Source organism: Ambystoma mexicanum, chromosome 1p (assembly GCF_040938575.1).
Source record: "Ambystoma mexicanum isolate Mex_15411 chromosome 1p, UKY_AmexF1_1, whole genome shotgun sequence".
Classification (NCBI taxonomy): Eukaryota; Metazoa; Chordata; class Amphibia; order Caudata; family Ambystomatidae; genus Ambystoma; species Ambystoma mexicanum.
In genome coordinates, this window is record NC_090921.1 from 74,300,176 (window position 1) to 74,444,354 (window position 144,179).

Sequence of the window (144,179 nt, forward strand, 5' to 3'; positions counted from 1 at the left end):
TGAGACTACGAAGCAGTCCCTCCCCATCCATCTTGTTTCCTTCCCTACCCAAGAGACCCTTCTTGCCATTAGGATACCTCTCTGGTTAATCTTCATCCCTGGCAATCGCGTGTTTATCCATTGAGATATTTTATTTATTAGGGAGATGGTGGATTCCGTGATGCCCTGGTCTAGACAGTGCAAACCTGTAATCACTCCCACCAGAGCTGCTGCTTCTGGGGGTAGATTGAAGACCGCTTGTTGTGTGAACTGACCAGTACTTTTACAAATTGTGAGACCCCAATGTGGATGCTACTCTTAGGCCGTTAGATCCCAACCGAGTGCGGCCCTCTGTGGGAGGAACATTCTGGTGGATGTGGACGGGGGGTGGGGAGTGCGCCAGTGGCTTCAATTCAACTTGCCCTTTCACGGGAAAAATATTAACATGGTTTGGCAACAAGGTGGCTGGCGGCGTTGTTACCACAGGGGTATTTCTTCCACTAAGCCTTTTAAGTTCCAGGATGTTTTTTAATTTTTTTAAAATTTGTTTGCCTCCTAATTAAATCCTCAGAGAGGACGGGTGCCAACTTTTTGTTCAGTACCTCATCCAGTATTTAAAAATCACTGGAAGCGGAGTCCAGTGAATTGTTAGCAGAGCTCGAATCTGGTGGGTACGACTCTGTTCCCCTCACATCCCCTGGTAGGGCCTCACTCCCTCCCATTTGGGGTTCCAAACCCAGAGAACCATACCCCACAATTGGGTCTCTTACTACGTTGCTGGCATTAAAACTGCCATTAAGGCACCAAGATAAACTTGTGGGAGATAATATTTGGAGAGGGAAGGGGGGGGGGCATTTTCATGGTCTCTAGAATGAAAAATAGCAACCTCAATTGCCCTTTCGGTATGCTGGATGCGGTCTTCTACTTTACCAGCCATTTGTTTCATGTAGTCATTTAGGGATGTTTGATTTAAGGGCAATTGGCTAATGTTTCCCTTCTTCAGTTTTAGTTGGAGCTGTACTGCCGCTAGGGCCGCCAAGGCCAACCACCTGGCTGGGCTTACTTTTTTATTTTTTTATCAGCCACCAAAGTTGAGTCCTTGGCTTTACGCTTAGACACAGTGCCCTACGTCTATCAGCCAAGGTACTGAATAAGGTGCAATGCAGTACAGTACCCAAAAAGTGCAAGTGCAAATACAAAGCACAAGCAGCCAATAGCACACTCTAACATACTGCTAGGCTTGAGAACACTAAAATGGCGGAGGGATAAGAAGCGCATGCGGTTAAAAACCATTAAGAACTGACATAAGTACAGCAAAATGCTGTCTAGGAGTTAGTGGAGACAAAGCTATAACAGGCAGTGCGTCAAAAACGACCAAAGGTGCAGCAGATAAGTCGCTGCAGACTACAATGAGCCCCCAATCCAGGTAGTGAGGGGAGAGAACCTCGCAGCCCCTCAGTCCAGTTAGAGGACAAAACAATCCGCATTCAAACGGTTTGAATAATTACGTAAAGGTTACATTTTGTTTTTTGCTTGTAAAGGATAAAAACGTCATTCATAAAGATGTCCAAAATGTCATATACACAAGTAACACGAGGCTCGAGGAGCTGCCTTAGTCCCTCTGGCTTTAGAAAAAAGCTATAGCTGTGGCTGTAGACGGCAAACTGCAACGAGATACAAAAGCGCAGAATTAGGCTGAGCTGTGTTACGGCTGCACAGTTTTGGCAGTGAATCACACACTGGCAGGGGGTTGAGCCAAAGTGAAACATATGAAGAGTGAAGGGAAAAGCTAGGCGATCCTCGATAGAGACACTTACTAGCCGCCGCCAAGACCCTGCTTCAGTCGGTGCCTCTCCCGGATACTCGCCGCTCCCCCCCCTCTCCACGCCCAAACATATTAATCCGGCCGAGCTGGGACGACTTTAAACAGCCTCAGGACACCCTCGTACCCCCACCCCCCGTCCCATTCTATTCGAAATAGCAGTGTGGGCATGGAGTTGGGGAAACGGGCTCCACTGTGTTCCAAGCCAATGCCCCGCTACACACGGTATTGGATTTTTATGCTTGAACGCACCTGCTGACAATGAGGGCCCGCTTGTCTTTGCCTTCCTGCGGACCAAGCTTACTTGATGCTGCCTGCCGCCATTTTACAATGCACAGCTCATACTTGCTTTTAAAGCCACCAATTCTGGGTATTCAAAATAGGATCTTGCATTTTAATCAAAAGTGTCCAATCAAGGGTGAAAACAGTGTTTGCATTACCAGTGGCATGTATTGGACTGATTTATTCAAGAGTTGTGTGTCAAATACATCCTTCTTACGATGACGTATGTGGACCGCCAATGTTTCATGCATTCATAGTTCCACAAATGGGCTTATACTCGGAATTGCTTTGTGCATGCTGGTTGGGATTAAAACAAGATGGAGGGGCTCCTGGAGATGAATGGGCGGCAGGAATTTGGTTGAATGTTGGAACTTCCAGACTTGGGAAGAAATGCCTGCAGAACCTCCTAAGAAGAAATGTCAACTCCCAGAAGGAGTTATTCCTGGGAGTTGACATTTTCAGTATGGCATGGTATTGGTCTTAATATGTGCATTTCTAATCTTGTACTGTAGTTTCCCACGCTCCACTTTCTCAGGAAACCAGGGTCAGATAGAAGTTGCTTATTGCTGCAGTGCTCCCGCCATTTCTGCATGGATGGAAGATGTACAGTGCCCTAAAGGCTCTAAACCACCACTTGAATTTCATATGTACAGAGAAGAGAGAAGAAAACCAGTAGTTGGGGGTAGGTATTTATGACGGGGAAGGGGTGCAGCCCCAAAGAGGGTGCAGATGAGGAGGTGCATTGATGTGTGCTAGGTAACTACTGGCAGATCGTTGCTGTAGTTGAGAAGGCCTTAATTGAAATTGCCATATGTGGCCGCCATTATTGTACACATGCTAGGGTGCAGGTGAGGGTTGCACAGAGTACAGATGGAGAAACCTGGCAGCTCCTTTTTTCAACAGTGCAATATTTCAGCTCCTTGGTGTTGACAGAGTCTTATGAACACTTGAGTGATGCGCCAGTTGATCTAACTGGCATACCTTCATATATAACCCTGCGTTAACAGGAAGCAGGCTGGTATGCCTCTGGATTACAAGGCTATGGGCATCTTTCTCGTTTTAGTGTCGCTGCTGGGTGTTCTGGCAGCTGTTTCCAGGGTGTGATGAAAGAATTCACGGGAACCTTTTCATAGCAGGCAAAACCTGCTCTGTGGCTGTCCCCTGGAGGAAGGGATGGAGACTTTGGCCCCAACACCTGAACATTAAACTAGATACTAGATGTTAAAATAGTTCACTTTTAATATCTTTGACCTTGGAAAATGAGTTAAAATGAAACTGTTCTTGTTCAAATGTTTCCTGACCAGAGAGGGGGTGGGAATGAGTGTTAATGTATGGGGTCAAGCATTATATCCCCCTGGGTTCATGGCTGGAAAATTGACAGCAACCACGTGTATTGGGTTACAGCCTTTCCTCGGGTAGCCATCCATAAATGCCCCGCTTCATGTGGAGAGCTCGATCCTGAGTTTACAGGAACCTGGAAGAGGGACTGAGTATGCAATGTGAGTGAATGCACTAACCCTGCCGTGTTAATAAAGGTGGAGCTAAATTGTCTATAATGCAAAGCACATTTGGCAAGGATCTTAAGAATACATTTTTTCAAAAGCACTCAAATCGGTACAGGCCAAGAAGGGTAATTTACAAAAATACTTGGAGCTCTTTAGCAATATTCAGAACCCTATGCATATGTGTCTTGAGGTGAGGTACCCATTTTACCTTAATAGTTGGTCTTCAGTGCTACCTCTATGTAAGGGCCTATTTTATTTGGATAGCAAAGAAATGCAATGCTTGGCATTTGACAAGTGTCTCTCAAAAAAATGCAGTGCTAAGAAGGAATTGGAATCTTTCTGGTGAACGTCGGGTATGTGTTCCAGAATGCATGCGTTGTGTCTGTACTGTAGAGCCAATACCAATGAAAGACATTTGATCATACAATATATAGTACGTTCCTGTATTTAAAGCATGTTTTGGGTTGATCCATGTAGGCACAGACTAAGCCACAACTATGTTTAAGAACGCCTACATCTTGCGATCTTGGCCTCACATCACCCTCTCTAATATTTATTTTATTTATTGGTTATTTGTAAGGTGCTTATACAACTATATGTTGGCAACTAATCCTAAAAATATTATTGTCGGTAGAGTGGTAACTGATACCTGCATTAAGTGATAACACTGATTGTAGATCTGGGTCTGAATGCAGCAATCAATGGCCAGTTTTCGGAAAGCACTTAAGAAACTTCATGATAGTAGTTATTAACCTTAGTAAATCAAATGTATTTTTCTGTACCCTGTTTTTTTTGGCAAACCATTTTTGGAACTGATAGGGATATGCAGTGCCAGGTATCAACCTTCAAAATAGCTTGAGAAAGAATGTTCTAAATGCTCGCCTGGACGCCTTGTGTTGCAGCTTTGAGCTGCTCTTCGTGTTGTATAGTAGATGAACAATTGCGTTTGAGGGGTTAGTACGCCACTTAAGCAGGGCGGCTGCCCAGGGAATGGGCCCCTCTACTGTGGAAAATGGCTTTTTTTTTTCTTGGTCACTTTCCGGTTGTTTCAAATGTAAATAAAGATGCCTAAGTCAAAGAAAATGTGTAGGTTGGAAAGTTGGTTAAATCAATTAACAGTGGTATAACAGGTTTAATACAATTTTATAAGTAAAAACAGATGCATTGAAAGTTGATAATAAGACATACAGGGGGGACAGACTGGACAAGATATGATCGGCGATAAATATAGGGGGTTGATGATGTTTAAGCATAACAATTTTGATGCTACATGGTTGAACATCATTATTCAGTATTGAGTACGATTAAATACATTCAATGTTTTGTTGAATTATGTAAACGATCTACAGTAAAGGCGTGACATTTTTCAGTACAGTGAAGGGAGCAAATGGAGTTCCAAGTATTGACAAATTGGAGGCATTTTTCCAATTAAAAGTAATATGGTAAGCAATGCTAATTAATTAAATAAGGTGGGCGATTTAATCCGCTGCATGTAGGGGGTAATAATAGTGCCAATCATAATATTGCATAAAGACATGGGTTCTTTAAAAAGAAAACAATTTTGTAGACAAATCCAAAATGCATATACAAATTTACAATCAAAAATTGCGTGGAGAAAGTCAGCATTTGGTGAAAGACACGACCAACAGTTATTAGCTACATTAGGAGCGATATGTGCAATTCTCATGGTGTAGGATGAAGAATGAGTTAGATTGGGGGCAATAGATGTTGAGTAATACAGGTTTCCATATTTTACTCCACATCTCGGGTGGGTTGGACGTTTCAATCAAGTTCCCATTGTGTAGTAATACTAGAAGTTATCAAATTAGGAGATGGGGGGGGGGGGGGGATCAATTAAGAAACCAAAGAAATATGTCTCCCAGTTCAGTTTCGGTAAAGAGTTTGTAGGAAGTTTATTCCAAATGGTTTTGAAGAGATTAGACCATGAAGATGTAGTTGAGAGAATATTTGCTTCTACGTTGATCCAAATACGGTCTTAATTAAGATGATTTTCATAGTGTTTAAAAACAATTGGTTGCTTCAGAATAAAGGGTTTATGAAGTTGGGGAATTTTACACCGCCTATGAGTTTTTGTAATCTTAATTTATTAATGGCAATTCTTGGAGTTGTTTGATTCCATAAGAATTTAACGAGTGGAGAATTCATTTTTTAAATAAAGTTTGGTTGGAATTGCTACGGGAATCCTCGATACATTTCTCTATCATTTCTGGATACAAATTTTAATCTTGATAATTCAGAACTCATGCCACTTACTAACACGTACTTTAAATGATACCCCATTATTTGGCATGACATGTCAATCTTCTTATATTAAATGTCTAGGACTTCATATTTCTAAAGACATTAACACTACCATTTCTCGATCCTGGCTGTACAATAAACTCAATCCCATATTGGCAGTATTAGTGTTGTTAGTTCTTCTAGAATGCCATCCCAAATCATATACCTCAGCCACAGGGCCGCATGCATGTATATATGCATGGAATTTATAAAGTGTACACCTAGTTGGGCAGTAATAGATTACTGTACCAAGGGGATACACAGCAGGGTAGGTGGGGGGTGCACTCCAGGGAGTTACAGGTGTAGCTTGAAGGCATTGTGAGAGGAGGAGGGTTGAGTGCAGTGTTCGATGATTGCTGAGATGGTTTTTTTTAAATTGAGGATTCGGTTTCAATTGACCCTTACACACAAAAGAAAAAACAGTACATAAAAAATAAAAGAATTCAGTGTACAAATAACTCATAAAAATAAATATATACTCAGTTCTCAAATAATTCATACAATATACTAATAGTATTCATAAAAAGAATATATATATTTTTTATTTATTTATTTATAGAAAAACTACAGTTTGAACAAAGAAAAAATATATCAAACTTTTGTTTCTAGAGCAGAGAAAGAGAAAGAGACCAGCACAGCTACTCCAAGGTATTAAACATCTGCTTTCAAAATCATATCGAGGTAGTTCATGGTAACACAAAAAATTTTGTATTATTTCCAGATATGAGTTTAGCCCACCAGCCCTCCATATTTTCATCTATAGGGGCAAATTTTCCAAGATGTAGTGAACGTTGCTTGACGATCTGACAGCATTCGATTAGCAGATGTTTAGAAGTTTCAATCGATTGGCCGCAGAAACGGCAGAGATTGTCATGCAGAGATTTATCTTTTCTTTGCCAAAGGATTTCTTTGGTTTTTAGAGTGTTTATTCGAAACCTTAGAAATTGTTCTCAATGATGGCGAGACGGGCAGTTCAATAGGTAGCGTGCTGGTTCATTTAGTTTCCTGTAATCAACGCCCATCAATTTAGTTGATTTCAGCTTTTGTCTTGCTTGGTTGTTGACAATCCAAGCCCAGTTATCAAATTTCTTTTTGGTGTGCTGCGGACGAGTTAGGAGATCATAGTTGCTTATGTCACCTGCCGATAAAAAAGCCATTATTTTATGGAACCACAAGTTAAGTAAGGATTGGTTGTTTGTCACCTGATCATTGGCAAAGATTTTATATGCCGGCGCAGGTGATTTTAGGGCGATTTTTTACGCATTGTGGCAATCGAATTCCAGACCACTCTCATATACAATGAATTCAAAGCTAATTCATGTCTCAATAGGTTTATCGATGTTGATGGTGGAAGCCTCAAGACATTTCGCCAAAAAGAGCCTTCTAATGTATGCCAGGTTTGCTCTCTTATGTTCCAGCCAGCCTCGGCTCTGAAGATTATCATTGGGACCACTTTTTGTTGATAAAATTTGAGCACAGGTTCCATTGAGAACTTTCCATAATTTCTGTTGATTTTTGCACCTTGCAGAGCTAGTTTCGTCATTTTTGATGTTATTTCGTCGACCCATTGCTGTTCGCAGATGGAATTATTAAATTGTATCCCCAAGTATCTTATTGAGTTGACGGAATCAATGTTGGCATCAGCGATTTTCCACTTAAAAGCTTTATCTTTTTTGCTTCTTACGTTTCCTATAGACACGATTTTTGTTTTTGAGGTATATATAATAATGTAGTTAATTCACACACTATATCATCAGTTCAAATGAATCAGACCATCAGATACAAAATGCACTCAATGAGAGCATCAATGAAACCTTTTCCCCCCCTCATTAGCCTTGACATAAATAATTCCCTAGAGACTACAGATTCAGTGCATAGCCGATGTTTGAAGTACATAGCTCTCTTCATAGCAAGAGCCGGCCATTCGGTTATCCAGTGCTGCAGGGTTTCAATGGAATCTGAGCCAAGGCAAAACTGACATTCTGTCGTGGTTACAGAAGATTCAGAGTGACCACCCTAATGGATGGTTTGTTGCTTTTGTAGGAAGTTGATTAGTTTAAAACGCATGTAGAGGGAATGCATTTTTCGGACAAGGTAAGCGAGACAAATGGATAGAAAACTATTCCCCTTTTGAAATTTGGCATATTCTAAGTAGAAACAATAAGATTGAATAGAGTCGACAGTACATGACCAATCATACCAGAGTTTCAATTTTGTTCCCTCCGGTCGATAGTTCTTCGTCATTCGACCCTATCATATTGAGTAAGTCTGACATCTTTCCCACATAGTTGTTAATAGAAGGTATCTGTCGTCCATGAGACTATTTAACTCTGCGTAAAATGAATTATCTGCTGGATTGAAACTTTTTAATAGTTAAGGTGTTGTCTCAATTGGTATCTAGCATGAAGTGAAGTAAGTGCCAACTTGTGCCGAATTACAGAGTTCGGACCCTGCAAGAGACAACACCTCTTTCCAAAGTCGAGCCTGTAACTTATTTAATAAAATCCCCCAAATCCAGGAGCACAGGTTCGATTTTCCACAAATAGTAACGAAGCGCAGGCACAATCGAAAAACTGCAGACTTAGTGGAGTAACCGTTTCATATGTGAAACTGGAGGTGTGATCCGGTCCCTCAAAGAAAGTTGCCACATACTACAAGATGAATTGGTAAAGTTATAACCTACGTATCTAACCGAAGATACCTGTTCAATTGGTTCCCCTCCCAAGGTCCACGTCATAGTTTTAGGCTGCATTTGTTTAGAAAAGACCATGATCTTTGATTTTGAGCCGTTGGCCTTGAGATTGTGGTATTTTTTTAAAATGTATTATTTTTATTTTTTTCTTCCCTGGTTCAGGATGATTTTTTTTTTTAATCTTGTGTTTATTTTGCAAAACATCACATCATCAAACCAAACAACTTCCCTGCCCTCCCACCCCTCACCCTGGGGCACTTATGTCCATCTTTCCGGGGGCCTTTTTATGCATTGAAGATATCCGCTAATTTAATGTTATGGGGGCACCATTGTTCCATAGAGTCCGATTGAAGATATTTTAGAATCCCTTCCCATTCCTTTGCGAACTTGTCCCTCGTTCCCTGGATTGTGTGGGTGATTTTTTTTTTTCCATCGTTATTTGGGCCCATACCTTTTGTAGCCAAGTGAAAGTCAGTGGGGTATCTTTATTTTTCCAATTCTGGGCGATGGTTGACCATGCTGCTATGAGGAGCCCCATGAAGCCTCTCCACTGTGTCTTTTTATATTTCCTTGCAGTTTGGTCTCGTATTCCACACAGGCATACTTCCGCTCTCATTTGCCTCACGTCCGGAAACATCTTTCCCATCTCTCCCTTTACCTCTTCCCAAAAAGGTTTTATCCCTTTACAATCCCACCAAATGTGTCTCCATGTTCCCACCTCCTCACATCCTCTCCAGCATTTATTTGAAGTTTTGGGAAACATTGTTTGTAGTCTTTCTGGAGTGTAGTGCCATTGTGTCACTATTTTGATCACATTTCTCTTGTCTGTGCAGAGCGCGTCATCTTGGGGATTAGTTTCCACAGGTCCTCCCACTGGGTTTTTGTTGGTTCCTCCCCCAACGTTGCACGACCACTTAATTTCCTCCTCTTGTGAGTTTATGAATGAGTAGAGTGTCAATACCCACTTTTTCGCCCCTCTGTTGGAGATAACATAGTTCTCAAATGGTGTGAGGTTCCTCGTTGACGCTTTGGTAATGTCCGGGGATTTCAGCCAGTGTTTGAGTTGCTCATATCTGAATTTATCTCACTGGGAGCGTGATGAAGTTGAGTAGCATGAGTCGTGTGACCTGATTTCGTTGTCTATGAACATTTCCCCAATTTTCGTTATTCCTGCCTCTTCCCATTTTTCATATGCCCCTTGTTCCATGCCTGGTGGGAATTGAGGATTTCGGCAAATGGGTGTGAAGGGGCCTAGGGTAGTGGTCATAATGCCTTTCCGTGCTTGGGAGTTCCACGCCTCCAGTGTGGTCTTCATTATTTTGCTTATCCCTACATTAGGGTGTCTATGTTGTTTCTGTTTCCAGAGTAGTTCCACCAGTTGTGTCCTCGCAACTGCCCTGTCTTGTTTCGCCCCAAATCGACTGTGGGTTTTCCCCCATCTATTCCCGACCTTTTTTAATTGCGCCGCCTGGTAGTATTTCTTGAAATGGGGGAGTGCCACCCCCCCCCCCCCCCCCCCCTCCCTAGTTGGTGCTGTGAGGGTAGCCCTAGCAATTCTCAGGGTCTTCCCTTTCCATATAAAGGATGAGATCGCTTTAGATAGTGTTTTAAAGAAGGTGTGGGGGACGCCCACCGGGAGAGCCTGAAAATAGTATAGTATCTTTGGGAGGATGGTCATCTTGACAGATTGTATTCTGCCCCACCAGGAAATCTGTAGTGGACTCCATCTTTCTAAGTCTCTATGTATGCCTGCTAGGAGCTGCGGGTAGTTTTCCCCGTATAGCTGCCCTATTTTGTGGTTTATTCTTATTCCCAGGTATTTTATACCCTTCCCTACAATCTTAAGGTGCAGTAGGTTAGCTTCCCTTGATCACCCGCCAGAATTAGGATTTCTGACTTTTTCCTATTAATCTTTAGTCCTGATATGGCCCCAAAATCTTCTAATTCCCTAACCACAGCTGGTAGAGTTGTCTCCGGTTCTTCTAAAGTTATCAGCATATCGTCAGCGTATGCTATTACTTTGTGCTGTGTTCCTGCCATTTCAATCCCTTTAATGTGAGTATCCTCCCTTATTTTTATTAAGAAGGGTTAAAAAAAGATAGCGTACAATAGTGGGGAGAGCGGGCAGCCCTGTTTTGTTCCACTAGATATTATCCTTTCGGTGACCTCCCCATTGATGGCTACTCTGCTGAATGAGGAGTTATAGTTTGCCCTAATCCTGGCAATATATTCTTCCCCAAATCCCATACAGGTTAGGATTCTAAATAACATTGACCATTCCACCCGGTTGAAAGCCTTCTCGGCATCCACTGAGAGTAATATTGCTGGGGTGTGTGTTATGCCTATTTTTTCCACTAGGTGGATAAGCCTTCTAAGATTATCATGGGTTTGTCTTCCCGGGATGAAGCCTGATTGATCCAAGTTAATTAGTTTTGGGAGGAGCAGGGATAGCCTTGCTGCTATGATTTTTGTATATATTTTTGCGTCCAGATTGATCAGGGATATTGGCCTATATGACTCGGGGATTGTCGGGTCTTTCCCTGTTTTATGGAAGACCAACACCTTCGCCTCATTCATTGGGGGAGTCACGTTTGCGCTGTGTTAGGAGTCGAGTGAGGACTGGGGTTATCTGGTCTACATACTTTTTATAGAATGGGGCTGTGAAGCCATCTGGCCCAGGTGCTTTATTTACTGGGAGTTCTGTTATTGCTTTTTTAAACTTCCTCTTCCCTAATTGGGTACTCGAGGGTGAGTCTTATCATCTTCTGATATTCGCGGGATGGGGAGGGCTTTTAGGTATGTGTCCTGTGCTTCTACATCTGGGAGGTCCGTGGAGTAGAGTTTTTGGTAGTATTATCTAAATGATTCCACCATATCTTGTGTGCGTGTCTGTAATTCTCCTTTGGTGTTTCGTATGGCCTTAATCGTTTCTTTCTGCTTTGCGCAGTGTTGTCTAGCCAGGAGCCTGTATGCTTTGGTTGCTTTTATGTAATATCTCTGACTTAGGTAGAGTAAGCTTCTTTCCGCCCCTTTTGTGAGCAGCAGCTCTAATAGGCCCGCCCTGTGTGTGTTTCAATGATTTCTTTAATGCCTTAGTGGGGTGGGTCAAGATTTTCTCTTGTAAATCTGCTATAGTCTTTTCTCATTCCTTTTCCCACAAATATCTCTGTTTCTCCTTCGTGATTTTCAACGCTATGATCTTCCCGTGCATAACTGCTTTGAACGCATCCCAGACTGTGTCCATAGGGACTTCCCCGGTGTCATTTTGTGTAAAATATTCTTCTATCATTTCCTTTATGGTTTCCCCAGTTATCGGGTCTTGGATTACATCCAGGGGTAACCTCCACCTCCATAGCCCATTGGTTTTCCCCGGGAGGTTTAGGTCAAGCCATAGTGGTGCATGGTCCGAGAGCACGATCGCTCCTAGTTCTATCGCTTGTATCTTTCTCATAAGACCCACTGATGCCCAGAAATAGTCTATTCTTGACATGGAATTGTGAACATGCGAAAAAAGTATGTATACCCCTTTTGTCCCCCCTTCAGTTCCCTCCACACATCGTTTAGGGCCATGTGGTCCATCTGATGTCTGAGGCGTTTTGATGGTGCTCCTTGGCCAAGGGCGTTACCTGTATTTCTGTCTAATAATGGGTTCCATGCCATGTTGAGATCGCCTCCCAGTATCACCTCCCCCCCCCTTGCAAAGCCTTCGAGTTTCCCCAATACCTCTCTGAGGAAACCATCCTGCCCCAGGTTTGGTGCATGTATCGATGCAAGGGTAATGCAATATCCTTCTAGCTCCACATTAGCTAGCGTGTATCTCCCTTCTTTATCCGTGAATCTGTCCACCAGGGTAGCATCTCTCCCTTCCCTTATCGCTATCAGCACCCCTGCTTTTTTTTCTGTAGAGGTTGCTTGTGCCCAGATTTTATACCCCTTAATGCGAGTTTTCTGCTTGTCCCTCGTCCTGATATGCGTTTCTTGGAGCAATAGTAGCTCTGCCCTCTCCCTTTTAAGCTGCTTCACCCTTTTCGTTGGATGATTCATGCCCAAAATACGAATCTTCCCCATTTGTTACGTGTTCATGCAGAGTACTTGGGTCCCCTTGCTTGCCCAGTTTTGATGTTTCAAGCCCCTTTCCCAATTTCCTCTGTCTCCTGAGCGCCCAGGACATCTCTGAACACTTCCTTCACTGCCAGCTTCAGGTCTTTATCAAGAACGGTTTCCGCCATGTTTTTGATGCGTATGTCTGGAGCGGTTTTCTAGATCTTCGCATTGAATTTCCAAGTTGTCGGTAAGTCTCACTAGGTGTTCTTGTGTTTCACTAGCCTGTTGCGCATCTTCCTCAACCTGCTTAATTGATCTCTATTATAACCGTTCTTTCCTCAAGTTTGGCCATGTCTATTTTCATGTCCTGCACCACCTGCTTCATGTCGTTTTTCATCGTTGTGAATTGTTCCTGTACTGTGGACATTAATTTTTCTTGCAGGTCCTGAAACCATGTCTGCATATCTTCTCTCGTGGGCGGCTGATGGTGGTGGGTAGGCGAGTCGCCTTCCCTCTGGGAGTCCTCTTGGGATTTACCTCTATGTTGTGCCGAGCCCTCTATCGACCACATTTGTAGGATATTTGCGTCTTGTTTTGAGAGTTGTGGTGTTTGTTGCGTGGCGTTACTTTTCCCTTTGGCTCTTGACATATTATATTGCCTTTCTGGCGTGTCCCCGGGGCTTTTAATTTCCTCCTGCGGTCCTGTTATTTGCTTGACGATCCGTTGCTTTTGTTTTTCTGAGCTGATTATGCCATCCTATCCCCTTATGAGTCTGGGGTATTATGTTATTTCACAACTTCCCCGTATCGTCCCATTCCCTTTGAGCTTGTGTTAGCTGGGGTGTTCCTGGTCTTTTCTTCCCTTGTTAGGTTATTGTATCACCCCCACAGCATGCTCCTCTGGCTCCCTTCTTGTTCCCCTTTACCCCTAATTCGGGGTCCACTGTGGTTGCTGATGTTGTGTGTGGGGGGAGGTCCCCTCTATGCCGCTGCTGCTCCTTTCCTGCTGAGTTAGTGGGGTGGATTATCCAATGTTGCGGAGTGCTGAACTGGGGGGAGGGAAGCCCCCAATCTTACTCCTTGCGCCAAGTTCTCAACCCTCCATCAATGCGTGGTCTGTTTCCCTTGGTGGGCATAGTGTAGCGAGTGGGACAGGTTTGGCGGGCTTTATTATTTGACTATTGTTTATTGCTCTTGTTTTTTAATTTTGGTCTGTTATGTTGGTTCCCCCCCCCCCCCGGGGGTGTCTCTGTTTATTTAGGGAGCGTGGGAGCCCGCTGGGGGTCTGCTTTGCCAGTTTCTGCCACTCCTCGCCCTCCTTAGTTGTGGGACCGGCGCCGGGGACTTGCCAGGCAGGACTCACCTCCTCCGTGGTGGTTGTGGGGTTTACAGGGCGGTCCTTCCTTAGCGCCGCCGTCCGAGGAGGCTTCTCCCTGCTGACTTTTCTCTCCCTCTTGCGGGGGCTCTCATATGATTCCATCTCTTACTTTTTCAGGCGGTCTTCGCGCCTCTCCTCCCGCCGTCTGTGTCTTTTACTGGATCGGCGCTGTTCGGGGGGCCTCCGCCGGGTGAGGGGAGGGGAAGTCCCACAGTGTTGGTGCCCTCGCTGTCCCTGGATTTCGGGGCTCTCTGGTCATCGTGCTGCGAGGAGGGGGGTCTCGGGTCCTTTCTCCTTTCTGCTTGCTGCTGGGCCTTATCTTCTCCTCGGCCTCTCCTCTCTGGCGTCAGAGAGGGTTACGGTCTCAGGCTGTGGGGGAGGGGCCGCTCGCACTGGTTCTCCGTTCCCGTTCCTCTGCAAGCGAAGATTCGGGCCGGTGCCGATGTCGCAGGGGGGGTTCTATAGATGCAGCAGGGGTGATCTGCCTGTTCTGGCCACTTCTGCTTCGTAATTTGTGCGAATATGTCTGGCGGCCCAGGCGGAGCGCGGCTCAGATGCGACTCCTCTCCCCGGTGGCCATCTTGGAATCCCTTGAAATTGTGTTTTAACGCAAATTGCAAAAAAAGATCCAATTTGCATGGAAGGCCAAGCGGAGTACGATAAAAGAGAATAAGATCATCGGCAAAAGTAAGCCAGTGGAGTCAGTACCAAGCCTAGCCAGAAAGATGTAATTCCTACACCACAAAGTCTCGATGTCACTCAAGTAGAGATTAAAAAGAGTGGGGGCAAGAGGGCACCCTTGTTCGATTCCCACTAGAGTTGGAATATGTCTGGAGAGGGCACAATCTCTAGTTAGACAAATTCTAATTGTGGCATTTTGGTGTATGGGGGGCAATAGGATAACCAATTTGTGAGGGGGATCAGAATGTATTCGATTTGGCCCAAGTAATTCACACCGTAATTGGTCGAAGGCCGCAGACATGCTATATAGACGGGCCCTCTGACGTGATGGTTCACATTATGCAATACATGCGCCATAACTGTGGCATTAATTGTGGTACCCCCACTTTGCCTAAAACTCACTTGGAACTTCAACAAGATAGCTGACTAAGCAAGAACCAAATTAAGATCTCTAAGAAGAAGACTAGCGAGAACCTTACTGGCAGAATCCGTAAGTGCGATTGGCTTAAGGTTTTCTGGTTATGTAGGATCACTCTTCTTGTATACTGGTATTACTATGGATTGAGTCCAAGACTGAGGAATTGTGAGTTAAAATAAAAAAGATCAAAGAGTGCCTTAAGGTGAGGAACCCAACGTTGGGAGTCTTCCTTAATAACAAGGTGGAATCCCATCAGGGCCAGGGGCTCTAGATGGTTTGTCTAGTAACTGCCCATTCAATGTCTTCAGTATCCCATGGGCATTGACCAACTAATGACGGAACCATTATAGGATTGTGTGGATCTAGCGTAGGCCCTGGATGGGAGAACTTGGCTGTGCAAAAGTCAACCCAACTATCCTCTGCAATTGGACATTCTTTCTCATAGATGTTTGCTCATACAGTGTTGCTGATGAGACCCCAGAACTGTCTGGTGTTTACATGAATTATAAGAAGCATAGTCTGATTGTCCTTAATGTGTAGTTCAATTCTACATGATTTGACTATGTTTCTGCGCCGTTGACAAATTAATTTTTTGGCTTTCTGAAAATCGATCATTGCTGAGATGTTTGAGTAGACCTTCAAGTCCTACCTGAAGTATTGCCAGAGCTAGCACTCTTTGTCTAGTGGCATTGCTGAAGTATGCTTTCAGTAGTAGAAATGTGGTCCTCCCATGTCATTAACTGCAGTTGAGGTAAGTGTACAGGATTGGCTTTCTAATTCTCAGACTTGGCAAACATGTAGACATTGGAGAATGCAGCAAACCAGTAAAGAAGAAGCACACAGAGGGACGGGAGAGCTGTTCAGTCTCACTAGGGGGGTGCTTTGGGTTGGTATCACATCTGTAAAATAGCTCAATAAGTTAAGCGCCTACTTGCGAGGCCTGGGTGCAACCTGCAGTCACAGGGTCCAATACCAGCAGTGCAGAAACAGCCCATCATACTTTGGAACTTGATAAATTAAGTACGAATAAAATTGTATTGATGCCAGTTATTCCACTACTTACATTTAGAAGGAAACTAAATACATTTGGTATTTTATTGAAACACTTTCAGCTGACCATAGTAAGAAGACCTAGAGATCACCCCAAACACAAGAATGCAGACCTGGCCAGTGAGGTGTAATCCTTGCTTTGGGTAGTAAGTGAGGAGAAAAGGAGAGCATGGGCAGCTTGTATTCCCCCCCCCCCATCCCCCCCCGGTATATTCTGTCTTCAAAGGTAGCTGACCCACAAAACCTCACTGACCGAGTCCTTCATTCTTAACGGAATCCTCCGAAAGGAGAAGCTTTATGGGGGGGGGGGGGGGGCCCTCAAGCAGCACCCTCTTTCTCTTAAAATTCCATGTTAGATGCTCTGGGGACTGAAAGGCAAGTGTCCCAAGTAGCATCAGCAGGAATGTGTTCGATTTGATCTACATACCTGGGTTTAGCCACTGCACTCCTTGGGCTTTCGTTAATTTAATATGGTGAGTCAGCCTTTTCTAGCATCTCAACAAAACTCTGGAACTCCTTCCACAAGGTAATAAGCACAATCGAGAAATACCTGACCTTTAGGAAAGCACCCAAAAATTACCCTTCTATTTGCTGACTTAAAACCCTGGCCCGTGGTCTGCAGTATTCAGCTTTAATGCAAAGAAGTACAACCCGGCTCTTAGCTCAGGCTCCCGGGTCACTGGATCCAAGCAGATTGGCCTAGCAGTGAAATGCCACTGTACAGTGGCTTTCAGTTTAAACAACCTGTGCAACTATGATTCAGCCCCTGCGGCTAAGGGCCCTAAAGCAAAGGGCAGCTCCCACAGTTGCAGCTCCAGAGGGTGTTTGCAGATGGAGCATGCATCGCAACCGTCAACGACTGTCAAGATAACAAAGGTGGACAGGGAGAACAGCCATTCCTGCTCCCCACCAACTGTCCCTCCTATTACTTCTAGGAAATTACTTGCAGTCTGCTACACGTCATAGTTGCTGTTATCTATATCGGATACTAGGTAAACTGTCATAAATTAACCCTGGGGCCTTCCCCTCACTAGGATATTCTAATCTGCGTGTTTTTGCATTGCACGTTCTTTCAACTTTAACGCCTGTCTTAACTTGCTCTGTCTCTGTGCATCCACCAGGCTTTCCCATCCTGCGGTTGCCGTACTTGTATTTTTGCGCCTCTCCATTGTTAATCTGTGACCATCTCTGTTGCTCCCCCGACCCCCAGTCTTCCGTCCACGCTGTTTCCTATGTTCCCCTTGTGGTTTGTTACCTGTCTGTGTGAACCCTCCCTTCCTGTGTAACCTACGTTGCACAGTTCATGGCTGTGCTTCTTTTCCTCTCGTCTCTCTCTGTCCTTGAACCCTCTATAGTGCTCTCAAATTCTTTCATCTTATCCAACTGCTGCTTTATCTCTTATTCTATCCCTCTCACTAAGTCTGGAAGGAAAAAGTTCAAGAAGGATATCCTAGTCTCCAACCCAGGCCTGCCTCTCACTGATGCCTACATCAACGCTTCCTCCAGACACTCTCACCAACACCCTCTTTGCCATTCCCTCTCCAGACCTATGGACCCCTCATATGGTCTCTGTTCTTTCTCCTCTCCCACTAATGGCGGCACCTGATGGGAGGCCCCCTTGGCTTCCTTCCACTCCTCCTTAGACATCATTAAAGTTTATCAGAATGGTACCGTCCAGGGCTCCCAGCCCAATCTCTTCCTTCTTGATCGGCATCTTAACTTCCTACTCCTTCTGCCACCTCTCTGGCTCCTGTGCCACCACCACCACCACCACCACCTCTTCCTCCTCCTCCTCCCTGGCCCCTATGCCACCTCCATCTACTGCCTCTGCCTCCTCACTGGCCCCTATGCCACCTTTGCACACTGTCTCTGCCCACTCTTGGGCCCCTCGGCTGCTTCCTTTGGGTGTACCTCACTCCGGAAGTCTTTCAAATGTAGCAACCTGCCCCATGTCGCTACTCTCAACTGTCAAACACTCCTCTGACATCTGCCACCTCCTCGAAGACCTTACCTGGATGTCCTCGTTCTCACCAATGGAGAAACAAAAAGTCCACAACAAGCTACCTATTGATGTCACGTTTAGGTTGGGAATTCAAACTCGCAGTGGGTGACAGCAAAATATCATTTTATGTGGAACAAATAACACAGGATGAACGGAAGGTTTGGGTTACAAACATATACTTAATTTTATTCGATCATTCATGGTAAAATGGACACCATTGGTCCGTCTTCTAAAAAACACATGTGACAACAAACACAATATAGCAAAGAACAAGGACTGGTTCTATAGCACGAAAGTGCTTATTAGCGTATTTATATCTCAATGAAACACATCAAACAACTCAAGTGATGTTAGTAATCAATGGGTGACTTCAGCTAATGTCAAATAGAATTCATTCCCATGGGGCTTCTTTGGGGCAAATTGTTATTTGTTCCACATAAGATGATATTTTGCTGTCACCCACTGTGAGTTTGAATTCCCAACCTAAATGCGACACCAATAGGTAGCTTGTTGTGGACATTTTGTTTCTCCACTGCTCTGCAGTCCTCTCCCAATGAGCCCCTAATAATAAAAAAAGAGGACAAACCTTGCTCTGATAGTATTTTCCTCGTTCTCACCAAGACATGGTTTACGGCCGTTTCTATCACAAGTTTTGACACTCTGTCCCTTAACCTCACACATAAACCATGCCTGAATAAAGTACTGCCTGAACAATTCACGTCGGTTAGACCTGTTTATTAGTCCGTATTTAAGGAGACAATTGTGATTACTGAATCCCATTTATCCTGTTAGTCTGAACATTATGTATCTGCCAGACATGCATCTTCCACTATAATCGACTGCCGGCCTAGCCAACTATACTTGTTGCATACGACTTAATTATTGTGAGTGCGCTCTAGTGTTCTTCTGCCTGGTTAACCTGAAATAACTGTATGTGCAACTCTGGGATGCAGAATGCGATCACTGTATTTATTATTACTATGCTCCCTATGAGCCATAACAGAAGCAGGTACTAGTCTAGGCTACTTTACCTACCTACGTCGCTCTATAATAATATCTGGCTTGCCTATCAGCCTCCCGACTGGTAACTAACATGCCGACTGTAACCCGATATCCTTTACAACCTTTAAAGCATGTTCTTGTTAACTAACTTTTACATATCAATGCTAACTGTACCTCTGAATGTTACACTGCAAGGGCAACCTTGATATTTACTGTGATAATTGCCCTACTAGCTGACCTGTTCTCTGAATGTTACACTGCAAGGGCAACCTTGATATTTACTGTGATAATTGCCCATACTAGCTGAATTGAGGTATATATTGGCCAGACCTCCTTACAGGGCTCACACTGCCTTAAACACATCCTGGACTAATCTATTGTCCCTACTGAAGGCTTCCTATAAGCCAAGCCTGCTCCAGACCTATGATATCATGTGGCCAACTGGTAACTGACACCAGCACCAAATGAGCTAGTAACCCCATTGTCCTTGGGGTACTTCTGAGCCTTCCCTTACTGGGAGATTACTCAACATTAGAACTGCATGCCACTCTACCAACTACGAAAATTATGTTCCAGCACAAGACTAAACCAACTGTTTTTCCTCCCCCCTCTACAAATATCTTTAACTTCGGCCTCCATCAAACCTACACCATTCCTACCTAAACTAGATACTCCCAACCAGGAAAACATACAAACTAAGACAAATAGTTCTAACAACCTCCCGACACTAACCCCTCTGCAATAGATTGAGCGCTTCACTACCAAACCAACTCCCAATCAACCTTGCCGGGGGACCTACAGAAATTAGACTGGTCTACAGGTTTACCATTGCAGCACCACTAGTTAACCTCTATCGGGATGAGTCATTCAGCACCTCCGACAGTTCTGCGCAAAGCCAGACGGACCTTAACACCCTAGACATACAACCAAAAAACAAAAACCCAAACAAGACAAACGATCGATACCTCCAACCAACGGACCTCATTTGCTAGGCCTGACGAATCCTGTGTCCATCAAGGGCGCACTCATTAATGCAAGATCTGTAGTTGCACACACAACTGATATAATTAAAGAAAACAACCTCGATTTCCTAGCAGTGACGGAGACTTGGCTCCATGCTGCCGCAGGGCCATCTCTCATGTTAGCTATTCCAGACACTTACACTATTATCAGAGAAAATGCCAAGGGTGGGGGGGGGGGGGGTGGCCTTCATAGCCTGCACCAACCTGCAAATTGGACCATCTACTACCTTCTCTCCTAAATCATGTGAACTTTTCACAGTCAAGATATCAACCTCCCATTCCAGTACACTCTTTATTCACCTCATATACGGACCACCTGGCCCGCCAGGAGACTTTGAGGATGACATCATTACACTGCTCTGAGAACACTAAGCCAACGTCGCAAATCCTAATACTTGGCGACTTTAACTTAGGCCTATCCGACCCAGATGACCAGGCTGCTAAATCCCTGGAAGAATCACTAAATGAACTGAACTTTATACAAAGAATTAACCAACCAACCCACATAAAAGGTCGAACTCTGGACTGGTTGGCTGACCATAACTGCCCTAAGGAAATTACTACCATTGAACCACAATCTTGGACCGACCACTCCCTCATCGCTTTCACCATTAACGCTAACTGCCCACCTTTAAAAACTAAGCCTATTGCACCTCCTCTACTCACTAGAAATAAGCGCCATATTACAGCTGATAAACTAGTACCTTTACTAACCCCAATACTAAACGCCAATAAATCTGAAGACCCTGAGGAACTAATCAACCTCTTCAATAATACTATGACAAAAGTGCTTGACGCTATTGCCCCTCTGAAACTACGTAAGAGTAAAACAAAAGAACACCTCAATACCTCATATACTCCGCAATTGAAAGCCCTGAGAGCTGAAAAAAGAAAATGCGAGTCCACATGGAAAAACGTACCTTCCGAAGAAAATAAAAACTTAGTGACAGAACTCGCTGCCTGCTACAAAGCAGAGATCATCAAAACTAAACAAAAAACTTCTAATGACAGGATTCAAAATGCCAGCTCTAGCATTAAGGAATTATTTGGAATTCTAAGGGAATTAGAATCGCCTATAGCTCCCGATGACTCTCACCCTAAAGACAAAGCCTGGTGCACAGGCATTCAAAATGCCCTGGCCAATAAAGTTACTACCCTCCAAAATAAAATTGCTTCCAAAAGACTCAATATCAATGCCTGTGACACAGTGCAGAACCGAGACACCTCCTCCCTTACTAATCCATTACCAGTATTCAAATTTGCGCAAGTCACTGACTGAGGTTGCAAAAATCATGAATTCCTTGAAACCTTCATGCTGTCAAGGAGACATCTCCCCTGCTCAAATCATAAAAGATGCAGCGAGAGATCTTGTGCCTTTTATCACCAGACTAATAAATGCTTATTTTATTTCTTGTCAGGTTCCTGCCAACCTAAAAGATGCATGGGTCCTACCGTTGCTTAAAAAAGCTTCACTCGGTCCTACCATACTAACTATAGGCCAATAACCACTGTCCCATTCCTCCTTAAAATCATCGACAAGGCAGCCTACCTCCAAATACAGACCTACCTAGAGAGTAACAAGCTACTAGGGCTTAGACAATCAGGATGCAGCCCTTTGCCATGGAACTGAAGCAGCTCTTCTAGACTTGAAAACGCAAATAGACTTGATAAAAGACAATAGATAATGCACATTACTTTTGCTACTAGACCTCTCTGCCGCCTTTGATTTGGTTGATCACAACATACTCTGTGAACATCTGTCATCGGCAGCTAACTTCTCCTCGGAGGCCACAGCATGGATTAAATCCTTCTTGAACAACAGAAAGAGTATTCTCCCCCTCTGATGCAGCCGACCCTATACCTATCACCTGCAGCGTGCCACAAGGTTTGTGTGTCTCTCCTACACTATACAATGTGTTTACCAAACCTTTATTCGATATACTGGACTGACTGGGTGTCATCTACACTAACTACGCAGATAACACCCAGATACTAATCCCACTTACTGGCAACTACGACCTTGACAACGACAAACTAAACAATATCTACTGAGTCATTCAGGCATGGATGGCCACCCATAGTCTGTGTCTGAACGACGACAAGACTGAAATCGTTATATTAGGCACCCCCATTTACCTAAAAAAAGCTTAAATACTCCTCATTCAACATAGACAGAAACTTGATTACCACAGTCAAGGAAACAAACATTAGGCTTCCATCTAGATTCCGCCTTGAAATTCATGAAACAAGCGAACGCCACAGCCTCAGCTACCGCTTACACGTGCAAGCTTATCCATGCATGCAAAAATTATCTCTCCTCTAACAGCTGCATGATCGTGGCTTGAGCATTAATCTTGTCCAAACTCGATTACTGTAATGCGCTCTATGCAGGCGCTAACAAACAAGTTCTGAACAAACTTCAAACCTTACAAAACAATGCACTTAGAACTGCCTTGAGTATCCCACAAAAAGACCACATTTCTGAAACTAAAAGAAGCCACAAATGGCTTTCCATCAAGGATAGAATCTTCTTTAAACTTGTTTCCATCTCCCACAAATGCCTTCAGAACAGGGCCCCTAAATACCTGAGTGACAAAATCATCCTCAAAACCTCTTCCAGACTTACGAGATCAGCTAACTTCCATTGCATTATTGCACTACACTACAACTTGAAAAGAGCCGGGGGTACTAGTTTCCCAGTGCAAGCAGCACTAGCCTGGAATACCCTGCCTCTAAACCTACACACTGACAGCAATCTTCATAGTTTCAGGACTAACACCAAAGAATGGTTACTTACTAAGGACATCGCACTCGATGCCTGATGCGACAATATTTAGCTTGCAACTGCCTCCTCACTGACTAATGCCTGATACAACATAATTTAGCTTGCAACTGCCTCCGACTGACTAACACACCGAGGCACACCTAGCTGTCAGAAGAAATGTTTGATTCCACTGTCACTTCTTTAACGTACGGCGTTGAATACCTTGTACCATAATCTGTATTTTACCCTGCTTCTATGTATGCATGTATGTATTCTAAGTTGTCTTAAAAGCGCCCATATACCTCAGGGTGTGGCATGCTGTACAAACAATAAACAAACAAACAAACTCGCTCTCCTCCCTGAGCCTAGAACTGAATAGCCGGAGGTAGAGTGGCCTTGATCTTTCCTGAGTGGGTCCCTGCTTCTGTCATTACCACACAAGCCTATTCCTCCTTTGAATGTCTGATCTACAGGCTCTCTCCTGGCCTCTCTCTGACTGTGGCCACCATCTCCAGGCCACATAGCCAGGTCGCCCTCTTCCTCAGAATGGGCTGACCTCTCTTCTCTCCCTGCCTCTACCTCTCAACATCTCCTCAGAGACCTCAACATCCACTTCAATGCTTCTAAACCCTCCTCTGGGCTCTTCTACAACCTTTGCAACTCTTCCTTTGCATTGTACCCTCTGGTCCGACACTGCCGGACACACCTTGGATGTCCTCATCTCCTCAGACATCCCCCCTCTCTAAACCTCTCACTACTCCTCTCTCTTGGACTGTCCACTTTCCCACCCGAAACATCTTGTCCGCCAGGTAATGCACACCACAGCACTGCCATCTTCTTTCTCTGTCATTCAGCCCATGAAGCGAGTGTCAATGGCCATCTTTGCCTCTACTTTCTCTGCTCCTCCTATGCCTGCAGCTGACTCCCACTCTGACACAGCCCTCTCTAACCTGCATCTTTTTATCTCTAACACCTTGGACATCATTGCCCCAGTCATGAGGATCCGCCTGAAGCCTACCTCCAAGCGCAACGGGACTCTGACCTTGCCACTGTGAAAAGCAAGTGCAGGGTTGCTGAGAGGAAGTGGAGGGCTTTGGCACACCTTCCAACAAACTCGCCTGCTTCAAAGGCAATATAGACTTTCCATCTTCTCCAAGAAGAGGGTCCATAATCAAGACAGTGTTTCTGCGGCCTCTAACAACATGGCCGTACTCTTAAAAATCTGTAAGGAGCTGGCCAATCCTACTGCAGTCTCCTCTATACGGCTCTGGCTTCTCACTTCACCACCAAAACCAAGGACATCCTGTCCTCGCTTTCTTCCTTCTCTCTCTCTCTCTCTCTCTCTCTCTCTCTCTCTCTCTCTCTCTCTCTCTCTCTCTCTCTCTCTCTCTCTCTCTCTCTCTCTCTTCTCTCTCTCTCTCTCTCTCTCTCTCTCTCTCTCTCTCTCTCTCTCTCTCTCTCTCTCTCTCCCTCCCTCTCTCTCTCCCACTCTCCCTCCCCGATTCATGAAAATGTCATCCAAACAAGTTTTCCCCTGCTCTTCCAGAACTATTAAGTACCGCATTGCCACCATCGCTCCAGCGTTGGCTGATTTCTGTAATCGCTCCTTTGCCACTGGATCTTCCCCCCCTCTCTCAAGCACTCCCTTGTGCAAACCCTCTTAAAAAAAGCCTTCCGCCGATCCTACCTGTCTGGCTAACTGTTGCCCGATCTCTATCACTCCTTTCCTGAGCAAACGCCTGGAAAAGCTGCCCATCTTCCAGCTTACACTGAATCTGTTGGTTGTCTCCATGACCATCAGTCTGGCTTCAGAGCAGGCAGAGACACGGAAACTGCTCTCCTGAAACCTGTGAAGATCTGCTCTCTAATCTTGAGTCCAGCGCTCCTACTGTCATCCTCCTCCTTGGCCTTTCCTCTACTTTTGACGTGATCAATAATGCCACCCTGATCAATCGACTCTGTGAGACCTTGGACATCACGGATCAGGCTCTGGCGGGGCTGACCACCTCTCTCTCCACTTGTGGTGTCTCCCAGGGCTCTATCCTCTCACCCTGGCTCTTCAGTGCCTATCTGGCCCCTTTGGCCCACCTGATCTCCACCTTCTGCTCTAACTTTCAGTTTTATGCGGATGACACTTAACTCTCTTTCAAGCTCTCCACAGCCTCCTCTCCTTCCTTGCTCATTCCTGACCTGTCTATACGCGATTCAGGAATGGTGCGCCTCCAACGATCTCTGCCTCAATGCCAGTAAGACAGATCCTTCTCATTGGGAACCCTGCTCCCGCTTTCCCTCTCTCACTCTGGCCGCCCTCCTTGGACTCTCTACCCTTGCCTTCCTGTGAGGCAAACAAACCTTGGTGTCATCTTCGACTCCACTCTCTCCTTCTCCTCTCACATCACAGACCTTTCCAAGAAAACCCACTTCCAACTGCACCTCCTCAGAGGTATTCTACCATTTCTCATCTTCCCCTAGAAGCTCACTGTCTCCAGAGCTTTGGTTCTCTCCGGGCTGTACTACCGCAACAGCCTTCTCCAGCCCTGAAATCTCTCCCACTGGCTCCCGGTGGCTGCAAGTATCAAGTTCAAGGCTCTCTGCATCGTCCACAAGGCCTTCTTTGGCTGGGGTCTGCCACTATATCCAACACTGTCTTCCTAAATACCTTCCTTCTAGATACCTTTGCTCCTCTACCTCACACACTCAATGCACCCATATGGAAAACAAGGCATGCACGGCTTCTCCTACGGACTCCAGCAGCCACATGCTCACTGGCCCAGACCACCTGGAAGCAAACTCACACATACTGGGCAGTTTTTCTGAATTGAAACTACCTCTACAACAGCAAAAACACGTGTGCACAATCCTGCTACTCTCACTAACATGCCCCTCCTTTTTTCAGATCAACCAGATCAAGGCAGTAGTGCGCGGTATATAAATGCCATTAACGTATGACGGTAGCACTGAACTATTTTCAGGCATGACTGCTATCCACACTTTTCCTTCGCACAGAAGAGAACCAAAGGCTGTGTTTCCTTCAAAGGTAACGGGCTGCATTCCTCCCCAAAGCCCTTAACTCTAGACGGAAATTCACAAAAAGAGTTTGCATACATCTAGTAAGTTATTCATTTTGAACTCTATACAGTGTCCTTTTGTCTCAACTGCTTGGCTGGTACGTACAAGGATAGCCTTGCGTGCCTGGCCTAGCCTCCACTTGCTTGCCAGCAACCATCACCAACAGTCCTTGTTTTTTCACCATTTTGGTTGGATGCCAGAAGGATTTTCTCTGTGTTTTTTTTCTTATTTTAGGCCGCTTTGTCCTTTTTTCTGTTTCGATTCCATGAGGGTTTATTTTCAATTCAACATCTCCTTCCTCTCCGCCTATTGATGACAAAGTTCAATCAGTGCCTAGGATGTGGTAATCCGTATTGACCAGTTGAGCCCCCCCCCCCACGCCCCCATTGAATTTATGTCATCTGTCTCTGTAACATCCACCTGCTAAGTTTGTGTTCGTTCTGTGCCCTAATTAAGCCCAGGCTGAGGTTTGAATACCGGGCCCGCGCGTAAAAACGTGTTCTCCGGTATTAAGCGCGTTATAAAAAACATTATAATCCAAGTGTTATGAGGAATGTAAATGGTTTCTGAGTCAGTGCCACCTATTGGTACTGGTGGGAATGCCATCCCTCTTGTTTCAAGGGGCCTACCCCCTCCCCCACTGAGGGGTTTACTGTAGGCGCATGCACTTTAGAGGACCTTTCTGAGGAAAGGGTGCAAGTTATCTGGTTTTCTAATACTGGATTACCTTTTAAACCCCGATAAATTTCGAAAGGTACTACAAAGGAATGATCCACACTCTGCACAATCTTGAGCAGTAAAATAATACTGGAAGCCACAAAGAATGTGGAATCTAGCTCCCCTCTTTCCAAACAAGAGCCTCTCTCAGTCCAGGGTCTTTCTGCTGATTTGTCAATACTGATGGTTACTAGGTTGAATGCTTTGGCACTGAAAGACTTTAAACCTGACAAATGTCTGTGCACTTCCTTGTAAGCATCACGAGAAGAGGAAGCATTAACAGGCTCTGCAGTGCCTTCTGTGATGGTTTATCAAAATATAATCATGAGGTATATAAATAGGCCTCATTACGGGTCCGGCAGTAATCCTGCGGGTGCTTCCGGCAGCTTGCCGTGGGACTCGTAACATTTTCTGGCACCTAGCTTCCCGGTTCCACTGGGACTTGTCCCGGCGGACCTGGGAAGCTAAGTGCTGAAAAATCTTAGTCCCCATTCATAGGACTCCATGGGGATGGCTTCACGGAAGCACTGGCACTGTTACTAACGGTTCTTCTGTGATCAGGGTCAGACCTGTCGGGTGCAGCGGCCCCAACAGGAAAACTTGTAGTGTGGCGGTCTGGAAACAAGGGTGCCGGTTGGTTGTTTCTGGACCACCACACATGTAATGTGTTATCTACATTCAGCCTTACAAAAAGGATTTGCCATCTTCAGACACTAACCACATCTCTGACACCAAAGGGGATTCCTCTCTTTTGAGTACTTTACAGTGCTTTCCCATTAGCTTTTTGGTGCTCCATTAAAGAAGTAGATTATCCTATTCAGTAGCTAGTATTATACACCAAAGTGCTGAATAAAGTTAAATCAACAACGATACAATAACTGAGGAATGGAAGTGACCAAATAAGGGGACAGGGAATGGGGGGGGTGTGTGTGTCTGTCTGTCTGTCTCTTGAGGCCCAACACAAGCCAAGTCTGGGAAATGGCTCTGCAAATTTAGGGTGGGGTGTGCCTGGGTCAAAAAAAGGGACAGTGGGGAAGAAGGGGACCGGGGAATAAAAAAGGCTAAAGAAGTTTGGGGTCCAAAAAAAGGGACTTGGCGAGAAAAGGGTTCCATGTAATAATGCCACCACAAAAATCTCGCCATGCAAAAATATCGCTGAAAAATGGTCGTTTTTTGTGGTGACATTATTGCATGGAACATTAGGGGGACACCCCCGCAACCCTCAAACTTTTTTTTCTTTTTTTTTTTAAAAAAAAAAAAAAAAAAATTTTGCCCCTGTCGTCATATATATGGTCACCCAAATAATATCGCCACGACATTTTCCCGGCGATATTATTTACGGCGATCATATATATGGCGATATTACCTGATACCGAGAAAAGGGGATACACAGTATTGGGACAACACAATTGGCTAAAGTGACAAGAGTAGAGCAACAAAAGAGGTTACTTGGGACTGGGTGGTCAAGAAAAGGGGCAAAACCGGACTGGGGCAGCCAAAATGGTTAAGGGGCTACATGGGACTGGGAGGGGCAAGAAAAGCGGCTCACTGGTCGGGCATCTAAAGGGGTTAAGGGGCCAGACAGCTATAAAGGGTCATGGGGCAACAAAAGGGGCTAAATGGGATAGGTAGGGGCGAAAAAAGGGGCACACGGTCTGGGGGCAGATAAAAGGGTTAAGAGGCAACAGGAGGCTAAATGGGACTAGGGTATCAAGAAAAGGGGCAAAATGCACCTGGAGCTGCTGAAACTCTAAAGGGGCAACAGAGGGGGCAAATGGGACTGGGGGCAAGAAATGGGACAGAAAGGGACTCGAGCAGCTAAAAGGGCAAAGGGGCAACAAAATGGGCAAAATGAGACTGGGATGGGCAAGAAAAGGGGCAAAACCTTGTCTTGGTGCAGCTAAAAGGGTTAAGGAGCAACAGGCAGTAAATGGGACTGTGGGGGAAAAGGGGGAAATGGGCCTGCAGTCAGCCAAAAGGGTAAGGGGTTAAATGGGACTGGGATGGGCAGGAAAAGGAGCAAAACGGGCCTGGAGCAGCTATTAAGGTTGGGACAACAACATTTCCTGGGGGAAAAGGTAGAGAATGGCAGAAGACCCCCCAAAGAAGAAGGAAGCAAACTTGAATTCCAAGGTGTTTTCCATGTAAGGTTCTTGACAGGAAAACAAAAGGAGATGTCCGAAATGCTCTAGAAAGAGAGTCAACAAAGTACAGGGGACCAAAAAGGAAAACGGGAAGAGCCACAAAAAAGGGGAGGGCAACAGCAAAGCGGCGCGTCAGGCAAGGGCAGAATGCAAGAAACAGAAAAAGGCAAGCGTGAGGTAAAGCAAAAAACACTAGCGTCTTACCCGAAGCAAAGAAGAGGGTTGCAACGCACAGATCGGCGCATCCTAAGGACACGTAGGGCACCCCATTGAAAACAACTAGACCAGCACAGTAAGTTGCAGAAAAGAGCATTATGGCACATACACGTGTACACACTTGACCATCGGCGTGCCGTGACACAGTCCTGCCCCAGGCAATCAAAGAGTGGCTGGAGCGACATACAAAAAAAGACGTGCTCCCTGTGTGTCGGCAGAAGCGCACATTTTTTAAAATAATCTGAGTGGGTGAGCACCCGATGGGTTGGGGGCCAAGCCAGAGCTCTGGTTGGGTATCCATCCGGCCCAGCTCTACTATAGGTTATCTATGTAAGGACCCTCCAGTATTTGCTTGCACAAGGAGCAAGAACCTGAAAGACATGTTAGTCAAAGCGACACTAGACAAGAGAGTAGGACTCTACACAGAACAGGCACATACCTATGCCTCCATTGCACAGATTGTAGCTTTGTGTTAAAGGGGCCCCCTTCTCTGCCTTTCCCCTCTTCTCCCCTGATGAGGTTTCCAAATAAATCCGATCTATAAAAACCTCATCTAAACAGGTTCTTCCAAAACCATCAAAGACCACATTGATACCCATGCCCCAGCCTTGGCTGACTTCTGCAACAACTCCTTTACCGCTGGTACCTTCCCCTCCCCCTGAAGCACTCCCTTGTGCACCCTCTTCTCAAGAAGCCCTCAGCCAACCCCTCCCTCCTGGCTAATTATCACCCGAACTCTATCACTCCTTTTCTGGGAAAACTCCTGGAAAAGCTGGCTATCTCCCAGCTTAATCTTCACACTGAATCTGTTGGCCGTCTCCATGACCATCAGTCTAGTTTCAGAGCAGCCGGAAGCATGGAAACTGCTCTCCTGAACATCTGTGAAGACCTGCTCTCTAACCTTGATTATAATCTCCCCGCTGTCCTCTTCTACTTGTTCTCTCCTCTGCCTTTGACACGGTTAACCATGCAATCCTGCACAACCGGCTATGTGATAATCTGGGCATCACTGAACTGGCTCTGGTCTGGTTAACTTCTTTCCTTTCTGACCAACCCTCCCATGTCCAACTTGGGTCCTTCCTCTCCTCTATCTCTATCTCTCCACCTGCAGTGTTCCCCAGGGGCCTAACCTCTCTCCCTGGTTGTTCAACCAATACCTGACAACTCTTGCCCACTGCATTGCTGCTTTTCTGTTCCAACTTCCAATGCTATGCGGACGACACCAAGCTCCCCACTGCCACCTCTTCACCTTCTCTCATCCCGGACTGTCTGTCTGCAATCCAAGAGTGATGCACCACCAATTATATCTGCTTGAATGCCAGTAAGACTGAGATCCTCCTCATTAGCACACCAGCACCCTTCTTTCCACTCACTCTCTGGCCGACCTCCCTTGGCCCTCCTGCTCCCACCTGCGAGGCTAAGAACCTCGAGGTTATTTTCGACTCCACACTCTCCTTCTCTCCTCACATCTCTGACGTCTCTAAGAAGTCAAACTACCAACTGCACCTCCTCAGATGTATTCTCCCTCTCCTCTCCTTTCCCCAGAAGCTCATTGTTTCTAGAGCCCTTGTTCTCTCTAGGCTTGACTACTGTAACAGCCTTTTTTATTTTTTTTAATCTGCCTGCCTCTACTCTCTGCCCTCTGCAACTAATCCAGAACAGGACTGCAAGATTTGTCCTTGGCATCAAGCCCAGAGATCGCACCCCTCCAGCACTGAACTCCCTCCATTGGCTCCCAGTTTGAAATTCAAGACCCTTCTCCAGCCTTCTCTTCTGAAGTATCTTCCTACTCGTGCCCTTTGCTCCTCCACATCCATCACCCTGAGGGTCAGGCATTTTTCCAAGCAACGAGCTGGGGGCAGATCACTTTCTTCTGCGGGTGTCTCCCTCTGGAACAGCCTTCCTGCCTCTCTGAAACCTGAGCAGAGCCATCTCTGGTTCCGGAAGCAGCTCAAGACTTTCCTCTTTGCTTCTGCCTTCTCTCTTCCTCTTCCCTGCTGATCTCCTGTCTGATACAGCACTGGTTTACCTGGCTAGCCTCTGAACCACGGGCACAGGTCCCTGCCCTTCCACCTGCAAACCTGCACTGCCTCTAGGCAACCCTGCACTTGGGGCTGTATCTGTAACCCTACTGTCCCCCTCCTTGCACTATCTAGCACTTGCTGTTCTGCACTTAACCTTGCACTGCCACCTGCTGGCTGCACTTCTTGTTTCTTGATGTTGAGATCCTATGTCCTGCACTTGCTCCTCCTTCCCTTCCCTCTACAATTATCCCCGTTCCTCTCCTCTGCGCTTGCACAATCGCAATGTCACTGGGCCTAGTAAGATCGTTGTCCCCCTTGTTTCCCTTCCCTGCCTCGTCACGCTTTGAAACACTTGCGTATGGGCACGCTATAAATATAATATCATATCAAAAGGCTAGACCGAGGCAAGAAATTCATCCTCAGAGATTACACAACGTGTGACGTTCTAATGCCATCTACAGCATTAAGTGCCCTTGCAGAAATTACTATGTGAAACAATCAACAAGAAAAGTGAGAATGAAGTAGAATGAACACTGATCCAATGTATGTAACAAGAACCTCAATTCCCAGTCACAAGACACTTTCTAGAGAAAGGACATCAAGTATCCCACATGAAGTTCCAAGTATTCCAAGTCATCAAAATTAAGGGATGCAACCAAGACACGACAAGATTGCTTAACCATAGAGACACTTTTTGGATTGGATGGTCTGAATTACCTGTTTCCGAGCGGATGGGGCAGGGGTCTCATTGAAGAATGTAACTTTGGTTGGTTCTTATAACTGCATTTTCTTCTCTGGTCACATTCCAAACTGCAGAATGTACGTGTTGGAGAATTGGCTTTTCTTGATGACATTTTATCCTTTTTTTTATTTCGTTCTCTAAATTAATTAGTAATTGTCATTAGTCTTTTTTCCATAGCAATCCTAAATATGTGTAGTTAATTCTCAGATCCATGGTTACATTTCATCTTTGCTTTCGCAGAGCACACGTTGTTTCAAGTGATTTAGATTAGCCAGCAATATCGGAAGTGTATATGCTATATTTTCTGGCAAGTCGGAGCCGGACAGGGTTCTTCTTAACTGACCCATTATACCATTTGTGTTCTAATTACCATCCAACGCATCTAAACAGCCTGAAAAGTTCACCCCAATCTGGAAAAGAAACTGGAATAACATCAAAAGAAGTAACTTGGAAGCACAAATCCTCAAACCCATCGATCGCAACCTTGGATGCAACTGTCCTAGACGAGAAAGTAGACCTAATCCAAAAATGGATCGCCAAAACAATTGAAAGCATCTCCCTGGAAAAAAACTCACCCCATTGCGAAAGAAATCAGTGGCAAGATGGTTTAAGCCCCACCTCAAAGCAATGAAAAAAAAACAACCGGAAACTAGAACAAGAATAGAGGAAAAACTACGAGCAAGTCAAAAGAATAATGTATCAAAAACAAATCTGAGCATTCAAAAAGGAAACTTTTAAAGCCAGTTAGAAATATTACGACAACAGGTTCACAAAAGCCAATAACGCTCAGAAAGAACTATTCAACATCATAAACGAGATGAGAAATCCCCCTGGATGCAATAACACACAGGTACCCTCTCAAAAATTATGCAATGATCTTGCAGATCATTTAAAGAATAAAATCACTGACAAACACAGCATCATACAAAGTAGATCAATCAACCAGACCATGCACCATTCCATGCCTATGCCAGGACCAGAAAACAGGCTGAATAGCTTCGCCCAAATGTCAAGAGAAAAACTCATCAACCTAGTGAAAAAAAAGCAACAAGGCTAGACGCCCAATGAGCCCCTGCCCACCATACATATATAAATCAATCTTTCATAGGGCACACCAGCGGAATGCTTCTTAAACCTCTACAGCCTCTCACTCTCAATGGGGAGAGTACCACAAGCATTCAAATCTGCGTACATCAAACCACTACTCAAGGACACAACAGGCAATGTGGAGACCTCTGAAACTACAGACCAATCTGAAACATTCCTTTTGCTGCAAAACTATTATAGACCTATGTCTACGAACAAACACTGGAACACGTGGAAAATCACCGACTACTCGACCAGGCACACAAGGACTTCAGAAACACTTGTGTATAGGCACGTTATAAATGCCATATCATATCATATCATATCACATGAGAGGATCTGAGATGGCACTTCTCTACATATGGAATGACCTAAAGACCAACGCAGACCAACACAAACTCAGCACTGATACTACTCAACCCCTCAGCAGCATTCGACACACTCAGCCATCAGATCCTCATCAAGAGACTTGAAGAAATAGGGATCACCAACATGGCGCTACTTTTTGATAAAATCTTTCTTGTCTGAAAGAACAGAAACAGTATAGATAAAACCATTAAAATCTGCACACGGGACACCACCTGTGAAGTGCCACAAGGATCCTCATTAAACCCGCTCGTCTAAAACATCTATATGATGGCACTAATCAATCTTATCAAAAGACACAGCTTCACTCGCTACAACTACCCAGATGACACCCAAATTATCTACAAAATCGGTGAGGGACAAGAGGAGAACACAACGCTAATAGATTGTCTTAAAGAACTCTACTAATGGATGAACAGTAACAACCTCAAACTCATCCCTGACAGGACGGAATTCAGGATTACATTCAACAACCAAGGAAGCAACCAGTACATCCCATGGCCCACAAAACTAGGACAGCAAACTCACCATCCAAAGTTGAAAAAAACCTGAGAATCCTAATGGATAACGAGCTAACCCTAGAATCACAAGTAAACGCGATTATCAAGAAATGCTTCTTCCATCTACTCACAATCAAAAAGATTCAAGCATTCCTCTCCTTCGCGCACAAAATACCAGCCATCATCTACCTCATCATGTCCAGGATAGACTATGCCAACACTAAAGATGCTACATTGGCTATGAATCACCTTCAAAACAATGTATGACACAAAGAGCAATCCATGGCCAAGCAGCGGAATTCATACAAAAGATAATCACCATCTACAAGCCGACTAGAACACTCACATCCTGCAACGACATCTGCCTAGAACCTAAACCATAAATGAGGAAAAAACTTGGTAGATCAGCATTCTCTTGCCTAGCTGCACAATTTTGAAACTCCCTCCCCAGAGAAATACGAATTATGAAGGACCATCTAAAATTCAGAGACATTCTAAAAACCGGTCTCTTCAACTCAGAACAGGACGAAAACGAATCAACAGCACCCACGCCCCATGAAATGAACACCCAATTGAAAAGGAATGGGGAATAGGCCTGACCGGAGTGAAGTGGAGGGATGTAGAGAGGTGTCTGAAAGTGATGGAGGCCCATAGAGGGTCAAACCAGAAACAGGGGAAAGAAATTGGTCCGACTTAATTGGATCACAGATATATGGTCTTAAATGAAAAAGGGGACAGAGAGGTGTCCCAAACTCGAAACTAATGGACCACGGGGACACAAGTCCCTCAAACTTGGGCGTTTTATCACTCATAACTGTTTCTAAATTCTGGGTGTCACTGCATTTGCTATTGAGTCCTGAGCGTTTCTCTGTGCATAGAGGTACCTCAAAATTGGGCGTGTTATCATTAGCTGCTGAGTCTCAAATCTGTGCGTCACTCCATTTGCTGTTGAGCCCCAAATTTAGGCATTCGTCCCATAAGACGGACTGGTGAGTAAACCAGACTGAAGCGTAATGCAGAGTAGAAGAGAACCATTCAAATGGGAGGGAGACTTGGGTGTGTCCTTCCCTATAAAGTGTCAAACGGGAAACCGGGGAGAGAGATGGGCCCGACTGAATTGGACCACTGACAGAGAGCCTTAAAGGAATAAATGGGGAGAGAGAGAGGCATCCCGATCTCAGAACCAATGGACAGTGAGGTAAAAGGAGCACGCCCTCCCCACCCCCTTGGAGGAACCCGTGCAGGTGGTGGTTGCTGCACTACATGGTTGGGGTAAGAGGGAAGGGATGTAGGTGGCACTAGGTCTGAACATAGGGAGTGGAAAGGTACCCCACTGAATAGCCCATTGAGGACTCACTCTTCTGCAGAGTGGTAAGTGTAGCACACAAGATTGTATGACAGGAGAAGGGACAAGAGCCACTGTCAATCAAAACAGTGAGGGTAGGATAGGGCACCGCCACTAATCAAAACCACTTAAAAAACAAATCCATCTGCAAACACCTCTCAAACTCTGAACTAAACACAACCATACTTCTACAGCACAACAAACAGCACACACTTCACTACACAACAACAACAAAATAAATTGCCACAGCCTCGCACAACAGCACATGAAAGCTACCAACTGAAAAACACACCTACGCTCAGTGAACGGTGTAAACCAAACTGAAGCTGCCGACAGCACATCAAAGCTCCCTTGCACTTTTCCTGCTTAGTTCTACTAACTCACCTCCTTTACCCTCTTGCCTTACAGATCCACCAGAGCGCCAATGGACCACGCAGGTGGTGACAATGTGTGGTATAAGAACCTTTAACATGACATAACATAACACTCTCTTCTACGTTTATTATTTTCAGTCCATTATTTCACTCCAAGTCTTTAATTGGCCATTACTTATGACTTTGTGACACATGTTTATCCCTTTTGATAAACCCCCTTTTCTAGGAAGTACTGTTATTTGGGATCCACCGTTCATAATTTGGCACCCCACGCCTGCTGGCATTAGGTTGCACGTGATGATTTCTTCATTCCGATGACATCACCCTGCGATACTACACAGTCTTTGCGCATTCATTTAAGCAATAATCCCTGAGCCGTAGGGATGGGGGTGGGAGGGCATTACCGAGTCGGGCAATGCCCCCGGGTCCATAGTTGCAGGCCGAGCATAGCTAGTAGAGGCCACATCTAAGTGCCAAGACCAATTCTTTATGGAAGGGGACTGAATAACCTTTTCTTTCCCCACCTTGCTACAGAAGAGTCTTTCTTTCCCCATCTTGCTATAGAAGAGTCTCTTAGACTACAGCAGATAGAGCAGTACATGAAGGCCCAACTGACAGTTCAACACTCCTAAATACTGTATTGCAAGCCACCTCCTCCTCCCCAAACATGATTGGACAAAACCCTCTTCAAAGAAATCCCATTTTTTCCTAATTCCTAAATTTTCATCTGCCAGTTTAATCTTAATAATTATTTTCAGATTATATTCAGAACACACCTCTTCTTATGATTCGTCCTTAGTAAGTCATGATGTCAACACATGGTTAAACATTGGTATTGAAACATAATTAATTACTAGCCAGAACTGGCCTAAACCGTTTAGACCCTAACGCTTGATTTTCACATGGCTCGCATGACCATTCCCCCGCGATATGAGGAAGGCTAGGTGAATGATTTATCTTTGTTAGTGATGCTCTCTCATTCGCCAAGTCACAGTTCCATTGAAACTTTCCAATCTACAAAAATTCCCACTTCATTGCACAAGTGAAACTCCTGAATAGCCTTAGGCACTGGCTTACCCCGCGTTTTACTACTTACCAAAATAAATACAGAAACTCCTTCTGTCACACTCTCAGGTAGCAGGAGATTACATCTATCTACGAGATTTATGAGATCATAGAAACTCAGGGCTATTTCCTACACCTGTACTGACCGCGAAAGTTGAAGTTACTCATTCACTTGCCTTCTGAAAACTTGGCAAGGTTAGTTTAAAAGTCAAAGGACATTTTTCAAAAGGGGTCCCAACTATGGTGTTCCTGCATGCATTCCCCATGTATTTATATTATTGTATATGTAGGTTTTTACATTTGGTGGGTTTAACATTTTATCTTTCTGCGCGCATGTAAGCTAATATGAATCAATTTCTAGACCAACAGAAACACTAAAGTAACATATTCCATCCATAATTAACTACACTTTGATACCTATAAAATGGCAACATGGCACCCAGCTTGCCGCCACCCCCAGTTAGTCATATGGTGCACGCAAGATGAACCCCACATAATCATGGGCACCCTTCCTGACCACCCCAACATTCCCCCCTTTACTTAATACTTTAACTAATAAATCCTAATCATCTTCTTGGGTAACAACCCCATGACCATCTCTCACACCGGTCTCAATATGGGTATACTCCTCTGACGAGCAAACCCAACTCATCCCCCCGCATTTCTGCAATCTACCCACTGCTCCGCATGCTGGTTTGGCAGAGGACACAAGACACCTTTGGTTTGAGTGCCCATATGGGATGAAGTGGTGGTGGCCCTAGCCTTGGACATGGTTACAGTCATCATGTCAGCAACTGCTGGTACCTGGGCAGAGCAACAATGTAGGATCAATTGGCAAGAACAAAAAAGAACGAGAAAAAAAACAAAAATAGGTAACATGATTCTTGCAGCAAGGCTCAACCAAGAAGGCACCCACAAGACCAGAGAGTCGATCCATGAGGCATTTTTGATCCCAGCCTCTGTTTCCATGATTACTTTCAGTTTATGCAGTGCAGCAATAGTTCTGGTAGGCGTCTCATTTTCAGTATGTTTGGGAGGCACAAACGTGCAACAGGTACTCCCTATCTTCCGGCATACCCCACCTTCCATTGCTGTTAGGAGGTTGAGTTTATCCCGGTTTTGCAGAGTCCTAAGCCTAAGTGCCCTTAATTCTTCCTCAATGGCACTGAATGATGACTCCGACGCGTTCATAAAGTAGGAGTTCATGCCTGGTCACCTGGAGCCATTTGGGATTGGACACTGCTTGGGCGGCAGATACCAGGAGGGAGGCGAAGAAGGTCTCGGTGAGGCTGAAGAGCAGATATCGATCAGAAATGTCTGCTAAAGCCTGTGATTATGCTGCTAAAAGATAGCTTGATCTTCTCCTACATTGCAATTGTTTGTGATTTTCGCCGTCAAACATAGTCTTTTATTTTTCCATCTAAGGTGGTGAAAGAGACGCAAGGGGCACAGGGGACACAGATGTAATTTTGGGCATTAGATGGGCCAAAATCAGGTGCTCTTCAGGGATCACAAGGACCAGCACATGAAGGGTAGAGAGACTGCGCACACCTTGCCAGACTGGAGGCTACTGTCTGTACGCATATGATCCACAGATCCAGAAATTATCCAAAACAGCAGCCACACCTCCAGCCAGATCTGTAATGCGAAGCCTGTGACTGCAGTTCTCATTTGTGCCAAAGGGCACTGTGCCATCGCCCTTAAAACACAAGGAAAAATGGGTGTCTATATCTTAACAGGTTTTTCAGGCCCCTTGAGCCATGTCGGATACTGCAAATGATTTCGCCATACTGTCCTGCACTCTTGATTTATTCGTGCCATGCCTTCTGAGAATCCCCTCATTCCCCCAGCTCTGCAACTCTTCACCTCTTGCTCCCCTCTCTTTTTAGAAAGAATATCATATTCCAAGGTCAACTGAACTCTTTGAACAAACCTAATATGTTTGTGTTCTGTAGGCTCGGCAATTGAACACTCATCATCACTTGGAATGATTGATGCCGTAGTAGACTGCCCTTTAAACTGCCCTCGAACCCTGCACATGGCTAGGTGCACTAGGCATAGTGCATCTGCTACCTCTATCACACTCATGATAAATGCCCTAGGAACGCAAGTAGAATGGCGCGATGAGAGAGCAGGTGTAGCAATATGCTACGGATCTCTCTCTCTCCCCACCTTCCTCATATGGCTATACCATATGTTATCCACTCGAAATCATGTGCATTCTGTAAGGAAGGCATGGTATCAGCAGTAAGACAGACACAAGTGACCACATTCCACGGGTGTTTATTGAACTTCAAAAAGGGTTTGAAAAACACCTATCTAATCCTAAATCTGGATATGGATGCAGGCTACGGCCATCAAATAATAATAACGCAGTCCTAGTGGTGTCTTGTCAAAACAAAAGGGCCTATACTAAAAAACCTATCGCCAATCCTTACCACTAAATACATATAGTGTGGCAAACAATGTTTTGTAAAAGAAAGAAGTGTTCCAGAAATAATATGTCAGGATATTGAGACCGTTTGCCTCCCTTCCACACATTTTCAGCACAGGACAAAGCGGTACACTCGAGTTTAGCACAGTCTCTGGCTTCTCTAGCACGAGGGTGCAGTTCAAACATTAGCATCAGGGCCTTCCATGCCCAAGTCTCTTTGCCTTTCAAAATCTCTTCCTTCAGAGGACCTGATGTGACAAACAAACAATACGTTCTATTCCTCTCAGGATTTCGCACGTACTCAATTTCTCATACGATTTACTATTCACCTTGGATCCCCCTCAGCTGGGCTCAGATCCCCTTTAACACAATGCGTGCAGGATTTTCATGTATCCAATTTCTCTGGTGATTCATGGTTCACCCCGGATCACCCTCAGCCTGGCTCAGATCCGTTTTAACACAATGTTCAATCAGTCTCCCTCCGCCGGGCTCAGACCAATTTAATTCACTCTTACACAAACTTACTTTAACCCAAAGCTTTCAATTGATCTTTGTCGTTCAGCTCGGACCAACTTTATCTACTATGTCATCAACTTTCTTGGCAGTATCAACATCGAAGACTTTCGATTGCGCACATGATTTTGCTTGACCCGCCGCAGGACCACTTCGATGCACAGTTCCTTGCCACTCTTTCACCTTTGTCAACTCTCAGTTCGATACCATACAGAGACCTTCCAATTAGCAGGTACACAGTGCCGGACCACTCTGTCAAGGGTACGTATTATGATTTCAAACTTCAATCACTCATGATATGATAAGATATGATATGTTATTTATAACGCACCTATACACAAGTGTTTCAAGGCGCGAGACTTGTAGCGATGGCCGGGTCCTGTCCAACCAGATGACAGATCCCTGTGGACTAGCAGGTGAGACACCTTCATGTTTCTCACATGCCTTACCCTATGCAAAGTAGCCGCATCTGTTTCACATGGAAATCGAGAAAAGGAAATCTACATTTCCTTGGTCTTTGCCTTTTTGATGCTTCACAGTGAAACAGTAGGGTTGCAGGTCTAAGAACCATTGCATGACTCGAGGGTTAGAATCTTTTCGCTGGTTAATCCATACTAATGGAGAATGATCCATGACGAGTGTGAACTCCCTTCCTAGGAGGTAGTATCTAAGGTGGGTGATGGCCCACTTGATGGCAAGGGCCTCTAATTCCAGCATAGGGAAGAGTTTATGATATGAAATGGCATTTATAATGTGCCTATACACAAGTGTTTCAAGGCGCAACAAGGCGAGGGAGGGGGAACAGAGGGAAGAACAGAGACAACGATCTTACTAGACCATGTGACATTGAGATTGTGCAAGTGCAGTGGAGGGGGGAAGTGGAAAGTGCTGGGGGCAGGAGGAGGGGCAGGGTTTCATCTGTTGTTCAGTTTTACTCGCGTTTATTATCACATGCGTTTCATACACTGTTCGCTTCAGCGCTCACCATACAATGTTGCTGCTTGCAACCTTGGCTTCAACACAGACCGGGGGATATCGTTCTCGCCATCTCACCAGCTGTGTTGATTTCACTGGCGCTGCTTTGTTGTAGAAGCCAAGGACAGTACCATGGCAGCAGGCGATTCTCCCCGCCTTGATTATCGATGCGGGAGGGCCCTGGGTTCCTTCGACACATAATGCAGGATTCTTCTGCCTGGTTTCCTGGTTTTACACTTTCTATTCTCGAGGTTTCGTGCAAGTAACTGTTTCTTGTCGAAAAGGTCAAGGGCACTTCCCGCCTTGCGATCCCTTCTGTTTCGTCGTCTTTCTCCTCGTATTAAACTGCCATCTTGGAACTGCTGTTTCCTCCTGTGCTTTGCCTTGCTCAGAGTGTGCTCTCGTTCTCCGCCTTTTATCCATGTGGGAAGTGTAATGGAAGTCAGGTGTGCGTGATGGTCAGTAATTACCTGACCATTGTATTGGGGCGTGTCAGGTATTCGGCTCGGGTGTTAGTCCGTTTTCTCTCATAACGAGCTGTCCTTGAGAAAGTGTTTGTGTTGTGAAAGAGGTGCGGGGGTTGAGTTCCTAAGTGTCCCACCTGGTAGGATAGGGTAAAGGTGTTACACGGCATCCTGCCATCCGATTTCCCACTCCAACTTCCCGAAGACCCTTCACCCAGGAGATCCTCCTGCACTGGTCCACCCCCAGGAACTGGGTCCACAAGTGATGGCTGTGTCCTGGATGACAGATTCCCGGGGACTAGCGGGTGAGACAACTTCAGGTTTTTCACATGCCCTTCCCCTATGCAATGGCTGCATCTGTTTCACAAGGAAACCGAGAAAGGACATCTACATTTCCTTGGTCTTTGCCTTTTCGATACCTCACAGTGAAACAGTAGGATTGCAGGTCTAAGAACCATTGCATGACTCGAGGGTTAGAATCTTTTCGCTCGCTAATCCATACTAATGGAGAATGATCAGTGACAAGTGTGAACTTCCTTCCTAGGAGGTAGTATATAAGGTGGGTGATGGCTCACTTGATGGCAAGGGCCTCTAATTCCAGCACAGAGTAATTTTTTTCACATGGGAAGAGTTTATGATATGATATGGAATTTATAACGCGCCTATACACAAGTGTTTCAAGGCGTGATGAAGCAAGGGAGGAAGAACAGAGGGAAGAACAGAGACAACGATCTTACTAGACCAGGTGACATTGAGATCGCGCAAGTGCCGGGGAGAGGGGGAAATGGAAAAGTGCGGAAGGGCAGGAGGAGGGAGCAGTGTAGTACATAGGATCAACAATACAAATTAAATAGAATAAATAAAACAATAGGTAAATGTGCGGCCAGCTTGTGGCAAGTGCAGGGGTGAGTGCAGATATCAAGTGTCAGGAGCTGGTGGGGACTGTAGGAATACAGAAACAGCCCCCAAGTGCAGTGGTTGCCTGGGGGGCAGTGCCGGTGTGCAGCAGGCGGGGGAGGGGGGCCATGGGCTGGGAACAGAGGGTAGCCAGGTGACCAGTGCAGTTTCAGTCAGGAGTACAGCAGGGAGAGGAGGAGAGAAAGCAGAAGCAAAGAGGAAGGTCTTGAGGTGCTTCCGGAACCAGAGATGGTTCTCCTCAAGTTTCAGGGAGGCAGAAAGGCTATTCCGGAGGGAGGCTCCAGCCGCAAAAAGAGATCTATCACCAACTCGTTGCTTGGAGAAGCGACTGACCCTGAGGAAGTTGGAGGCAGATGAGCGAAGAGCTCGAGAAGGAAGATATTTAGGAAGAGAGAGTTTAAGGTATTGAGGCCCCAAGCCCCAGAAATCCTTGTGGACAATGCAGAGGGTTTTGAACTTGATCCTTGCACCCACTGGGAGCCGGTGCAGAGATTTCAGTCCTGTAGAGTTACGATCCCTGGGCTTGAGACCAAGGACAAGTCTTACAGTCCTGTTCGGGATGAGTTGCAGAGGGCGGAGAGTAGAAGCAGGCTGATTTAGAAAGATGCTGTTGCAGTAGTCCAGCCTAGAGAGAACCAGAGCTCTTGAGACAGTGAGCTTCTGGGGGAAGGAGAGGAAAGGAAGAATACCTCTGAGGAGGTGCAACTGGAAGTGTGACGTCTTAGAGATGTCAGAGATGTAAGGAGAGTGTGGAGTCGAAGATGACCCTGAGGTCACAGGTGGGAGAGGGAGGAGAGCCAAGAGAAGTCGGCCTGAGAGTGACAGGAAAGGAGGGAGCAGGTGTGGCAATGAGGAGAATCTCAGTCTTACTTGCATTAAGGTAGAGATCATTGGCGGCACACCACTCCTGGATAGCAGACAGACAGTCAGAAATGAGAGAAGGAGAAGAGGTGGCGGAAGGGAGCCTGAAAATTAGCTGGGTGTCGTCCACATAGCACTGAAAGTTTGGGAAGAGAGCTGCAATGCGGTGGGCAAGAAGTGCCAGGTATTGGTTGAAAAGCCATGGAGAGAGGTTAGCCCCCTGGGGAACACCACAGGTAGAGATAGAGATATAGGAGAGGAAGGATCCAAGTTGGACCTGGGAGGGTTGATCAGAGAGGAAAGAGGTCATCCAAGCCAGGGCCTGATCGGTGATACCCAGGTTATTACTGAGATGGTTGAGCAGGATGGCATGGTTGACGGTGTCAAAGGCAGAAGAGAGATAAAGTAAGATGAGGACACAGGGGGTATTGGAGTCAAGGTTTGAAAGCGGGTCTTCACGGATGTTCAGGAGAGCAGTTTCTGTGCTTCTGGCAGCTCTGAAGCCAGACTGATGGTCATGGAGACTACCAACTGATTCAGTGTGAAGATTAAGCTGGGAGAGGGCCAGCTTTTCCAGGAGTTTGCCCAGAAAAGGGGTAATGGAGATTGGGCAGTAGTTAGCAAGGCAGGAGGGGTCAGCTGAGGGTTTCTTAAGAAGAGGGTACACAAGGGAGTGCTTCATGGGGGAAGGGAAGACTCCAGTGGTGAAGGAGTGGTTGCAGAAATCAGCCAGAGCAGGAACCAGGGTGTCAATGTGGTCCTTGATGGTTTTAGAGGAACAGGGGAGAACCTGTTTTGACAAGACGTTCATAGATCACACTTGTCTGGAAACCTCGTCTGAGGAGAACAGGGGAAAGGCACAGAAGGAAGGAGGAGGGGTGGCCACAGAAGGGCCATAGGAAGAGCGGGGGTAGAGGGAGGAGGAGGAGAGGAAGAGAGATAGGAAAGGATGTCCAGAGTTTTAGAGATGAAATGAGAAGCCAGGGCCGTGCAGAGGGCCTTGGAGGGGACTGCAGCAGGATTGGCCAGCTCCTTGCAGATTTTAAAGTGTTCGACTAGTGAATAAGATTGGGTGTTCCAATCTGTCAGAAATGTGTGACAAGACTGCTCCTAGCCCTGTAAGGGAGGTGTCTGTTTGCAACACAAACTCCTTTGAGAAATCTACTACCTTTAGGATCAGGTTCTAGCACAGGGTTTGTTATAGATTGTTGTAACACACATCGTCCTCAGCAGTCCAATACATTTTCTGGGGTTCATTGTTCTTTAATTTGTCTGACAGCCTAGCTGTCCTGTCCGAGAAGTTAGGGATATACATACGGTAATAACTGATTAACCCTAACAATGCTCCGAAGTTTCTCTTCATTTTAGGCGTGGGGTATCTAGGGCGGCTTTCACGTTTTTGAGCTGAGGTTGTACACTACCATTCCCTACAAAGAAGCCAAGGTATTTAGCAGCTGATTGAGCCAGCTTGCATTTGTATGGATTGGCAGTAAAGCCGGCTTCTCTGATGGCTCTCATAATAGTAAAGAGATGGAAAAGATGGTCTTCCCAAGTTTTACTATAATGACTATATTGTCAATATAAGCCCCACAGAAATCAGGGTAGGGCTGAAATATTTTGTCCATAAGTCATTGGAAAGTGGCAGGGGCCATGTGTAAGCCAAAACAGAGGACTTTGAACTAGAATAGTCCCAGGGGCGCCGGGAATGCTGTCTCTTCCTTATCAGGTCCATGTACTGGGTCCTGCCAGTACCCCTTGGTTAAGTCTAGGATTGATAGGAAGGTGGCATTTCTGAGTTTATCAGTCAATTCGTCGATGCATGGCATGGGATAGGCATTGAAGTCGGAGATGATGTTGACCTGTCAGAAGTCTATGCAAAAGCCCCTGGAATGGTTTGGCTTTGTCACCAATACTATAGGCGAATCCGACCCCCGTGTAAGGCCCACTATTAAGGCTGCCGTACTCTGTCTGGCTGTGTCCGGCGATGGAAGGCAATTAAAAATACCTTCCTTCGTATCTGAGCATTCAGTGGCCCGATCTTCATCTACTACGCAATAACGGACCCTAGACGCCTCCGCTATCCCATTCACACAAAGTAAATCTCTGCTCACCCTGCTACTCATTGCCTCCCGACTTGGTGACAGGCTGTCAAAAACCCACCTGCGGCTAGGCCAGAGCGGTTTTACTTTTAAACACACAGGGCCTCATTACGACCCAGGCGGTAAGTTACCGCCTGGGTCGTACCCTTACCACCATGGTGTAAACTGTGTTTACACCATGGTGGATGGCGGATTTACCGCCCCATTCCAAGGTGAGTGGGGCGGTAAATCCCCATTTCCCATAGGGCATAATGGGAGTGGGGAAGGCGCTAATTACGCCACCGTAAATTACGGTGGTGTAATTAGCACCATGGTCCCTTAGCGCCATGGATTTTAACGCCTGCAAAAAGCAGGCGTTAAACTCACCATGGCGCAAAGGGACCTCGGAATCAGGCGCTAAGGGTCGGTGCCGTTTACGGTGCCGTTAACCCCTTAACGCCTGATTCGTAATGAGGCCCACAGACCCGCTTTTGCCAGCTACACCCTGAACGTCCCGGAACTTACCCTAGTTCCGATTCAGATGCCGCCCCATCTTTCTTCCGTCCACGCCTTGCTCTTCAGCTGTGCTCACCCAAGTGTTGCACTCCTTCCAGGACTCTTTGTCTTCGAACTTGGTACCATACTGACTACAATCACCTACACCTGCCTCAATTGACTCAGCGGCCTCGTTTTCTTCATTTTCCTTGAGGGCTGATCACTACTTCCCACTGCTTCCGACCATTATTTGTAAACTTTCTTTGCCTGGTTTCTGTCTATTTAATGCAGCCCTCCGCAACATGAGGGGTGGCTCCTGTAACTTGCAGAAATGTATCTGATCTGTCCTTGACTCCTAAGTGAGCCCCCTGCAACATGAGGCGCGGCTTTCGCTAGTTGTTATCATAGATGATGTGTCCTGATTAGCACCGCGCATCATGAGGTGTGGTTAGTAACCTATATGTACCAGATTTGTCCTTGATTCCTTGGTCAGCCCCCCACAACACAAGGCGCGGCTTTTGCTAGTTGTTATCAAAGATGATGTGTCCTGATTAGCACACTGTAACTGTAACGCTCAGCTTGTTTCCGCGGCGGCACTGATCCGTCAGGAGGGCTACTTCTACTCAGGCGCCTGGAATTCCCTGCTACTATGGTTCCCCTGGCAGAGGAAGGTGTACCTGCAATGAGAGGGTTCCTGATCAGTTCAAGCCACTGTTGTAACCTTGGGACCATCTCCCTTTTGCCCTTGTACGTGACTTTATGGCTCTGAATACTTCTTCTTACCTTCTTTATAGTGAAGGCGAGTTCTCCATCCTGCTTAATTGAGCAGGCGCGCTGTTTGTCCAGTTACGTCACTGGAGCTTTGTGCGGTGTAAGGTGCCAAGACCTGCTGTGACTCCTCTCAGGTATTCGTTTTTTGATCTTGTAAAGTCTTTCTTGTGTTGTCTTTCTCACTTCCTCTCACGTGTTATGTTTTATGAGTCTTTTCTCTACCAGTCTTTATTGTACTAATGTCTTTCTCCTTTCATTTGACAGTTGTTGCTGCAGTACTTACATGTATGCTTGCTGTTGCTGTGATACCTACACGTGTGATAACTGTTGCTGCGGTACCAACACGTGTGAAGCACTTGGTGGGATCGATACTTCAATACGTGGTAAGTACAGTTATTCGTTACGAGTGTTAGCGAGTATTTTCCATGTTCACTAACCTTGTTCTTTTGTCTTTCAGGCACCAGGTGCGCAGCCGCATTCTGGACTGGATCGCAGATGAGCGAGGATGCGGACGGGTAAGCGTGTGCAAAATGGAGCGGCAGCTGTATCGGACGACACTGGTAAATTGATCCGGATTGTGAAGATGTTGCAGTCATGCAGCGGGCGTTCCTGATCAAGGTAAGCTGGTGCGGTTTGGTGAAGAGATGATGGTCGTTGCAGCGGGCGTTCCGGATCAAGGTAAGCTGGTCCGGGTTGGTGAAGAGATGATGTTCGTTGCAGCGGGCATTCCTGATCAAGGTAAGCTGGTCTGGGTTGGTGAAGAAATGATGGTCATTGCAGTGGGCGTTCCTGATCAAGGTAAGCTGGTCCAGAGTTGCTGGATCTTGTATGCTGAGTGGCAGTGAGCGTGTGCTGCTGCTTGGAAGCAGAACAACACAAAGCATGGATTGCTGGAAAGGTGTGGCTTATATAGAGGCCCCTGCCCAAGGATGCAACCACACCCTGAACACTGGACCGCATGAAGGAGTTTACCTGCCATGTTGGATCACCAAGAGTGTAGTGCTGAAACAACTGAACATTTCTTATGAGCCTGGCGCCAAAGGCGCCAGGATGGATCCAGGTGGGCCCTTTTCCATTCCTAAAGGGGCTTACACCCTGGCCATATTCCTGATGTCGTGCCATGACCCCTAGTGTTGTCTTGGAGCAACACTGAGTCATGACAGCACTCCCCCCCACAAGGCCCCTCTCAAGGGTGACCTCCTCTCGGGCCCGGGCTTCGATGGGCTATTATGGTGATCGCGCTTGATTAACTGTGGTGCATGGATATGGTCGCTGGGCTCCCAGGACCTGCCCTGAGGTCTGTATCCTTTCCAATCGATGAGATAAAATACCTTGTTCCTGACGATTTTTTTGGAATGTCCTTAACCTCATATTCGGACTCGCCATCCAACATTACCGGAGCGTTTTTTTGTTGTTGACCCGAGTTCCAGGTTGCAGTGGTTTCAGAAGCGACACATGGAATACTGGGTGAATCTGCATGTTAGGGGGTAAGGCTAGCTTCATTGCAACTGGATTAATAATCGACTTGATGGTATATGGTCCCAGGTATCTGGGATGGAAGGTTCGAGGTCCTTTTAGAGCGATATGCTTAGATGCTAACCAGACTGCGTCCCCAACGTGATATGCAGGTGCTTCCCTTCGGTGTTGATCCAAACATTTCTTATGTCTTTCTTTAGCACAGATCAATTGTGTTGTAGCTTCCTTTAAAACTTGATCAATTGTAGTGTGTAGAGTTGTCACTGCCGGCATATCTAGGACTTCGGGTGGATCGAAGCTGGAAGTGCGCGGATGATGTCCATAAAGAACATAGAATGGGCTTTGTTCGGTGCAAGTATGAATTGAGTTGTTGTATGCATACTCCGCTATCCATAATATGTCCTTCCAGGTGTTTAATGCTTGGTGTAGCATGCATCTCAAATATTGTTCCAGTGTCTTGTTCGTTCTTTCCGTCTGACCATCGGTCTGTAAGTGATGACTACTTGAGAGCCGAATGTCAATTTGAGCCAGCTCACAGCTTCTTTTTCAGAACTGTGAGATGAATTGGCTGTCCCGGTCAGAAATCAAGATTGACGGGAATCTGTGTAACTGGACTATTTGTTCAAGAAAAACCTTGGCTAGTGTGAGAGCAGTGGGTAACCCTTTCAATGGGATGAAATGGGCCATTTTTGAGAATAAATCCACCACAACGAGAATGGTATTGTAGCCATTACAGGTAGGAAGATCTGTGATGAAATCAAGAGACAACGGGGGTCATTACGAGTTTGGAGGTAACTATGGCGCTATTAGCACCATGGCTGCCTCCAAACCCATACCGACTCCGCCCTGGTGAATGGAGCTATTACCGCCCCATTCCAAGGTTGGCGGGGGTAGTAATTCCCCATTCACCAGGGCCCTTCCCCATTCCCATTTGAGCCCCCATAGGGCTCAATGGGAATGGGGAAGGTGCTAATAACGGTACCGCTAATTGCGGTACCGTTATTAGCTCCAAAGTCCCTTTGCGGGTCTTGTCCTTAACGCCTGGTAAAACCAGGCGTTAAAGGAGGACCTGCAAAGGGACCTCGGAATAGGGCGGTAAGGGATTACCGGCACTGGTGCCCTTACCGGTACCAGTAATCCCTTACCGGCCCGGTCGTAATGAGGCCCAACGTGTGCCAGGGTGCAGGTGGTACCATTAACAGATGTAACAATCCTGTCATTTTTGTTTCTGGGATTTGTTTTGGGCACAGATCCCACACGTTAATATGTGCTGGATTACGTCCTTTCGCCAAGTAGGCCACCAGTAGTATCTTTTAACCTTAGCCAAGGTTTTGGCAGTTCCTGGATGACCTTCTACTAAGGAGTCGTGGTAACAGGTAATGACTTGAATCTGCAGTTCTTTACTCGGGAGATAGAGACACCCTTGGAAATACGGAAGCCCATCGGAGATTGTATGATGGCTGCTCTTAGCCGTCCATGTTTGACGTGTTTTCTCATTGAAGCATTGTTGCACGGTGGTTTGTAAGTTTTCTAAAGCCGACGTTTTCTCGAGGACCCCTGGGATTCTTTCTTCTGCGATAATTGACACAGGGTCGGGAGTTGCATATGCCTCTTCCCCTTCTCCCATACGTGAGAGAGCATCTGTTTTTCCATTACAGACTCTTGGTCGATAAGTGATTATGTAATCATATTCTCCAAAAAACAATGCCCAACAAAGTTGGCGAGATGACTGGGCCTTGGCTGATTTTAAGTACTGCAAGTTGCGGTGATCAGTGATTACCGTGATTGAGTGCCTGACCCCCAGGAGGTAATGTCTCCATGCCTTGAATGCTGATTTTATTGCCAGGAGTTCCTTGTCTGTTATCGCGCAGTTGAGCTCTGGAGCTGAAAACTTGCAGGACCAGAACGCCACCGGGTGTAATTGACCGGTATCAGGGTTGCGTTGGGAGAGGACTACTCCCATGGCGATGCTGGAAGCATCGGTTTCTACTACATATGGTAAATCTTGCCGAGGATGTCGTAGGATCGGGGCTGTGGTGAATTCTTGTTTTAAACGCTGGAAGGCTTATTCTGCTTCAGCAGACTAACTGAAGCGCTTGTTCTTGCGTAACAAGGTTATTATTGGATGGAAAATCTGGGAAAACCCGGGAATAAAGCATCAGTATAAGTTTGCCAAACCTAATAAACTTTGAACTCCTTTCACTGAGGAAGGGGATGACCAGTTGAGTATGACATCCACTTTACGAGTATCCATTCTCATCCCTTGTGGCGTGAGGATGAAGCCCAAAAACTCCACTTCCGATACATGGAAAAAATTTTTTTCCAACTTGGCATATAGCCGATGTTCCCTGAGTTTTTCCAATACTGCCCGCACATGGATGATATGATCCTCCCTCGTGGCTGAGTATATCAAGATGTTATCGATATATACCAATGCACACACATCCAATAATTCTCGAAGAACATCATTCATGAAAAACTGCAATGCGGCAGGGGCATTACAGAACCCAAAGGGCATGACCTGGTACTCATAGAGACCATACTTTGTACGGAAGGCGGTCTTCCATTCGTCTCCCTTTTTCACCCATACCAGGTGTAAGCCCTTCAGAGGTCCAATTTGGTGTATACTTGAGCAACCTTGATCTGATCCAGAAGTTCTGGGATAAGTGCCAATGGATACTGATTTTTTACCATGATTTGATTTAATGCCCGGTAGTCGATGCACGTTCTCAAATCCCCCTCCTTCTTGGGTATGAAGAAGAGGGGGGAAGACACAGGTGACTTAGACGGACGGATGAAACCATTGGCCAGGTATTGTTCCAGATAGGTTTTCAAGTGTGAGTTCTTTTGTTCCGTAAGGGCATAAATCCGTCTGCATGGTAGCGGTGCGCCTGTGACGAGATCGATCTGGCAGTCGTAGGGTCTGTGTGGTGGTAGGGTGTTTGCTCGTTCTTTCTCAAAGACGTCCTGGTAATCGTGGTATTCCGATGGTAGCGTGCCAGTTACCCCCAACACCTTCTCATTCCCTTGCCCTGGTTTAACCGATTGTTCCAAACGTGAGTCTGGCTTGAAGCATGAACTGAGACATTCTTCAGAGAAGGTCAGCCTCTTGGAGCGCCAGTCGATTTGCGGATTGTGTGTCTCCAACCATGGTATTCTCAGGATCAACCGAAACTGGGGTGCTCCAATGAAATCGAAGACGATTTCTTCCCAATGGCCGTCCTGACAAAGAAGAGTCACTACTTCAGTACAGTGTGTTTCTGAGCCCGAGACCAATGGAGTACCATCAACTGCTGCGACTTTGTCTGTGGTCATTTTCTGCCAGAGGGAGAGACCCATCCTACTTGAGTAGTTCCCGATTGCACTACTGTCTATGTACGTTTCCAAAGCATGCATTTTAGACGGTTGTTTGGGACTAACCAAGGTCACTGGTATGACTAAATGCTAGGCCTGTGGTTCCTTCTTACTGCTCGGCAAGTGGACCTCTACTCTTGCCGGGCACGGGAGTTTTCCGAGTCAAGTCCTGTGCCTTTATCGGTGGCTCCTACTGTTTTTCTAGGGCGTTTCACCGGACATTTGTGGACGAAATGACCGGATTTACTGCAATACAAACACAGCTGCTGCTGCCTCCTTTTTTCCCTCTCTGCCCTCGTGAGTGGGCTCCTCAACCCCCCCCCGATTTTCATGGGTTCTGGATGGGTGTCTGATGGTCGGGCTGGAGACTCCTTTGGACGTACATAGACAGCTCGCCCTTCAAACCTAGCCTGGTCGGTCTTACGGTCTTGCAACCAATGATCCAACTGGACGACTAGATCTATGAACACCTTTCCGGCGGATTCACTACTTGGGCCAGGACGTCCTTTAGCTTCCCGGTAAAAGAGTGTGGTCCTTTTTTCTTCTGGCCAACTGGTTTCGGCCACAAGCCGATTGAATGCTGGTATGTATGTCAGCAGGTCTTGGTTGCCCTGTCTGAGGGATAGGAGTTTGTTATCCAAGGCCTGTCCTCGGGTGTGACGGGCAAACAGTTTTTCTAGTTCTTGTTGAAACCCCCGGAAGTCACGCAACAGCGGGTCATCCTGATTCACTAGAGCAGGGGTGCACAACTAATTTTGACAGAGGGCCGAAAGTACCTTACATGAGAGCTATATTGGGCCGAAAAGTAAATGTGGGTGGGGCGGTAAGCGGGGCATGGCAGGAGGCTTTTTCAACCCCCAATTTGTATTAAACACATGGAAAAAGAATATGTTTTTGAGGGGTAACGATTTTTATTGCATTTCAAACGTACATTTTGTACTACACATTTTCCATTGTTATAATTTATTTTGATTTAGTTATTGTATATCGGCTGTTTAATTAAATTATATATATTTTATTGACCCTTGATTGGACATTCCGTTATTTTGGACTGCTATAGTTTGCTGTTTGGGTTGCCCAATTGGAGTATGGCCTTCGTTGAGTCAGGTTTCCTCAAAAAAGCAAAGGATGTACATCTCCTAACTGTGCCTGCTTTAGCTTTATTATTGGGTTCACTCTTGGAGTGCAACACTATGCCCCATGGCTCCCACCCCCAACCAAACACTATGCCCCATGGCCCCCTCACCCCCAACCAAACACTATGCCCCATGTCCCTCACCCTAACCAAACACTATGCCCCATGCCCCCCACCCCCAACCAAACACTATGCCCCATGGCTCCCACCCCCAACCAAACACTATGCCCCATGGCCCCCTCACCCCCAACCAAACACTATGCCCCATGGCTCCCACCCCCAACCAAACACTATGCCCCATGGCCATGTCCCCCTATCCCAACCAAACACTATGCCCCATGGCCATGTCCCCCTATCCCAACCAAACACTATGCCCCATGGCCCCCTCACCTCCAACCAAACACTATGCCCCATGGCCCCCTCACCCCCAACCAAACACTATAAGCCCCATGGCCCCCTCACCTCAACCAAACACTATGCCCCATGTCCCTCACCCACAACCAAACACTATGCCCCATGTCCCTCACCTCCAACCAAACACTATGCCCCATGTCCCTCACCCCCAACCAAACACTATGCCCCAAACACACTCTCAAGCATGCACCCATACAGACCCGAACCCCCCCAACTCAGCACACCCTCTCAAGCATGCACCCATAAAGACCCGAACCCCCACCCCCCAACTCAGCACACACACTCTCAAGCATGCACCCATACAGACCCAAACCCCCCACCCCCCAACTCAGCACACACAATCTCAAGCGTGCACCCATACAGACCCGAACCCCCCACCCCCCAACTCAGCACACACACTCTCAAGCATGCACCCATACAGACCCAAACCCCCCACCCCACAACTCAGCACACACACTCTCAAGCATGCACCCATACAGACAAAACCCCCCACCCCCAACTCAGCACACACATTCTCAAGCATGCACCCATACAGACCCGAACCCCCACCCCCAACTCAGCACACGCACTCTCAAGCATGCACCCATACAGACCCAAACCCCCCACCCCCAACTCAGCACACACACTCTCAAGCATGCACCCATACAGACCCAAACCCCTCACCCCCCAACTCAGCACACACACTCTCAAGCATGCACCCATACAGACCCAAACCCCCCACCCCCCAACTCAGCACACACACTCTCAAGCATGCACCCATACAGACCCAAACCCCCCACCCCCAACTCAGCACACGCACTCTCAAGCATGCACCCATACAGACCCAAACCCCCCACCACCCAACTCTGCACACACATTCTCAAGCAGGCACCCATACAGACCCAAACCCCCCACCCCCCAACCCAGCACACACACTCTCAAGCATGCACCCACACAGACCCAAACCCCCCACCCCCCCAACTCAGCACACACATTCTCAAGCATGCACCCATACTGACCCGAACCCCCCCACCCCCCAACTCAGCACACACACTCTCAAGCATGCACCCATACAGACCCAAACCCCCACCCCCAACCCAGCACATGCACTCTCAAGCATGCACCCATACAGACCCAAACCCCCACCCCCCAACTCAGCAATCACACTTGCAAGCATGCACCCATACAGACCCAAAACCACACCCCAGCACACACACTCTCAAGCATGCACCCACACAGACCCAAACCCCCCTACCCCCCAACTTAGCACACACACTCTCAAGCATGCACCCATACAGACTCAAACCCCCCAACTCAGCACACACACTCTCAAGCATGCATCCATACAGACCCGAACCACCCACCCCCCAACTCAGCACACACATTCTCAAGCATGCACCCATACAGACCCAAACCCCCACCCCCCCATCTCAACATACACAACACAAACACTCAAAAACAAACATTCATACACATCCGACACCCCTCCACCCCCCATCTCAACATACACAACACAAACATTCAAAAACAAACATTCATACACATCCGACAGCCCCCCGCCCCCATCTCAACATACACAACACAAACATTCAAAAACAAACATTCATGCACATCTGAGGCCCCTCAAACCCCCAAACATACAGCAGAACAGACCCAACACACGAACACAAACAAACAGACCACTTACCGGATGTGCTGGAAGGCAGGTAAGCTGGAACGCTGGCAAGGTAAGTGGAGTGGTACTAGGGCTGGCGTGGCCAGCAAGGCTGTAATGCCTTCCGGCATCAAGCCTTACTGGCCACACCAGCCATAGTGCTGGCCCTCCATTGGTGCAGCACACACGCACTACGTGGCTCGTAGGAGCGACGTGGTGCGTGTGTGATGGCCAGTGTTTGGTCCGGCCCGGAAGACAACAAAGACTTTCCTAATGGAGGGCGGCCAATGCTGCTTGCGGGCCGCCCTCCATTAGGAAAGTGTTTGTGCCTCGCGGGCCGGACAAAACAGCCTTGCAGGCCGCAACTGGCCCACGGGCCGTATGTTGTGCACCCATGCACTAGAGGTATTGACCAGTCAGCTGTGCAGCCCCCAAGGTACGACAGAACAAAAGCGACTCTTGACTGGTCATTTGGAAATACTCCTGGTCTACAGAGGAAGAGTAGGCAACACTGGTTCATGAACACAGCAAATTTAGCAGGATCACCCGAAAAGCGTTCTGGTGGGGCCAATGGGATCATCCCTGGTAAAAACCACTTGTACTGGCATGGATGTTGATGGTGCTACTGCTGGTATGGTGCCAGGTAGAGGTGCCTATCCGGCTTGGGTCTGAAGTAATTGCTTGGCTAACTCCTCTGTACGGTCTCTGTTCACGATTAGTTCCCTTCTTAGGGCATTTATTTCCTGCCGGGAGGCATGTACTTCGTCCGGAGTTGCTAGATCTTGGATGTTGAGCGTCGGTGAGCGTGTGCTGCTGCTTGGAAGCAGAACAGCGTGAAGCACGGATTGCTGGAAGGATGTGGCTTATTTAGAGTGCCCCGCCCAAGGATGCAACCACACCCTGAACACTGGACCGCATGAAGGAGTTTATGCAGCTCTCTACCTGCCATGTTGGATCATCAAGAGTGTAGGGCTGAAACACCTGAGCATTTCTTATGAGCCTGGCGCCAGGTGTGCCCTTTTCCATTCCTAAAGGGGCTTATACCCTGGCCATATTCCTGATGTCATGCCATGAACCTAGTGTTGTCTTGGGGTGACACTGAGTCATGACAGTAACACCCCTTTTTGTACTAGTTGTCATTTTCAGACATGATGACCCAAGGACCAAGAAAACCACAAAAAATATAGATGTTTGCACAATTTACAATCTTAGACATTCTTTTCCCTATACAAAACATTATTTAAATTCCAGTTCTCTATTTGCAACCCCCCCCTTTACACTGAAATGAACCGTGAATCCGTAGGACGTACTTAACCTCTGTGCCTATTCCTGTGCAGGTGGAGGCCTGTCGGTATCCCTTTGAGTATCTTTTAAGTGGATCCAAATCTTGTTGTCCTCTACCTTCACGGCAGTCGGAGTAGCGTAGATTGCACTGTACTGCTCAATGGAACTGCTGCTCATTTCAGCAACACACAAAAGTGTAGATCGATGAGATCCATGGGAAGAAGCTGGGTCTTGTGCTGATTGTCGGTAGTCTCGCCACTCTTTCCTGTTGAATCTTAACACTTTTCGTTAATGCTGTAAGGTATTCCCTAAACTCCTCTCCTAGGATCTCTGCGGTCTTGTGTGCGTCTGATGTCATATGTGTTGGTGAGAGTGGTATATGTAACCTATGCCCAGTCACGATTTTGCGAGTGCTCAAGTGGTGATCCCTCCTTGGCTGGTTTCATAAATAAAACAGGGCTAGTGGGCGGCATGTAAACCATGATTTCTTTTATTCTGCACATATTTTAGCTAAACAGGCCTTAAGGACCCCCTTGAGCCTCTCTGCGATCCCATTGGCCTGCGGGTGGTACACGGAGCACAATCAATGCTTTATTCCTAGCAACAAAGTGATTTCTGCTAACAAGGCATTAAAGAAGTGTCAGATTTTAGGACCTCACAAATTCCCCATCTTGGAAATACCTCTCACACCAGAAATCTTGCTGCCGATTGAGCATCAGAATGTACATGGGGACCAACCTCAAGCCACCGGGAGAATGGACATGCCACAACAATTAGATATCTGAAGTTACTGCCCCTCGTTATCATGTCCACAGAATCGATGTGGAGCTCCTTGAATAGACCAGAGGGTGTGGGCAAGACCCCTATGTTATGACCCTATGTGGGTGTGTAGGTTAAGGATACGCCGGAGGCCGGGAATCGTCTTCAGTTGCTTTAATTAGATGACATCAGGAGTACTTAAGATTATTCAAGATCAGGATCAGAGCTAAGCCCACTGGCTCCCACCACCCAGGCTACATAATCTCAACTGTACCTGGGTAGAATACTCACCGCACAGTATTCCACACAATCATACCCAAACTCTCCATACATGACATCACTACTCAGGCACTCATCATACATAATCCAAGAGGACAGAGAGGACAGAGTGTCACCCGTAACACCTCCCTTCCTTCAACACCTAACACCTCCCTTCCTTCAACTGACACCAACACCGCCTCATTGACCCCATGGTATTTCTGGGATTGAACTCCTTTCAAACTACTCAATTCTCTACAAATCTACTTCCCTGTTCTTGTAAGTTAGGTATAAAGCAGTCCTCCTTGAGATTTGCTGCGATTTGGCGTCGAGAAGTATGCAACTGGTAATATAGTTGCTCTTGAGCAACAAAAAAAGCAGTTCTACGGGCATTACTACCTTCCCCGTCACCACCTGTCTCCAAAGCAAATATGTGGGTGACATAACACATCCTTTCTTTTCCCAAAGCTCCTGTTCTTCTCTAGGGGCTTTCCCTTGTATTTCTATTATCTGGAGCATCAGGACCGTGGTGTACAGGGCTGGTAACTGTACCTGTTGGGACACGGTTTCCATTTTCTAGTAATCTATGAAAGGAAAATACACCACTTTCTTCGCTGCCTTGTCTGCGGCATAACTTCCGAGAGCTATTGAGTTAGTGTGGTTAGTATGGGCAGCGCAATTTACTACACCTATCTCTGCTGGCAAGGTTAATAATTCAATTAGCCGGGATAGAAGCACAGCATGCCGGACGGGTGACCTGCCAGATCTCCTAAACCCTCTTCTCTGCCATCTTGATGACCCAGAATGGACGCTGAAGGTGACGCACGTGGAGTCAGAATAAACAGTGACTGCCTTCCCCTTACACATTTCTAGCACCTCTATAAGTGCCATGAGTTCTGCCACTTGTGCCGAGGAATGATAAGGCAACCATCTCTTCAGTCTGACCCGGTACTCCCTATCCACAAGACCAACAACAGCTGCACCGTATGTCTCTCACCCATCTCCTGGTTGATGATCTAAGACCCATAAACAAAAATCACCTCACCCCCCTCTAGGGCATCCTCTTTCACATTCACCCTCTCTTCCTCTTATCCCTCATATATGGCACAATAGTGCTCAATATCCTCAGGCTGCCCTGGCTCTGCTACAAATGTCACAGGATTGAATAGGTGACATTGCACAGGATGGATTGTTGCATTTGACAAAATGACCTAATTTCCTGATGTTCTCTGAGTTGTCAATGTGGGTTTACACTTTTCTAGAATCGCCAAACCTGCATGCTCCACGTACAATGTCACTGTGCCACCCATAGTAATGGATGAAGGTTTTTGAATCGCAAAAGCTGCTGCCGCTAGAGCTATCTCATAAGGACCTGTCCCAGCATCACTGGGTCTAGGAGTCTGCTGTAATACTCTAAATGTTTGTGGCCTGGAAATAATTGCTGGGTCAGAACCACTGTCATCACCTGCCCATTTGAATGGAAAAACAGAAAGAATGACTTCTTGTAATTTGGGTCGCCAGGACCGGAGCATTGCTAATCACAGCCTTGAGTTCCCGAAAGCATTTCCCTATTTCCTCAGACCACTATATCAGACCTTCCACCTTCTGTGCTTCCTTAAGTCCCTGCAGTAAGGGCCTTAAATGTCTGGAGTAATTGAAGATCCATGATCTATAATTGTTACAGAGCCCCAAGAACTGCTGCATCTGTTTCACTGTGTCTGGCTGCTGTGTATTTTGAACTGCAGTGGCTTTCCCCAGCATTACCTTTCTCTCTGCAGGGGATATTACTTGCCCCAAATATACTACCTCTGTCTGACAGTACTGCAATTTCTCTTTGTCCACTTTGTACCCCTTCTTTGCAAGCAGGGCGAGGAGCATTATTGAGTCTCCTCGACACTGCTACTCTGAAGTGCTGCAGACAAATAGATCATCCACGTACTGAATTACGGTACTGGACACATATAAATTCCCCAGATCCATCTGAACCACCCTGCTAATAACACTCAGAGATTCGCAGTACCCCTGGGGCACCCCTGTGTGCTTGAATCTCTGACCACGATAGGTAAATGCCATGAGATACTGAGAATCGGGGTTTTAGGGAACAGAGAAAAATGCATTTTTTAAATCAATTACTGTGAAGTGGGTCGACCCAGTAGGGATGTTACAGAGAATTGTGGCAGGATTTGGTACCACCGGAAATTATGCCTCAACAATATTATTGAGGGTGAACAAATCCTGGACCATCCTCCAACTGGACCCCTTTGATTCCTCACAGGGTTGATAGCCGTATTGCATGGGGACACAGAAGGTTGTATTATGTCTTGCTTTAACAATGCCATAATGGTCTCATAAATCTCTTTGTCCCATTCCTTAGACATGGGCTACTGCTTAACCCGTGGTAATATCGCACTGTGTTTCAATTTGATCCTCACCGCTCCAACACTCTTTAGCAGCCCCACATCATGAGGATTGCTGGTCCACAAATGGTCCGGCACCTTTCCCAAATCCAAAATGGTCATGTATGTTTAGCTCTATTGCTTTCTGGCAAGGCATCCCAATTTCAAAGACCATCTCTCTGTGTGTCTTCTGTGAGAAACCTGAAGGTAGTCTCACAACTACTCCCCAGGGATCTTCAATTCAGGTGACCTGGGAAGGGTCATCGCTTTGGATCCCGGCCCTATGGGTGGACTAGCGAGGGAGGAACACCTGAGTAGAGGGTCCTTGGAGATTGGGGAGAGGATGCCAGAGGGTGAGACACGGCATCCCCCTTTCTTGGCATTGACTTACCCTACCCTCCCTCAGCTTTGTAGAATATTGCTGTCCATATCCTAATTTTACCCCTGAAATTGAGAAGAAGAAGATGCCTCAGAGAGTAATAGAGACTACCTATAGGAAACACCACTATAGTACTGGGACAAAGAAGAGGGATCCTGATGACTACAGGGCTGAAGGTCAGGCATGTACCAGTAATTGGCCTAATTGGAATCAGGCAAACCAGGTGAGTGTATCACATCTGAAACCCATTGATAGGGCTCAGGTGTATAAAAGGTGGAGCACCAGAGAAAGAAAGAGAGAGCTCCCTTGGTGAAAGGAGGGAGAGCTGCCTTGATGGAAGGAAAGAAAGCAGCAGGGAAGCCAAGACAGACCATTGGGAACAGGAGGAGAGCGAAATGCAAAAATGCTGGAAAATTGAGCATGGTGCTCTGTGGAAGTATGGCGAATGAGCCGTGTCTCCAGGGAGCCGGTGATGTCGGAGGAAGGAAGCCATGTGAAGTGTCGGCCCTCCCCTTCCCATCTAGTTCTGCAGTGTTCATTCCCCTGGGTGGAGAAGCCGGCATAGGAGTGCTTGAGGGGCAGGTGGTGAGACCCTGACCTCATTCCGTGAGAAGTCCTGAGACCGAAGGAGCCGCAGCATTCAGTAACATGACTGGTGGGTTTCTGTGTGTGATATATTTGTAAACACTGAATTGAAGTAAGAATAAGGACAATCGAATGCTACGTTAACAATGCAGTACATTGAAACCATGTAGCAGAGTGATCACACATAGAAGATTTGTACATTTTCTAAAGCCTTTTGAGTAACTGAGTGAAAGAAAAAGTGTTTGCAGGGAACTTCCAGGGGCGTCAGAGAGCACAGCGGCAGAGGGACACAGCAGATGAAGAGGATAATGAGGAATGAGGGCCGAGGCAGCAGCCGAATAGGGGAGATAGGCGAAACAGGTGGCGGGACCAGTGTGAGGCAGAGAGCCTAATAAAAGGACCGCTTTCTTTTGTGTTCAGAAGGAGTAGTGGTTGAGAGGTACGACGGAGAGGAAGCTGTAAGAGTAGAACAGTGAGAGGAAAACCGAGTCAAATGCCAGCAAAGAGGGTTTTGCCTGGGCATATTGAGGGAACCAAGGGCGGAGTTAGGGCACTGGACCTGGAACAACCAGAGCTGGAGTGCACTGACCGACGAGCAGAAGCTTACGCAGAACACCGCCACGGAGGGATGATGCAGTCTTTTCTCTGAACATGCGGAACGCTGCCACCGAGAGATGACAGAGTTTCTTTCTCTGAGCATGTGGAACGCCGCAACTGAGCGAGGTCTACCCACACCTGAAGAATTCAGGACTGACCTATCAAACTGTCCCACTAAACGGAACCGGACAAGGAGCGGGATGGTGCCCCGTGAGTTAAACCGTCACTCAGTCTGAACTGATAGTGAAGTAACTGTGTTATTTTGAGCTCTGCAACATAAATAAACCTGGGTATGAAGTTCTCTGTGTCCGTGTTTCTCTTGGCCAATCCCAGCCATGGAGGCCTTATTAAAAGCCTTGGGCGAGGGTCAACACCAACTATAGCAGGCACTACAAGTACAGAGTCAACAGGCTCAGGGTGATTGACAGACATTTCAGCAGGCCTTACAGATGCAGCAAACACAGTTGCTTGAAGCAGCCAACGCCAGAAGGCAAGTCCAGGTGCCGGTCACCATCCTGCAGAAATACATAGACAGGAAGACCCAGTGCTTTTTTTGTTAACTTTGAGAGAGTAGAACAGCGAGATGGTGTCATTATATTGCACCTTTGATGACTGGGGAAATGCTGAGCGCCTACCAGGCCCTTAGCCCCAAAGGGGATACAGCATATGTAGACATGAAGATTGTGGGATGATGAGGAAACGTATCGGGTCAAGTTCAGAGAGAGGAAACTACTGCCAAATGAGAGGCCCCGGCAACTATATTACAGGGTAAATGAATTGGCAGATAAGTGGCTACAGACAGCCACCACCAACGCTTAGGAAATGGCTGAGAGGATAGTCCTTGAGCAGTTCATGGAAGCTCTGCTGGGCTGGTACAGAGGTGGGTGAGGTGACATCATAGGCCGAGCTTGGCAGAGGCGGTCAACATCAACTCAGTGTATCAAAAGGCAGGTCAAGGAAGAATTCTGGAGTACGGTGCGGTGATCCGTAGCCACTGATCGCAGACACTGGCTACGACGGGCCCACCCAGGTTCAGGTCAGGGATAGGAGCGGGAAGGTCCGGCGTCCCTATAAGCCGGAATTCCGAAACTGATGGAGGAATGTATGGCAGAGCCCAGAAGGTTTAACCAGAATCCTGCAGTGCTATGAGTGTGGGAATGGGGCCATATAGCAAGAATATGTCCTAAAAAGAGTAATGGCGGAACCGATGGAAAGGGGTCTCTTTGATGTGCCGTGAGGGGGAACATATTCAGGGACCATGGCCCTTGCAGCGATCACCGTACCCGTATACCTGTGAGGTTGAAGTGGACGGGATTCCAATTCGAGCCCTGGTAGACTCCAGAAGCTTGCAGACCGCGGTGAGCGCCCAGCTGGTAGGTGGGAGACAGCGAGGGGACAGAAAATACCCATTAGGGGTGTGCATGGTGATGTCAAAGTCTATCCTACCAAGGTGATCAGGGTTAAACTAGCGGGGGAGCAGCTAAAGATCAACGCCGCTGTACTACCGTGCTCCCTTAACCCCTGGTTGTAGGGTTGGATGTGGCTGTAATGGCTAGAATTATTCAACGGATTGAAGAAAATTGGACAGTGCGCCCTCATGACGTGACCCTAGACGAACAGCCGGTCTGATAGAGGAAATGTCGAGCAGAGAAGCGGGAGTTGCAAGGCAGATGGCATGAGAAGCTTATGCTGCCAGTGACGGTGGATAGGCACCGATTAGCTAAGGAATTGGATCCCACCTTAAGGAATGCTAGTATGGATGCACAAGAGAGAAGAAAAGGGCAAAGGCCATATTTTAGCAAGGACAAAGGCCTATATTACAAAATTGTACCACAGCTAGAGGGGGACACCATGAGACAGTTACTGGTGACCGTAAAATTTCAACCCACCATGTTGGAAGTGGCCCATGTGCAGATAGGAGAGGGTCACTTGGGAACGGAAAGAAATGTACAGAAGATCTTGGCATGTTGATACATGGTCAGGCTGCTTGGTTCTGCCAACGGTGCACGGATTGCCAGAAGAAGAAGATACACCATGTGCCGAGGGCGCCATTACAGACCATGCCATTGATACCGGAACTATTACAATCGATATTGTGGAAACCCTGGGACCAACCAGCCAAGGTCACAGATATTTACTGGTCATCGTTGATTACGCCACCCGGTACCCCGAAGCATTCTCGTTAAGGTACATCTCAGCAAAACAAATTTGTGATGTGTTAATGCTATTCATTGCACAAGTTGGTATTCCCAGGGAAATCCGAAAAGATTGAGGCACAAACTTTATGTCAGCCGTCTTCAAGCAAGTTTGTCAAAAGCGCACATCGAACAGCTGAAGACCTTGGTATATCATCTGCAGACTGATGGGCTGGTAGAGAGGTACAACCAGACGATAAAGCAAATGCTAAGGAAAACTCGGCAACCCATGGAAAAGAATTGGGATCGGGTGATTCCATGGATTCTCATGACACTAAGAAACACCCCACAGTCATCTACCGGGATTGATCCCTTTGAACTATTATTCGGATGAACCGTCTGGACAATGCTGCACATTCTGAGAGAGGAATGCGAAGAACAACCGCAACAGGAGATTACTCTCATAGAGTATGCCCACCAGTTGACTTAACGGGTGGAAAAGCTCCAATACTATTCCTGGCCATCTCTTACCCTCCTCTGAATATTGCTCCAGCCAGTCTCTCTCTGATTGATACAGCCTTGTTTCAATTTCAGTAATTGTTGTTTTACTGGCGCTATCTTGACCTACCTTGGATAGCCACATTGCTGATCCTGGACAACTCACCTTCTCCGGACTACAATAATGTACCATGGTTTTTTTCTACTCCAGTGGGAGTTTTTCCCTGTTTTTTTCCCTCTTGCCAGGCTGGTCTTTATAAATCAGGACAGCCCTCGCATCAGAAGAGGAGAGACCTTATCTATATCACCGAAAATCGGCTGTCAAAGAGCTGGGTAAGCAAAAAGCTAAAAGCTTGCAACGCCCACTTATTGAGCCTAACATGGCCCAACTCCAGGACTTAGTGGCAGTGGTATAGAACCTTTCGGTAGAAATGCAGACCTTGAAAGATGAGAATCTTGTTTTAAGGCAGGCATTACAGTTAAGGGATGCTGTTCCTCTCCCATCAAGTAAAGCTCCTATGCTGGACAAATATAATGGAGAACCAAAGAAGTTTAAAGAGTTTTTGGACGCTTGTACAGTGCATTTCACCTTTCACCCAGCTTCATTCCAGACATAGAGGGCCAAAGTGGGCTTCTTGCAAACCCACCTATCCGGAAGCCCTTTAGCTTGGGCCACCCATCTAGTGGTAAATGATGACACAGCTTTGAATTCCCTGGATGCCTTCCTACATGCCTTTAAGGTAATGTTTGATAGACCGGATCTAGCCTATACTGTACAGGAAGATCTTTTGGATTTCCACCAAGGAACAATGGATATACTGGCCTATACTACCAGATTTCGCCATTTGGTTAATCAAGCCACGTGGTCAAACAAAGCTTGTATGATGCTTTATCGGCGTGGCCTTTCCGAGGAGTTAAAAGATGAAGTTTCCAGGGTTTCTAGACCATGATTGGTACACCCAGGTTTCGGCTCTTATAGACTCAGGAGCAGCAGGTCTCCTTCTGGATGCTGCTTGGATGACAAAAAAACAAAAACTATTATCTACCAAATTGACGCTTGTACTTGTGGAAGGCGTTGATGGCATGTATAAAGTAAGGGCAGGGAACCCTCTTTTTTGATGGGGGCCTGACTCCAGAGGGTTGAGGCAAATTTATCAAAGGAAAGTGGAGTCAAAGGCTACCCGTATCATTAACGCTATGGTAGTTTGCTTTTGTCAAAGGTAAACTCCGGGCACCGCCTAATAAGCAATCTTCACAGTCCCTCTGCACCAACGGGACACGAACAGATTCAGCATTCTGTTGTAAACCGATTGGTCAACGGAAGCCTGTAATCTATATCTTTTGGGCTTGTCACGCGCACTTCTCCTGATTTGCATCCTGGTGAGTGCGTAAAACACGGTTTCTCACGTATTACTCTGAATTTGGCCATTTACATGTAATTACACCTTCACGGGTGACACTTCCTTGAATCACTAGTTTTCACTTGGTCCTTCTGGTCATTCACACTTTCATAGGACCTCCATTTATCTGGCCGCTTCTGTCTGCACGAATATGTAATTGCACATACTTACCTCTGCAGCCAGCGTATACCTACATATATGTTTTCCTCTCCTACAGAGTAATCACAGTACCGTGGCGAATACTACATAGAGTTTCCCATTTACTGACCTGGATCCCAGACCAACCTTTCCAGGTAACCCTTACTTTGTCAAATAACCCACTTTCGCTAAACCAAAACCACATTGATAGATTTCCTACAATTAAATTACTTTTGGATCTCTTTAATAATTACAGAGACCACGTGCCCAAATCACGGACATCGAATCTGCGCCAGAAATCCATTCTACCACTGGCAACAAAAACAACATTCAGTCATGACGATTTTACTACCTTAGGTAGGTTGCTTTCCGCAGTGCCCCCTTTTTGTGCAATTATCTATTGCCTTTTAAAGTTTCCACCCCAAACACCCCATCCCGTGTCTTACCATTTGTAGGTGCCTGGCACTCTGTTTGCACCATCGTGCTCCAATATCCCTCAGTCCTGAAGACAGTGCGGTGCCACAACCAGCAGGCTTCGATTACTCCCACCGCTGGCAGTTCCATCTATTCACTGCACTAGAAACACCTGATTTTATTGTGCGTCGACCATGTTTTTGTAATGCCTCATTATTAGCAATACACACAATCATAGTCACCTTACTAACCCACCGAAAAATGCATAATCTGTTGTGATTTATATGCAATTTGTTTTTCTTTGTGCCTAGGATGGCATATGTTTTTGTTTTAGACATATTTTCTTATGTGAACTAATAAACTGCATTATTCAATGAGTAAAAAGGAATTCACTTCCCTTTTCCTTCCTTTTCCCTTTAAGAGCTAACTAATACACGTTATCTGTAGCTCCACTGCCGACAAAAGCAAACTACCATAGCGTTCATGATACGGGTAGCCTTTGACTCCACTTTCCTTTGATAGAGGTGTTGATGGCAGACAATTAGCTAGTGGACCTATTGTATAAAATACTACCCCCATTATCATGTGGATAAAACAACATTCGTAGACCATCACATTTGACATCATACAGGCTGCACATTTTCCTCTCATACTTTGCATATCTTGGCTTACTACACATAATCCCTACATAGACTGGAGGGCCCATACGGTATTCCTGGGCTCAGAACACTGCATGGAAAATTGTATCAGAGAGAGTATACTGGTCTCAGTTCTCACAGTACCTACAACATTACCAGAGAAGACTGCCCAGACAATACTCACCACCATACCAACACATTACAGGGACTTTAATGAAGTCTTTCTTACGGATCTTGTCCAAATCTTACCTCCACATCGACCGTAAGACTGTACCATTTCTCTTCAGCCCAACACCTCAGTACTGTTCAACCAGATGTTCCGATTTACACCTCTGGAGAAAGAGGCCGTAAAGGAATATCTATGACAGAATCTGGCCAACGGTCTCATCTGGGAATCCATGTCACCTGCAGGTGCTTCACTTTTTTCATTCACAAGAAAAACACAACAGAATTAGGACCATGTTTCGATTACTGGGGTCTTAATGCAGTAACCATTAAGGACAAGTATCCACTTCCTTTGATTCCGGATATCATAGATGCAGTACAGTCCACTAAGATCTCACCCAAACTTGACCTCAGAGGCACTTATCATTGAATCCGTATAAAAAATGGGTATGAGTGGAAAACCGCCTCAGAACTCCCTATAGGCCTTTTGAGTATGATGTGATGCCATTTGGTCTGGCAAAGCACCAGCCGTATTCCAATGATACATGGACCATCTCTTTGCTGATCTCCTTTTCCACACTGTTAGGGTTTATTTAGATGATATTGGTTTATTCACAGACACAAAAGGAACACATTTCTCATGTACGGACAGTCCTGCAGCATCTCCAAGAAAATCACCTACAGATAAAACCAGAAAAGTGTATCTTCGATTCCCCAACAGTACCATATCTACAGAACACATTGTCTCAGGAAGGTGTTTCAATGGATTCACATAAAGTATCTGCAATTCTGCACTGGAAAAACCCCTGTAACGTCAAAGACAAGCAATGATTCCTCGGACTGGCACATTTTTATAGGAAGTTCATTCTTTCTTTTTCACACATGGTTCTTCCTATTACTTCCTTTCTAAAAAGAACACCAAATTCCATTGAACCAAGAAGCTGAGAAGGCTTTTCACCTTCTTAAACACCAATTCACCTCAGCCCCTATCTTAATACCTCCAGATTGTCACAAAATGTTCATAGTAGAAGCAGACGCTTCTGACGGGGCCATTGGCGCAGTGCTCAAACAAAAATATACAGACAACGAAAAACATCCATTGGCCTTTTACTGTAAGACCATAAGTCCTTCAGATAGAAATTATTCGGTGCTAAAGAAAGAACTGTTAGCTCTTAAATTGGCCTACAAGGAATGGCTGCATCACCTTTTAGGGGCTGAACAAGAGACGGATTTCAAACCGATCACTGCAATCTGGCCCTTCTACAATCATTCAACTGTAGAAACAGCCGTCAAGCCCATTGGGCTTATTTCTTTTTGCAGTTCCAATTTCATCTCACTTTCATTCCAGGTCCAGACAACACTTAAGCGGACTTGCTGTCCCGAAGGGAAGCACCCTTGGAAAAATAACTGGCACCCTTGGAGAAGATGTATCTGGAAGTCGCATTCATATGGCCTGGTACAAACCTTCCTAGAAGGAGTCTGTCAGGCTTATTCTGTTATTGACCCCTCTTTGTCTACATTGAAGACCCAAGACGGATTGTGGTTCTTAGATTCTGCCCTATACTTACCTTCGGAGGAACTTAGAAGAACAACCATGCAGATGTGCCAGAGCTCTTGAATAGCCGGTCACAGAGGAATCATAACTACCTTGCATCTAGTCCGAAGACATTTCTGGTGGCCACACATGCATAAACAAATAGAACAGGTCTGCAAATCCTGCCTGGTATGACCACAGGTTAAGACGGCCAAACAGAAATCAGGCAAACTTCTTCAACCGATTTTATCCTCAAAACCTTGGGAAAGGATGACCACAGATTTCATTGTGGACCTGTGTAAAGACTGGACGGGGGTTTCTGTACTCCTGCTCTCTATATGGCAGAATAGAAGCACAGATCACCCCAGCCAAGATTCTCTATATGGTATCGTGGACGAGCAATCAAGGCATAAACTCTCAGGAGGTGATGCAGGCTAATTCCTAGGTACAGTGTAGTCCCCAAGCCCCCACAAAGGAATGTCCACACACTATGTTAGTGAAAACAGAGCTCTTTATATAAATAAGGTTCATGTTATATACACAATCACAATAACACACTTTGTATTCTGGCAATACTATAAAATCAAATATATACAGGTCTACATGATACCACTCTTAACTATCGATTCCTTTGAAATGCATCAACTGCTAACAGTTCAAATGACATACGAATCAGATTGCAAGATGAATCAACGATTAGACCACAGAACGAATGCAAGGTAAATTAAGCAATGGCAGAATACTGACTCCCGTTACCTAGAGATAGTTCTGTGTGAGGATCCCCCCACCTGGGCAACCTGTAAATAAAGCGTATAGACAAGCCCAGTCCAGTTATCCTAAATATTGTCCCGATTCCTTCAAAAGGTTCTACGACCACAATGTACCTGGTTTCGTAGAGTTCTTCGATGATTCGTCGATGGGGCCTTCTCCACGCGGAAACGCTGTCTTCAAGCGCGGCTGTCCTGACTGCGTGTACACTGTCGCGTGCAATCCTGCACGTGGTTTTCTGAACTACTTTGAACCTTTGGTACCTGTGATAGTTAACAGGTGAACTTCTAATTTTTGTTCTTCGTGGGAAAGGAAGTATTTCATGAACTATTGGAAGGTGATTGTGCACAGTACTTTGGACGCTAGCCTGTGGTGCACCAACCCGGTATCTAGCGTGAGCCTCGTGCCGTTCGGGATAAGTCTCCCTTACTAATCTTCCCCTCCTTTGTCGTTGGTTCAACTCCTGGTTTTCTTCTAGAGACTTTTGTTGAATACTTCAGTTTTTTGCTATAAGGTCAGTGTTTTGAATTAATGCTAATACTGTGCTATCATAGTGAGTTGAGTTTGGGACAGTCTCTTATGATACTTTATCTATCCTAGGCTGACTTCCGATTTAATACCCACACCCTTTCCAGTGATCCATCTCTCTGCCTGTTTCATCAGTCAGAGAGTTGTATCATTTGGAAGGTCTAATTTGACTTATCTACAATCAAGTCGTGTGAAAAAGGATCCGGAAGAGCCCTACCAATTGTATCCTTTTTTGGTTACCGTATCCTTTTCAGTTGATACATTGGTGATTTATGACACAAGCACCGAGCCATTCAGCACTCCACACTGCATTCATACAAGTTTCGGGCAGGGCTGTCTCAGGCTTTGTGTCATACACCAGAAACCAGACAGCCATAACATGAAATACATATTCGTCACACACTCTATTCACCCAGTTCCCACCCCACCGACGTACCCACAACATACAGTCATTGGGAAGGCTCCAGCCAGTCTGGCCTGGACTTCCCCACAATACCATATATGGAACTTCCACCCAGCAGCCAGTCAGGGGAAGGCACAGAGTCAGGGATTCCCGTTACTTTGGGAAAACAAGGTAACAGGCGATAGAAAGCAAGCGGCCATGGGGGCGATCTTGTCTCCCATCAGGAATCCACTGATTCCAATGACAGGGCCTGGGAATCCCAAAATGGAGGATACTTGGGGCACCTGTCAATTCAGCACGGAGCTGCCACCAGCCCATACCCTGCTCTGTGGGCCACACACAGGTGCCAAAAAACATACACTAGGAGTACAGGGTTGTACTCCCACCCATGGGTGACCTAAGGGTATCCCAAAGGTCTGTTCACCAAACCAAAAAAAGGAAGAGCCGCACCGGCAGGATTCCCACGTTAACTCCTGCATGGAAAACAAGACAGAACATACATGATAAAGCAATAAAGGACAAGGATACAGAGGCCTTGCCCCTCCGATGCATTTCCAGCATCACAACCTGCCTCCTTCTAAAGGATGCACAGTGATTATGGTAACAGTGGATACCTTCTCCAAAATAGCGCATTTCACCCCATGTGTTAAAATTCCACCAGCAGTAGAGATGAGCACACTATTCTTTAAAGAGGTCTTCAGACTCCACGATTTACCTAGAGCAATCATTTCTGACCGCGGAACCCAATACACCTCTGTATTTTGGAAATCTCTCTGCAAGAACCTGGGTATCAAAACATGTATGTTTTCTGGTTATCATCCCCAATCAAATGGAATTACGGAACGCACAAATCAAACTCTCAAACAGTACCTTCGATGTTTCTTATCTGCTGCCCAAGACAACCGGTTGGAATTGTTACCAGCTGCTGAATTCTCCTATAACAACACACTTCAATCGTCCCTTGGGAAAACTCAATTTCTTTGTTTGCACTTACGGGTATCATCCTACCTGGATTCCAATCTTGCCTAAACATAGCACTCAGGTACATGCAGTGGAAGAAGCATTAACTCTTTTGCTCGAGCCTCAGAAACTAGCCTTCTCAAACCTTACAGATGCTCAAAGAAATGCTAAACGATATGCAGATCTTCATCGCAACCCCGATCCTCTATATCAGGTAGGAGAACAAGTCTGGCTTTCCAGCAAATATTTACCTACTCATCTTCATAAAGGCATATTTGTTCCCAAATATTTTGGAGCTTTTAAAATAAAAAAGAAGATCAATCCAGTGGCCCTCAAGCTCCAAGTACCTGCGACATGGCATTGCATACATCCGTTTTTTCACTCTTCTTTGCTCAAATCAGTTTAATCAGATGCTGCATTATATCATCAGATTACTCTTCCCGCTCCTATCATCTGTGACCAAAAGCAGGAGTTTACCTGATCCACTGGAAAGGATACCTTCTGTGGGAACGTACCTGTAAACCTGCCCGTCATGTCCATGCACCAGCCTTGATCCATCGTTTCGACAGATTACATCCCTGGAAACCGGGCATGACCCGGCTTCCTAGTGGGCATGATGTTAGAACATCCTACCACTCCTGGTCCTTTTATGATCGATGACAGTCAGTACACCAACCCCAACATGGCGCTTCATCCACAAAACGCTTTTGCCAATCACGACATGGCGCTTTCTGCATCCCGCCAACCAACAAACTGGAATTACCAACCAAGCCGGAACGTAGCGTGTCTCACGCAGCGCTTCGATCGGGGTAGGAGCTCTCACATGCCCGAACATTCAAAACAACCGAAGGTAATCAACGCATCGTGTTGCATCTTCCTCATTGCCGGTAACGCTCCTTTCTATCTCTGCTTCGCTCTGTACATTTCCTTGCTCCCGTTCCAGTTCCCTCCTTGTTCTCTGACTTCCCTTGGGCACCGTTCCTCCAATACTATTCCTGACCCTCTCTTACCTTCCTCTGATTATTGCTCCAGCCAGTCTCTCTCTGATACAGCCTTGTTTGAACTTCAGTAATTGTTGTGTTAGTGGCGTTCCCTTGACCAACCTTGGATATCCACATTGCTGATCTGGACTACAACCTTGTACCAAGGTTTTTTCTACTCTGGTAGGAGTTTTTGCTTGGGTTTTATCCTTCCCTCTTGCCAGGCCAGTCTTTATAAATCAAGACAGCCCTGGCATCGGGAGAGGAGAGACCTTATCTTCATCACTGAGTCGGGTAAGCAAAAGGCTAAAACTTCGCAGGTCAGCTTGCCTTCTTCTGGGGTCCGCATCAAGACCAGTTCATTGCCAGTGAAATGAAGTAATCTTGGAGGCTGCAGGTAAGTCATTATGCTCTTTCTTAAATTACATATTTATCACGTTACATTCAGAAACATCAGGTACTGGAGATAGTGGGCCTCATCACGACTTCGGCGGTTACCCTTAAATCCGGCGGTAGCGCTATTACCGCTGGATGTAAGGGACCGCCGAATCAGGGCTTCGCTGGCGGTATTAGCGCGAAGATTCCCCATTGAGCCCAATGGGGAATGGGGCATTCTCGAATGGGCTCAGTGGGGAATGGGGACTTACATTACCGCCGAACTCGTGATCCAGCGCTATTAGCGCCGGGGAGTTCGGCGGTAGAGCTAATACCGCCCACGCTAATAGCGTTACCGTTACCGCCCAAGTCGTGATGAGGCCCAGTAACAGGATTTTAAGTATCTTAAGGAGAGCCCACTGGCTCCCCCAACTCTGGCTACATGTCTCCAACTACTCTGGGTGGAACTCTCACAGGCAGACCACACCATTCCAAATTCCTGCAGGACATTCCATCATGACATAACTCCACACACATACAGGGAAAGGAGAACACCCAGCATCACTTGTTTTTGTCAGCATGGAAAGTGTAAGCCGCCCCCTTGATAGTGTTTAATCACAAAAGGCAATTATAAATGCTGGTGCCATTGTGGCTAAACACGTAGATAGCTCAATGGCTCACACGGAACAAATGACCTTCATCAAAATGAATGGTCGCCGTGAAGACTTTGGTGGCAGACGACACCCAAAGCCTTGGAGAATTCAAGCAGTTGGCTCAAAGCTGACTATCGTCCCAAGTCCAGGGCAGGTGAACCAGATAAGAGGAGCTGTTTATGGGCAAGTGGTGGAGTCAGCACAAATAATGTTGATAATAGCAGTGTAGGGCAATGTGGATGTCCACAACCTAAACTGATATTGTATTCCTGAGCATGCTACATTTGGTGTTCATGGTCTGACTTTTCAAGGCCTAGCAGAGACATACAATTTCCCCGGATCTGGTGCAGAGCAAAATGAGGGTAGATTTTCTGCATTTGCCATAGTGTACACTCCCACTGAGAAGTTTTAGCCACACTGTACGGGCATCATACCAACAGTAGGTTTTAATGGCACCCTGTATTTACGTGTCAATTGCAGGGGTTTCTGACCTCCTGGGTCCATTTCAAATTCTCCTGTTTCTCCCTTTATGCCTAAGATTTCTCCATGTCTCAAACATATGTTGGTTCAGTTTATGGCTTTTTACAGATTCCCTCACTGATAAGTGTTCCCATTTTGACCCCTTTAACCTTGTCTTTCAGTGTCTTCAGTGTGAACTCCTTAGGTTCTCGCCGACCGCTCCCGTCACCTATTTTTCCTCTAGGGTCATATTGGTCTTACCATGTTCTTACCAGGCTCTTCTTGGTCTTGTGTCATTAGTATCCAGGGCATGCCTGCCTAGGTTGTTAATGCTGGCAGCGTAAACTCGTAATTTGACGTCAGGTCGCTGTTACGTGTTGACATACATGTAGGCCAAATTTCCGTCTTTTGCAATGCGCAGAGCAAAAGTGCAGGGCACATTTTTACACCGCCTTTTGCCCTGTACTCTTGCACTCTGCCATGAGAGCATGCCAGGCAGCATTTACTTTTGATTGTGAGCGTGTCACATGGCAAGAGGTGCTCACAATTACAATTAAACCCTACCCAACATTCATGTGAAAGGGGTTGAGAAATTAGAACGTGTGTAGACCGCTGACCGCTACCTTTTCAGACTATGGTACTGTGTACTTATCTGTATTGGTTGTGGTTGGAGGCGAGATCGCCCAATATGCAAGAAGCTTATTCTTTCAAGGCAGTTTCCTATATAAATACTAGCCAGCCCTGTCCATCCTTATCTTCCATCATCATTAGACAACTATTAGGTCACGCAGTAACACAGGTGGTAAGTGGGCATATCCATCAACAAACGAATCAAAAAGGCCTAACACATGCGATCAATAAAAACTTGTTAAATGTATGAAATCAATCCATGATATTTCATAAAGCAGAAATAACTAGATGATGCGTAATACATACAGATGCAAAACACAATACATTGAAAAACAGTGTATTTTGATGTTTGTAATATATCTGATGAGTTTAAAACAGTGTCAAAAGGCCACCTGAGCAAAGGATCCCCGGGGTTTGGGCAGTGATACACCTTCTGGTTTTTCACAGACACAAATGAGAAACCAAGGATGAGAAGGTCTGGGCCCTTACCCTTTGAAAGTCAGACGGACAAAAATGAGAAACCAAGAATAAGAGGGCCTGGGACCCTGAGGAAAGAGAGACAGTTGCACCCTTGGCAGGAGAGTGGACCAAGCAGATATGATGCAACGTTGCAAGTCTGGAACCCGCTTCCAAAAGTAAGAGGGTCTGGGTCCCTGAAGAAAATGAGAGGCAGTTGTATAATTGGCAGGCGAGTGAACCAAGCAGAATGAAAGCAACAATGTGATTCTGGTACCCACACCCATATAAGAAGACAAAGTTGAAAGCAAAGAGGGTCTGGGGCCCTGTGAGAAAGAGGCAATCCATTAAAATACACTGGCTTGGCAGGAGTGTAAACCAAGACGTTTTGTGAGTCTGAGACCTGCACCCATATGAGAGACTAAGAATTAAAGGATCAAGAACCCTGATTCTAATAAAAGTGAACCTGTGCTTGGTAGCGGAGCGTGCGAAGCTGACAGGAGATAAGAACTGTGAAGCCAAGAAGTAGTTCTTTGCGAGTTATCCAGCAACTTCGGATAAGAAGTAGTCTAGGGGAAAGGAGCACAGCCCTAGCTTTGAAATCTTGCGTTTTGGAACATTGTTTGCATCACTTTTTAATATAAGCGAAACTGGGAACTTTTTTATTGTATGCAAACACAAAGAACAGTTTTTCCTTCGAGTAGATATCATCATTGTACAGTTATCTTAGATGATCAGTGTTAGGGACAGAAGAAGGTTTTCGGGACACAACTGTGACAGACTTCTTTATTTTGAACTTCCTGACAAGTTCACTAGTGTGGTAAAAGGGCAGATTCAGCGCTGCCAAGGGGGGCGCCCCTACCAGTTGCGTGACTGACTGGGAAGGGGAGGCATTCCTAGAGGTGGGGATATCCTTGACAGCTGCACAGTGTAACCTATGTGGCGTGTGCGCAAGTGCAGCTAGTGAAGTCCGTGGGTAGAGTTCGGGGCACCAAGAGGGGCGCGGAGCATAGGGGCACGCAGCGGATAGGGGTGAGGGGAAGAGATTGGGAGTGTAGTACATTATTTGAGCGTATGGGCCTTGTTTAGGTAGCATGTTATGCAGGTGGATGGGAAACAGAATAACTAACTAATGTACATTAATAATCAGGAAGAAGACAAAAGTATTTTTGCTGTTTTATTATCAATTATCTAAAATAGGGAGTCACAACAGACATCAACAGACGTCACGCAGCATTTCATAAAATATACTACTTTTATAACAAAAACTCATCATTCATGACATCATACTACGTGGAAAATTAGAAACCTATGGGGGATTGTAGTTGGCTCAAAAGGAACATCTAAGTATACTTTATATACGGGGTCGGGATGTAATAGGGCATCTACTGTCATGTGGACAACCTAAGCCTGCCTCTAGTGCAAATCATCCTCAACACTTATTAAGTACAGAATACCATTGGCTCTTAAACTAGAAGGCTCTTAGTTATATGGCCTTCTACAATTGATGGGTATGCTCGTAGCATGTCTGGAACATTAGGCTCTCTAGAAGCACATAAACCCATACCCAGGTGCCAGGAGGTAGACTTGACTGTACCTCCCCACCCAATTAACCCAACATCTTTCATCGTCCATGCCTTCTGGCATGAAGATTGTCTTTGAACTTGGCCTTGCCTTGTACTCTTGTGTCTGGGAATATAAGGGAGTGAGAGCACGCTCTTATCATAGTTCTGGAACTGAATGCCCCACGCTATTTTCATCCTCGGCACACGTGACAGGAGACCACAATTCGGCCCATTTTGCAGCAATAGTTTGTCTCAAATTATTAAACTTGACACTCATGGTGTTCTTTCTTTATACCTTAACAAGGAACGATTCAGCTTCTCACGTTTGCTGCCTTTGAGAATAGATAACTGGCCTTGGTTTTCTCCAACCTTGATACCAGGCCAAACAGCTTCATCATTTGAGTCAGCGATCTTCAGCTAATTCTTTGCTGCGCCACACAGCTCTCAATCCTTCTCTCTCCGTGGGTTTGAACTTACTACAGTTTGTGACACCGATGTCCAGATTCTATATAATGGCAGCTTTGCCTGCAGTCTATTCACTACCTATATCTAGCTTCTATGATCACTTAGTCTACCTGCGTTGCTGCATCTGTACAGTTATCGAACGATTTGCATTTTCTGCAGTATGTCACACACACACATGCAGTCTTCTTTCCGCATAGGAACGTTCATTTGGTTCCTTATTTCGTCATCAATTTCTATAAGGTCCATACATCTTTTACTTCTTAGTGCGTCATTCTTGCTTCTTGTGACATCACCACCTTCTCTTTCTCTCATTTACATATTCCTTTGGGGACCTCTTCCAAGAGATTGTTATCTCTCCGGGCATGCATTCGATAGGGTCTTCTAAGTGGATACCTTTTCTCGAAGACTCAACGCAGAATAGTCACAACTGCTGATGTCAAACATGGCACAATTTCAGGCTGCCAGCATACAGGCAGTAGCGGGGCGGGACTTGCTGCAGAGGCATTCGGCTGCACCTCTACACTACACCCTCTGGCTGATTCATCAACCACATCTTCACATCTTGATCCCTTGTCTTGAAGACGTGCTTCTTCAAGGTACAAATCTTCATCACTCCTTTTAGAGATCCTGCTGATTTTACATGATCATCAACACTCCAGGTCAATTAACTGCACTGTCCATTCGGATTACAATAGCCACATCGTCCCACGTACTTCTTGTGATTTTTCGCATACAGGAACTTAATTCCCTCAGCTGCTACGATGCCGGCCTCTATGTATTTTCTGATATCTTCATCTGTCTACTCCTTAGCTACAAACCCTGATTCGACATTGATCGTGCATTTCATTCCTACTCCCTTCTTTGCTGTCTTCTTGCACTGTGTAATTATTATCCTGATCACACAGAATTCAAACAACATCATCACCAATATTGCTCCAAAAAACTTGAAGATGTTCGCCATTCACTACAGGACCCATGAGAAAATGGATGTGAACCAGATGTCATCTGCAATGTCTTCTGTCTAGTCTTCCATCTTGTTATGCAAGTTTGTCAGCAACGTTATGGCCTCTGTCAAGGTCCCATTCTCGTCACCATGAGAAGGTATGAACGTGAAATATGATGGCTCGATGGCGCAAACTTCTCCATCCATCGCTGTGATCATGTCCAAGACATATCTATTCTGAAGGGTCATCAGTCTTATGGCCCTCAACTCTTCCTTGATAGCATTGAATCCCTTTCTGGTGGTGTTAATGGTCTGCAGAAGTTCCATCTTATAATCTGCAACCATTTGGAATTGGCCATCGTTTGGATCCCAGGCATAAAGATAGTCGTGAATATTGCCAAAGTCTGACTAAACAACCTGTGCGCATACAGAATAGAGTCAAAGGCTTCTATTGATTTTGCTGAGAAATAATTCTCCCTCTTGGTTCGATTGAATCATTTCAGTGATCTTCTCCTTCTTAGATGGGCATCTGCTTTCGGAAATTCACTAATGTTCAGGTCACTCTGAGGAATCACTAGCGCTGGAACATGGATAAGCACTAAGTAACACATCCCTCCTCAGTCCTTGGGCAATTTCATGTAGGCTCTGGACCCACAAGCCCAATAACAATCCATTAGGACGGCTGTCCCTCCCTTCATGCCTGGTACATCAAAAATTCTTCCACATTGGTGATTCTCTCCAACTCTCCTTGTACCATTATTTCGGATACATAAGGATGCATCCTTCAGGGGTAGTATCTGTAATGGTCCTCTTTTGTCGTCAACAGATGTCAACAACTTGCAATCTTCGGCCATTGATCCTTGCATTCTTTTTCTGCATTATCCACAACTGTTTTCCATTGTCCGGTTAATGCTGCTGCTTTGCACACAACCAGTCCATTAGCCCATCCTTCTTGAATCAGACCTATTCCTCTGATTTGCAATTGACCTCTTTCCCAACATTCTAGTATTCCCTTCCCATTTTTATCTTCACATTGCAGAATCTTGTTTCCTTCCATCTTAATTCCTGCTCCATTTATTCTGGGCTGTTCATATCTTATTATCCAATGCCCTGTTTCTGGCTTCTCTCTTGCCTTTAAATCTGGCACATCATTTTCTTCTCTTTGAGATGTCGCTTTATTCATCCACACCAGGGATGCTGTCCTACCTTGGAACTGTCCTCTTGTCAGGAAAAGTGCGAGATGTGTCAGGCAATGGGCTTTTTTCACTGGTACTTCTGTAGCTATGACTATCTTGGACGTTCCTATAGCATACGGTATCAGGGAACCCACATAGCAACTCTCTTTAGATGTTCTCGCCCCCACCTTTCTCATGTGCTAATACCGGTATGCAATGATAAAATCGTGGCAAAAATGTTGCCTGTAAAAAAAATGCTGTGGTTTGACCCATTAAAGGTGTTCCCCATTACACCATATAAGGGGAGCGGGGGTTTCAGGGGTGTTCCCCTTTCCCCTTAAATGGTATAATAGGTCCAGGGGTTGCACGGGTGTCCCCCGCATCCTTTACATGGATTGCGGTGGCAAAACCATGGCCTTTTTGCTGCAATATTTTGTGTCCACAGCCATTTTTGATGCTTTTTAACACATGGAACCCTGATACCACATGTTATTACCCATGTGTACTGAATTGTCTAGATATGTATTTATCCCACCATTGTCTTCCCTTGCATTTCACTTGTGTCTCTTTAATGCATGATATATTTAATACTCATGAAGCAACTCAAAAGCAGTTCTCCCAAATAGTGGAATCTTAAGTGCCTCTGCCTCCGTAGAAATGAACAAATCAGAAATAGTTCCCGTAGTGGGGAGGATCAAAGGGACATCTGCCTTATTTGGACCAATGAAATAAAGAGTGTGAACCAGGAGAAACAGAAAGACGAAAATAGAAATTGAACATGCATATATCATACACCAGAATACCAATAGCCACCTTTCGTGACATCTTGAGATTGGTTGGGCGTGTTCATTCCCTAGAATTCTGTTTACCTCATCATTCCTCATTTTTACTATGATCATTTAAGGAAAAACAAACATTTTACTCCTGCTGTTGTAGTATTTGCTCTAATATTGCTATGAGCAGTCTTCTGATTACAGGGCCCTTTTTAGGTTCCTGTAAAAAAAAGTGTGAACATCTACATATCTTCTGACAAGATCAGGATAAGATTGAAGGATAAATACTAAAACAGTAAACACAAGATGATGCACATCCCTGTCAGTTAAAACCATGGGACTTACCAAACAGATACTCAGTGAGAAATGGATACCGCTCTCGTTTCCGATCTTCGAACTCGAAATCAAGATCAGCCATGTTTGTGATACATCAATACTTCCTAAAGTTCATGCCTCAAAATTTCTGTGACTCAGCAAAGAGTTTCACGCCAGCTATAATATCTATAAGGAGTGTTCCAGGTGGTTCACAGTCCAAATGCACAATCTGCATTTATCAGTTTGCATCTTTATCGTCCTTTTTCTTTGCCATCGATCGAGTCTGCACACACATACATTCTTCTTCTTGTCTTGCTTCTGGATCAGCAATGGGGGATGTATGGTCTCACCACTCTCTGTGAGTTGTCCTATTTTGGATACATACATACCCCTGTACCTGTGAAAGGATTCCCTCCCACTACAGTAGCACCTCCTATTTTGTGTGTCAACACTTGTCCTGTGTTTGCATACTATTGTGTCTGCATGGGGGCGGGTTGCAACTGCCCTTGCAGTGGATTCATTTGCACTTACTCTGGTTGCGGTGTCTGTTGCATTTGCTGCGCTTGCATCTGATACACTGTCTGATCCTGGGCAAACCCTTCCCTAGTTTGTGTGCTATACGGTGGAGAATAAGCTGTCCCCCCTCTTGTGAATTGGCCATTCTGTACATACCCTTGGTTCCCACATACACGTGCATTGTGCCCTGTCATCCTGCATGTCCAACACACAGGGGGAGGCTGCCGGATTAGTCCTCCTTGATTCAATCCTCCTTGCACATTCTGATTCTCATTCTACACTTTTTGAAACCCTCCTTGGTTGTTTTGGAACCCACATTTTCCTCCTCTATAGCCTATACACCTGCCTCGTAGCATGAACCTATTCCTCCATCGGTCCATCGGGGCTGATTTTTCGCCTGTGATGCACCCACTGTTTGCTGCATCCCTAATCCTTCTCCCCTTGTCAATACTGGCCCTTCTATCGCAAAATTTGACATTTTCGTCTGAACTAACTTGCCATCCTCAAGTTTCCTAGCCTGATTTTTCTCCTTGTTTTTCTACTGCAATAGCCGGCAGTGATGCACTATTGTTAACTGTATTTTAGCCCATGGCTTTGCTTCCATTCCCACTCGCTTCTTCAGTTGCCACTATACAAGCTCGGGCAATGCCTGACATAAAATATAGAAAAAAATCTACCACCGTTTTACCCCACGACACCCTCGTTTCAAGTACCAATGTTCTTAAATATCCTGAATGTAAGCAATAGGGTCTTCATCTTCCTTCCTCTTACGTGTTATATTTGTACCTATATCTGATGAATCAGGATACTGCACCCTGAGAGCTCTCCAAACATCTGCTCTGCAATTACTGAATGGCACTCTGTTGAACAACTTTGTAAAACCTAACGCAGTTGGCTCCCATGTCCGCCTATCCATAGCAGGGACGATCATCCCTGACCGTCTCCACGCTGGTAACGATCTCAACCTTCTCACATATGGCGGCGATTCTCCCTTCTCACTGTGCAATTGTCCTCAGGGATGCTCTGGATATGGTATGGGGTCTGGTGTCCTATCCTTAGGTTGCTCTAGATCTGACCATTTTACTTTACTTCCTTGTCTATCTGCACGCTGCCTTTAGGGGTGCATGCTATTCCTTCCTCGCTCCCAAGGAAAGATTCTCTTTCTTTGTCTGTTATGTCTTGTCCCCAAGAAATATGACTACCCTCCCCTTCACCCTGGTCTAGGTTCAGTCTGCTTAAGGACAAGGCTCTATGCTCAAGACAAAACGGATTTTCTTCTTCATTTCGTGGTTTAAATGCTGGAGACGCATCCTCGTTCCCTCGACTTTCATAGCTGCTAACTCCCTTCAATTCTTGATAGGCCTTATCAATCCTATCCCCAATGCTTCCTATGTCAAGGTTTTCCTCTTATAATGCTACTCTAGATGTCCCTGGTGCTGCTTCCTTTATTGGAAGAAACTCTTCTATTCTGTCCCATCGTATTGCTGGACTTGGCCCAACTGGCTCTCTTCGAGCAAGACTAGATTCAGAATCCTGCTGTCTCCTCTTGCGTTCTAATTCTTCATCTACTTCCCTTTGATTTCTCACCTCCCATCTTCCAATTTTCCCATCTAGCTTGAGTAATATTTGTTCTCCCATTCATTCATTCTGCACAAGCGTTACCTCGTCACCTTTGTCCTTTACTCCTTTCCATCTCTTAATCTCTCTTTCTATTTCTGTCAATACATTCAATCGCTCATTCTTTTCTTCTTTGTCTTTTATGAGCCTAAAGATCTCCTCTTTTCTCTTACTCTCCTCTGGACTATCGTCACTGCTATAAGCAGGCGGTCGTATATTGGATTACTATACCCTGCCACTGCTTTCAGTATTTTTTTTATTGGCTACAACCCTACTTCTTCCATATCAACGCCTTTCACTTCAGGCGAGGTGATAGGGAGCAGAGGGCTCGGCACCTTCCTCCTTGCACTGACTAAGCATCCACTCCTCGGGTGGCAGATCTTCCTTTTCATCCTGGTACATTTTCCAAAGCTCTAGAATAGCTAACCTTTCCTCTAATTTGTTTCCCTTGTACGCAGCGTGTAAGTATGTGTTCATGTGTTGCAATAACGCTTTTGACAGTGATCACCCTTGTGGTCATGGCATGAACATCTTTTCTGCCATGCCTTTCACTCATTCTGCACTATACTGTTTGAGCTTGGGGATGTGCTTTGGCAGTGTCTTACATAAGTGCATCAGGGGAGTGATATCTCCCATTGTGGCTAGTCTCAATTGAATGTCCATATTTACCAGTTTTTAAATAAAACGGCTTTCACCACTTTTCAATATTATCAAAACAACAAATATGAGAGCGCTTCAACAATCGCAGCTCAAGCCTCTACCTTTTTCAATTGTCTCTGTCTATCCCTGGATTGGTAACAACCACTTCCCTACATAGTCTTTTAAGCTCCTTAAGTTTGTTTCACTTCTTTCACTATTCGTGTCACTCTTCGACACAGTAACTCAACACAAATACACAGACAGACTAGTCGACAAATTTACTAAACAATACTCTGTGATCACACTTTTTATCTTCACAACTAATCAATATCGACTGGAGTGTGAGACAACTTCTTCTCAACCCCCTTGGGTCAGGTTTCTGAGTGCTTCTTATCTCCACACAATATTTCTTGTTAGCTTCAAATTACTACAATCCCGTACCCTTAATTTGCCATTTCCCTCAATCTACTCACCATTCGGTCGTTTGACCCAAGGCCCTCGAAATAGTCTCCTACTCTAACCGACCACTTTCGCCTTCCGTCTGCAAAGTGCCTGTGGAAACCAGGTAGGGATTTCGTCAAAGAGGGACCCTGCCCACGTCTTGATTTTCTTGCAAGATTTCTATTGGGCCGCACGCCACAGGAAACCCTGCAATCTTCAGACTAAATGATAGACGATGTCCAATCGTCCGATAATCTGGAGCTAACGGGTCGATGGGTCTGAACCACCCTACCACTGCTACCATAAGCTTATGGCCCTTGTTTAGGTAGCATGTCATGCAGATGGATGGGAAACAGAATAACTATGTACACCAATAATCAAACCAACTCAGGAAAAAGGCAAAAGTCTTTTTGCTGTTTTCATATCAATTATCTAAAACAGGGAGTCACAATGGACATAAATGGACGTTGCACAGCATTCTTTAAAGGCATTTAATAAAAAACACTACTTTTAGAACAGAAACTTGTCATTCATGATGTCATACGATGTGGCAAATAAGAAAAACCTATGGGGGATTGTAGTTGGCTCAAAGGGAACATTTATGTATACTTTCTATACGGGTCGTAATAGGGCATCTACTGTCATGAGGACAATTTAAGCCTGCCTCTAGTGCAAGTCATCCTCAAAACGTATTAAGTGTACACAGAATACCATTGGCTCTTAAACTATAAGGCCTTTAGTTATATGGCCTTCTGCAATTGGTTGGCACGCTCATACCATGTCTGGAACATTCGGCTCTCTAGCAGCACGTAAGCTCATACCCAGGTGCCGGGAGGTGGACTTGACTGTACCTCACCACCCAATTAGCCCAACATCTCTCATCATCCATGCCTCCTGCCATGAAGATTGTCTTTGAGCTTGACCTTGCCGTGTACTCTTGTGTCTGGGAATATAAGGGAGTGATGGCACACTCATATCATAGTTCTGGAACTGAATGCCCAACGCTATTTTCATCCTCGGCTCACGTGACAGGAGACCGCAATTCGGCCCATTTTGCAGCAATTAATGATCTCGAATGAATAAACTTGGCACTCGTGTCCTTTCTTTGCACCTTAACAAGGAATGATTCAGCTTCTCACGTTTGCTGCCTTGCAGAATAGATAACCGGTCTTGGTTTGCTCCAACCTTGATACCAGGCCAAACAGCTTCATCATTTGAGTCCGCGATCTTCAGCTAATTCTTTGCTGCATCACACAGCTCTCAATCCTTCTTTCTCTGTGGGATTGAACTTACTATAGTTTGTGACACTGATGTCCAGCTTCTATATTATGGTGACTTCGCCTGCAGCCTATTCACTATGTATAGCTAGCTTCTATGATCACTTTGTCTACTTGCATTGCTGCATCTGTACAGTTATCAAATGATTTGCATTTTCTGCAGTGCCTCTCACACACACATGCAATCTTCTTTCCTCAATGGGAACGTTCATTTGGTTCCTTATTTCGTCATCAATTTCTATAAGGTCCATACATCTTTTTCTTCTTATCTTCTTAGTGCGTCATTCTTGCTTCTTGTGATGTCATCAGCTTCTCTTTCTCTCATTTTCATATTCCTTCGTGGACCTCTTCCAAGAGATTATCATATCTCTGGGCATACATTCGATAGGGTCTTCTTAGTGGATACCTTTTCTCGAAGACCCGACGCGGAATAGTCACAACTGCTGATGTCAAACATGGCACAATTTCAGGCCACCAGCATAGAGGCAGTAGGGGAGCGGGACTTTCTGCAGAGGCATTCCGCTGCACCTCTACAGTATGAACCACAGAACAGCCATTTTGGAGCATCAGCCGCAGGTAAGTAAACCATTTGTCTCTTCGCAGCCACAGGCCATGTGTCTTGGGCAGACATGAATTTCTCGAATGCTCAGCTACAGCAGTGTGCTGGAGAAATGTTGCAAGCAGGCCCTTCCCAGGAGACCGTAGTCGCTGGGAAATGAGACCAGCAGATACTTTCAAAGCCAGCGAGCCAGGCATCTTGGCACTCGCCTGGAAATGTAGGGATTCAAAAAAATAAATGCTGGCAAATAGAAGTAAAATCACGGTGGGGTAAGCAGGTTCAAATCACTGCTTGGCAGATGGGCCCAGGAAGAGGGCTGTGAGGTGAGGGGGTGAGCCGGGAGGAGACTAATCATCAGCAGAGTTTCAGTGTACCTAGGGTGCACCAGTGTTTTGTGTCCGTGCTGATATCCGCGGGGCACTGCATTGGTCAGATGCTGTGTGAATGTCTCCCCAGTGTCTTGTGTGTTCGATGGGAACTGGCCTCTGGCAGATTAATTCCAGTGGTCAGCACAATCTTGTAATGTTAATAAACGTCATTGTGGGGTGGTGTGGGAAGGTTTGTGATGTCACAAGGGGAGGTGTTGGACAGTGGGGTCAGCATGGCCTGCTCCAATCACATGTAGTAAATGTTTACTGAGATATAGGGAACTGATGTAGTCCCACCAATCAGCTTTATAGGGAATTTCTAGAAATGTTTCAACTATGGTCATGCAAATTATGGTGAGTGTGTATAAAAGGTTTGCCCACAGTGGGCGGCGCTGACAGCGCTCTTCATTCAGTCCTGTTCCACTGTACTGCTTGAACCGTGCTCACCCAGCGGCGCCTGGGCCTTTAATAAACTGCATTACTTCCTGCCCGGTGTACTCTCCTTTTTGGATTACGTTGGTGTTCCAGTAGTTACCTGCCTTGGGAGGAATCACTAAACAATTTGAAGGCCCCAGTGAGATCCTCAGCTCCCTTTGCCAGCTGCGGGTATTCCAGCTGCACTCCCGGGGGGCCACGGTCAGTTGAGCGCAGAACAGCCTCATTTACACATCCGAGGAGACCCTGCAGATGCTTGTTACCCGGGGCTCAAGGGGTTAATGCTCATGAGACCCCTCCGTTGGAAAGGCGGGGTTTTGACTGGGCAAGGGAGTTATGGGGCACGTGCGCAGCAAGTGCCAGTTCCTGTTTGGTTGTAGAAGAATAAAGAAGTTCCTCCTATCCATCCGTGTGCGTCCTTCATTGGGCCTAGATCCCTAGGCAACAATGCTGAGTTCATGAAGGTCTGCCTGGCCCCAAGAGCCGCCCGCAATCAGGAGGAGGAGAGAATCATAGTGACGGCTTGGGGCAGGGAGGATTCGAGGCTCTTTAGGACACATGAGTGTACCCTTACATGAACATGCAATGCCGTGGTTACATGCCCATGGAGGGAGGAGGGATCTTTTATGGTGTTTAGGATGCATCCTACAGGGAGAGGACGATAGGCCCTAGTAGTGTTAGATTTTATTTCCACCCCTCTGATACGGAGCTGGTGTGTGGCAGGCAAGTCTACGTTAGAGCAAAAGAGTGCAATGAAGGTGGCGGAACCCATTAGATGGGAGTTGCGTGTATTGCAGACAATTGTATAGTTGCATCATTTTTTGGGATGGGGGTGTTTATGATTTGTTGATTTGTTGAAGGAGGGCACGCGATTGGGTAGTATATGTTGGGTACATCTGTTGTTTTGATTTTTGGTGTTTCATTGGCCTAGTAGTGGTTGAAGTATGTGTTGGTTTATGTGGTGTTGGCCGATGAGGAAAGGTCGGCACCAGAGATAACATGTACATATTTGCGCTTGGCTTAGTAGTGACAGACGTAGGCCGGAAGAGGGGCGTGTTGCCAGGCGTTGTACATACTAACAGAGTATTTAGGAAACAGGTGGGCCTGTGGAGAGGGACTTTAATGTATTAACACAGAGTGAGTAGGCGGGTCTGAGGAGAAGGCTAGAGAGCGGGATAGGTAAAGGTGGGGTGCATGAAAGGGGAGATGGAAAGTGGGGATTTGGGGGATGTGTGGAGGGCATAGGGGTAATTTGGACAGTGGGGAAGGTTTATAGGTAATAGGGGGAGGGAACACCAAACGCTAGTGCAGTCATTGTGCATATGGGATAGGAATGGCCTTTAGGATGGGCACGCTCCTGGACCACTTATGTAATAAGTGGCCCCAATATCATGATAAAATATTGAAATACCACCTTCAGTGGGTTAGGGACACTGCAGGACAGTCTTTTTGTGAATGGCCAGGAGAGGAAATGTTCGTGAATGGCCAGGAGAGGGAACGTTTTTATAGCGGGATAGTGTTAAGAAAGGAAGAAGGCATACTATGGCAAAAGGGAAAATGCACACAGTTGCACTGTGAACAACTCTGAATCTAACAACGTGTATATAATACCCAAGTCTTGTGTATATATGTAAAACCCAGGAATGTCAATAAGGTAAAACAGTATTACCAATCTAGGAAAAGGGATGTAGGGTAAACACTTAGGACCTCCTTATGGTTGAAAGGAAAAGTCGGCAAACTCTTTACCCACTATGCTCTTACAGATACTGACAGCGCTAAACCCACGTAGCGGGCAAGCAAGGACAGATTCTGTGAACTGACAATCTGTAGAATACTGAATAAGGCAATTATAAACAGTACTCACGAGGACCGGAAAGACCACTTGAATGTCAGTGATTACACGAACCCTGTAGATCAAACAGGGACCCAGAAGGCTGTAAAAGCAAAGGGTTAAAGATAACAAAATACATAAACCCTAGTAAAAGGCAAGTCTGAATTGTGATAATAAATCGTGAGGAAAACAAAAGGGGAACACTCTGGAACTTGTAACAACAAACCCACACCTAATAATCAATGGAAAATGAATGCAGAAATGCAATGGATAAATCGTGAGGAAAACTAAAAGGGGAACACTCTGGAACTTGTAACAACAAACCCACACCTAATAATCAATGGAAAATGAATGCAGAAGTGCAATGGAAAAATTGTGAGGAAAACTAAAAGGGGAACACTCTAGAACTTGTAACAACAAACCCACACCTAATAATCAATGGAAAATGAATGTAGAAGTGCAATGGAAAACATGGAGTGGAATCTCAATAAATTGGATCAGGAGCAGGGAAAATGATATCACAAAAGGAAGCCTTTCCCACCCAATCCAAGGAGAAAAGGCAGTAACTAATTCTACGAAAGTAAATAATAATACATCATGCTTTTCAGTAACCAGGGCAGCATAAAGGGACAGAAAACACCGGCAAACTGGGCTGCATCAAATAGTAAAGTACAGAGAAAGGCTGTCTGCAGACAGAGAAAGACAGAAAGGGAAATTCAGAAAGCATAAATCAAATAAGCGCATAAATCCGAAATCCAGGACAGAGGAACAAGATACAGGAACTAGTGACTGGGCAGAAAGCTAGGAACAGGAATAGGTACAAGGCATGGAACTAGGAACAAGGAACTGGAACTAGATACAAGGCACAGAAACTAGGAACAAGGAACTGGAAATAGATACTTGGCTCAAAATCTATGAACAGGGTACTGGAACTAGGTACAAGGCACAGAAACTAAGTACAGGAAACAGGGACTAGTCACAACAGGAACACTGCTACAATGACCAGCGCCGGACTGAAGCAAACTGAGGTTTTTAAAGCTGCTTAACGAGCACACCCCCAGGCGTGTTGCCTGCTGCACCTGGAGCCACAGGTGTTGCCTATCCTCCTCCCAGCCTTGTGCTGCAAGGGAGGAGATGATGCAGTGAGCCAGGCATTCTGGGAAGCAAGAGGTGAAGCAGTGAGCCAGGCATTCTGGGAAGCAAGAGGTGAAGCAGTGAGCCAAGGCATTCTGGGAAGCGTAGTCCTTTGATTTGAGTAACATGCTGGCTGCCAGGGAGGAGATGAAGCAGTGAGCCAGGCATTCTGGAAAGTAGGAGGCGAAGCAGTGAGCCAAGGCATTCTGGGAAACATAGTCATTTGATTTAAGTAGCATGCTGGCTGCCAAAAACCTGGAATGGATCCGGAAGGGAAGTAACTAGGAAAATCAGGTTTAAACGCTCCCAATTCATCAGAGCACTGTAGCATAGGGTTCGAAGGAAATGTCCAGTAATGAATAAACCCCAGAACATGCCCCCAAGTGGCGGGGACGGGAACGAAGGGAGCGAGCCGTGACACTATACCCCCTTCCACGGCCGACTCCAGGCGGCCGTTACTCGCACAAAACATCTTCTTTCCATGACTGGAGCGCTTCGTCTTCGGAGGTGGCACAGACGAAAACAATGATCCACGGGCAGAAGCAGAAGGACTGGAATGAATAGAATCAGGCTGCAGTCTATAAGAGTCATAGGCAGGTTTTCGGTAAGGAAAGGACTCATGGGTTGAAGAAAGGCATGAAGGACTGGCAGGACCCGAAGCAGAGTCGGAAGGTCCGGGAAGCTTAGTCACTGGAAGAGGATATGCATACATCTTTGGGGAGAGAGGGAGGCTGGTGCTACATGCCTTAGACAACGGTAGAAGTTCTGTTAGCCTCACTGCCGAGAGTGGACACACAGGAGGTGAGGAAACAGCAGGTTTCAGGAAATGTTTATGTTCGGAAGAGGAAGCTGGCGGCTGAGGTAGAGGTTCGGATACTCTGTCATCCATCTGGGTAAAAGTTTGTGGGTGAAAGTGATAAAGATTCGCCTGCATAAGTTCCATGCATTGGAGGTCTGGAGATCCAATGGGTTGTACGAGGCTGGCACTCCCATTGACAGTCATGTAGCCAGTCAAGTAGCCACCTTGTTGCACGTGGGATACAACCGCAGGAACGTTTGGCATACTGATAGGAGTGTTGGACACAGTACTTGGAACATCAGGCATACTAGCAGCGGGAGCAAAAACAGGCACATCTTGAACTGCAGCAGACTTTCCCCTCCTTCGGCTACTAGCACCCAACTGGCGCTGCAGCTGGAGGGCCGTGCCCGTCCCTTCCCTCAGGCTCATGTGGGATCCGGCAACAAAAGGGTTGTCAAGCGGTTGATCAAAACCGGACTCCAAACGCGGACCGTCCAGCCCGCTATCTTGGTCGGCTACTCGTTCGGTGACTGGGCCGTGGTGGATGGCATCCGTTTCTCTCTCGTAATACTCCAGGCAAGTCCAGCGGCCTCGCATGTAAGGCCCTCCCGAGTCGTGAGCCGGCTTGATGTTTCTGAAGGGAGAGCTGGCAGAAGTCTTAGACTCAGATGTAGCATATGCGGGAGGTGCTAATTCTACAGACAAGCAGTTGGGAGAATTAGCTTGTGTAAAAGGCAGGCCTTCTGGTGATCCTCCTGAAGCATAGGATGGGCAGATTGGATGTTCATCCGTAATAAATGGCTGGGATTTAGGAGGTAGCTCTGAAGTAGATGAATCTGCAACATGATCAAACAGAGCAGACAGGTTCACCTCCGATATTGGCAGGGAGGCTGAGCAGGATACAGGTCTTTCATGAACTGAAGCCAAACTAGCAGTAGGCTCTGGGACCGGAGACAGGCACTCGGGATGTGCTACCAGAGGCCTCATGGTTGAAGGATAAACTGCTGGATGAGTCACTGTATCTGAAAACAGGCATGCCAGAGGAAATTCAGAGGCTGAGGGCATGCAAGCTGGAGCCGTCTCGTTAGCAGAAGACAAACTTGTCAAGGTCTTTGGCTCTGACCACGTACATGGTGAAGACTCTTGAGTGACTGGCAGATATAGCAATTGTTCATTGATTGAAAACACGTTTGACAATGATGACTGCAGAGCCGTGGACTGGGTAGTCGAAGAGTCAATAGTTGTAGAAGGACAGACTGAAGTCCCAGAAGTCGACAGACATATTTGTGAATCAGGAATGGAAAGCACCTTTAGGGCGGTTGACTCCATGACACCATTAACCAAAGACTGAGCTGGACCCATGTCGCACCTTTCCTTAGTGGATGACATAGAGTCATTTCCAAAGTCCCTGTTAATCAGGATTCCGTCAAGTGTCCATTCCTTTGTCTTAACTTCTGAAGGTGGCAGATTATCTATCAACAGTTCAGGAATCGCTTGCCTGGTCCTTGTTTTAGTATACTGTGGAATGAGTCCATCAAAACAAGAAATATGTACTGTCTTTGATTGTTCATTGTGACAATATTTGGCAGAAGGAGGAGTGAACACAGAGGCAGCATCGTTTTCCACATCAGCTTGAATGTTTACTTCAGTCTCAGCAGCTGGATCAAGGGCTGAACCTAAGCCTACAGTAATGACTGATTCTGTGTATGCATCCATTGTGGATTGTGTTAGGAATACAGAAGCATGTATGTGTTCAAACTCTGAATTATGACTGACTGCTACAGAGGAATTCTTAGGCAAAGGAGTGACTTGTAAATCTTCTACTAACAGCAATTCCTGACAAACGGTAGAACAATTGTCAGAATCTGTGCTCTGAATAAGTGCTGTGCAAGAAAGAGGACTCTCACTCCCAATAGGTTTTTCATATTGACAAGTATCATGACCTACTAAAACCTCCTCACTCAGAGATTGAACAGTATTCACTTCATCAACGGATAAAGTTTGAGGTGTAGTCAGAAACAATCGTAAAGTTTTATTCTCCTCTAGTAAACTGATGTATTCTCGTCTTAATTCCTCAAGTTCAACTCTTAACATGCCCAGGCTTAACTGTACATCCCTATCAGTAGTCACAAGGGAAGGCATGGTGGCATCGGGGCTGGAACCTGCCCTCGTCATCTGGACGTGTACTGATTGTACATCGTCATTTACTGCTTGCAGGTCTTGTGATCTATACTCTCGCTTACCGACTTGGTCTGTGTTACCCTTAAGTAATCTGACATCAGACCTCTTGACATTAGGGACTACAGTAAGTACTTGTGCAGAGGAGTAAGCAGTTGACTGAGGGCTGAAAACAGAAGTTATGTAATGAACCCCTTCATTCTTTATGTTTGAATCATGAAACTGTTCAATCTGAGGTAAAGCACAACCGGAATCATGGGGTTCAACAACAGATGTACTCGTATTTAGTAAATCTAACAGTGTTTTATTTTCCGCTGCTAAGGCTTGTGCGGACATATCTGAATCAAAATTAAAGACAGAACTAGGATCAGGCAATGTATGATGGGCCAGGCTGTGGGAAAAATATTTTGCACGTAAATACCCATTTGTGTCGAGGAGTTCATTTAAATCAGGATCAGTGATTTGATTATCACAGGCAAACGTAGTCAAAGCTTTATGTACACATTTTTTAGTAGCCTTGCTGCCTTTCTTTCTTAATCTGGCCGTATACAAACGGGAATAAGGGCTGGTCATTCTGTTAAGAAAGGAAGAAGGCATACTATGGCAAAAGGGAAAATGCACACAGTTGCACTGTGAACAACTCTGAATCTAACAACGTGTATATAATACCCAAGTCTTGTGTATATATGTAAAACCCAGGAATGTCAATAAGGTAAAACAGTATTACCAATCTAGGAAAAGGGATGTAGGGTAAACACTTAGGACCTCCTTATGGTTGAAAGGAAAAGTCGGCAAACTCTTTACCCACTATGCTCTTACAGATACTGACAGCGCTAAACCCACGTAGCGGGCAAGCAAGGACAGATTCTGTGAACTGACAATCTGTAGAATACTGAATAAGGCAATTATAAACAGTACTCACGAGGACCGGAAAGACCACTTGAATGTCAGTGATTACACGAACCCTGTAGATCAAACAGGGACCCAGAAGGCTGTAAAAGCAAAGGGTTAAAGATAACAAAATACATAAACCCTAGTAAAAGGCAAGTCTGAATTGTGATAATAAATCGTGAGGAAAACAAAAGGGGAACACTCTGGAACTTGTAACAACAAACCCACACCTAATAATCAATGGAAAATGAATGCAGAAATGCAATGGATAAATCGTGAGGAAAACTAAAAGGGGAACACTCTGGAACTTGTAACAACAAACCCACACCTAATAATCAATGGAAAATGAATGCAGAAGTGCAATGGAAAAATTGTGAGGAAAACTAAAAGGGGAACACTCTAGAACTTGTAACAACAAACCCACACCTAATAATCAATGGAAAATGAATGTAGAAGTGCAATGGAAAACATGGAGTGGAATCTCAATAAATTGGATCAGGAGCAGGGAAAATGATATCACAAAAGGAAGCCTTTCCCACCCAATCCAAGGAGAAAAGGCAGTAACTAATTCTACGAAAGTAAATAATAATACATCATGCTTTTCAGTAACCAGGGCAGCATAAAGGGACAGAAAACACCGGCAAACTGGGCTGCATCAAATAGTAAAGTACAGAGAAAGGCTGTCTGCAGACAGAGAAAGACAGAAAGGGAAATTCAGAAAGCATAAATCAAATAAGCGCATAAATCCGAAATCCAGGACAGAGGAACAAGATACAGGAACTAGTGACTGGGCAGAAAGCTAGGAACAGGAATAGGTACAAGGCATGGAACTAGGAACAAGGAACTGGAACTAGATACAAGGCACAGAAACTAGGAACAAGGAACTGGAAATAGATACTTGGCTCAAAATCTATGAACAGGGTACTGGAACTAGGTACAAGGCACAGAAACTAAGTACAGGAAACAGGGACTAGTCACAACAGGAACACTGCTACAATGACCAGCGCCGGACTGAAGCAAACTGAGGTTTTTAAAGCTGCTTAACGAGCACACCCCCAGGCGTGTTGCCTGCTGCACCTGGAGCCACAGGTGTTGCCTATCCTCCTCCCAGCCTTGTGCTGCAAGGGAGGAGATGATGCAGTGAGCCAGGCATTCTGGGAAGCAAGAGGTGAAGCAGTGAGCCAGGCATTCTGGGAAGCAAGAGGTGAAGCAGTGAGCCAAGGCATTCTGGGAAGCGTAGTCCTTTGATTTGAGTAACATGCTGGCTGCCAGGGAGGAGATGAAGCAGTGAGCCAGGCATTCTGGAAAGTAGGAGGCGAAGCAGTGAGCCAAGGCATTCTGGGAAACATAGTCATTTGATTTAAGTAGCATGCTGGCTGCCAAAAACCTGGAATGGATCCGGAAGGGAAGTAACTAGGAAAATCAGGTTTAAACGCTCCCAATTCATCAGAGCACTGTAGCATAGGGTTCGAAGGAAATGTCCAGTAATGAATAAACCCCAGAACATGCCCCCAAGTGGCGGGGACGGGAACGAAGGGAGCGAGCCGTGACAGATAGTAGAACATATGTTCTCATATCTGTTAGGAACATATAAAGGATCAAAGCTCAAGAGCAGGCAAAATGTTTTAGGGCCTCTGAAGCACTGCAAGGAGAAAAAGGAGTAGCCAAGGACGGGGGTGGGCAGGATGGTGATGCAGCAGGGCCCCCGAGTGCCCCACCCCCTCCATACAGGTTGTATCCTTCGCTGAAATCTGTTGCGGGATACACAAACGCACTATGCGTGTCCCCAAGCAGAGGGGGGGGGGGGCAGAAAAGGGAAAGGGGATGCATGAGGAGGACAGTGCTATGGAACAAAAGGAAAGGGCAACCGAACGTACCTGGCAGACATAGAAAAGAGCACACAGCAACAGTTGGACACCATGTTTAAGGATGCAGAGAAGGAACAAAGGGCAGCAGGGTGTTGAGATGGGTGGACAGCGGAAAAGATAAAGTTTAACTTGGATAGTGAGAACACGTCCGAAGAGGATTGTATCATCTCAGTGGAGGAGATCGGAACAAGTACAAGTGATGACGACCTCTGGACTGCAGATAGAGAAAAGGAGCAGGGACAGAAACAAAAGATAACGGTGGGTAGGGGAGGAACAAGCAATGATTGGTCTAAAAGCCTCTGCAGTACAAATACGAAGATTGCGGTGGTGAAGGCCCCAAGGGGCGGGGCAGGGCTGGGCCCTGAACCACCCAAATGCCCCTGTTGCAGAAAGGAAAGAGGGATGCGCATTAAATGCTGTGACAGACGATGGACAGAGACAACTTGATATACAGTTTGCAGAGCAAATGAATATACGTTTTCGATAAGGGGGCACCCTAGCAATTGGGGACATGAAGAGTTTGTTCGTAGCAGCAATAGGAGAGTGAGGAGACAAAATATGGGAGCAAGTGGAATACAATGGGCCTCATTACAAGTTTGGCGGTAGCCTTGCCGGGAAAACCGGCAGGCTGCCGCCAAACTTGCAATTTTTTCCGGCGCCCGCAAATGGGCAATTAGCGGGTCTTTTATGGCCCTGCCAGACCCTGTAATTGCCCATTTGCGGGTGCCGGAAAAAAGATGTTCCCCATTCCCATTTGGCACCATAGGGCTGAATGGGAATGAGGAGGTCGGATGCACTGGCACTGCATCCGACAGGTTGTGCTTGCGGGTACCTTTCTACCCGCCAGGTCCGACCTGGCGGGCAGAAAGGCACCCGCAAGCCCAACTCGTAGTTTGCTGGTCCGGTACAGTAGTTCCCAGACTGGCAAACTTATAATGAGGCCCAATGTGGTAAAAATGAGCAGCAATTTACATGATAGGGATCCCTTCAATAACTGTCGTTCCCACGTTTGGAAAGTGCTCAGAAGCATGTATCCCAGTACTTTGGAACTAGGAGCACTTTTGGCCCATAAAATGGAACTAGACAAGGACCCCCCAGAATATATACGACAAGTACAAGAGCTTTGGACACTAGAGACATGAAAAGAATGGGATGAATACATACCCATTTTCTACCATATACTGGTCCAAGGGCTTCCCCCCGGACATACAGACCACCCTAGATAAAGTTAGATACAATTGACCATTCTGCATTATTGTAAAAGGAAGCAAGAAAGGGAGCGAGAGTATGCTGATAATGCCACAAAGGCAGAGAACAAGTTAGTACGGAAGAAGTTTGTGAAATTCTCCACTGTGGGGGCAGTGCTCACCTCGGGACCCATAGACGTGATTCCTGCCCAGCAGAGGGGGGTCCATTGGGGGTGGGCAACAGCAAGGAGGGTACATACAGCCACAATATGCCCCACAGTGGGGGGCCAACCGCCCGGTTTTTACCCACAAGGGTCGCTTACCAGTCCATGGGAGTCCAGTCCATGGGATATTACCAACAAGGGAGTGGGTATCCGTAAAGGGGCAGGGGGTTTGGGTACAGAAGGGCAGCACTTAGATTTTTGGGGCCATGTTTTCTTTGCGGGAAACAGTGCCATTTGCACGGATGTGCCCCTTTGAGCAACAGCTCTATTAAAATCCCGAGGACCACAAGCTGAGGGCCAACCGACACAATAGCACAGCCGGTGTCACCCACAACCCTGCTGCCCCAGCAGCCCCCCACCACAACAAGTACAGACGCTTATCCAAGCAGGATTGGTAGGGATCCCAGGGACACCGCCAAATGCATTGCAAGCACTCACGCAGACACACCCACAAGGGGACAGTACATTGTAGGGCCAGAACATAGTAGCCCGCTACACAGGAGTATGAAGCCTGGGAGGGAACCCCTTCCGTTTCCCACAGAATATGATGTCCCAATAGGAATGCCCACAGAAAGTGTGTGTGTGTCCAGTCCTTGCATTAACTGAAGACCCCGAAGAGGAATCCGAGGTAGCAGTGAAGATAGGACAGAAAGATTTCTCCTTCTTGATAGACACGGGGCCAACAAATGTTGATTAAAAGAGAGTGGGTTGTCACTGTCAAATACAGTTATGGACACTATGATGAATCAGCAATGATTCCCCCAGAATCCCTGACCTGGGACCCTTCTCATGTGGCCAGGGAAAGGCAGACACTTTCTGACCCCAACCCTGGGGTGGTGTTCTGTGGGAGGATCACATGAGGGGGGAAGGAGGTAAAGAAGAATGGAAAACCCCCTGGTTTAACATGCCCATAGCCCCAGTCTTCTAATGGCTTTTTGAAAAACAACAGCAATAAGAAAACCTAATTTTTCCATTAGGGACTTCAAGTCCCATAATTCCCTAGGTACTGGTACGAAGAAGAGGGCTGAAGAGGCACAATGTTGCAGGAGTGGTCAGTACATTAATGCAGATGACCCACACCTGAGGGAGACAGAGAGGCTTAAAATGCCCCCCTCCGATGCAGGCCATAGGGTTGTCGTTGTTGATGCCAGAAGCAGAATATGCATGGTTTGTGCTGGCAGCGCAGGCAGAAGCTGGAGGATATAGAGGACACAGGGTCCACTGTTTGGCAGATATATGCTGCCGGTCCTGAGAGGGTCTGTGTCTCCAGAAATCTGAAGTGCAAGGGTCGCGCAGCGGGAAGCATGCAGGGGGCTGTCTCAGGTGGCTGACGTGCACCGGAGAGAGTCAAAGCTGTCTCCGGTGGCTGGTGTGCACCACAGGTCCTCAGGAGCAATAGGAGCTCCAATTGTATGTGGCGTGGGTGAAGGCAGACTAACAGATGCAGTTTGACGGGTCTCGGGAAACCACAGCAGCAGAAGTCATATGAGCGGTGTAAGGAAGACATGGTATCAACAGTAAGACTGACACAAGTGACCACAGTCAGGGTGTTTATTGAACTTCAAAAAGGGTATGAATAACACCTATTTAATCATAAATCTACCGATGGGAGCAAGCTATGACCTTCAAATAATAATAACACAGTCCTCGTAGTGTCTTATCAAAATAAAAGGGCCTGTACTAATAAACCTATTGCCAATCCTTAACTCTAAATACAAATAGTTTGGGAAACAATGTTATGAAAAAGAAATGTTCAGACCATTGGCCTCCCCTGCCCACGTTTTCAGCACCGGACAAGGCGGTACACTCGAGCTTAGCACAGTCTCTGGCATATCCAGCACGAGGATACAGTTCAGTCATTAGTATCAGGGCCTTCTGTGCCCAAGTCTCTTTGCCCTTCAAAGCCTCTTCATTCAGAGGGCCTGATGTGATAAACAAATGGTAAGTTCCTTTCCTATTTCAGATTTTCTTTAGTACTCAAGTTATTAGGCGATTCGCTATTCACCTCGGATCGCCCTCAGCCGGGCTTAGATCCTCTCAAAACAATGTGTGTAAGTTATTTATGCATCCAATTTCTCGTAGGATATTATTTCTCGGGTGACTCATGTTTCACCCCGAATCCCCCTCAGTCGGGCTCAGATCTCGGATCCCCATCGGTCAGGCTCAGATTCCTTTTACCACAATGTGCATAACTTTACACAACTTTTAGCTGATCTACCTCAGCCAGGCTCGGACCAACTTCATATGCGTTTTGATCAACTATCGAAGACTTTCGAATGTGCACAGGATTTTGCCATGACCTGTTGTAGGACTACTTCGATTTTACAATTCTTTAGCACTCTTCACATTTGCCACCTTTCAAACGGATACCTAACAGAGACTTTCAAATGAGCACCCATGTGGTGCCAGACCACTCTGTATTGTATCTTGGCTTCAAAGTTCAATTACTCATCTGCTGATTAATAGTATTCGCGTTGCTTGCCACATGCACTTCATACAATGTTCTCTTTTAGTTTTCACTTTACAATGTTACTGCTTGCCACCTTTGTTTCAACACAGACCGGTCTGGTATCATTCTTCCAAATCGACCGGCTGTGCTGTCTTCAATGGCACTGCTTTGTTGTAGGAGCCAAGGACAATACCACCGTGGCAAACGATTCTCCCTGCATTGACTATCGATGCAGGAGAGCCCCGGGTTCCTCGGACCCACTATGCAGAAATCTTCAGGCTTGATTCCTGGTCTTACCTTTCTTATTCTTGAAGTTTCCTTAAAGTAACACCCTTTCATTGAAAAGGTCAAGGGCTCTTCCCTCCTTGCAAACCTCTTCGGTTTTGCAGTCTTTTGCCTTGTATTAAACTGCCATCTTGGAACTGCTGCTTTCTCGTGTGATTTGCCTTGTTCAGAGTGTGCTTTCGTGCTCCGCCTTTTATCCGTGTGGGTAAGTGTGATGGAAGTCAGGTGTGTGTAATGGTCAGTGATTGCGTGACCCTGCCTGACCATTGTATTGGGACGTGTCAGGTATTCGGCTCGGGTGTTAATCCGTTTACTCTCACAGTGAGCTGTCCGTGAGAAAGTGTTCGTGTTGGGAAATGGTGGGGGGGTTGAGTTCCTAAGTATCCTACCTGGTAGGATGTGGGGTAAAGGTGTTACAAGGAAGGGGATACTGCGTCTTGCCATCCGGTGTCCCACTTCCACTCCCCGAGGGCCCCTCATCCAGGTGATCCTCCAGCACTGGTCCACACCAAGAAACTGGATCCAAAAGTGATTGCTTTGTCCTGGCCATCTGGATGACAGATCCTGGGGGACTAGTCGGTGAGACATCTTCAGGTTTCTAAAAGCGGAGTGGGGAATGGCGGCGCACGTCTTACCCAGTGACTTCACAAGCTGTCAGTGACCCCGGAATGCTCCGTCCCTGCTTGCGTGTTGAAAGCAGGCCTTCGGTGAGTGAACAATGCTCGCATAGATGTAAAAAGTAGTTCAGAGAACGGTTTTGAATACCGAACTATTGCAAAGCAGCAGAAGCAGCACTCACATGTGAGTGAAAGTGATTTCCAAATTAAATGTGAATACTGAACTAGGGAAAAGTTGCAAAAACCTATTAATTAAAAGCCAAATGTCTGTAAGCTTAAAAGTGTAAATCTGTGGAAAACCCGACAACCCGAGGGGCCACTTTATTAAGAGTTAATGTCTTTAAGCATTACCCAAGCAAAGAGAGCTGAAACCAAGGCAAATACAATCTAGCCAATATTGCCAACAGCAGAATTAGGCTAATGCAAGGTTTATAAGCTCTGAAACAGGTTACCCATACTGAGTACAACATATAGTACAAGCTAGGATAAACACACATTGCCAAAACCAAGGGAGAAGCCGGAAGAGACCCTGTCCCTATCAGTCTTTGGCTACTTGTCTAGTGGGGAAAGAAGAGTGGCAAAAAGGCTGCCCTTCTGGGAACAGATATCCAGAAGGAGAAGAGCATCATTTTCAGAAGAGTCTTAAAGAGCTCAAATATGAATCTTGTTTTCCCTGAAAGCTTATTGAAAGTTTTCGACTGTGGTTATATTGTGAATTCAATCATTATTGTTTTGGAGTGCCATGCATTTCCTTGTTTATTTGTTATATGTATAGGTGTGAGGGACGGATATCCTTTGTTAGAGTGTTTCCTTTAGTTTATTTTAGGCAGGGAAATCCTCATCAAGGTTGGGATAGTGAGACGTTCATCCAACCTAATACTATACTATAATAAAATGGCATCGGTTGAGAACACCTTATAGCATGGTCTGTCTCACATTTCTGACCCCTCACAACACATAGGGCTTCTCTGGCACTATTGTCACGGTTCGAGTTACACAGGATTTACCCCTAACGATTGGCACACAACACCTTGTAGCGCCTCTACTGTAGTCAAAGGATACTCCTATAAACATACTGGGGAGGGACTTGTTAAGTAAATTGAACTCAACAATTTAATTCTTGGAAAAAGGTATGTGGGCTCCACCCCTGCCATGTATCCAGCAAGGGTGGCAGCCATTATACAGGCCTACTGTGCACGCATCACATTACGAGGACAACCCATGCACCCCGAGGTGTTCCTCTATGGGGTGCATAAACTATTGGGATGGGTGCCACGGATGAAAGGGAAAATATTCTGACTAGCCAAAGAGCTTCTGTTCAGGCCCTCATGGTACAAAGAGATTGCCCCGGGTACGCGAATACTGTTGTACTTAGAGGAGGTGATAACACGAAAGACATGGTGATACTATGTGGGACAGATGAGGATGACATTGAATGGCGTACAATTCTCTGTATTGACCCAATGTTGACATTGACTGACCTGACTGATGAGCAGCTTATTGCAGATGGGGAGGAGATGAGAGAAGTCGTGTTTCAACTTCACATCCCATGTCCAATATTAGTGAAAGAAAGGTTAGTGCAGCAACTAACACAAATAGTAAAGAAACAGGCCACCTACACTCAGGGCCATCATTTGGGAGTTGCTAGGGGTCAAAGCCTCAACCCCTGTAGTCTCTCTTGCTACCCCTGCAGTCTCCCTTGCTACCCCTGTATTTTCCTTTGAAACAGAAGCTCCTGGGCTCTAGAGTAGCAAGGACCCCCATAGCCCCTGTGGTGCAGGAGGCCTCCCCAAACCAGGTCTAAGGGTGCCTCGGCCCAGTCCTCACCCATCAAGGTGAAGGCTGGGCCGGGGCTTGCAGCGCGAGAAGGAAGCAGTGGCTGGAGCTGACTGTGACATGTGGCATGTGTCACATTCCACGTGGAGCTCCAACTGCCCTTCTCCTCCAGCTTCCTCGTGGCTCATATACAGGAACCAGGAAGCTCTGCCAGCTTCCTGGTTCCTGTTTGTGAGCAGTACAGAGGAGCTGAGGGTGGTCTAGAGTGACGGACCAAAGCTGAAAAGAAATCTATAAAGCTTCATCTTTTTTTATTTTTTATGTGATGTGTATTTTGCATGTGTGAAGTATGTGTCAGATGTATGTATGTGCTATGGGTCAGTGAGTGGTGGGTGAATGAGAAGAAATGTGATAGTGTGTGTGTTCGAATTTTCTGGGTGGATGTGTGCCTGTGTAGATAATGCAGTGAGATTGGATGCAAGCGAAGGTGTATGAGTGAGTGACCTGTGAGTGACCTGTGAGTGAATGAGTATGAATGTGATAGTGTGTGTTTGAATGTTCTGGATGGGTGGGTGGATGTGTCTTTGTGTAGAGAATGTAGTGAGAGTGGCTGTAAGAGAAGGTGTATGAGTGAGTGACTGGTAGGTGAATGAGTATGAATGTGATAGTGTGTTTCAATGTTCTGGATCGGTACGTGGCTGTGTGGAGAATGTTGTGTGAGTGGACACGAGAGAAGGTGTATGGGTCAGTAAGTGGTGGGTGAATGAGTAGGAATGTAATAGCATGTATTTGAATGTTCTGGGTGGGTGCATTCCTGGGCAGAGAATTCAGTGCAAGTGGATGTGAGAGGTTTATGGGTGAGTGAAGATGGCTGAAATAATGGCTGAAATGAGAGCGCCTGGAAACACAGGTGTTAAATGCATCTGATGATCGTGTGCCATCACTTCCCATTGTGTCACTTGGGCGCGGGGCCAAATGACATCACTTCCTGTGCTGTCATCAGAGGTCAAGGGTTGTGTGATGTCACTTCCACTACCCCATGCATTTTGGTGAAATGACGTCCCTGTCTACACACGGGAAGACTTGAACAAGGTCCCAGAGATGATATGGACCAAAGGGCCCCATGATGTGGGAGTGCTTAAAGGAGCAGGAGCGTTCAGCATAAAATTAAAAGAGGGGACATTGCTGCCCCACTTTCTCACAAAGACTTTATGACACACTCCTCGCATTATGGCTGCAGGCTATGATACAAACATCAACATCCCCATGCAACACGGCCATATACCCGATTAAAAAAGCAAAGAGATGGGCCTGGAGATTGATACAAGACCTCCACCCCCTGAACAATGTGGCAGAGGTTGAGTTCCCACTCGTACTGAACTCTGCTAAAATATTGTGTAACATTCCAGCAAACGCAAAATATTTCACAGTGGTTGACTTCAAAAAGGCTTTCTTTTCCATCCCATTACATCACAACTCCAGATATCTCACTGGGTTCACAAGCGCGTGGCCCGATTTGAACACACAAGGTTACCACAGGGGTACTGCTAGTCCCCGAATGTGTTCAACAGAGTGATCCAGATGGATCTAAGCAATTTGCAAGTACCCAGCACAGTGATGCAGTATGTGGATGATCTCCTAGTGTGCAGTGTGACAGAGGAGCAGTGCAAGGAAGATTCCATCCTTCTTTTGACTCTGCGAACAGACAAAGGGTACAAGGTAGACAATGTGAAGGTACTAGCAATTATCAGCCCCAGATACACCAGAGGTGATGTATTTGGGGCAGATAATATCTGCATATGGGCGAAAGATAACACCAGAGAGAGTAGAAGCAATTCACAGAACTCGCCACCCCACACAGTAAAGGAGATGCAGCAGTTCTTTGGATTGCGTAATTACCGCAGGGCATGGGTGTTTGACTATTTAACATTTACAAAACCCCTCCTTCAAGCACTCAAAGAAGCCCAAAAGGTTAAGAGCCACAGTAAATGGACCTCAGAGATGAACAAATATTTTTCTGAACTCAAAGAGGCACAGGCTCATGCCCCAATGTTGGCAAACCCCAACTATAAAGAAAGGTTTTACTTGTTTTCCTATTCTGACGGCACAGTGATGACGGCTGTCCTCACTCAGAAAAATCCACAGGGGCACAAACCTCTGGCATACTACAGTGGTCTGTTAGACGCAGTGATGCAGGGTCACATCCCCAGCGAATAAGCGTTTGTGGCTGGGGCATTTGCAATACATAAGGTAGGAACAATACCAATGGGGTGTCCTGTCATTTTATATGTGCAACAGTCGCTTTTTGCGATACTTGAGAAATCCAAGTCCATGTTAACCATTCAGAGTGCCTCGGGATACGGGGTAATACTGACAAACCCAGCCATTGAGGTTGCTAGATGTCATGTAGTGAACCCAGCAACATTCAAAGCAAAGCCAGCTGCGCTGGGAGAATAGTACACTGAGGCCCACAGGCATTTAGTTCTATACAAGAATACAATAAGAAGAATAATAACCCTGACCTGTTTTGTCCTGTCCTTGTTTAATGTTTAATGTGTGCCCTGAGGCCCGCGGGCATGTGGTACTATACAAGAATTAAATAATAATAATAATAATATGTTCATTATTGCGCATCTTACATGGACAGAATGGAAGGGAACCCCCAGAGGAAGGAGGAAGTGATAGAGGGGGGGCATGCCCTTTGTTGATGGGTCATCAACGATAGATTCCAGCATGGGATGCAGGCATACTGGTGCTGCAGTGGTGTGTCACAAGGAGGGAGAATTTTGCATTTGGTCTCAAGTGTGATTGATTGCCAGCTTATTATTCAGCACAGGCAGTGGCATTAGACAAGTCTGAGGGCCACGTGGCTAATATTTTCTCAGCCTCTGCTTCCGTCACCTCCACGGTGCACTCAGGGTTGGCCCGATGGGAAAGGAGGGGGTTCAAGAGGAGTGATGGGTCTCCTGTACAGCATGCAGAATTGCTGACATGGCTAATTGAGGTGTTGAAACTCCCAGTAGAGGTAGCCACAATAAAGTGTGCCACCCACACAAGCGGCCTGGGTTTTATTTCCCATAGAAATGACATGGCCAACAGTGCAGCAAAAGAACTGGCCTATTTGCCCGAAGGCACCACCAAATTATTCCCAGGTAACAGACAGAAAACACCCATGATGGTGTCCAGGCCAAAGAGACGAGATAGTTTTAACACTACTGAGTCCTTTAACGCACTGCCAATTGTTCAGGTTATTAAATCACAAGGAGAGGCGCCCCAGGAGGAAAAAGAGCTCTGGATCAAAAGAGGGTGTTCTCTCTCCCTCAGTGATTTAGTGTGGAGACAGAACATCACAGGGAAAGCTGTAATGCCCAAGAAGTTACTAAATGTAGCACTAGAGCAGCTACATTATGCACCCCGCATTCCAAAGGAACATGTGGCCACAGAGATTATTGAGAGTTGGTTAATTCCAAACTTCTATGAGTTGGTTGCTGAGTTTACAAGCAATTGCATGACCTGCCATACATTTTTGCCAGGACACACGTTGAAGACAGGCTGTCAAAGCAACACTACAGCGTCCGCAAGGGCCCTTTCGGCACTTGCATATTGACTATGTTGACATGAAAGATAGAAGTGCCTCATATAGGTATGTGATTGTAGTTGCATGTCTTTTATCACGGTGGCATGAGGCGGGACCCTGTGCCCGTAATGATGCAAGATCAGTGGCTACATTTTTGGTGAGGGAGGTGTTCCTGAGGTGGGGAATATTTGATGGCTTGAAGTCAGACAATGGGCAACACTTGCCAATGACCTCTTCAAGGAGATTACTGCCATCCTGGGGATAAAGCACTGCTTATGTTCAGTGTATGACCCACAAACCAACGGATTCGTAGAGCCTTTAAATGGCTTGCTTAAAGAACACTTAGCCAAGCTTGCACTGAGACTTGGTTTGCATTACGCAACTCACCTGGCACAGATCACTACTTGGCTACGCACAAAATTGTTAATGGCAGGAGAATGCATGCGCCTCTCACTCCAGCACGTACAGTTTCGGATGCTAACAGCTGAGCCCAGATCCTTGGTGAAGCATTCCATATATACCTGGCAGAACTTACAACAGCTCTTAAATATATAGCAGCTTTTAATATTTGGAGGGATGCATTGAGATGCTTCACACTTGCAATTTAGTATAGCCATATTATCCCAGAGACACTTTAGAATTAATGGAAGGGCAAATCTTTCCCTTTTAAGAACGATTGCTGTGCAGTTATTCCATTTTTATCTGAAGGTTTTATTTATTGTTTTAATGATGCAAGATGACATGTTCCTCTGTATCTGGACTGTTTTTATTGATCATAATTGATGGTAACAGTGAGATGGGTATATGCGAATGTGCCAAGATGTAATATTTATTTGTTATTGTAACATTGTAATATTTGTTATTCTTTTCATTGCATTTTTTGTTCTAATATGTGCTAAAGGTTTATTTTATAACCAAATGCACAATACATTTCGAATAATAAAAGAAAATATATATATATATCTCATCGGGTGCACCCACGCTCAAGCCGGCCGGCCAGTGAAACTACAACCCCGGACACAGCAGGAGAAGAGACTTTTCCACCAGCAGCACTGCCTCTCTACCCAGCAGATTGAATATTTGACAGGAATTTCACTAGGAACTGGAAAGAGCCTTACGTCATGGCCCTCATTCTGTGGCCTATTCCCTCCCACAGCTGTCAAGGTGTCGGCCAGAAGACCATGGATACACATTTCAGACATCCACAGAGACAACAGCGCCAGCTACCTCAGAGAAGAGGAGCACAACTTGATGGGGAGTATTGAACAGCTTTCTTTGACTTATCTTTCTGATATTAGGTTTTACAGGCAGTCTGTGGAGGAGTTGGACAATCTGCCTCGCAGTACTGTTGTTAATAATAGAAATCAAAAGAATAATGTGTTATTTATTCATTTTATTTTAATTTTTGTAATGCGTACACACCCGTAGGTCTCAGAGCACAACATAAAACAAAACAAACACACAATACAGTAAATCAATGGGAGAAAAACAAAAAAAGAAGCCCATGATCTGCAAAGTCAACAATGCTGTGGGGCAGTGAAGTCAACTACTAACTTCAGATCAGATGAAACTCTCGATAGGTCATTGCAAATGGGCAAAAAGGATGGCTGATTGCTTTTGCCACACCCCTACCAATATACAGTCCCTGACATTCTGGGTACACCACTGATCAATCTTAATCCTTCCAATGATCCTGAGATCTGACACTCTTACAGCGCCAGGACCAGTCTTCTGAGGTAACCACGCCAACACCGTATTCTTCAAGGCGTCACAAGGTTTCTGTGGTCCATCAGAGTCTTCCTAATGAAATCTTCAGTGATTGGGGGCATGAATGTTTTGCCAATGTGCAATCTCTTCGGAGTGCCGTATTTAGGGTTAGTAATATTTTGTTGGGCATTGTGTGCAGGGACTTGAGCCAACTCTCCTGTTCCCTCCCGCGGAGTTGGTATATGTACTTGTGATCGCTTTCCAATTATGAGGACCGTATTTAAGGGCAGACCTTGCAGGTTAGGTAACACTTTCTGCTGTTTCATGAGTTTATCATCCAGGCGTTCTATCATATTCCTTAGTTCAGGAGTTGTCTGACAAGAGTTGTCCCTAGTATCCCTGATGTTTATGCCCTTCCCATCCACTAAGGGTTGATTTATGCCTGTGAGGGCAATGTAATTCAAATTACATTAGGTTATTTGGGAGCTCTGCTTTATTACACTGTGAGAGCTCTGACTTTTCTAAACTGAACTTTTCTGAACTCCAGGAACTGACCCAATTGGCAGGATTTATCTATTTTGTCTGACTGGAAATGCATTGCAAGCTTTTCTATAATATCAACCCAAGCGCAAAAGTCTGTGAAATGTTTACATTAATTAAGGTCCCCAATGATCCTTTCCTTGATTTTCAGCCATTGAGTGGGGCTAATCTGAACCATTGGGTGAGTTTGTTCATCTCTTCCCTCCATCCTTTCTGGTGACGACTGTAGACAAGGCTCCACAATAGCTGTCTCCAAACTTTCCATTGTTGATTGATCAGAGGCTATTTCGACAATATTAAGTGTAGACATGTCAAGGGAGGTCCAGGATGGCGTTAGAGCATCAGACCTATTGACACAGCTTTCCATAAGCTTATTCTTTGGGGGGCACCTCGTCTCTTCAAAGTTATCGGTCGAATCAGTTGATCATTCCCCATTAATTGAGGAAAAAACCTGCAAATGGCCAAAGTCATCCTGCTCAACAAAAGGACATGATCTCATGTCCTGCAATCGCTGCTTCCTTCAGGCACTCAGTGCCAGCACTTCCGTTAGACGGCTATATTTGGACAGAGGGGTCGTGCATATAGTCGTCCATGATATGGGCATTTTACTAGCTTTGGCTCTAGTGATAGACATTATAAACAATAATAGGAACCCTATTTAACCCGAATCAGCAGGTGGGTGACGCTTTGTCTACCTGGTGTTCGTCCAATACCAGGAGAGCATAAAGAGATTTACCAAGTTACAGAAAAAGCCAGTAAATCGATTAAATACATTTTTTTCAAGCAGGTAACTATGCAACAGTCCCACAGCGCTTCTACAGGCACGTGGGAATCAGGATCCTTAACCAAGCTCACAGGGCCCGGAAATATTGCAGCCGTCCCAGAGCACCCTCTACCTCTCAATCCTCACTTCTCATTGTGCGTTGGAGCCAGAACCTCACAAAGTCATCCGCCTCCTGTCACGGTGCACCGCGGGGAGCAGGACACCTTTTGTCTCTCATTTTAGTAGCGTCCCAGAGAGCAGTGGATAAGAAGCCACAGGATGCCATCCATCGCTCATCTCCATGCATCAAAGCTGGAAACATTAAAAGGAAAGCATCCTGCTCAGGGGCGTTGCTAGGGGGGGGCTAAGGGGACTATAGCCCCTGATCTTTTGGTTGTAGCCCCTGATAGAATCTCAGGAGCTACAGCCAAAAGACTAGCTAGCCCCCAGTCCCAACAGTTCCAACATCAGCTTAGCCCCGGGTCTTTTCCAGACCTAGCAACTCCCCTGATCCTGCTATGGTTTGTTCTGGCTTTTTTCTGTGTTCTGGCTTTTTTCTCTGGTTTCTATTATATAAAGGGGGAGACAGCACTATCAAAAATAATGACAAGCGTATAAGAATAACAAGAAGCTTATTTAATGCAGATGTGTTTCACAATGGTATTGGGGGCAGGCAAGACACGGCATCTGGTAATGTGTGGTACAATGTTATGAAGCGTGTGGGGCGAGAGAGGGCTAATGACACTTGCTACGTGTGCTCCCTCTCATTCCACACCGAACTGGGACGCCCAAGCTTATTCCGCCCCAGAAGGTGACAGTGGGGGAGGAGGGGTGCATAATGCACTTGTCATTGTGTAACGCGCACAGTCTTTTTCAGGGGTAGACAATGTCCGTTCGAATGTGTATGCAGATAATTATATACAGCTCGAGCGAATGTCCAAACATCAGTCTACTGAGCATATAATCCTAGAACACATAACAGACGGTGCAAGGAAAGGAGAGCAGTTGTTCACGACTCACCGCAGAGTGCACTGCAGAAATTCGTCAGGGCATGACATTCCATGGTGCCACACAAGGCCATTGATGATGATCCAGGGATCAGTGCTTCATGATGGCCAATGGGGGCGGGGAATGGTAGAGTGTCGAGGAGAGGGATTAGTGGTGTTTGAGGGGATGAGGTAGCAAAAATAAATGCTAGTTGTAGGGCAGAATGGAACAAATATGAGGTGGATAAATGAGAGACATCAACCAGTCTACATAAAGCCTCTTACGTGATTTCCAGTTCCACGAGGTCAACATATCTGGGGGATAATGCCGGCAGCACCAAGGTGGTGAGCATTCCAGCACTGCAGAGTGGGACAGCGGTGGTGATGGATCATTGGCGGGCATGTGGGACCCAGGCGTATGCCCAGCTGCCTCCCGATTGGGGGGGTGGGGTGTACTCCCTTGTAACGCTGTACAGCCCGGCTCTTGTAGTGCTCCGAGGAGACCTGATGCTCTTCAATGACCACCCAACGATATTAAAAAGAAAGATGATGAGGGAAGAAAAGGCACAAGAAGGGCGGGCACACGCATTGGACAGGAGAAGGGGCAGCAGTAATTACTGGTCTAGTGCATCGTCACAAAGTCTGGCTGCCATCCCATCACAATTTCGATTATTTTCAAATGTTTCTGTTTTGCGTCCTTCCTGCTCCCTGGGGTCCAAACAGCCACTAATGCCAAGTGTCTCCAAATGACCCGTTATGAGGTACTACAACTGGCAAACTCGACTGAGAAGAGACTCAATGCAGTGAGGGAAGAGCTTCATGCAGTAAGACTGGTGGCACTTCAAAATCGGTACGTATTGGATATGTGAACATCAATGGAGGGTGGCCTTTTACACAAAATTGGCAGTATCTGGTGCACCGTAAACCCACCCAACGATGCAGCCAATGGGACGTTGACTGAAGCAATAGAGGACATTTGCACACTCTATGAGGCAATGACAAGAGAACTGCATGCAGTATTGCATTGGACCCTTTGTTTGCACGTGCCCACAAGTGACTGCCCCAGTGCTCATCACCTTCTGTGCTGGCCAGCTGATATTGCAACACTGTAAAGGTAACAATGGGAGTAAGAGCTATCTAATATCCATTGTCCATGAATATTGGTGAGGAAGTGGGTAAAGCACAGGGTAAAAAACTGGGTGCCACACAATCTGGAGCAAATGAGTCTGATACACAAGCGGTACTTACAGTGCCACCTGCAAACCTGGATGAGTAGGATGCTTTTTGGGTGGCATGCTCAGCCAATGGGCAGGAGTGTATGATAATAGACTCGTCCCTCAGGGAATATGAGGAAGATGGGGGGAGGGGAGGACATGGACAGGGTAACGAGGTTGTGGATACCCAAAATGGTAAGACAATTGGCGTCATTCTAAGTTTGCCGGTCCAGAAACATGAGTGCTGGTAAGCTTATTTCCGTACCTGCAAACTACGTGTTTGACTGCTGTGGCTGCTGTGCCCGACAGGTTTGACCTTGCCGGGCGCTGCACCAACTGTAGGCAAACACTTCACGGACGTTCTGACACTGTTAGCAGCGGTGCCGGCACTTCCGTGTCCCCACTCCCATAGAATCCTATGGCCCAGGATTTGCCTAACCCCAAACCCTGTCGAATTCCCCCAAACACATTGCAGGGGTGATTGCCAGACTTAAGCAGATGACTTCTAGGAGCTTGCACATACGGAAGTCTCAAATGCCCAATGACAATATGTGTACTAAAATCTTTGTTATGGATCAAAGGAACTTTGTGATCACCAACATTGCGAAAGTGGATGGAAAGGAGTCTAGAGAAGCATTGCGAAACAAGGTGCTCGCTTGGCTACGACAAAGAACTGGGCCGGGAGTCATCAGAGTGTCGGATCTGAAGATCTTACGTAGGATTGACTCGATTTATTGGTGCTCGCAGCAAACAAGCGACTGTGTCCTAGTAGGTTGTGGGTTCAGCACTCTTCCCTCATATCTCAGACTACGTAAATATCTCCCCAGCAGAAGTTCGAAGTGCAAACTCATATTCTAATGCTCCCCGTCTGTACAGGCTTACCCCCCGCCCCATGTGATCACCATATTTATGCGGGATAGACTCTCACGGTTGTTGGCGATTGTGCTGCTTCTTTCACCTTGTATCCTACTTTCCCTTGTATGTTTTATGTTTTTATATTTCTGTGTGCGCCATCATGCCTCTGGGTCCATTGTGCACAATACAAATGTAATAAAGTTAAAGTTACAATTTACTGGCGCCTGACTTCCCGGGCCGCCAGACTTGTAATGAGCCGTTGGCACCGGCAGGGTTACAGCCGGACTCATAATGAAGCCCAATGGTGTGCAGAATAGTTTAGATCGATAGATCGATCGAAGGGGGAGTGCAGTATATGTGCAGATTCAGCGCTGCCAAGGTGGGCGCACCTACCAGTTGCGTGACCGATGGGAAAGGGGAACAGGCATTCCTACAGGTGGGGACATCATTGACAGCTGCTCAAGTGTAAGTCGAAGTGTAACCTATTCGCTGTGTGCACAAGAGCAGCTAGAGAAGTCTGTGGGGAAGGGCAGCATTGGAGGCACCAAGAGGGGCATGGGGCAAATGGGCAAAGGTGGATTGCGGTAATGGGTAGAAGTGGCAATGTAGTACAATATGAACAACAGCACAGCCATTTTGGAGCACAGGCCGCAGGTTAAGTAAACCATTTGTCATTCGCAGCCACAGGCCATGTGTCTTGGGCAGACATTTATTTCTCGAGTGCTCAGCTACAGCAGTGTGCTGGAGAAATGTTGCAAGATGGCCGTTCCCAGGAGACCGTAGTCACTGTGAAATGGGACCAGCAGATACTTCGAGGCCAGCAAGCCAGGCACCTGGGGGCCGCTGGGAAATGTAGAGATTCAACAAAGAAATGCAGGCAAATAAAAGTAAAATCACAGTGGGGTAAGCAGTTTTAAATCGCTGCTTGGCAGATGGGCCCAGGAAGAGGGGTGTGTGTCGAGGAGGTGAGCTGGGAGGGGACCAATCATTGGGAGAGTTTCAGTGTACCTAGGGTGCAACAGTGATTTGTGCCCTTGCTGGTGTCTGCGGGGCACCTCATTGGTCGGATGCCGCGTGAATGTCTCACATGTGCCAAACTCAGGTTGTCTTGTGTGTTTGATGCGAACTGGCCACTGACAGATTCATACATTTCCAGTGGTCAGCACAATGACGTAATTGTGGGGTGTTGTGGGAAGGTTTGTGATGTCACATGGGGAGGTGTTCAACAGAGGGGGTCAGATGAAGAGGTATGTGGACATTCACTCTCGCAACCATGTTTTCTTTGGCCTTTAGAACTTCCGCCGGGCATTTTTTCTCCACAGTGGTCATGGTTTGAATGTCCACAACTTCCGTACATCTGGGCGTCTGGGTGAGTTCAGGATTTGGCAAACGGTCTTTCTATACAGACCTCAACAGATTGTACAAGATAGATAATGTGTTAAAAACAATTGATTTGAACTCTTGCATGAAATCCAGTAGGGACTTCACTTTAGATGTAAGGTCTTCATTAGCCTGTTTGAGATCGCATATGGCAAACTTCACGTGTGCGAGGTCACCCTGTATACCACCATCACCCTTGTCAACATCTTCATTGGACTCCCGACACCAGTTGAGTGGGGATCAGCGGACTGGGTCAAGATGTCCTCTCTACTCTTAGACGGGGACGGACCAGGTTCGCTGGAGGGGCACAATGTTGGCTTATGCTGGTCTAGGATGGCAGTCCATAAATCAATACATGGGATCCAACTCAAGTGTGAGTCTGGGGCACAAACACTTCCAGTGCTGATACAAGGGTAGTTTACTCCACCAGAATTTTTGGAAGGCTGGAGCGGTGACACTTGTGTATCCACTGATAGGGAATTAACCGTAGTAGGAATTGCCATTTTGTCCGCCTTGTTTTTCTCTTCCAACTGGCCTGCAACCTGTTTCTAGTCCAGAGGGGATTGTGGCTTTTCCCCCATCTTGCCCTTCATTTTATTAGACAAGTTGCCAGATTTGCCCCATTCAGTTCAGATGGACTATATATATCTTTTCGTTTGCCCATTTCTGGGCCAGTACTTTGTTAAAGTTTTCCACTGGGCAATATATGTTATGTGCAATGACAAGGTCCGCACAAAAGAACGCAGGGGCCGGTAGAGTCTGCCGTTGATCAAGCAACCCCTGTCAACTCTACGCTTAAGGGCCAAATCCACTTCAAGCCACAATTACTCTGGTGCCCTTTTTGGCCCAAACAGGATATAAAGTGTGGCAGAGTATAACACAATTGCGGGACAAAGCAATGTAGCAAAATACAATTCGCCCCCTTGCAGCCGTTCAGGCACTCGCAGCCTACCGCCATTTAGAGCAACCAAATGTGCAATTTGAGTTTAAGCTAAGTTTATGTCCTGTAGGACCAGAAGAACAGGATAAAAAGAGATGAATGACTTAACTAATTGGTTGAGTAGGTCGCTCACTGGTAGCTCGCAGGATCAGAGGCTGCCCTTCCCACAGAGGGGGCGTTAGAGGGACAGCTTACATAGCGGGCGGCCCCTCTGGCCACCCATCTTGGGGTCATCCATCACCTCAAATCCTCCTCCCCCTGTAGGAGGAAGTGGGCGTCCCTGGGGCCGACACATCCGGTCTCTGGCCCTGGGGAATCCTCATAAGGCAGGGTCTGCGCACGGTCGTTCACTTGTTTCCTGCAGCCCCCACTGCCTGAAGTCCCACTCTCCCTCTCCCTTGGTAACATCTGCTGTGAATACTGGGTCGGTGCATTGATAGGTTTATGATGGGCATCACTTGATAGTTAAGTGCATGAATGACCTTTTCTTTGCAGGTCCTGTAGTGTAGCTTGTGAATACCATTGGTGAATAACTTTTTCTTTTTAAGTCCGGTAGTAGAATTTGCAAGTGTAAATAGTACCCGGGTAAAAGGGGTATGCAAATATTTCAACTATTTTGATTGTATATGTACGTGCTAACTTGTTTTGTTTTTCTTTCTCAGGCGGAGTGGCGGGGCGGTCCTAGCCTGAGAGGAGAACTTTGACGCTGTGGTCTTGGCCACGAGCGGCTCCGGAATGGCCACGCTCGAGACAAAGCTGGTCGATGGGACAGCTGAGCTCCCCTTAGGGACAGCTGAGACTCCGTCACCTGCAGTCAGTGGTCCAGAGGAAGACTGACTGGCAGTCCTAAAAACCAGAAGCGGGCGGCCGCTGTTTGCTAATGGCAAACAGGGAAGCTTGGTTACCTATGTGGCTGGGACCGGCCCGATTGCTGTGCTCCAACAAATTTCAATCCTTTTGTTTCCAAACTTTACAACTGTCTCTGTGTTGATTATTATATTATGGATTAGACCTTGGTCCCATTGTTTATTCAAACTGACTAGAGGGGGGCTATTTGCTTTCCACTAAAGGCCTTCCTTCTGCTTCGTTTGGCCTACTCCTGCCCTTATTCCACACAGAGCGGGACTCCACCGGGCCTCGAGAACACAAGGCCGCCTTAGCGCTTCACACCGACCACACCACGTTTTGAAAATGAGGCCGGACAGGAAGGGCCAGACAGCATGCACAACGCGAACAGCGGCAAAAGTCCACTGCCTTCCCCAGCTGCGCTCCAGGGGTGTGATTGGGCTTAAAGCAGACAGCTGCAGCCCGGTTACTCCCAGCACCACCTGCACATCAACATCAACGCCAACAGCCCGCTGCCACCCCTCCTGCGCTCTGACATTACATAGCCTCTCCTTGCCTGCTTTCTTAGGCTAAGTAGCGCAGGTGCCCATGCTCTCTTTTTTACCCCTAATGAGTTACAAAAACTACATACCATTTTGTGTGGAATAAATAAATTGGCAGTAGGCTTTTATTATTATTTACAGCAATAACAACCACAAGATAGAAACGGGTGTGCTTTTGGACACCTGTGTCCGTGGTGAGTGATGCCTTGCACCAGCCGATTGTTCTTCAGGCCTCGTTCATGCTTTTTGGTAGTGGCCTTTCCACCGTTCTTCGAGCTCTGCTGGCAAGTCCTTTCTTTGCGTTCCTGCAAGCCAGACTTTTGCAGGGACGTCATTGCATCAAAATGCCAGGTGTAGCGGAAGTGACATCAAGTGACCCTTGACCTCTGATGACCTCACAGGAAGTGATGTCATTTGACCTCCACCACAAAGTGACATCAGAGGAAGCAATGAAACACGACCTTTTACCACTTGACAAAACAGAAAGTGACATCACATAGCATTGTTCCTAAATACACTATGAAAATAGTAGTTACAATATCACTGTAACTTGATAAACATATCATACAAGAATGAATCACCATATGTATTGGCAGAAAAAAACATGCTATAACTGCAACTTGTGAAAAGCAAAATACCTAGGGCCTCATCACGAGTTGGGTGCTAACGCTGGCGGTATTAGCCCCACCGCCAAACCCCCAGGCGCAATGAGCGCTGGATCACGGGTTTGGCAGAAAGGTAAGTCCCCATTGCCCATTCGGGAATTTTCCATTCCCCATTGGGCCCAATAGGGAATGTTCAGTGCTATTACCGCTGGCGGTGTTAACGCCAGCGGTAATAGCGCCGAAAATCAGCAAAATCACGGCAGATTTCCCCCCGCACAGGGCTGGTGGTAAATCCACAAAGCCCGTGATTTTGCAGATCTTTAAATGCGTTACCGTCGCATTTAAGGGTTACAGCCAAACTCGTGATGAGGCCCAGTTTTTTGTATTTTGTCTGCATTGTGAATTTGAGGTGTATAAGAACAGACTAAATCAGTGACTCACCCCCTGAAGTATACCTGAAATAAAGCTTTAATGAGTCTTTGCAATTATTGTATAGAATTCCAGAAAGACAAATGATTTGTTATTCCTATTCTTTCTTATTTAGGGTCACTGCTCAAAGTGTTACACTTGTGGAACCCCCTGTTTTTTAAGAAGCCTGAAAAAGAAAGCCAGCCACTCTAGAAACCAAGAGCCACATGGCGCGGCGCTGGCCACAGACCAGGCGCTACAATTTGTAAAAAATTAAAAATAAATGTTTTCAATGTTTTTATACGGGTAGCAAGGGAGACAACTGGGGTAGCAAGGGAGACCTCAGGGCAAGTCCTTTCTTTGTGTTCATGCAAGCCAGTCTTTTGCCTCTATTCTTGACTGGTTACTTTCTCTCAGCCCAATTGGCATCCTCTCCTTAGAAACATGCCACCACACCTGAGTGGTAGCCTCAGCCGCTCAGGTCCCCCCAAAAGGTACACTTATCTGCACCCCCTATTCTCAAGTGTCCTAAAAATGTAATCCATGAACAATTCTATCCCTTATAGGTGTACCCCCGTCATGATGGAACAGGTCGGGGTTGTTCTGGGACAGGCCTTGTCTGATGAAATGTAGCCCTGTGTTCCTGCAGAATTTTTAAAGGGCTTTGTTGAGCTTCCTCCTAGACATTGCAACTGACTTTCTGCATTCTGCTCCGTGCCACTTCCTCCACCTTTCAGTCCCCCTCCAGCAGTGTGCTATGCTGTGCAAAGATTTGTATATGTCCCTCTGCTGTTCACCCCTCCCCATGTTTGTCAAATCGTTGCCCCCTAGGTGTATCCCCAAATATTCGAGGGGTCTCTAAACCCGATTAGGTCAGATAGCCTCTCATGTATGCCCTCCCAGTGAGATCCTGGCGTTCCCGACCAGGAGGTAAATTTCTTTGGGAAGTGTAACCCTTGCTTTGCGTCTTCTATCCATCATCCTCCCCGGGGCACGAACGAATGGCCCACTTATTTGGTCGCTCTTGGACTTTCTTAAATATATTGTCATGACCCCTGCCCCTTATGCTAATCTCTCCATGGGGTAACCCATCTCCTGCCGCTGTGTTCTGTGCCACCAGTTCCCCTATTTTGAGAGCCCCAAAGTATGCTGGGGCATATGCTGACCTGAACAAAGCTGTTTCAAAGGCGTCGGTGCATGTTGCTTCTAGTGCTGTCAACAGGCATACTATTTTCCCAAAGTTCGGAGGTCTCCTTGTGTCTGGCTTGTTACCTTTGACCCTGGCCCATCCCTTAAGTGTCTATCTTATTAAGGGACTGTTTGTTGGATCTGTCCCTCCAGCTACTTTTACTGCATATGCCACTGCCGCTAGATGAGCTGCTGCCCAGTTTTTCCTTTTCCCCCTGTGTAAATGACCATCTAAAAACGTGCACATATCAGTGGTCGTTATGTCAACCTTGTTACTTTTTCCTCACAACCGTTTTTACATCCCGGGGGTGTTTTTCATATTGCTTACCCGTTTTCTGTGCCAAAGCATTCTTGGCGCGATTCCTTATGCCCTGTCCAGGCTCTCTCTCGGGCCTTTCTTTGCTTTCCTTCGTGCTTACTCTTTCTGCATTGCCCTGCTTTGTGTTACGCCTTCCTTCTTTTGCTGGCTTCGTAGGGGTGCCCATGTTTCCATTAGTGTGGCTGTCTTTTGTTGTCCGGCCTCAGACGCATGAATGCCCCCCCACTGCGAACGAAACAGGGCGTCAATGACATCATTCACTTCGCCGGGCCCTTCCCTGGCCCCCTGCTGTTATTTTTGCACCTTTTCTTTTCTCCTCCTTCCCGGCCACCTTTCTGTGGCCATTTGTCATGGCAATCTTCTGGTGACGGCACCTAACCGCTGCCCTCCACCTGTGAGAGCCCCTCTGCCTAAAACCCCATGCCTGCTATCTTCCCATCCCTTTGGGACGGTCAGGGGCCTGTGGCTGAGATGACGTAGACTTCAACCAATCTAGAAGACGGCATGATATGCTATCCGTCGTCGTTCCATAAGCAACTGCTGCTGAATCAGTGGGAAGTTGTGAACTGGCATCACCGTCTTCTTAGCCTTCGGCTCTCTGTGCATGCTTGCATCCTTCACTCTGAACCGCGAGTAACGGTGCAGCATCTAACATGCTCATATGGTATGGCCAAGTCTTTGCGGAGTTGTAACAGCTTGTGCTTGTTTGCTGAGATCATGGTGCAGAAAAACAAAATATAACAGTATCTATTTGAGCCCTGAAACAAGAGGATAATGTGCACCCTGAGCCTACAGCCAAGCTAAAAGCACAAGGTTCAAACACAGTTTATACTTATTCTTTTGGTCAACAAAAAGAAAATAATGACATACCATCATTCAAGCATTTAATACATTATAATTTTTTTTTATTTTTTTTATTTGACCTTTACTCAGTAAAAACTGAGTTTTGTCAAAATCTTCTCATTCCAGTCTACTAGTGTTTACATACAAACATAAGATATCTCCCTCGAAAGGCTGGCCCGGCCAGAGGCTCGAGTTAGGCGATCTTATCTCGAAGCCTAGTGAGCATTAACCCTGGGGATCAATGTTCTGTGTCAAGGCTCCCTCAATCTTAAGGGTATTTATCTGATCAAAAATCGCATCGATAATTTTGGCCAGAGCCTGCGTCCATCTTGTCTTTTCTCCCGAAATGAGTCTGTTCCAGATTTCATCCTCTTGGTAGATCCACATATTTTCAGCCAAAGAAGGGAGGTATGCTTTTCTTTTTTCCATTGTGAAGGGACACTCAATCACGAGGTGCTTTAACGTCTCGATAGTTTGGTCGTTTTTACATAGCCGACAATGATTTTCAGTTCCTGCTCCTCTGATAGTTATGATCTCTCTCGTAGGGAGGAGGTTGAGCCTCGCTCTCATGACCAACGTTCTCATCTTCTTATTTGGAAACTTGGCACAATACAATAGGGTTTTTTTCCCCCTATTGAAGGTGGGGGGGAGATGTTTCAGGAGTTTATTTCCCACCGCTTCTTCTGTTGTCCCAATCCAATCCATCTCTTCCATCTTTTTTTTTTAATTCTTTCTGGATTTTCTTTTAGGTCATTCTCTGCACTTCCAATTCTGAGCAGATCATTTTTTCTCAGTTTCACCCATTTGTTCAAGGCCACACACTTACCTGCTTCCATTTCGTCTCGTATGGTGTTATAGATGGGAAGGGTGTCCGCCATGATGATTCGTCTATAAAGGCGCATGGCACTTTGATCCACCGTTGATGCTAACGATATTAGGCCCAGCTCTCTTCTTATAGCAGACATGGCGATAGATTTCGGTAGGGCTAGAACTGTTTTCCAGATGTAGCCTTCAAGTTTATTCCAGATATTTCGCTGGAGATATAAAGCACATTCTGTTCCATAGGTCAAGGCCGGCACAGCTTTAGTGTTATAAAAAGTTATAGCCGGGATCAAGGAAAATTTACTGTACTTGCGGTCCACTGCTCTGGTTTGCGTTGTTAACCTTTTCACCTTTTCCCATTATAATGACTTTCATTGAAAGCAGAGATGTCTGTTCTTAAGGGCATTTAAAAATGAAAGTTTACATGTTAAATCAACATCATACTTTTTTGGGAATTGAGGACTGGACATTTCCAGCTTACCAAAGGTGGCCCCTTGAACTATTCATTTCCCCTGTGTCTTTGCTGCTAGGACAGCAATTCTAATGGTGTTCACCCAGCCACAAAAAAGCACCATTAGAGAACAGTGTTAGGACTATTCATTGGTCAGTGAGAGGTTTTATTCCCCACTCCCCCCTTTTATTCAGGCAAGTTGTCAATATATGTTCTTGCTACAAAACGCACACCTCACTCTCAGATGTATTTATTTATTCCACAGAGTAGGGGCCATGACCGAGAAAGAGTGGCCGCCAAAATGTGCCCGCTGAAATCTAGGCACTTTAAAAGGCACCTGAGTAGAGACGCGCAGCTGCCTAGTTGGATGATAGTGCTCTATCTTGTCTTTCAAATACTCTGGCCCCAGGTTGTACAGAGCACAGTGAGTAACATAAAGTATCTTGAAATCCGTTCCGCCACTGGGAGCCAATGAAGACGCTGCAGGAGGCCGACAGACGGATTCAACCGGGGGGCATTGAGTACCAGCCTGGCCGCAGCATTCTGGAGTATCTGCATACGTTGTAGCTGATACCAGGGTTGCCCCATGTAGATCCCATTGCATTAGTCCAGTGACCCCATTATCGTTGATGTAACCAACATGGTCCGGCTATCAGAGGGCCGAAAAGGTAGTGTCTTCCTTAGGATTATACGCTTCTAAACCCACCTTACACACTGCTGAAATATGAGCTTCTAGCGACCCAGTGGGGAGAAGTCTTACCCCTAGGCTCTTTACTGATGCGCAGACCATTGGACATGGGCCAAAATTGAGAATTCCACAGGCTACCGGCCAACTGGGGACCAAACACCAGCACCTCTGTTTTAAGTATGTGGCATCGCATTTCACTTCTGTGAATAGGCTTATCCAGCCATTTGCATAATTAGCAGGAACTATATCAAGTGGAAGCACCTGTGAAGTTATGTCACATTAAATTGTCTTTGGTATGGTCTCCAGGTGCTCTCGTGGTTCTGCAAGAAGGTGTGTTTGGTAGATTAATGGAGGGAGTGGGATAGAGGTTGTGCCTTTCTGTTGATGCTTGTAGAACCAGGAAGAACTGGCGTCTTGTAAGAGTCTGCGTTCTAGGTGTGTTTTGATTGTGCGCACTGGGGTTATTGTGTTCCGAAGGGCAAAGACCAGTGTTTTGGATGTTTGTTTGCAGCAGTTAGTTTCGTGCTGGATGTGCGGTTTGTGTGTTTTTGTGAACTTAGGCTGATCCTGTGCTGACTCAGTTTGTAAATGACTTGCATTGGTAGGACAAAATCACGATTCTGAGAGGGTTCTGCGTAGTCTCAAAATTGCAAACTGTTAGACATGTACATACACGATGTGCTAGCCTGGGGCCTTTATACCTGTGTACATTGGGTAGATATGTCCACAGCTATGAGGCTATTACGGCGGATTCTTTTTGGGACTACTGCTTGAACTCTGATACCCTTACTGTTCAACTTGCTTTATTTAGAGTGTGACAGCAAGTAAAAAGTCTCTTACCAGATTAAGGATGCTGTCCCTCTTCTGCTATATAGGGCATTGTGACCCACAGTAACAAACTGTTAAGGATTTCAATCGGCGACACACACCTTGGTCTCGGCCTAGTATGCAGCACACGACTGAAATATCTTATCTTTTTATGTTAGATTCAATATTGAGATGGCACACCACTCATATCACACCCCCTTTTCAAATACCCCAGCTCACAATGGACCATGAAGCAGGCTGGTTGGTAAAATACAATATTTATTTATTTATCTGAAAATTCAAAAGAAATCAGACACTTTTTAATATGGGGCAGCAATCACCAATGGGGTGATAATAACAATAGGAATGTAAGCAATGCACTTAGTTTAACCTTCTATTGACACATCTACAAAACACCAGGGAATAGGAGCACTTTTTGATTTTAGGAAGATAGCACTTGAGTTAGAATTCCCCCCTGCAATGTTCCCACAACCCACAAATAATCAATTCTAAATGGATGTGAAGAAACAGCAGGTAATCAGAAATAAGAAGCTGAAAACGGAATTCAAATCTGACCTTCCCTCCCCAAATAAGAGTGAAAAACGAATTTAAAACCCTGGCAATGCTAAAAATGACACTCAGAAATGGAGGAATAAAATAATGAATGTGTGTAAAAACCGTGAAGCAGATACAATTCTTCACTAAAGCAACAATGTAAAGGTACAAACAATCACAAGCAATTGATTAGCAAGAGCATACCCTTCGAAAAGTGAGTGGAAGATTTAAAACAATTGGCAATCAAAATGACACGTTGGAAACTTTACAAATATTTCCGTTTTCCGTGTAACTTTACTAAAACAGTTTCTTTGGAAACGGGTGAAATATTGCAAATTGCAATGCGATTATTTGGTAGGGAGATAGATATATATCACAGGTATATCATAGAAGTGAAATTAGGTTGTTAAACTGAATGAGATAGACAAGATAGAACAAGGTGCGTTTTTGGAAAAATCGGGCAGTGAAAACAGGAAAGCGTCTTTAAAATGGATTGCAAATTTTACTTAAACTAGATTTAATGGCTAAGATAAATAGGAATGCCACCGGTGAATATCTACAGTTACACTACAATTGTAACCCTTCACGTATTTACCCCGTTTCCTTCAGGGAAAATTAATATATTTAATCAGAATCGCTAATGGCTTATTTTCTATGCAAAACAAAAATGAAGAGAAAATCGGCGCTAACACTAGGAATCAAAGGAAGGGTTTCACAGATAATGCCGACAATTTTAAAAGCATATCGTAAGTGCCCTGCAAGTGCTGTTGGGCTGTTAGTGCTGCTGGTTGTGCTGCTTGCATCGTGTCCCTCGTTTGGATTTTGACTTGGGACGCTGTTCCTGGAGGCGTCCATGCACAAAAGGAAGCCGTGTCTGCCAACCCATGGCGAAACAGGCTATTGACCTACACGCCCCAGGATCGTTTGCGTGTGTGACACGCCTCCCGCTTCCCGTCACCCGCAGCTCACAGCCTTGCATAAAACTCGGGGGCACGTGCACCCGCGCGCGCAACCGGAAGTGCCCTGCAAGTGCTGTTGGGCTGGTAGTGCTGCTGGTTGTGCTGCTTTTTGTCTCGTGTGCTTCGTTTGTATTTTGACTTGGGATGCTGTTCCTGGAGGCGTCCATGCACAAGAGGAAGCCATGCCTGCCAACCCGCGGTGAAACGGGCTATTGAACTACACGCCCCAGAGTAATTACCAACATTATACTTCACTTATCATTTAGTGTTTAAGGACATTACTCTGTTGACTCTCCTCAGTCTTAAGGACATTACACTGCTGACTGAATGCTATACTGTGCTGAAAAGCACATAGTCTCCTGATAATCTTAGTGCGTAATTATTGGCGGGATACTTACGCATATTCTTTTTTTTTCTTTCCCACGTAGATCCTTTGCGTGCGTGACACGCCCCCTACTTCCCGTCACCCGCAGCTCACAGCCTTGACTAAAACTCGAGTGCACGCGCACCCGCGCGTGTACCCGGAAGTGCCCTGCAAGTGCTGTTGGGCTGTTCGGCAGTGCGGCGAGTGCAAGGGGCCATTGAATTTAGTCCAATTGTGAGTGATGTTGTTGTTTTGTTAAACCAAAGTGGTATAATTACTAACAATATACTTGGACCTCTGTTATTGCGGGTTGATTATGTTGTTCTATCTAATGGTTAAGGGGAAACTGTGTTAGGCTGCTGACTTACGATAACTACTAACAGTAGTCTCCCTCTTGCCCTCTGGAGCGAATAACGTGCCATTACACTTACGTTCATCTCAGAATGGTGAATGGGTTACGTAGTGGATGGAAACTAATAGATCCACAAACCACACCACATACTAATCCTGATAGTGAGGACTTATCATTACCTACTGAGGATTTACCTGTATTCCAGTTGCCATGTTAACAGATGGGGATGAGGTAATGGGTAGTACTGTAATGAACCCATCACTAGACCTGAAACCAAGGATCTTAGAAGAAATGGGTACTACTCCTAAATTCAATGTTACTGCTATGATTCATTGTGCTAAGAGTGAAATTGATGTTGCTCTATCAAACATAAAATGTAAGCTAAAAGATTTGAATAATAGTAACCAAACTGGTACCCCACTAATAGATTCATTGCATGCTAATGACAATGGTATGTATAGTATTACTAACATATCATATAAATATGAAACTATCGATTGCTCAATGATGGGCCCTACAATTGAAGCAGAATTGAGTAAGCGTGTTCGACTCTCTCTTGGCCCACCCACGCCAGTAAATCAGAAAATGGTCGGGAGAGAAGATGTATTCATGATGAGCAATCATGCTATAAAAAAGGTCAACACAGCATCTAAAACCAATCCTGGAGTCATAGGCGGTGAAAAGGCAAAATTGACATGGGACATTGACCTTGTTGCAAATGAGTCTCTCAGTAAACCTATGGTGAGCTCTCCAAATGTAAAAAGCGCTCAAACTGCACTTAATGATAGAATGATTATAGACATTCAAGAATTTCAGTCTAGCTTGAATGACAGAGATAAGGAAGCTTCTAGTAATGAAGCTCGCCCAGAGAGCATTACTCTTGATGTCCCATCATTAAGTCCTGATTTCCCTGTACTTGCAAGAATACTGGATCTGTTGGACAAGGGTCATGAGCGTTCTCATTATGAGATTGGAATTATGAGGGCAGCGATTGGCGAACTCACAAACAAAACCAATATAATTGAAGGCCTTCTGTTCACATGTGATGCCGTGGCTGCTCTTTCTGAAAGGCAAACTAAAAGGAAGGATATGGTTGACAGTGCCATCCAATTTTATGGTATCTTTGGCGTGCCTATGCAGAAAAGGCGCTCTTTTGCGAGTGTATTGACCCCTATATTATATAAAACGGTCCACACACAGACAGATGTAAAGGTGGATGAATTACTTAAAGTATTGACTTCTGTCCAAAAAATTGAACGTCACTTGGACAAATTGAAAATAGATACATGCCTGGTACATCCTTTGGTTATGGCCCCTACACCTGTAGTCTAGTGGTAAGCCAGAAGGTCCAGATAGTCCCTCTCCATTGACTGATTTGATTGATCTCTCTGAGGAATGTACTGTCATGAGACAATCAAAATTATCGGATCAAACAGAATGTGAATCGTTACCTCAACCCAAAGTGGTCTTAACCCGTAAAGAAAAAAGGCTTGCTGGGAGGGCACAAAAAAGGAGAGCTAAAGCAAATGCCCTGGCAAAGAAACAGGCGAGACAGCGCTAATGGCTGAATCGAATGTAATGACTGCCACTTTTGAGAATGAGGTGGTTATTGACCTATCCCAGTTGGATGAGGAATCCAGGGCTCTATTGGACCTTAATCCACCCCACAAAAATCAAGAAAAAAAAAAACACTGAATAAAGTAGGGATAAAAAAAAATGTGAGCATGAATTCTATTGAGAAAAGAAACGGGGGTAAGAATGAATAAGCCCCAACTCTCCGGGTACCACGATGGGGGGGGCTGCAGATGTCTCTCTCCCAGTTCTATCCCATGAGTCACAAGCAAACAACATCTAACAAAGGAACAATAAAAGAAAATGAACCAATGGCTAGCAAATCAGAGCCAAGAGGCAGGGAGGTAGCGGATAAAGTGACTTCTGGTGAGCCATGGATGTTGGGGGTCTTGGGTAGGGTCCGTTACGATCCAAAGAGTCTAAGCATCCAGTGAAGGATTTGCCTGCCAGTGATGGTGTTAGAACACCACTGACAAAAGTTGAGATACCGAAAGAAAACAATACTGAGATCCCTATGGGAATGGCTATACCTGCTGAGGCTGGAGCGACAAGTGGTATAAGTATCATACAAAAAGATGTTACCCATGAGTTTGACCTAAATCAAGACCAGACTTTTATATTGGGATGGGAAAGTGATTAAAAAATGAATGCAAAACTAAATCTGAATCGCTCTTCCTTGTTAAAAGCCTTCCATACAATACCTTGTCTAAGAACAATATGTTCAGAAGATATTGATTGGGTAAGACTAGCCAACAAACACAACAATAGGATGACATGTGGATTCTACTCCAGATTAATTATGAAATTGGTCTGTTTGTTTGTTTGTTTATTTGGTATAGCACAAGACCAAACCCGAGGGTAGCTGGGCGCAGACATTACAAGGATACTTGAGAACTTGGTTACAGGAAGTTACAGTCATGCAGTATGATTAGGAAGCAAAGTACATGTACAAACTGAATGGTTAAAGCCGGTTGAACAGAAGCCAGGTGACAAAGTTACCATCATCACAGGTCTCGAGGGCCAAGTGGGACCCAGTGGCATTCCTAGATGCTAGCAGCGGATGCCAGAAGTGTGTTCGGTCGGGGCAGAGCTGAACAGGTAGAAAGGTGGCAAGGCGAGGGGTCCTAGTAAGGAGAGGTGGTCGAGTTAAATGTCATTGGATCGTATCCAGGTAAGGACTTTCCGCCTGAAGCTAGGGTAAGGTTGGTCCATTCTGAGATCTAAAGGGAGTCTGTTCCAAGTTTGGGCAGCTATGACCGGAAAGCTGGAGCCGCCGGCTGTGCTCTTTTTGTATCTGGGCACCACTAAGGTGTAAGCATTGGTCATTCTTGTGGGACAGTTTGAGATTCTCTTGTTGACTATATTTGCCAGGTAGGGAGGAGCTATGTTGTTGAGACATTTGGAAGCGAGAGAGAGGGTTTTAAGGGCAATCCTATCCTTCATTTTTTTCTGGGAGCATAAAGAGAATTTTGAGTACGCTGGAGTGACCCCATTCCTTATGCAATCTGAATTAGAGGCCAAAACCTTCTTGGAAAAAACAATTGCTCCCCCTATAATTGTAAATCAGAACACGGAGCATGTTCAGCTACCACATATCAACGAAGATTTTGTTAGGCAGATAATAGCCATGGCTGCTGCACTTTCTGGATATAATAACTCACTCCCAGTGGTGCCCGCGATGATGTCGGTAGTGCCGCCCTAGCCCTGTGCAGCATGAAAAACCGTTTGAATGTCTGTCGTGGAACAGCTGTGGGCTGGCAAATTTCAATCAATGGTGGGGTATCATTGATGGAAACGCCCATCCTGCTGTTATCCTACTTCAAGAAACCATGTATGTAATACACTTTACTGTGGAAGGATTTGAATGCCACTCACAACCTGCCACCAGAGGGGAAAAGGGTAGATCCTCGGGGGGGGCTAGCAATTCTTGTTCATAATGCCTGTAAATTTATCACAAAATTTATTTACAAGGATGCAAATGTAATAGCCATCGAACTAACCCCCGATGCACGTTGTGACAATCCTTTACTCTTTATGTGCATTTATTGGAATAGGAGTAAAACGACGTTCAACAAAATCACTGATATTCTGGATACAATCTTAGAAGGTGCATTCACGAGACATGCTCAGGTGGGAGTGGTAGTGGGGGGTGTTTTTAATTCCTCCTGTCTGTTTCATAAAATGGGTTCGCAGCAACAATCCTTAACTTCTTCTAGTACTGTAAAGAACGGGAAAAAATGAGTGGACTTCTTCCTCAATTGGGATATTCAAGTAATTCCCTCTGGAGAGAAGGGCGCAACTCATACATGGTCAAGAGTAGGATTGCACTCACACATTGACCATTTTTTAAAATCGTCAACACTTTATAATTTATCTGATACCATCAACATAAAGAAGTTGGGATTTGGTGACCATCATGCAATCTCTATAAAACTGAAATTAGATGGCTGGTATTTTACTTCTAATCAGACTTTGAAATTGGTGGAAAATGATAGGGTAGGCCTATCAGTCAGATGGAACCCTTCAACCTGCCATCAGTAAACTTGTCGAATTAAAGTCGACCCAGAAATTAATATAATCCTGTCAGCTCCCCATTTTGATCTGGTACGAGTAGACACAATCATTTCTAAGAGGATTGACTATCACTTACGTGAAATGGTAAAGCATAGAAAACCTGCCTTTAATAAAAAAACAACATACACATATCTTTAATTTAGAAATTTTTAGATTAAAGAAGCTCAAAAACTACAAGGTACGACAACTCTCCAAGTTATCACTTGAACCGCTAAATTATTATCTGTTAAAAAAGAATATTCTTTCGAATGATAAAACTGCGGTGAATAATTTAAAAGCAAAACTCTATTTAAATAATAACCAGAATATGATGTACCATATAGTTATACACATAAAATCTGGTCAATCCTAAAGTTGATAAATGGTTCAAAAGAGGCACAAAAGGAAAATGGTATATCAGCTAATCAGTGGGTCAATTACATTAAGTCTAAATATGACCTACCCGATCAATATCTAATTAATACCAGAATTGATCACCAAATAGCCATGCTTACTCATTCTCCCTGGGGCCTAGAAGACATATCAAGGTCAATCATTAAATTAAACCTTTCAAGGGCTATGGGACCAGATGATATCCCTGCATGTTTATTTAGATCTGATACCCATCTGTGGGCAATGATTCTGAAACATAAATTTGATGCAATATTTTGCTCACAAGCCATACCTACATCATGGTGTTCAGCAGTTATTATTCCTATCTATAAAAAAGGTCCCGCTGACGACCCTGTGAACTTCAGACCTATTGCCCTAACAGATGCATCCTCAAAGTTGTTCTGTCAGTTAATCCTTGAAGAACAACAAGAATATATGAAAGAAAATGCCATTCTCTCTAAATTTCAGACAGGCTTTAGACACCAAATGGGTTGCTCTCTCAATGCTACCTTGGTAGCACACATACAACGGAACACCAAACATAACCATATGGGAGCTGTCTATATGGCAGCTCTCGATCTGAGCTCGGCGTTTGACACTGTGCTAAGAGAACTATTGTGGGTTAAGATAAAGACGCTGGGTTTCCCACAACGTCTGATAGCGCTCATTAGCCTGCTACATTCTCGCACCAATTATAGAGTCCGTCTAAACAAGGAAGGTGTGCTTACTGACCTTATTCCTTCTTGAAATTGGGCTGAAACAGGGCTGTACGCTGGCAGCAGTGTTTTCAATTTGTATATTTGTGATGTAGAGGAATGCTGGGTGAAAGAAACTATCTATCCAATCAAAATCGGCTGCACCAAACTGAATTATATTGGTTTTGCAGATGACCTCCTTATTTTTGATAAAACTCCATTTGGGCTGCAGAATAAGATCAATGCATTTATTTGTTATGCTTCAGCCCATAATCTAATACTAATCAGTCCAAATCACAAATTATGTAACTAACAGATGGGGAAAAAGGGATGCTCCTATAAATGGATGATGGATGGTATACAAATTGAAATAGCACAAGAAATCAAATACTTGGGGTATCCTCTAATGAACTCTTTTTCTAAGGCTTGGTGGAAAGAAAAAATCCAAGCCAAAATTAAACCTTTAGTCTCTCAAATGAGACTAATTATGGCAAAATATTATGGATTCTCTCTTCTGCCTACCCTTCAGTGCTACCTCCTAAAAGTTGAACCATCTATTCTTTACATTCTAGACATGTGTATATACGAGGTGGATGATATTTTAGATACCTTACAAGGAGGAATCTGGAAAAGAGTACTTGGGTTACCTGCCTCCGTTACTAACGACATAGTTCGTCATGAATTAGGTCTTTTACCACTCTCTGCCAAACGGAACTGGTGGCTACTAAATAACTATGCAAAAATGTCTCGATCCACCGTGTAACTCACTCTACGAAGATTTGAATGAACATCTTAGTACTGGTTGTGTGAGATCATTAACAAGCTATGCTGAAAGAATGAATGATCTAATGGCATTGATGGGAATTTCGAAGGAAGATCTTGTACTGGGTCTACCTAGTTGTAAATCAAAACTGCACCTGTATTATTGGAGCTGTCAGGCAGATAGAATCGGGTCATGTAGATCTTATTATGAGTTTGCCCAGTTTAGAAGGAAGTGGGGCGACAGACCAAGATATATTATGCAAGCCCTGAGGACTGAAGGGCTGGGGCGACGCTATTGAGCTGTTCGGCGGCTTTGGTGCGTGTGCTGTAACCTGTCCAACTAAAGGAATTGCCGTATTCTGAAGGCAGATGGCAGAGATCCAGCGTGTGAAGCGAAATGAACAAGGACTACAAGTCAAGCTATCAAGCAATCAAGTAAGAAAATCTACAAACAGTGAAGGGGGGATTCAGACTTAAAGTAATTTCATTGATTAAGTATTTCTCCCGATTTAGGAACGTCTCACCCAAGCAACATTCACGTTAGTGGACGAGACGTTTTGAGTTAAAATACCTGCTGAATACCTGCTGAAACACATCTTTACTCAAAACGCATTTACCTTGCGGCCCCCTGATTCGTCCCCGAAAATGGAACTTCCGAAAGTTTCCTGGCAGCCTCCAACAAGTGTGCGAACTGGCTGCTTTCTCTCTAAACTCCTGTGTTACCAACTCCCATGCTCCAACGAGCGTTTTCTGTGTCCCAATGTCGACTCACATGTTTACAAAAAGCACTCTGAAATCTGATTTTAAAAAACTCTTGTGTGATGACAATACCCATAATATTCACAATATGGACACGGAAAACCGCAAATGGGACAGCTGGTTAGCCGACCCTGACCCATTTATAATGTTATTGCAAGGCGAAAATCTGAAGAACCCAACGGTATCAAAAGGAATCGGAAACACGGAGTGTAAAAGACCCCACGGTGCTACCCTGAATCCAACTTTAAAATCTCTTACATGGCACTCAGTGACAAAACTTACACAGAAGTGTTCTGGTAGCAAGAATGCTGTTACCTCCCAGTTGCCATTACCGATTGTCATATCAACTAGCCAAAACCAACTGGAAGGGAAAAACCCAGCACAGAGTTCCAACTCAGAGATCGCAGATGAAGGTATTGCCCACGTGTTGTTGAGGCCGGTTCATCTAAGGCCCCTGTTAGAGCACGCCGCGGTGCCATCTGAAGCAAAATCTCCTAGCGTTGCCTGCTTTGATGTACATGAGCTATGTCCCGTGATGGAAAACTTGGACCGTCCGAATACCCCTATACATCGCAATTTCCAACCATTCGAAACTCAAACCTCCGACTCATGAACTAGAAGCAAAAGAAATTGCAAGCTCTGAACAAAGGACCAACTCAGTTAACTTGTCTAATAATCACAATGTTTATTTGAGCCAAAAGAAGGAAATTGATCTTTGCGCGATGCCCTTCATATCATGCTCTCAGAAAAGACTATCTTCCCACAAGCCTAATGTAACAACTCCAGTCTTAAAACCCAAAGGCAAAATTACTCCAATTCGTAAGCAGAGCACAACTTCTTCTGATGACTCCTCTGGAGAAGGGCCAACAGACTCTTCCTTCATGGAACGGGATTTCCCAAAAATCTGTCGGCCTGTCACCAGACCAGAAAATAGACCCCAACTTGGGGTCGACCGAGAGTTATGTAAAAATCTGGTGGAGCAAGTAATAAACGAACTGCGGCCAAACCTGATGTCTGCATTGACAATCACAATGGCTCCCTTATTAAAACTTTATGAGCACTTGAATGAAGCTTGTCATGATCAGAATAGCCTCCTTGGGGCAATGAACCCAAAAATCATTGAAATGGAAGGAGTACTCCACGATTTGAAACAACAGGACTCCAACCACCTTAAGAAAAACGAAATGCTAAACCTTCTACTGAGAGACCAATTGAAGAACAACTCTGAAGACAAGCGGCTACTGGCAGGGGTTGCCAGAGAAGCCCTTGTAATTCTACAAAAACAACAAAAAAAGAGCGATGCTGATTAAAGTGAAAAAAACAGCCAAACGCTACGTTTTGACTAAGAGGTACTGTCCAGAGGAGGTGGTGCATCGTGTGTCAGTGAGGCACAGACCACAGACATTAGCCCCCAAAACGACTTGGACTGGGATTCTAGCCAGCCTGAAAATGCATCTGATCCATCCTCTTCAAAACCTCAAAATGCGCCCAAGCAGATTGTTGTAACAACTTGCCTGGAAGTAGACGCCCAAACTACTGATGTGCTGCTCGGCATTTCCTCTGCTGAGCCCCTATCAGCAAACACTGAGGGCTCTTCAACTCCTTTCACTGCTGCTATGAATCCAAGCGACGATAAGACCGTGCCGAAGGAGCCGACTTTTGCTATCTTTGAAAAACAAAAACCCGGAGATGTTGCTAAAAAAGAGCCCCTCCTGAAAGCTCCAATTCAAATACGAAAAACAAAAAACATAAAAAACTGCAAAAATGTTTGGGCTGAAAAATTCAAATGAATTTTTACAAAATATAAACGCTCTAAATGTAACATTTTTGATTGAACAAAAGAAAGATTCTAAAATTGCCCACCTGGAAATAGCTGGCAAAATCCAGGAGGTGGGGGAAAAAGTTCTCTTAAATGTATCTAACAACTCTAACGAACCAGCAAGTCAAAAAATGGAAGACGAGCAAATGATCGATTTACTATCTAACTTGTCTACATACGAAGTCGAATCGGAGAGTGAATTGAGGAATAACGAAATTGGTGACGATGTTGACATCAGTCAAACCCCAGATGAGGAACTTGCCCAGCTCCCTGATCAATCTTCCAAGGAGAAGTATGTGCCGAGTGGTGCAGCAAAATGAATATGTACCTTCTCAAGTCCACCTTCCGATAAGAGACAAAATGACCACGTGAATCGGCGGTTAAGAAAATGGACATGGCAGCGGTGCCCACAAAACCCCCAAATGTCCCTGACAGTGATGGAAAACAAAAGGCTCCAATCGAACAAGGAAAAGAACCCATTGTGGGCCACCCTGAATCCACTAACCAACCTTTTTCTCCTCAAATCAATTGTCCTCAAGACTGGAGAAATAATACACGGCCTCAAGCTTAACGAGCGCCGTCTAATAAGAACAAAAGACTCAATACATTACCCAAAAATCGTCTGTTAATCGAGAGACTATTTAGATCAGGGGACCCCCTTATTCTGAACAGACGTAACATGCTCCACCTGCTTGGCCACATACCAAAATTACGCGCTGTCTCAACAGATGACATAAAAATTGTAGAATTTGATGACAAGTCTATAACAGACAGAGTCCTATTGCATATACCATCTAGAATCATCGTTAACCTAATTCTTAATTGTGACTCGGAGCTAAAAACCCTAGGCTTTGACATCAAAGAAGTCTCTGTCACTCCAATGTCATTACAAGAAAGAACCTTAAAAAGCGATCGGCCAAATGGAAATGGAAGTGTCAAAAGGAAACCAGCCTGGGAGGACAAGACTGTAAACCCTTTGCGTGGTTTCGTCGGCTCCTCTTGGGACAATGAAAAGGGTGGGCTGGCAAAGTCTCCATCATCTGATCCCATCCTCTGGCAAAGCCCCATGAAATTAATTAAAATCACGATGAAGAATGACCTGAACGAAGCAAATGGTACCGATAAAGACTGTAGAGTCGATAACGCTGATATCCCTCAGGGAAAGTGGAGTTGGCTGCCTGGGTCTTTGAACAACAGCGAAGTACTATAACGTCAACCGGAAAAGACCTCTCAATTATTACAAATGGGATCCTGGAACACGAGAGGTTTTAACCATCTATTTGGAAAAATGTCGCTTGAACTCGAGAAGTTAGATTTAATTTGCCTCCAAGAAACCTGGATCCGGGATGTTCCCTGTGCCGAAGGCTTTGAAATTGTTCTGAACCCAGCATTTAAGCAACAGATGGGTAGACCGATGGCTGGTTTACTAATTATGGCAAAAAAGCCGAAAAATCTGAAAATAACAAAATTTGCAAATCCTTCACCATACTTGCAAACAGCGACCATTGTACAAAATGAAAGCTCACCCAACGCATCAACGGTCCTACACATTATCAACATATACTGGCAGCACGCTGCCACAGATGCATTAGAGTTTCTCGATCTAATCTGCGATTCAATTGACAGCATAACGAAGTCCTGTGCAGCGCCTAACGTAATTATATGTGGTTACTTGGTTGCTTAAAATTGAAATCTGATATCATACTAAAATCCAAATCAAATAGAAAAACCAAAGAGGCTCACCAAATTAAAACTGCGTGGGAAGACGAGATGGAGGACCGCGAAATCACCCTATTAAATGGAAACACCCGAGGAAACATTCCGCCTGCAGCAACTTGGGCGCAAGGTTCAAAAGCCTCAATCTTGGACTACTTTTACGCCTCGAGTGCTATTATGGGAAAAATATCCCAGCTAGTACGGAACAGAGTGACCACAACTTAGTGACCATCCAAATTTCCGGCCTGGGACGTGTAGAAAGAGATACCTGGGAAGCAAAGATAACTGTGATGCCGGGTAAAAATAGAGTACGGATCAACAGAGAAAACTGTAGGGTATTTTGTGGAGATTTGGGGCCTGACGGTATTTTATTACCGCCGAAAAATAACTTAGCAATAATCACTCTTTGTATTCAGATTTGGCCATGTGCAACAATAATACAATGGACATGCATTATTTCAGCACCCAGACCTGCATATTTGGTATACGTGGTTGGTGGTATTTTGGTGAGCATAATTCCCTTGTTTTATTTGTGGCCCCAATGTCCAGAATCCCTTATCTTTGCTTAGATTTTTCGTGTGATCACTAGAGAGACCTCAGACCTGCATTCTAGGAATACCACATTTTCCAGTGATAGTGTTGGTGTGCCACCATGGGCGAACTCACTGACTTATTTACGACAGAGAGCTATATGTGGTAGTCTTGTGGTAATTTCCACTACCTTATATACGGTAGGGAGCTATGTTCAGAGAGTCTCTCTTCCCGTTGGCTCATGTACCTCCAACAAGCTATGCCACAGTCACTCACAATTATTCATACTGATTTTGACATGCACACATCTGTCTTAAAATGACCATTGCACTGTTTAAAAATCTCCCCACATCATCAGCATTGTAATGGTAAACAATAAACATCACCCGTCTGTTTTCAAATATTTTTCTGTATTATAAAAGTTGTATTTAAAAACGATCTCATTCTTTACAGAAATAAAATGGTACAGTCAAAGCATTGTCTGTGACACTCTGCAAAGAGAGTGGCGGAGAACAGAACTCAAATTGCAACATTAGCACTTGATTAAGACACGCACAGGAATCCTACACTGACTGCATATTACCGTACACACTCAGCTCCCACACTTCTCATTACCTTATCTTTTTAGTTGTTCTCTTTGTGAATGTGGCTCTCTTGGATTAACTCCAGCAAAAAGGAACGCTTGCCTTCTCAAACCGGGGTCATTGCCTGGAATTCTCAGCTTTTGCAGATAGGAATGCCTCAGCCAGTGGAAAGGTCCTTCTTTCAGCTCTCCCCAATCTCGACTGCAGCAGGACACAGGAATCTGCATTCAGTCAGGAGCCCCACAGCCGGGTCTTCTCCCCAATAGTGCAGAAAGATGTCTGCCTTTCTTTTTCCCTGATACTGCCCACTAAAACTCTCCTCTCAGCCCTCTGTATGACGTGTCCCAATGAAATCCATCATCTCTCATCCTCCTACTCTTCAACAATAGCTTCGCTTATACATTTGCAATTGTTGCAAATCTGACTTCCTTCTTCCTGCAGTTACTGTGCACAAAAACACGGAGAATCAGGCAGAGAAGAGAAGAAAAAAATCTGCACACGCATTTAAATGGTTTTCAGAGTATGCCTAATTCTGCAGTGGAGAACACATTTTATTAGTGGGTTATGTTAAATAAGGTTTTATTAGTCAGGTTAATTGTTAATAGGTTAGCTGTTAATTTTCAAATGTGTCTCTAGCAATATAGGCATTTCAGGTGAAAAATAGTGTGCATTTTTAAATGAGCACGTGTGCTTTTAACTGTAAAAATAGATTTGCATCTTATATGTTAAAATCGTTTTTGACTGAATAGCCTGTCTTTCCTTGTTAATCTGGTAACCCATATAGCAATGCACCGCACCCTTGTGGTGGTGCTGCAAAAAAAAATGTGCTACTTGTGCAGTATTACTGTACTCTGTACTGTAACACGCCAAATATCCTTACATATACCCTCCTTTTGTTTTTAGAACTTGGCTATAATCCAAGCCAATTCCTAAAAAAAAAACAACTTGTTCTATTTTTTTTTACAATATAGCAATCCAACAAAATGAATATTCATGTGCATCAATGAAAATTTGCAATCAACATTTCATCTGAGTCCATCAGTTCATAAAATGTTCCACATTTGCCTTCTCAGTGGAAGTGGCATTACTTTAAGTTTAAATTTTCCAAGTCAATTAAAAACAATGAAATAACACAACTAACTAAAACAAATAAGTAATATAACAAGTTAAAATAAATAATTAAAATAATAAATACGTGGAACTTCATATGCCAGAACTTTTGTTTTGTCTCTTTTGGTATGTCCCGACCAGCGATGTTATTCGGTTCATTCGAGTACTCTTTCATCTTGGCAATCTTGAATCCACAGTAGTCATCTCTTTTGGCATTCCGGTTATTTTGTCTTCACCTCCACCTGGAGGCAGGCATCTTTTGGTCTTCATCCAGGGGACTCCAGGACTCCATCGTCTCCCGTGGCCTCTGATCCCGGAACCTCCGACCAAATAATGTTAATTGTCTAAATCAAAATAGAAAATAAACAGATTAAGTACATAGCACAATACTAACTTCATCCTTTTGCCAAAAATAAAACATGCTTGGTAAAAATATTTCGTTTTTTTTTTCTTTCTTCTGAAATTAAACACAAGTTAAAAGAAAACAAACACATATAAAACAGCATTCAATATTTAATACACTTTCTCTCTGCACACCAACCATGAGCTTCCATTATATGTGCATTTATTTATTTATTTATTTATTTATATTTATTTTATATTATATTTTACATATACTACAGTGTTTATGTGCCATCATAACAATCAACTTTTTAACTTCTTTGTCACTGCCTCCTGATTGTACCCATTTATTTTCTCTTTTTGTGTTCAAGTGATTTTATCTGTTTCTACATGCTCAAGCCGCCTGATCTCATGTCTGGGATGGCATGGTTTGATTTGATTTACATGGACAAACTGCTCTATTGCTGTTTCACCTTCATTTTTCAAAATGTTATACACTACAGGAGAAACCTTATCTATAATTCGAAATGGCCCCTGCCAGGCTGCTAGAAATTTAGAATGTTTCTGTTTACTTTTTCCAAAATGAAACTTGTACACCTGATCCCCTACATTGTATTCCTTTACTGATGTCTTTTTGTCATAATATGACTTAGCACTGTCAGCAGCCCTTTCCAGATTTCTCTGCACAAAAGCAAATGCATGTTGCAAATGCCTCCTCAGTTCATCAATATATTCATGAACCGTGGATGCACTCACTAGAGTTTGCTCATGTGTTCTGTATAGTAGGTGTTGTGGTAACACCATTTTCCTACCTGTCAAGACCTCATGGGGGCTAACACCTGTTGCTTTGGCAGGAGTCGACCTGATTGCCATCAGAACCAACGGTAAACGTAAATCCCAGCTGGAACCTGCTTCTGCCACAAATTTCTTTAAAATATCCACAACAGACCTATTGCTTCTTTCAACTGTACCTGAAGACGCCGCCCGATATGCGATATGTAGTTTCCTTTTCACACCTAGTATTTGCCATACCTTACTCATTAGAGTACTTGTGAAATGACTTCCTCTGTCTGACTCAATTCTTTGTGGCAACCCAAACCTTGAGAACACATGGTTCACCAGTAATGTGGCTGCTGTTTGCGCACTACAATCTGGTGAAGGAATGCACTCAATCCACTTCGACATCAAACATACCACACTCAAAATATAACGGTGTCCCCTGCTCGACCTTTTTAAAGGACCTACATAGTCTATTTTCAAATCTGACCATGGGAGAGTTAGGCCTCTTTTCATCAATGGTGCTCTATGCATTGGTGAAGCAGGTTTAAATTGGGCGCATACTAGACATCCTCTAGTATATAATTCCACATCTTGGGACATATGAGGCCAGTAAGCATAATCTTTTAGTATTTCTAATGTTTTTTGTGAACCTCTATGGCCTGCAGTTATGGCATCATGTGCATGGTGTAGCATTAGTCCTCTGAATGAAAGGGGTACTACCCACTGTATTTGTCCTGTTATCGACTCTCTAATCATGAGTCCATCCTGTAATCTGATTCGTGTTTTGTTCTTTAATAACACCCTCAACTCTTCTTTTCCCATGCAATCTTTTTCTGTTAAAGGATTTTGTTCAGGATCTATCAAATGATTATAATAGATTCCCAAAATTTGATCATTCTTTTGTGCCTCAATCAAATCTTGGTCTGGCGTGTCATGACTCCACTGCACCACCGGTTGATCTATCTCCTTTGGTGCTTTAGAACGTGTCACTGCATCAATTTGTATTTCACCCATTAAGTAATCAATATGTAGCAATTCTCCCATCACAGCCCCAATCTTAGCCAGATGGTCTGCCTTATCATTTCCCTCCTTATCCTCTCCTGGTGTTTTTAAATGCCCACGAATTTTTCTCCAGTATATTGTTAAATTATTTTCTGACACCAATTTGTCTATGGCTTGTATCATTTTTCCATGTTTAAGTGGCTTTTTGTTGTATGTAACCATGCCTCTTGCTTTCCAACCAGGCAAATACTCCACAAAGCTATTCCGTGCATAGTCAGAATCAGTCACCAGGACAATTTCACTGAACTTTTTATCAACTGCAGTAGCAATTGCTTTATAGATGGCGGCCAATTCCGCCACCTGACTGCTCCTATCTCCAATCCTCATCCCTATACTAGGAACGCCTTCACATTTCAACCAGACATTTCCTATTCCTGCCACTAATTGTTTATTACTGTCATTTTCAATGTGAAAAGCACAACCATCCACATATACAGTTGGCAAATCCTTGCATGTTTTTTCATCAAAAGCTTTGTGTGGTGATTGTTCAAATTCCTGTAAACCAGCTTCCACTTCCATTTCATTTGGTATTTGTTCAGCTGCACAGTCATGTAAGTCAGCTAACCCTTGAGCAATTGGGCTCTTTTTATTTTGTCCATATCTTACTTCTACGGGAAAACCTTGTAATGCCACCGTCCATGAAGTGATTCTGGATTGCGCTAGATTGCCTGATCTAATTCTTTTACTCTCTAAAAATTGCAAAGGTTGATGATTTGTTTCAATAATCACCTTTTCTCCCTGAACAATGGGGCGAAAATGTTGTAGCGCCCACACAGTGGTTAATAGGGCCTTCTCACATTCATTAAATTTCATTTCAACTTGGGAAAATGCCTTACTTGCATATGCAATGGTTTTGTGATTCAAATCGTGTTTTTATGATAACACTGCTGACATACAATGTTCAGAAAAGCCTACTTCTATAAAGAAATCCCTGTCCTTTATGGGGTATGCTAAACATGGTGCCTTTACAAGACATTCCTTCAATCTAGCCACTGCATCAGACTGCTCTCTTTCCCATCTCCAGGGAGTATTTAGTTTAAGCAGTTTAGTCAATGCTTGAGTGATTTCTGCATAATTCTCAATGAACTTTCTGTTATAGCCTGTCATCCCTAATAAACTTTTTACTCCTTTCACATTTTTAGGATCTTTTAATCTTTGTATGGCCTCTATTTTCTTCCTTTGTGGATTTAGCCCATGTTCAGTCACTTCATGCCCTAGAAAGTTCACTTTTTTCTTGCACCATTGTGCTTTTTGCAAAGATACTTTGGCGCCTGCTTTCTGCAATTGGCCAAGCACATGTCTTATTTCATCAAAATGGCTTTTAAGGTTTTCATTTTTTATCAGGACATCATCCACATAAACTATTGTTCCTCTTTCCGCTGCATCCGGCATGGCCTTTCTCAAAAATATGCCAAATTCACTCCCACTATTGATGTACCCGAACGGAGCTCTAAGCCAGGCATATTGAGTCCTGTCAAATGTAAAGGAAAATAAGTGTTGTATCTCCTCTGCCAATGGCACACACCAATATCCAGAGGTGAGATCTAACGTGGTAAATACATTTGAACCATGTATCTGAGCTAGGCCCTGATCAATGAATGGTAGTGGCCATCTAGATACTGGTACTCTTTTATTTAACTCTCTTAAGTCTGCACACAGCCGCCATTGACCATTTGGCTTTAACACACCTAAAATAGGCGTATTGGATGTGCTATGAATGGGCCTAATTATTCCCCGTGATTCCAAACTTTTAATAATCTCTGCCAATGATTCTAAACATGCCAGCGGAAGTCTATACTGGCGTACAAACACTGGATTTCTGCTACAACCTTCTGGTAGTGTGGCCACATGTAAATCAGTTAAACCACAATCATAAGCATCTTTTGCAAATACATCCTTAAACTCCATAAATATTTCCCTCAGATTGCGTCGATCCTCATCGCTGCCACATGCATCCGCTAAGGAGATCTGCTCTTCTACCATTCTGGAAAATTCTGGAAACTCTTCTGGTAAAGGAATCTCAGCGCTTTCCTCTAACTGTGTGGCTGTGTCTTTTTGTAGAGCTGCCACTTTTAAATATTTTGGCATATCAGCTTCCACTTCAATGGGCTGATTTCCTGTTTCATTTTCATTTAAATTAAATATTATGCAATCCTCTTGATGGCAGCACACTGTCTCATTTGAATCATAAGGATACACAGAATGAATTTTAAATATTCCTTTGGGCTGAGAGTCCAGGTGTTCTGGCAACTCGCCCTTGGCATCTACATATTTTTCAGGAATATTCCCAATCACCATGTTATTTAAATCTGCCGTATAATGTGATTTTTGTATGGCCATTCCTAATGGGGAGTTTTCCTCTAAATGAATGTCCTGACAACCTTTATTATTTACCATGATTTTTACAGATCCTTCACCAATGTCTACCAATGGAATGTATTCATAATCCAGGCCTTGCTGTTTTATGGATTCATTCAGGCATACAAATGCATCAGAGCCTTTCATCTGCTGTCCATTCTTGCATTTCAGTGTTATTGCAAACTGTTTTGTAAATGCAGGAATAATAGTATCTTTCCTTATTTGTAATTCGATGGCATAAGGAACCAGTTGTGCACAATGATAAGCCCTTCTTTTGTCTTCAAATTCAGGTGCCGGACCACCTAGGCGTGACCATATTTTTTGATTAAGGAAATCTAACACCATACACATTCTGTGCATGATGTCATTGCCCATGTAAAATTCATTTTGTGCTCCACTCACTATCCATACATTATGGTAAATTGTTTTCTGCCCAATGCTAATTTTAAGCATGCATCTGCCTGCAATTCGGTTTTCAAAGTCTGGACTGTCCAACCCAGAAACATATTGGTTTTTAATCCTAAATTTCGGGATTTCTTCCCTCTCCATAATTTTTTGCAACAATTTCTCATTAATGAAACTCCTTTCATGTTCAAGCGCTAAAGTGGCTTTTATTGTTTTAAGATAATCATTTATACCAACGTGAACCCATGGTTGCTCATCTTCCATGTGTATTTCTGCCAGAGTGGTAATGTGTTTTTCTGAATCTGTTTTAGGAACAGTATTCTGTTTGCATGTATTCTCTTTTAAATAGAAACGTAATGTGTGCTCATCTATAGCAGTCTGCCAATCTTTCCTTGGGTCCAAGTATATTTGTACAGGTAGTTTTTCATTGTCGCTCTGATCTTTGTCTTGACACATTAATATAACAGTGACACTAGGTATGCAGCTATTCTGGAGATATACCTCCACAGCATCATTTGTTTTGGCAACGGTGTGACATTCATTTATATTGCTGTTTTGTGATTTTAGTTTCTTAGGCCTCAATGGTTTTTTGGTTAAGGACCACAGCACTCCATTCACCCCATCTATGAGAGGAGACAATCTTTTCAGGCAATCTGTCCCCATCAGAAATGGAATTTCACAAATAGATGTGATCAATACCTCTTGTTTCATTCTGTGCTTTCCTATTTTTATGTCAACCTCAGTTACACCTATGATGGGCACCTCCTCCCCATTAAAGTTATGCACTGGGCCTTGATTTGCCTTCACTGTGATCTGACTCTGTGGAGGCCTCCCTTCATTGATACTCTTTACCAGCTCCTTGGACATAATTGTGGCCTGTGCGCCAGTGTCAATCATAGCGAAGGTGTGGCATTTTTCTTCTACAGTGATGGGTGCATAATATCTGTCCTCAACTTCCTCTAATACACATAAGAAATGCGAATTCTTACTGATTTCAGGGCTCACCTTTCTCAGGTCTTTTTCACTTTTGGCTAAGCACATTGGTAAATGAAAAGACATTTTTCCCTCCTTTTTACCCATTTCTGTGCGAGATATTTTATTCATTTCTCCATGTTCAGAGGTTTTTTGGAGTGTGGCCACTGTTCGCCCATCCATCTGGGTAACATCAGAGACCACATTACAACCTTCCAACTGAACATGTGTAACAACATCATTCAGCAATTTGTCATTTTTTAATTCTGTGCATTTGTGATCATTTAGTGTAATACCAGCCCTTTCAGCCTCTTCAAAAATATGTGGCTCAAAGAATTCTTCAGGTGATTGACTTGTACCCTCTTTGTGAGTATTTCCTTTTTCTGTCTGTGTTTGGTCATTGTTTTGCTTGCCCAGGGAAGGAGCTATGGCATCCCCACTTACTCCCTGTTCACTGGTATTCCCCATGCATGAGTCATTTTTCTTAAATCTGTTCCTTTGTTCTTTTGGAATTCCTAATGTTTCTTTTTCATTTGTGCAAATCTTTACTGTTTTATTTAGCTCTAAGTTAAACCGTACCTCTTTTTTAGAAGTATTTGCACTTTCTATCACAATTTCATTTACTGGTACTTTCATTTTTAATCCATTAGGCATCTCAGAGTCGTTATGCAAAATTATATCAGAGCAATCTGTCATTTTGGCACTGCAGTTATCATGAGTACTTAGTCACTTTTCGGAAGCCCCCCGGTCATTGCTATGGCCATCAGCCCCCTCTTTGGAAGGTTGTTTTTGCGCTGTATAGAGCTTTCCTATTTGCTCAGCTAACATTTTCACTTGGGCCTCAAGGCACTGGAACCTTTCCATCTCTCTAGGATCCTCTTTCTGTGGCCTAGGTCGATATTGGTTGTTTTCCCCCTGGTTGGATCTATTCTGATACCTCTCAGGTGATTGATACCGGTTGGGATGGTTTCTGAACTCTTGATTCATTTGTGGAGGGGAGCGGGTTGCACCCATCCTTTGATTATAGTCCCTTGGTGGGGAATCATTGTACTGGCGTGGACTGTAGTTCACGTTTTGCCTCATGTCCTGTCTCTCAGATTGTGGGTACTGGCCCCTATATTGATTTCCATTATCAGTAAATCGATCCACATATCGGGGCCTATCCTGATTACCATATATCATGGTGTTGGGATCAAACCTACTCTGTGTCCCCAATGACTGGTAGGGACCATCATTTCTTTGATCTTGATTTTGTCTCTGGTTATTGTTCATACCTGCCATATCAGACCGGTATCTTACCCGGGGTCTATCCCCTAAATATCTAGGGCTGATGTAGCTCTCTCTATTACTAGGATCATGTGATTGGAACATTGGTACAGGAAATGGCGATCTTTGTTGATTACCCCTTTGTTCAGGTGTCACATTTTTACCTTGACTTTGAGCAGACTCAAGGGACATTTTGGCTGACCTGATTTCCATTACTGTGGCTGAGGGTTCTTTAGATTTAGGCCTAGTATCTTTCATTTTATCACTTTCTCTACCCTGACAATAGAGTACCTCATATAGCTTTGTGCTTTGATGTACAATCCATTCAAGGGACTTGTCACGGTCAAATTCACGGACCAATTGGGATATGATGTCTTTCTGTAGCCCATAGAAGTATGCAGTTTTAAACTCATTGGAATTTGAGTCAAAAGATACATCAAAACGAGAGAATGCTCTTCTTAAGTCTTGTAAAAATTGGCGAGGGGATGTATTAGGTCCAGCAGTAATTGTGTACGCGACTTTCTTTGCCTCCTGCAATGACTGAAAAGGAGAAAAATGACGCCTAATTTCTTTTTCAAACTCCAGCCATGTCATATTCTGCTGTTCATTTAATCCCCTTATGATGCTGGCCGTCGGGGCATCTAAAGTTAAATGAAAATATTGTCTGTACTGTTCCTTAGGTATCTGGAGTGCTTTAAAAATGTCATGCACCGCTTCTAAGTGATCCTCAATGCAGCATTCACCTCCCTTTTTAAATGGTTTGATCAGGGCTTTAATGGATTTCATTATTTTTATGGGGCTACTTGTTGCAATACATGGAATTGCACTATTTTGTGAGTCAATCCTGTTTTCAGGTGTATGAGATTGGTGACTGCCCCCAATGGGAGTATCAAATCCCCCAAGGGCGCTGCAACCAAGTTCAGTCACCGGCCCAGTCACTGGGGCACTAGCTCTTTGGGCAGAGCTAGAATTCACCTCCACTCCATTGAATGTGGTACCCTGCCGCCTCTCCTGGGACCTGGGAATGCACATTTGCTGTTCTAAGTCCTTACACTTTTTAAGGAGTCTAGTTGCTTCATTCTGCAAATAATTATTTTCATCGCTCATTTTATTAATCGCCTCCTGCATGTCGCACATTTGCATTTGGCATTCATTGAACTCTTTATTTCTTTTGTCTCTTTCTTGAATCATTTTAATCATTTCTTGTTCTGCACTCTGGAGATCACCTTCTTTTTCACAATGTTCTTTTTGTAAAATCTGCATTTCTGAAACAACCTCATCTTTATCCTGCCTAATGTGATCCACTAAGGCTTTTAAGTGAGTCAATTCTTGCTCACTATCTTCAAATTGTTTCTTGCTTTTGGATAACTGAGTATCAAAGTCTCTGCATTTTAATTGCATGTCTTTTTGGCATACATCCAATTCTGCTCTCAACATTTCCTGATTTTTACTTGCCCCCTCTAATTCAGTCTTTAACCTGTTAATTAGCTGAGTATCATTCTCTTGCATTCGCAGGGACTTGTTTAAAATAAACCATATTTTGCCGCATAGCCGTATTAAACAGTCTTTCTCTGCACTTTTATCGGCTGCATTCAATAATCTTGTAAGGCAGACCTGAATTATGCTGCCTTCTGCAAAAATATTGTCTAGTTTTTCTTTCTGCACCTCACCCTGAATGCGGTTACTCCATTCTAACGTGCTATTCGAAGACCAATTCCCATGTGCAAATAACTTTGCCTCTAAATATTGCACTAGATCTGAGAATGTGGTTTCCCTTTGTGACATTCTGAAATTCGTTTTTAGTGGCACACTGCTATTATAAAATGGGTTCCCTTTAATGTGCAAATGGCAGTGTGAGACACGCTTGCCACGCCCAGTAGGTACTCTATGATCACTTTCCCGGCCTGCAACGCACCATAAATATGTAGGGTATTTTGTGGAGATTTGGGGCCTGACGGTATTTTATTACCGCCGAAAAATAACTTAGCAATAATCACTCTTTGTATTCAGATTTGGCCATGTGCAACAATAATACAATGGACATGCATTATTTCAGCACCCAGACCTGCATATTTGGTATACGTGGTTGGTGGTATTTTGGTGAGCATAATTCCCTTGTTTTATTTGTGGCCCCAATGTCCAGAATCCCTTATCTTTGCTTAGATTTTTCGTGTGATCACTAGAGAGACCTCAGACCTGCATTCTAGGAATACCACATTTTCCAGTGATAGTGTTGGTGTGCCACCATGGGCGAACTCACTGACTTATTTACGACAGAGAGCTATATGTGGTAGTCTTGTGGTAATTTCCACTACCTTATATACGGTAGGGAGCTATGTTCAGAGAGTCTCTCTTCCCGTTGGCTCATGTACCTCCAACAAGCTATGCTACAGTCACTCACAATTATTCATACTGATTTTGACATGCACACATCTGTCTTAAAATGACCATTGCACTGTTTAAAAATCTCCCCACATCATCAGCATTGTAATGGTAAACAATAAACATCACCCGTCTGTTTTCAAATATTTTTCTGTATTATAAAAGTTGTATTTAAAAACGATCTCATTCTTTACAGAAATAAAATGGTACAGTCAAAGCATTGTCTGTGACACTCTGCAAAGAGAGTGGCGGAGAACAGAACTCAAATTGCAACATTAGCACTTGATTAAGACACGCACAGGAATCCTACACTGACTGCATATTACCGTACACACTCAGCTCCCACACTTCTCATTACCTTATCTTTTTAGTTGTTCTCTTTGTGAATGTGGCTCTCTTGGATTAACTCCAGCAAAAAGGAACGCTTGCCTTCTCAAACCGGGGTCATTGCCTGGAATTCTCAGCTTTTGCAGATAGGAATGCCTCAGCCAGTGGAAAGGTCCTTCTTTCAGTCTCCCCAATCTCGACTGCAGCAGGACACAGGAATCTGCATTCAGTCAGGAGCCCCACAGCCAGG